The following is a 141,471-nucleotide window of genomic DNA, read 5'->3' on the forward strand; positions in this document are numbered from 1 at the left end:
GAGTTCCGGTCTGTTCTTCAACAGACCGATCTGCCCTGTTGAAGAACAGATCGGTCTGTTCTTCAATAGATCAGTTCCGGTCTGTTGAAGAACAGACCCGATCTGGTCTGTTAAAGAACATACCAGTTCCGGTCTGTTCTTCAATAGACCGGAACCCCGCGAAGGGAAACCCCTTCGCCGGAGTTTCTAGAGAGAGAGAGAGAGAATGAGTGAATTTTTTTTTTTTTTTTAATGGTCGCCGCCCGGAACATTTTCCTGCCGCCGACCTGATCGGAGAAGAGATAGAGAGAATGGTAGGGAGAGAGAAGATGAGGTGGAGAGAGAGAGAGGTGAGGTGGGGGTTTTTATTTGAGTTAATTCCTATATGGCCCCCTATTTTGTGACCAGCTTCCTTTATGGCCCCTTTTTTTTCGTAAATTCAAATATGGCCCCCTATTTTCAAGTAAATGTCCTAATTGTCCTTCCTAATTTCTAAATAAAATATTAAAAACATATTTATTTCCACCTCACCTCTCTCTCTCTCTCTCTCTCTCTCCACCTCATCTCTCTCTCTCTCTCTCCACCTCACCTCTCTCTCTATCTCTCTCCACCTCACCCCTCTCTCCACCTAACCTCCCTCTCTCTCTCCACCTCACTTTGTCTTCTCCGATTAAGTTCGCCGGCCGGAAAATTTTCAGGGCGGCGACCTTAAAAAATAAAAAAAAACTCTCTTCTCTCTGTCATCTCCGGTATGTCGCCGGCCGGAAAAATTTCCGGCCGGCAACCTTAAAAAAAAAACTCTCATCTCTCTCTGTCAAAAGATTCCGGCGACCTAAAGGTCTGGTTCAACAGATTCCAGCGAAGGGTAACCCCTTCGCTGGAATCTTTTGAGAGAGAGAGATGAGAGTTTTTTTTTTTTTAAGGACGCTAGCCGGAAAATTTTCCGGCCGGCGACCTTGCAGGGGAAGACAAAGAGGGTGAGGTTGAAAGAGAGAGACAGAGAAAGAAAAGTGGAAAGAGAGAGAAAGAAAAGTGGAGAGAGAGAGAAAAAAAAAGTGGAGAGAGAGAGAGAAAGAAAGGTGGAGAGAGAGAGGTGAGGTGGAGAGACATGTGAGGTGGAGATAGAGGTGAGGTGGAATGTATTTAATTTTATTTTGAAAAATTATAAATAGGAAGGACAATTAGGACATTTACTTGAAAATAGGGGGCCATATTTGAATTTACGAAAAAAAGGGGGCCATAAAGGAAGCTGGTCACAAAGTAGGGGGCCATATAGGAATTAACTCTTTTTATTTTTCCCTCTGACAACTTCCAAAATAAAATTGTCAAACACAATTGACCAACTTTTGACCAAGTCTTCACACTCCGGAAACTATTTAGTTTTCCCCAAAGCGCTGACCAAATTAAAAGGTGAATTTTGAGAGGCAGAGGCTAGTTCATCAATTTGGGTTTGCTGTAATTAAAGCACGATAGGACCTTTTTTTTTTGAATAGTTAAGCATATGTTTCGAACCCTTAACTTCTAAAATGGAAGATTATACTTTTTTTTTTTCTTTCAATTAAAGCACGATAGGACCGTTTCAACAAAAAAAAAAAAAAAAAAAAAAGCACGATAGGACCTTCTTCTACTCCTCATCCACTGATCCACAAAAATTAATATTCTCTCTCTAGGAAAAATAAAAGTATCCTATTGGCCCACAGGGGAATCCTCTATCACTCATTCATTGTTATCATCCTCAAAAAGGAGCATCATTATTATCGTACTCCCTTAGCTTAAACTACCTTTCGATATTCCTCGTGTCTCACAAAAATATCATCTTTTTTAATCTAACGGTGTTAATTAGTAGCTTAAAGTTAAAAACTAATCATCGTAATTTTCTTGAATTAGAAAAAGAACAAATACTAACACTTGCTTCCATTAACGTACCCTCAGATCTTCTGGCCGATATTTTCTCTCTCTCTCTCTCTCTCTATATCTATTGATCTCTTTCTCTCTCTAGAATTGATCCTAACTGTTGTACTATATTCTCGCATAAATGCTTTGAGTTTGATATAATTGAAGCAGCTGAATTTTAGTAGAATTTGAATAGTTATGGACAGTGAAGAGAAAAACTGAATCGTGAAACCGTTTTCTGATTGTGGGTTTTTAGGGTTCGGATCGGTTGGAAGATGATGGAGGAAGTAATGATGTATAATATATTGTTCTCTGAAAAATATGCAGGAGTTGTTTCGATTAATTTATTTGTAACGCTTCTTTGTGGTTGTATTGTTATTGGTCATCTTTTAGAAGAGAATCGATGGATGAACGAATCAATTACAGCTATTGTTATTGTAAGTTTAGTTTAGTTTACTGATTTTGTTTCTTGAATTTTAACTTCCAATTGTAAGTAATTGATGTTTGATTGTTGGCAGGGTCTTTGTACTGGATGTGTAATTTTAATAACAACTGGAGGAACAAAATCTCGTCTTATGGTTTTTAGTCAAGATCTTTTCTTCATTTATCTTCTTCCTCCTATTATTTTTAATGCTGGGTTAGTTTTTAATTTCTGCTTTTTTTAGTATCTTTGATTCTTTAACAGTTTTAGTTTCCATGAGGGTTGTGTTGGTTTTAGTCCCACATTGGTGTTAGACCCAAGACCACTTTGGGTTTCGGGGGTGGGGATGGGGGGATGGGGGGGGTCATGGAAGTCCATTTTTTAGGGGAAGATAGTCTTCTAGGGACGATGCGAGAGACGAAAATATTGGTGTTAGTCCCACATTGGTGTTAGGCCCTAGACCACTTTGGGTTTTGGGGGAAGTAAGTCTCATGGAAGTCCATTGTGGAGGGGAAGATAGTCTTCTAGGTCCGATGCGAGAGACAAAAATGTTGGTGTTAGTCCCACATTGGTGTCCGGCCCAAGACCACTTTGGGTTTCAGAGGCAAGTAAGTCCCATGGACTACACCCACAAATGGTATCAGAGTCGATGAATGGGTTTAGATTTGGGTTTATTGAAGTCTTTCAGGTCCATTGTTGAGGGGAAGATAGTTTTCTAGGTCCACCGCATGAGACGAAATAGTCGGTATTAGCACTAGAATAGTTGTGGAAGGGGGGTGGTGATCACTTTGTGAGTGTTACGGAAAGTATTACCTCTTGAGCTAGCTTTTGATGTGAGATGGGTGCAAGAGTGAGCAAGACCCCTTTGTGGGCAAGTTAGGCCCTTGGACTACAACCACATGATGGAGTTATTTTAGTTATATTTCATTTCGGTTTGATCTTCAAAATTTTCCTTTTCTCTATTCTGTTTTGTTTTCTTATTAGGTTCCAGGTTAAAAAGAAGCAATTCTTTCGTAACTTCATGACGATCATCCTCTTCGGTGTTGTTGGTACATTAATATCTTTTGGAATCGTTTTCTTAGGTATTCTTTTCTTCTACTCAAGTGTACTTCTATCTATTAGTGATACAAATGAAGTTTATGATATGAACACAATTTTTTCGAAGTTTCTCATGAGACTGGTTGGTAAATGCACAATGGGTACAAGTAGTATTTACTTCCTCTGTTTTTTAAGGCCGGAAATGACTAGTGTATGTTGGGCAGTTGGGCGATGAGGCTCGGAACATTTTTTTTTAACTTTATGAAAGGAATGATATGGAACCACATTTATGTGTTTGAGTACTATGAACCTGCTTTAGGAGAAATTTGACTTTTACATCCTTGAAGCACAATGCAGTTAGTACTACTTCTTGACGTATTTTTTCTTCACCAATATTTATACTTTTCGGATTCCAGGTGCTACCCAATTATTCAAAAAGATGAATGTAGGTTCCTTGGAAATTGGAGATTATCTTGGTACTCTTCATAACATTCTTTTTCAGTTTCTGCATTGTTTCGTACTTCCTTTGTTGGGTTTTGCTCTACTTATTCGTAGGCCATAAGCTGTTTTCGCTTTTGTCCTTTGCAGCAATTGGAACTATATTTTCTGCTACAGATTCTGTGTGCACCTTGCAGGTACGAGACGTGTCTAAAATTGCAATGCCACTTCAACAATCAAAACCCAAATTCCGCAAACTAATTTATTTTTTTTCCATATTGTCCTCTGATACAGGTGCTTAATCAGGACGAGACACCTCTACTTTACAGTTTGGTATTTGGAGAAGGTGTCGTCAATGACGCCACTTCAGTGGTGCTTTTTAATGCAATTCAGAGCTTTGATTTGACTCGCATCAACTCCACCACTGCCTTGCAGCTTATGGGCAACTTCTTATATTTATTTACCATAAGCACGTTGCTGGGAGTTTTCGTGAGTCTCTCGCTCAATTGTTTAAGTGAACTGCTGAAAGTTTCTTGTTTTTCCTTTTCTACTACTACTTTTGGTTTCTTTACTGAAAACAGTCCTGAAACTTCTTTCTTTTCCACTTTAGGCTGGTCTGCTTAGCGCATATATTATTAGAAAATTGTACTTCGGCAGGTTAGTGACTCTTTACTTTTCACACTTATCAGTGAAATTTCTTTATAAGGTTTAATCTTTGTAACAGAATGATATAAATTATTGGGAATTTCTAGTACTTAATCCTTTTCCCTGAAAATGTGGTAATAGTTTGTGTTCTCTCAATTTCAGACACTCCACTGATCGGGAGGTTGCACTTATGATACTTATGGCTTACCTTTCCTACATGTTGTCTGAGGTAAGTTTCTAATGAACACACCCTCCAATCGTGTATTTATTTCACATCTTTCATGAGATTGAATGAATTCAAAAACTTCTTTACGGTGATCCTGATATTGGTTAACTTTGAATTTTTCATGGCAGTTATTTGAGTTAAGTGCTATTCTCACTGTGTTCTTCTGTGGAATCGTCATGTCCCACTATACCTGGCATAATGTGACCGAAAGTTCAAGAATCACTACCAAGTAGGTTCTAACATACGAAAATCTCGTTAAAAACTATTAGAATATATTGTTAACATAGTCTTCTTTCTCTGGCACTTCGGTCGAGGAATTTAGCTAACTTTCTTATCTGTTCTAGGCATACTTTCGCGACAATGTCATTCATAGCGGAGATATTTATCTTCTTATACGTCGGTATGGATGCATTGGATATTGAGAAATGGAAAGTTGTTAGTTCTAGGTAATTCATCCCATGAAACAACTCCAACTCTCATTCTATTTCTCATCGCCGAATAATTGCTTTATTCTCACTGGCTGACTTTCTTTTCTGCAGTCTTGGAAAATCAATTGGGGTGAGCTCAGTATTGCTGGGCTTGGTTTTAGTTGGACGGGCAGCTTTCGTTTTCCCTTTATCCTTCTTATCCAACTTAACTAAGAAGTCTCCTAATGATAAAATTACCTTAAGGCAGCAAGTAAGCGACCCGCATCTTTAGTTTGAAGTTCCTTCCCAACCTGAACCAATTGAAGTACTATAGTCCAAATTATGATTCCCAGGTTATTGTTTGGTGGGCTGGTCTGATCAGAGGTGCAGTATCTGTCGCACTTGCTTATAAGAAGGTAATATTCTTTTTGGATAATTTACATGATCTCAAAGAACAACGATATACTACACCCTCAATCTTGACGCAGTGAAAAACTTGGGATTTGGGAACCCTGAGAACTAAAAAAGAAAATCTCAACTGAAGATAAAACTCAAATATTATTGAATGGTAGATCGTCTTCAATGCAGAATCTAGAAAAACAAGAAAGTCTCGAAAAAAAAAGTAGAAAATAATAACAAAACTTCTATTTTGAAGGCCTAAACGATGGAATCTGGCCCCGAAATAGGAAAGTTCATGGCAGAGCCGCTGTTCTAGATTTCTTCCTGTTTTCCTCTGCTGACTTAACTAGTAGCGCATATAATTCTCAGCTCACTCCTTTATATCAATATTTTGTGTGCAAAACATAAATTCTTTGCTCATGTCTCTCTACTTGGATGCAGTTTACAACTGCTGGCTATACTCAACTGACTGGAAATGCTATGATGATCACGAGCACCATAACTGTTGTTCTTTTCAGTACAGTGGTAAGATTATCTTCTTCCTTGTATGAGCATTTCTTCTGATGAAGCTTCTTATGGTACATATATTGGTTTAAAGTTTTTCGCTTCACTCAGGTATTTGGGTTGATAACAAAGCCTCTAGTGAGATACCTAATACCTCAAGCAAACCTAACAAGGAACTTATCATCTGAGCCATCTAGTCCCAAGTCTTTTACAATTCCACTGTTAGGAAATGGTCACGATTCCGAGGCGAACACCGCACAGACCCAACAGTTAACTCGTCCGACTAGCCTGCGAATGCTTCTTTCTACACCATCTCACACTGTCCACCATTATTGGCGTAAATTTGACAATTCAGTTATGCGACCTACGTTTGGAGGGCGAGGGTTTATGCCTTTCGTTCCTGGATCCCCAACTGAACAAAGTGTTCGTCCATGGTAATTTAGCTCTGTAAAACCAACAAATCATATAGATATAGATTTAATTTATTACTACTATTGAGAAATTTTTGATGCTTTAGACTGAAGATAGTTGTATTCGATTCGAGATGGTTGTATATTTTCACTATTACTGAAGAACTCTGGTTTGTGTAAGATAGTAATAAGGAGAACACTCCATACATATGTATTTAATTCAACTCAGATTGTTTCTGTTGCTAGCATCTCTGTTTTTGCCGATGTTATTTTTTTTCAGGATTTTCATAAATATCAACCACCACCTAATAGATAATTTTCCCTGGCTCTAATACCGTCTGATGTAACAGCAGTCTCAGTATCAACCATATTGTCCATGATCTATCCACCACCCATACCCACCAACATCATTCCACTCGACGTAATTCAAGGTTTTGGTTCAGATCCTGTTTGCATTATTGAAATATCTGGAACTGATTTCGGATCCATGATCTATCCACCACCCATACCCTTCAAACACGTGCAGATCTTCTCGTTCGGTTTGGAGGACCTCTTCCAATCAACTGGATTATACGCTTATTGGCTTGCATGTTCATAGAATATCGGCCATGATCAAGTTTTACATGATCCATCCGAGTAACCTTCATATTGTTTAGCACACCAGATTACCGAACAGTTTCTCTAGACTTGTTTTTGCATCCATGAAATTTAGAATCAAATAAGGTAATTTTATTCACATATCACCAATAACCTCCACAAGAACATGTACCTGCTTTAAAATGGTGAAAACGATTTCGATCCCTTATAGTTATCTCTCTCCCTTTAAGCTCAGATACCAACTCCATAGCTCTATGGCAATCTCCGCAAATCCTCAAGTTTTTCACAATCTTGATTGGTGGGTTACGTTCTAAATTTCTTGAACTTATAAGTGCAAATGTTAAAGCCAACTTCTCACTATGACGATTCAATGACTCCTCTTTATCTTCTTCGTTCAAGTTCTTCAACGAGAATCCTATATTAGGCTCATAACCCATTGGTTTGATTCTCTTAACAATCTCATCCCAAGCTGTATAAATCTCTTCGGTTTTGGGATGAGTTCTATCTCCTGCTGTAAACTCATGAATAACACCTTCAACTTCAACCGAACTACACCCAGGACTTTTCTGCACTTTCTTCTCTCTCATTCGATCCCTCACTTCTTTCACATTTTCCCATTTTCCAGCGGAGGCGTAAACGTTTGACAGAAGGACGTAATTACCATCGTGAGTTGGATCCAACGCAGCAAGATTGGAAGCCGCCTGTTCAGCTAACTCGACGTTTTGATGAGATCGACATGCACTAAGTAATGCACCCCAGACAACCTTGTCGGGCTTGATAGGCATACTCTTGACAAATTCATATGCATCGAATAATTTCCCAGCTCGACTAAGCAGATCAACAACACAACCATAGTGTTCTATTCGAGGAACAATATTGTACTTTCTCTGCATCAGTTCGAATAACTCCAGTCCTTTTCCGGGCAAACCTCCATGACTACAAGCACTAAGCAGAGCTATGAAGGTAATATCATTAGGCGTCACAGAACTCTTTTCCATCTGAGAGAACATCTCGAGAGCTTCATTTCCTAACCCGTGAATCGCTAATCCTTTGATCATTGAATTCCAAGTAGCTAAATCCTTTCCTTGGATTGATTCAAAAACAGAAAGAGATCGATCTAAATCTCCACATTTAGCGTACATGTCAATAAGTGCACTTGCCATGAAATCATCTACTTCGATGCCATTCTTCTCAATGTAAGCATGAACCCATTCTCCAAGAGATAACGCACCCATCTGCGAGCAGGATGATATCAGACTAACCATTGTTAGTTTATCAGGTTTGATCTTAACGTTTATATCTGACTGCATTTTGCGAAATAATTCAATTGCTTCAAAGGGTTTCTGGTTTTGTGAATACCCAGCAATAATAGTGTTCCATGTAACAATATCTTTCTCGGAAATCTCTTCGAAGACCTTTCTAGCATCATCGATCCTCCCAAGCTTCGCATATAAATTCAAGACTGCTGTTAAAACAGAAACTGAATTTGATGTTCTCGCAAAACGAACGATCTGTTGAACTACTTCATCATCGGGTGAACTTATTGCAGTTGCAGCTGATACAACAGATAGTATTGTGTTCTTATCAGGTTTGATTCCAGATTTCAAAATCTTCGAAAAGGTTAACAAAGCTTGATCATACTGACCATTCTGAGAATACCCAGAGATTAAAGCATTCCATGAAACTAAGTTTCTCTCAGGCATCTCATTAAACAATTTATAAGCATTTTCTAAGTCTCCACATTTTGCATAAGCACTTAACATGGTATTCCAAGAAACAACATCTCTATCAGGCATTTCATCAAACAATTCCTGAGCAGATTTCAAATCTCCAGAGCTTAAAAACCCAGACACCATTATATTCCAAGAAGTTGAATTCGGTATCGAAATTTCCTGAAAAACCCTAATAGCTAATCCATTCATACAGCACTTAAAGTACATATCAAGAATTGAATTCAATACAAAAACATCAGAAACACCTCCATTTTTAACCAAACAAGCATGAATTTGTTGCCCAAGAATGAAATTACACAGAGACCCACAAGCTTTAAGAACATAAGGAAATGTATAGTGATCTGGGAAAAACCCTTTCTCCAAAAACCCTAAGTAAAAGAAGAGAGCTTGTTGGAAGAGATTGTTTTGAGTATAACCTCTTAACATGGAATTGCATAAAACAAGATCAGGTTTTTCAATATAGTTAAAAAGAGAGGTTGCATAATTCATTGTTCCAGAATTAGAACAGATATAAATTAGTTTAGTTATAATGATATTGTCTTGGTGAAGAGATTTATGAAAGAGTTGTGCTTGAATTTGTTTGAGTTGGTGTAATTTGAATTGAGGGTTTTGTTGGAGTAATTGAGAGAAGTGTTGTTGGTCTTTAGATCTTGTAATGAATTGAGGCGGTTTTCCTATTGGTTCCAAAACCAGAGTACCCATTAAATGCTCATAAACAGCTTCTGCCTCTGTTCTAGGTGTTCTTACTTAGTTTCTCTCTCTAGTATTTCCGTAAAACAATCCCCCCACCCAACCAGGAGAAGATTATTAAACGAAAATTGAAAGAATGAAGACGGAGATACTGAAAACGAAGATGAAACAGGAAGCGGAAAATAAATTAAATCATAGAAGGGGTTTTGTATATTTGGATATTAGAATTATTATTATTATTATTTCCCTCAAAATATTTATAAAAACTGAATTATGTTACATCTATATTGTGGCTGCCCACATTTATGAATATTTTGGGTGCCTATAGATAGGGTCCTATTAGCACAATCCAAAGTGGGATAACTTCTATTACATGTGGGGTCCTCCATTTGCATGTCCTTACGTGTAAATTAAGGAGAATTTGAAATTTGCTTTGGACCTAAGATAACTCTAACCTTCTCACACCCGTGCATGAGGTGTCCCATGCATGGTGATTCCCTCCATGCACCAATTGCTATAAATAGCAATCTCGCCCATTTCGTTTGTATATGAATTGAAAAGGAGTATTACAGTGAGTAAAGAGTTAGATTATTTGATCCCAAGAGTAAATTATTTTATCCTTCTTTATCTTCTCCAGTTCATTGAAGTATACAACGTTATCAGCACGATAGTCTCTAGTCGTGATATAAAGGAGATTCCATCCAACTCAAGGAGATTACCAAATCCACAGGTATGGATTCTAGAAGTACATTTTTGAGAGATGATGAAGATATTTGTCTGGCAGACAGTGGAACCACAAATTCCATCTTTCGAAGTAAAAAGTACTTTTTGACTCTGAAATTGTTTAAGGCTAATGCGATTACTATCGCTGGTTCATCTAGTCTCATTGACGGCTCTAGGAGAGCAATTATAATATTACCAAGTGGTACGAAATTAACCATTGACGATGCATTGTATTCGAACAGATCTTTAAAGAATCTTTTAAGCTTTAAAGACATACGTCGAAATGGTTATCACCTTGAGACTAGAGATGAAAATAATGAAGAATATTTATATATTACTTCAACTGCTTCGGGCCAGAAGCATGATCTCGAGAGATTGGCGACTCTCTCCTCAGGATTGTATATTACAAGGATAAAAACAGTTGAATCTTATGTTGTCATAAACCAGAAGTTTTATGATCCAAGTGTGACGACACTTTGGCATAACCGTTTGGGACACCCAGGATCTACCATGATGAGTAGAATCATTCGAAATTCTCAAGGACACCCACTACAGAATCAAAGGATTCTAATAAGCAAGGATTTTGCTTGTACACCTTGCTCATTGGGAAAATTAATAGTAAGACCATCTCATACAAAAGTTCATATCGAATCTCCTAAATTTCTTGAAAGGATCCAAGGAGATATATGTGGTCCTATTCACCCACCATGTGGACCGTTTCGATATTTCATGATATTGATAGACGCCTCTGCTAGATGGTCTTATGTTAATCTTTTGTCTACTCGTAATAATGCATTTGCAAGGTTGCTTGCCCAAATTATTAGATTACGAGCTCATTTCCCTGATTTTCCGATTAAGTCCATACGCCTTGATGGGGCAGGCGAATTTACATCAAAGGCTTTTGATGCGTACTGTATATCAGTTGGTATTGATGTTGAACATCCTGTAGCTTATGTTCATACACAGAATGGTCTAGCAGAATCATTTATAAAACATATACAACTGATTGCACGCCCAATGTTGATGAAAACCAAGTTGCCAGTTTCTGCATGGGGATCTGCAGTATTACATGCTGCTGCTTTAATCCGGCTACGACCTACTGCGAATGATCAACATTCTCCTTTGCAACTCGTTTTGGGTCATCAACCAAATATAGCGCATTTGCGTATTTTTGGATGTGCGGTGCACGTGCCAATTACACCTCCTAAACGGACAAAATTCGGACCTCAACGACGTATGGGGATATATGTTGGTTTTGATTCACCATCTATTATCAGGTATCTAGAACCTACGACAGGTGATACTTTCACTGCAAGATTTGCAGATTGTCATTTTGACGAAACAGTTTTCCCGCCATTAGGGGAGCAAATTCGTCTGCAGTGAATAACAAACAAAATGAATTATGTTGGAATACACAAAGTTTATCTCATTTTGATCCTTATACAAATCAATCTGAGCTCGAAGTAGAAAGTATAATACATTTGCAAGGCATTGCAAATAAACTACCAGATGCATTTAATGATGCAGCAAGGGTAACTGAATCATATATCCCGGCCGCTAATGCCCGTGCACGAATTAATATTCCTAAAGGACCAGGAGAAACTGTTATAGCGAATGAATCATCTAAAATACGTCAGAAGCGTGGACGACCAATTGGTTCTAAAGATACTATCCCTAGAAAGAGGAAGAACCAATCACAAAATAATAGTTCTCTAGAAGAGAATATTAATGATACAACCACACTTTCTGAACAAATACCCCTTGAAGAGGGTGAAACCCTTGATGAGACAGAGATACCGAGCAATGAGGAAATCTCTATAAATTATGAATGTTCAAAAGAAGTGTGGGACCGAAATGAAACAATTGTCGATGAGGTATTCTCTTTTGCGGTGGCAACCTCAATTCTGAAAAAGAATGATGATTATGAGCCACGCTCTATTGAGGAATGTCGACAAAGACCGGATTGGTCAAAATGGGAAGATGCAATTCAGGCAGAATTAGATTCACTTAATAAGCATAGTGTTTTTGGACCAGTGGTTCTCACACCTAAGGATGTAAACCCAGTTGGGTTCAAATGGGTTTTTGTAAGAAAACGCAATGAAAATAATGAGATCGTTCGCTATAAAGCACGACTTGTGGCACAAGGGTTTCTACAAAAACCTGGGATAGATTATGAAGAAACATATTCTCCTGTTATGGATGCCATTACATTTAGATATTTAATCAGTCTAGCCGCTCAAGAAGGACTCGATATGCATCTACTAGATGTCGTTACTGCATATCTATATGGCAATCTAGATACTGATATTTATATGAAGGTCCCTGAAGGATTCAAGTTACCTGAAGGAGAACCACGTGTCATGTATTCACTTAAACTTAATAGGGCTTTATATGGTTTAAAGCAATCAGGGCGAATGTGGTACAATCGTCTCAGTGAATACTTGACCAAGGAAGGTTATGTAAATTATCCGATTTGTCCATGTGTGTTCATTAAGAAATCTAATATTGGATTTGCTATCATTGCAATATACGTTGATGATATAAACCTAATTGGGACAGTTGAAGATGTTTCAAAAGCTGCAGAATATTTGAAGAAAGAATTTGAGATGAAAGATCTTGGAAAAACAAAATTATGCATTGGTTTACAAATTGAGAAGAGCACAAGTGGCATACTTATTCATCAAAATTTATATACTGAAAAAGTCTTGAAAAGATTTCACATGGACACTTCATATCCTCTTAGTACTCCAATGGTTGTCAGATCTCTAGATACTATAAAAGATCCTTATCGTCCTAAAGAAGATAATGAAGCACTACTTGGTCCTGAAGTACCATATTTAAGTGCAATCGGTGCTTTATTATATTTGGCTCAATGTACTAGACCTGACATTTCTTTTGCAGTAAATGTATTAGCCAGGTTCAGTTCGGCACCGACAAAAAGACATTGGATGGGTGTGAAACAAATTCTTCGATATCTTCGGGGAACTACTGATATGGGATTATTTTATCCAAAGAGTCCATCCAATGGTTCACAAGTAGTAGGATACACTGATGCAGGGTATCTCTCTGATCCACATAAAGGAGTTTCACAAACAGGTTATGTTTTTACTAGTGGCGGTACAGCTTTCTCTTGGCGATCAAGTAAGCAAAGTATGCCTGCTACATCTTCCAACCACTCAGAGATTATTGCTCTTCATGAAGCTACTAGAGAATGTGTATGGCTAAGGTCCATTATTAGCCATATTAGAATATCATGCGATATTTCTGGAATTACAAAGGTGCCTACCATTATTTATGAAGACAATGCGGCTTGCATTGCTCAAATCAAGGAAGGATATATTAAAGGTGACAGAACGAAACACAATGCACCTAAATTATTTTTCTCGCACCATCTACAAAAGAATGGAGAAATTGATATTCAGAAGATTCAATCATGTGAGAATTATGCCGACTTGTTTACCAAGTCTTTGCCTACTACGACTTTCAGAAAATTAGTACAAGGCATCGGAATGAGAAGCTTGAATAACCAGATGGTGTAAATCTACACCAGTCCACGATATGATTTTCATCAGGGGGAGAATAGTATCACGTAAAGATTTTCAAATCACTAGTACTGGATGTCTACGCTCTGTACTCTTTTTCCTTCGTCCAGTTTTTATCCCAATGGGTTTTTCTGGCAAGGTTTTAACGAGGCAGTATATCCGTATCCAGCACCACTCAGAATCGCTTCTGTTGTACTCTTTTCTTCATCAGATTTTATCCTGCAGACCCGCAGGGTTGTTCTTTTCTGACAAAGTTTTAATGAGGCAGTTATTTCGAATGGTGGTCATCTAAGGGGGAGTGTTACATCTATATTGTGGCTGCCCACATTTATGAATATTTTGGGTGCCTATAGATAGGGTCCTATTAGCACAATCCAAAGTGGGATAACTTCTATTACATGTGGGGTCCTCCATTTGCATGTCCTTACGTGTAAATTAAGGAGAATTTGAAATTTGCTTTGGACCTAAGATAACTCTAACCTTCTCACACCCGTGCATGAGGTGTCCCATGCATGGTGATTCCCTCCATGCACCAATTGCTATAAATAGCAATCTCGCCCATTTCGTTTGTATATGAATTGAAAAGGAGTATTACAGTGAGTAAAGAGTTAGATTATTTGATCCCAAGAGTAAATTATTTTATCCTTCTTTATCTTCTCCAGTTCATTGAAGTATACAAAATTAATATTTTTAACTTCTACAATTTTACTTTAATACTAGGTATTGTCCATGCTTCCCGCACGGCGAAATTTAGTAGACATGTCATCTAGATAGATTTTTATGGCCGTAGAAGAGATGTTGATCATTTTTTTTTCATGAATTTCCACGGCCACAAATAGGCCGGGACTTTAGAGAATAAAAAAAAATCTTTGGGGCATAAAGATTTCGGTCAACAGAAATTGATCAAGGGGGCATCTTTGTTTTACGTCCAAAAATCGAACTTTTTGATGTTTGCCCCTTAACCTTCATTTCGTCATATTTTTCTCTTTCCTTCTCTAGTACTCTCTCTCTCTCTCTCTCTCTCTCCTGCTACTCTCGTTGTCTCTCAATTCATGTTTCTATCAAAATTGTTGCATCCTCCTGACTATTTCATGGTAAAGATATTAACAAGTTAAAGAATAAAATCTAATAAACAAGGCAGAATCACTATCTTCAAACCAATGGCAAGGTGAAGATCCTCATACATAAGCAGTTCCTCATAGCTTATGATGTTCCTTATGTGTCCCCTTTGTAACTAGACATTCCAACTCAATATCCACAATCCTCATTACTAAATTCAACTTATGAAATCCAAAAGACACAGCAATGAAGATAGCCGCCCCTCCTTACCTTGAGAGATCAAAAAACGAAATTTGGCTATAGTTCTACTAAAAGCGTTCGCAATCTTCTTCATGATAATCCGAAAAATTAGGAGAAACCCTAATTGGTTGTGAAGAAGCTACACTAATTTGTCATTGTCGTCTTTGTATTTTCACTTTTGAAATCAGATCTAGAAATCTCTATACGACCCTAATAGAATGAAAACAAAAGTAACAACCCTAGATAAACGGATTGTATGGCATTTACAGAAACCTTAGATAAACTAATAGGAAAACAAAAGAAACAACCCTAAATCTTCCACAAAAACCCTAACCCTAAATTCAACTTATGGAATGCAAAAAAGACAGTGGGAGAGGGGGAGAGAAAGTGTATGTGCGTGGGGAGCGGTGATCCGAGATGGTGGTGGAGTGGTGGTAAGAAGTTATGGTGGTGGTGGAGGTGAAGATGAAGATTAGGGGGGTTAAAAACAATCAAGTGAATTTTTGGAGTAAAAAGAAAATATGCCTCATAAGTCAATCTTGACTGACTGAATCTTTATTCCCCAGAGATTTTTCTTTATGCCCCAAAAAATCCACCCCACAAATAAACCTTAATTAACTTTAAAACGAACATGTACCTCGTTTTGAAAGGTAAAAGTATGGTTTAATTAAGGAGAGACAAATAACCCACACAGAAAAAAAAATTATTGTTCAAGCGACACTAAAAAGACCACATTTACGGTTTAAAATCAAACTGTACTCTTAAAACAACCCAGCTTATTCGTGAATATGATAGAAAATGTTATAGAGGTTTTAACATTTCATATTGGAACGAAAAGAGTGAGTATTGCATATGCTTCCAAGTTGTAAAGTCTCATATTCTCTTTCTCGTGTTTGAAGAAGATGTAGTTGTGTACAAAATGATACACATATATCGGATCCATGGACACCGAAGATAAAATTAAGAAGCAAAAAGAATCCTAAAAAGGAAAGAAAACATTAATGGAACAAATCTCTAGACTTTCATTTACAAGTATTAGTAAAAATACCTTTAACATCTATGAGACAATTCATTTAAATAAAGACATCTACGGGTTCAAACCTACGTTCATTTTAAACCCCTTATTTATAGGAAACAACGAAAATGAGTTAGTGAGAACACTACTTACATGGTTCTGTAATTTGCGCTCTCGTTCAAGTTTCTATATAGGATTTCAAACGTACATCAATTGTAATCTTAAGCCTCGTAGAATGAGGATTTGAATGTACTTTTAAACTCAGGGTGCACCATTGATTATCAATTGGTTGTAATGGTATGATGATATGATCAAACAATAACATATAATAAGTATGCCTTACCATAACAAATACATTCTTGTGTCTAGATATACATGACCTCAAAATTCATGTTTGTTGTCATGTATGTGATCTACTATATCGGTTTGATTGTGACTACAGAAACCTATTCAGTCAAATATTATTGAAATTGTGTTTTAAAGCCAGTAGGATAACATATAATAAGTACTCAGTAAACTATAACATATAAGTAGTCAGTCAGTAGGATAACGATTACATCTAAGTGTATACATATATCTGACGTCAAAATTTATGTTTTTCATCATGTATATGATCTACTTTATCGGATTGACCGTGAATATAAGGAATCAATCAAAGGTTATAGAAATGTTTGATAAAATCAGTACCAAACAGTACACTAATTGAAAAGGGACAAAAAAAATAGTTGAATCATTAAGTAGCAAATTGAAGCCGTTAATTTATTTTAGGATCTTATAGATGAACAAAGTTATGTAATAAATTTATCATATTGTTTCACTCTTCGGTTTTATATTAAGAATGCACATTAGAATGCAATAATAAGTTAAACCTGATGTCAAATGTAAATTTATCATAGTTGTCTCTCTAATTGTATTCAAGATGAAAATCCAAGAAATAATTACTATGTATCTACAACAAATTAGCGAAATTTTTTCAAAGGATGACCTAATTTTTTTTTCTTCTTCGTCAAGCTCATTCAACCACAAAATAACATGAACTCTCTGAAGCATTATCTGATTATCTTTTCTAAACTTCTCAAATTTATGAACTTCAGGATTCTCCTTATGCAATTTGCACATTTCAACCTTATTGTAGATTAAGGACATATATAAGAGGTTGGAATTAATACCTTATAAAATGCTAAGAATTAATGACCAAAACTACATTACGACCATGAAATATCTTCTCTACTTATCGTACAACCATATCTATGTCAGAACAAACAAAAATCAAGATGAATTTTTGCTTTTCAAATTAAAAATGAAAAAGATTCCAAACGAACCCAACTTCACCAATGGTATAATGATTTTTTAATCTTCTTTCACTGATACAGTTATAACTTCTGATTTGAACCCAAATTTGTTCAGACAGAAGTCAAAAATCACTTTCACTAAATTTCCATACGACGATAAAGATCAACTTGTTATAATTGAATTAGATACCACAAATAAATCATTGTGTAACATCCTGGGTTTCTGATGAAAGAAGGAAATGACTTAGTTGTACTAGGGGTTAATTTGCAATCAGCTAAGTCAAAAAAGGACTAAATAGGCGATTGTGTCGGGATCAGAGCTTTTTGCATTCAGGACAAATACAGAGAGTAAAGTGTAAATTCGACTGTTTAAAGGAAAAAAATGAGATGGGTACGAGTTGCTCGTCATTTTCACTTTGGGTTTCATGTTTAGATGAATCAATCGATGAAAGGAGAGTATAAATCATAGCGGAAATCTTGTTTCGAACGAATTAAAAGCATTAGGATGTGATTTGGCCTAAATATTCTTAATTTTTGGTGATGTGATTTGGCCTAAGTTTATTGATTTTTGGTAAGTCATTTATTGTTTCTCTCGTTACAACTCATTGTTTTCGTGAATTGAGTTTAATTGAGTTGAATTCGAATTTGTAGGAGGTTTGAGAAACATGCATGAAGAATTCAAGAATACTTAATCAAGGTAACCTTTGTAGTTTTTTATGATTGAATTATCTTGTTCTTAATGCTAGGGTTTGAGATTTATGAAATTGTAGGGTTTGTTGGTTATAATTTGGGGACTTTTCATAATTAACGGAATTCTAGGATTGAGATAGCTATAATTTAAATGGATTGTGGAATTTAATAAATGCTAGAGAGGTTAATTGTTATAGTTTGTTGACCGAACGACGATTCGAGGGATTGAAATCATTTCAATGTTGTCGAACAATTTGGGTTTGTTATAATACCCAACTGGACTTTCCAGAAACATGAAAGTCGTAACTTAGAATGTTACCTTTCTGAAATGGTATAGTTTGAGTAATTTAGAGTTCGTACGAGAAAGTTATGAATGTTATAGTATGCAATGTGCTGATAGGATAATCTGATTTGATGGTGCGTGTATTTTGCTAGTTTGGGGATTGTACATTCGGAATTTGGTCGAGGCACTAAGTAACACAATGTTACAAATTGAATTAGTTTTCCAACGATGTATGGTATGATCGAAACGGATCAGAGTTGTGACAAGAATGAATCTAAGACAGGATAGGGTCACTGAGATTCTTTCGACGTTAATGCGAGTCAAGTCTCTTTTTTTCTTTCTTTTCTTATTGTTCTTTCGGAGTTATTTATGTTATCTTAAGATTCTTCTCGAGGAATATAAGTCTTATACTTGTCTAGGCTGTCAGAATGAAAACCGAAACAAGTGTAGAGCGAGTTGCTCGAGCTGAAACAAGTTATGGGTACCTTTTGTTTTCTTTTATATTATCGTCTAGATTCATGTTAGGAGTAGGAGATATGCATGCATCACTATGTGTAGATGGATAGACGATCATATTGCATGATTTATACCGTTATTTTCATTGAAGTTTATGACGCTGATTATGTCTATGTCGGTAATGATTTTACGATGAAGTTTGTATCGTTGATGGTGATTACCGATTGATTGTTTTGATAATTTTCCTCGCAAATGACTACCAAAGTGATAGTTTTGAACTGCTTTGTGATAATCGATGTTTTGAAAACGTATTGATTTTATATGTTATATGTGATTGGCGAAGTGGACTGAGACGAGTCATAAGGATCTTAGCAGTTGTAGTGCTCCACTCTCTAGCCGGAATTCTCGTTTAGGTTGGCCCTCGAGTCGTAGGGATTTGGTACCTCTGACTGCTCGATTGGCCTGTAAGCTTGTTTGTTCTTACCCTCAGAGCTCAGCGGTTGTACAGCTCGGACCACCCGACTGGTTTGGTGTTTGGGATATCACTTTTTGTTGTGCCACTTCTGTGTGTGATAAGATAAGTAATGTATTAAAAAACCCCATCTCAGTCGATGGCGTAATGGGCGAGTTCTGAATCTGCTGAGATGGTGGGTGAAAGATGTTTTTACAAGAAAAAGGTATTATTTCTGCTTTTGATATAATAAATACTTTTTCAAAACCAGACAAAGTAGCTGCATGCTAAGGTACCAATGAGAATATGTTCTTCGTCCTAACACGAATATTGGAGGGAAGACCTGAATATTCGAATTTTGTGAGGCTAAAACGTATCTAGTTAAGTTAGGTATATATATTTATCACGAAGTCAGATTTTCAATAACTGTTGAGTCACCTAATGGGAGAGGGGCTGACCTACCTAAGGGTAAGCCACTTTCTCGAGAGAATGCTAGTACATTGATTAGGCTAAAACGTATCTAGTTAAGTTAGGTATATATATTTAAAACTAAAGATGAAGTAACAAAACTGCATTTAAAAATAGAGACTTTTACTTATTGAATTCCACTATTCAAATTCAAAACCTCTTCAATATTAGAGAAAAATCAAAGTGGAAGGAGAAAAAAGAACCGCACCAAATTAGATTCTTGGGAGATTATCAATGTCAGATTCTTGAGGGATGAGGAGAAGACCAACCTGATTGTATTGCAACAATTTGGAGAAGAAATTGAAGCTGCAAAACCGATTTTGTTAATCTTTTCTTCGAAGAAATCAGAACAAGAAGAAGAACTGGACAAGAATATGTACAATAGAAAATGAATATGAAGAAGAAGAAAAGAGGAGAATAACAACCTGCTTTTTTAGCAGCAAATTTGGAGAATCGAAACTGCAAGAGCACGTCTCTATTGCCACACGGAAAGAAGATTTTGAGAATATGAACAAGAAAATCACAGTAAGAAGAAGATAAAGAAGAACAAGAAGAAGAGAAGAATACTAACCTGTTATTGACCAACAACTTGGAGAAGATCAATGTAGGTCAAGGGAAGAAGAAGTAGAGAAGAGGAAAATGGGGAAAACCCTACAGAAATTCTCTTTTAGCTCTCCCACTCGTGTACCCACGTTTGGTATTTGGGAATAGATTTGGCGGCAATTTTTTGCGCCCAAATTAGGTCCGCCAAATTTTTCCATCCAAACAAAATTTCACTTAAAATTTGTCCGTATAGATATTATTTTGGCCGAATTTTTTGTTTGTCCCTAATTGACTCAGTAACTATACTAAAAACACAATTTTTTCAGGGATGATTGTTTCATCCCCAATACAAATATATTTGTCCATAATATAAATTTATCAGGGACGAATACAAAACATTGTCCCCTATTATAACTTTTGTAGGGACAAACGTAAAAAGCGTGTGTCCCAAAAAGCCATATTTTTTGTAGTGTGAGTAACTCTCTGTTGATTGAGAGCATACCATGGGTCGACAGGTAAGTCTACTATTGTATGCAAGTATTAGGATTGATATAATGTGTGCATTTTTATTCACTAAAAAAGTTTTTATTGTAGGTTTGTTTTGGGACTCCTTTACCTCTACCAGTTTAACTCGTGTCAGTGAGTTACTGACCCCCGACTAATTCTTTGTGTGCAGGTACTTCTTTGTTAGTTGGTTATCGTTGTGAGACAACTGAGGCTCGTGATCTGCATGAGGGCGTGGGGTGACTTCACAATTGTCTTATTTGGTTTTCTTATCATTATATTTCAAAGTTATACCTAATATTTCTTCCCAAGTCTTTCTAACTTTTTCACAAACTAACTACTTTTTGTTTCATATTAATATTAAATATTAATAATAATAATAATATTAATACACTCGGTTAATCGGGTCTATTCCTTTTTCTCCCAAAATCTATTATCTCTCACATTTTTAGATAAGTAGTTACAAAACCAACCATTAAATTCCTTCTTCCCACGTATTTGTATCTCTCTGCTCCCACTAATCTCTCACCTCCCACTACTAAGAAATTAAATAACTTGCCATAACTACTTTCTCAAAAATTATGAGTATGATACCTCACAGTTATTATTCATTTCATTTTTTTTCTTAGTTGTTTGAGCTTTTTTAGGCTCTCATTTATTTTTCTTGACAAGTAGTTACCATTTCATTTTTTAGGTTTGAGCTAAGCTTGAAAAATCGGAAATCGGGACTAGTCGGTCGACCCGGGCCTAGCTACTAGTCGGGACTACAACGGGACCAGTCGGATTTAATCGGTTAATATAAAATAATATATACTATAATATATCATATGTAAATTATGTATATATTATAAATTATATAATAGAGATTATACATAATATATGGAGTATATATATAATATATCATATATAAATTATATATATACATAATATAAATAATATAATAGATAGATTACTTCCATAATAAAACTAACTAAAATTTGTGCTAAAACTCATCCTCATTTTCCTCCTAGATTCATTACCAAGTTCAGAAAAAATTGCTTTCAAAATTGACAACCAACAATAAAATAAAATTGGCAAGAAATTTAACTAATATTGACTTCAATATTTGTTTCCAAATTCGAAATCTTTCAATGTTAAGGATAGAATTTTTTTTAAAATTTTAAATTCAAAAGGGTATATGGTAATTACAATTTCCAATTTAGTGCACTCTCGTCAAGATTTTCTACCAAAGTTGGTCAAGTTTCTTTCCAAATTCTTATTTATTTTAGGTTTAAATATGATAATGTTAGCCTTATTTTTCCAAGAAAATTATCTTTCCAAATTCTTATTTATATTAGGCTTAAATAGAGGGTTCTAGAGAATAAAAAATATAAAGAAAAAACAGAAGACAACTTTCTGCAGCTGTAGAGAGAGAAAGAAGACAAAAAAGAGAGGGAGAGAGAGAAAAAAGAGATCGAGGATGAGAAATAGAAAGAGAGATCGAGGGAGAGAAGAGCAGATTGAAGACTTCTTCGTGTTTCTCTCTCTATAATAATGAGGTAGATTGAAGATCATACTAACCCTTGAGGAAAGAACATTAAAACCCCAACTTTAAGTTGGGGTTTTGAAAAAAAAAAAAAAAAAAAATAGCTGCTGCCCGAGCCGAGTTAGTCGGCGCCTAGCCAGCCGGGTAGTCGGCTCTAGTCGGCTCCTGGGCGCCGGCTAACTCGGCTGCTGAAATCGACTAGCTGACCGAGTGCTAGTCGATCGGCAGCTAGCCGATTAGTGTGTAAGCGGCGCCTAGGCGCCGGCTAGGCGCCGCTTTTTAAAGCATAGGGTTTGAGATAATCTTTATATGTAAATCATTTCTAAGAGGATAAAGCGGTGGTTCACAATTCCTAAACATATCTAGAGTGGTATGCTTCTTATTTGAATGTTAACTGTAGATTCCTATTTGAATTTGTTAATGTGATTTAATTTAGGTTGTGTACTCTAACCTTCAAGATTTATACATCGTCGTGGGATTTGAAATTAATGTTTACTTTTTCTGTTTTTACAGGAGGATGACAACCAATTGTCAATCAAGTCAAAAAAATGAATAAAAAGAAACCGGAAGATTAGTTTTTGTTTTTTATTTTATTTTTTCTTGCTTTCTTTTTTCATATAGACCGAGAACGGGAATTTTTTGTTTTATTTCATTTACAATTCTTCTTTACTTTCTTAGTTTGCAATTCGTATTATCTTCTCTTTTACTTTCTCTTTGTTGTAAAATTCATGCAATTTGAGTGGTTGTAATTTTTTGTTCTATTTCATTTACCGTTCTTCTTTACGTTCTTAGTTTGCAATTCATATTATCTTCTCTTTTACTTTCTCTTTGTAGTAAAATTCATGAAGTTTGAATGGTTGTAATTATATGATCATCAATTATCATTTCTGTAAAACTCATTCACATAAGCTTATAAATATTTAACCTAATTTCTATTTCACATCAAAGTTAATAATGCACTTAATACCTTTTTTTTATTAACATTCGTACTATAATTTTTTTTATTAAATTAAAGTATTTTTTTCGTAATCTCAATGATCCGGTTATGCATTCCTTTAACAACTAGGTGTCCACCGCGTCCTACGGACGCGGTAGATCCCTTTTAGCTAGCGTCTTCATGTATGCGTCAACCTAAAACATGTGGCCTTGTTGCTCATCGATTTTGTTGAGTATGTCTCAGTGGTGCGTTTATAGTGGGATCATACATAACAGTTATGCATGATCCCACTATAAACGCACCATTGAGACATACTCAACAAAATCGATGAGTAACAAGGCCACATGAAGGCGTTAGCCAAAAGGGATCTACCGCGTCCGTAGGACGCGGTGGACACCTATATATATATATATATCACATAGGTTGTACAGGGCTATATGGTTGTGTGCAGGATGAGTTAACCAAGTTCTGGTGGTTCGACTTGGAGCAAGAGTCTGTTAGTTCATTTTAGTTTCTCTTGTGTTTGCGTATGCAAATGTATGGTTTGCATGATATGTTTTACTGGTGCGGCTGGTCTGATTTACCGAGCAAATCTTGTCGGATTTTAGTCTCGTCGGTAAATTGTTGGGGCGTGCTCGTGTCTATTAATGGGTCACGAGGCGTCACACATTGAACATTAAAAAAGATTAAGAGTTACCTCTTTATGGTCTCACTCGTTATTTTTTCGGTTTCTTCAACTTCCCCTGTAATTCCTTTTCAAATTCATTACGAGGTTTCACTAGAGGAGGAACCCCAGTAGTTATGTTGCGTCTACCTACCAGTTATAAATCAAATAAACAGTGTAAGCACAAACTGAACAATGTTTTCCATCATTATTTTCGCTCGAGTACAAGAATCTGTAATTCAAGATTTTATATCTTATGCAAATTTTCTTTTCTTCGAAGTTTCCAACTCAGAAGTTACACCATCTTCTACAGCTTCAGTGTCCCTTAACCAAAATATAAAACACACTCACATCCTTTAAACAACATGATTTTCGATCTATTAGATGTGAATTGGTTATAAAATTGAAACAACACTTGAAATTTATTACGAGGTTTCACTAGAGGAGGGACCCCAATAGCTATGTTGCGTCTACCCACCAGTTATAAATCAAATAAACACTGTAAGCACAAACCGAACAATGTTTTCCATCACTGTTTTCGTTCACATACAAGAGTCTTTAATTCAAGATTTTATATCTTACACAATTTTCCTTTCTTCAAAGTCTCCAACTCAGAAGTAACACCACCTTCTACAACTTCAATGTCCCTTAACCAAAATATAAAACACATTCACATCCTTTAAACAACATAATTTTCAATCTATAAGATGTGAATTGGTCATAAAAAGGAAACAACAATTGAAATTTATTACGAGGTTTCACTAGAGCAGGAACCCAGTAGTTATGTTGCGTCTACCCACCAGTGATAAATCAAATAAACAACGTAAGCACAAACCGAACAATGTTTCCCATCATTGTTTTCATTCACGTATAAGCATCTTTAATTCAATATTTTATATCTTACAATTTTTCCTTTCTTCGAAGTCTCCAACTCAGAAGTAACACCACCTTCTACAACTTCAATGTCCCTTAATCAAAATATAAAACACATTCACAACCTTTTAACAACATAATTTTCAATCTATTAGATGTGAATTGGTCATAGAAATGAAACAACACTTGAAATTGCAAAACTATTAATCTGAAAAACTAAATCTATACAATGACGTTCTCACTGTACAGTGTATCTCGAATCTGTCTTACTTTGTTTTTCTTTTCTTCAGAGTCTTCAACCCACGACTAACACCATCTTCTACAGTTTCCCTGCTTGTAAACAAAGCACGCATACGTATCATTCGTGAAACATGATTTTTAATCTATTAGATGAAAATTGGTCATAATAGATAAACAGTGTAAGAACTTTTCTTCAGAGTCTTCAACTCTTTGTTAATTAATTTCCCAATCTTGCAATCGAAACCAACACGCTCGGCCACCATGGCTGCCATCCATCCCAAGGAAAGAAACACGAGGGCTTTTGTTAAATGAATATCTCAATCTTACAGAAACACAATATGGCAGCCATGCTGCACCACCAACAACGTTAATAGAGGTAAATGAGTAGGATCTAAGACAACCGTAGGCAAAATCAACTGAGTTATGAAGATGTTCGTAATGAATGTTGTTTTTCGATGTTGAAGAACTCTCGGAGTTCTCATTCATAGTTAACCCAGTGTGGTTCTCGGAGTTCTCATTCATAGTTAACCCAGTGTGATTCTCGGAGTTCTCATCCATCTCAATATTGACAATTTTTCCTTTTGGGCGTATGTCAATCTATGATGCTTCACATACAGATTGACTTCTATCTTACTGTATATGTTTAGTGCAAGGATGCTGCTGTTGAATACTCCCTCTATCCCAAAATGCATAACTCATTTGAAAACCCAACTTTTTAAGGGAACGCCATTAATTACAGTTTTACTTTAAAAAATAAATGATTTTTCCAATTGTATCCTCATTCACTTTTTTACCATACCGTGAAAAGGTTTAAGTTACTTTTAAATAAAGTTGTCATTAAATTTATTGTAATGGGTATTATTGGAAAGAGAGAAAAGTTTTATTCTTCATTTTTAAAAATGGGACAATCCACAAAAGAAATTAGATTATTCAATTTGGGACGGAGGGAGTATGTTCTAGTAAGGTAATCTTATTGGTTGTGAATATGTTCTCACTATGTGCATGCGCATAACCTTTAATAGTTTCGTGTGATTTCCTTTGGTACTTTATATTTTTTTTTGTTGCAATTTGGTACTTTATACTAGGAACAATTTGATTATGAAAGAAAAACTGAGAAACTAATGCATGATAAAAATTGCATGACAAATATCTCCTTATCCTATAAGTTACCAGCATAAAAAAATGTAGAATAAATTGGCCTTCTGGATTCAGATAGAGAGTTGTTTGATTAATAAAGAATAAAGTCACAGAGACGGGCAATCTATCTATCAAGGAAAATATATAAATTATTTTATTTTAATGGAACAAATTAAACATGTACCGCATCTAAGCCTTTACGAATGTCAAGTAGGAATAAGAATTAATGTTACTATAACACGATATATCAATTAATGTTAATGCAAATTCATTTTTAGCTTCGTAAGCTACAATAATTGGATTTTGAAACATAGACAGAAACTTTAACACTTCATTTCACATGATGTCAAAATTGGATTTTGGAACATTTCAAATTGGATAAAAGATACAATGATTTGTCAATGAGACATTTCATCAGCAAAACTCAACTTTGACCAAAAACACTAAAATCAACAGAAACTCCAATTAGATTTTGAAACTCTACAAAATTAAATTGAAAAAGATGAAAGGACCCGAAAAACAAAAATTCAAAGAACTCTACTTTGACTTGTAACACTAAAATCAACCAAAACACAAATTGAATTTTGGAACTCCACATAACAAAATTGAAAAAGATGAAAGAAACACAACCAGACAAAATACAGATCATTCCAAACAGAAAGTATAGAGATTTCGATTGAAAGGTAACACTAACCTTGCTTGGGTGAACAAAATTCCCAGTGAAAGGAAAAAAAAATTGAACCTCAGAAGCCGTGGTTTTAAAGATGAGAAGAGATATGTCTGGTACAACCTAAAGATGTGGCTATTGAGATGGACAACTATAGGCACTTGGGATGTGTTTTTTTAAATGGACGACTATAGGCCCCCAGGATGTATCAGGATGAATCCGACGGTTGGGATTAGTGGTGATGTGGGATGGACGGTTGGATTTATCCAGGGGTTTGTCCCAGTCAACACCCATCCACCTGTTTTATTATATAGATATATACTTTTTATTTAAAATGTCGAATTTCGATAAATTTTAGATATTAATTTTTTGTATCTTTCTAACAAAAATCAACTTTCAGCATTTACTTTTAACAAATTAGGTTTATAGAACTAGGTTGTCAAAATTTGCAAAAGGATTTGCACATCTGGATTTGCATAATGCAAATTTAATTTGAAATCTTGCAATTCGGCTTACAGAATGCAAACTGAATTTTGCAAATCTTACAAATTATGTATGTTGATCTTGCGAACTTGGTTTGCATACTGCAAACTCGCTCTACGTATCTTACAGATTCGGGTTTGTAGATTTCGCAAATCCAATTTGTATATCTCGTAAATAAATTTGCAAATCTCGTAAACTCTTGTTCTTCTTAAAATTTAACAAAACTTCTTCTTATGTTTTCATCATCTTATTTGATGAACAGTGAAAACAAATCGAAGTTTTCGTCCACAATCTAACAAAACAAGTTTTCATCCAATATTGAAACTTCGAGTATCTTTTCATCAATCATCAAAACAATGAACAATACATTAAATATTTCAACTCTTCATCCATAATCAAAACAAGTCAACTCTTCATCCAAACTCAAACAAAAATAACAATGAAATCTAATTGAAGTAGGAATCTTGAAAATCCTCATATCCTTGTTAAAATTGGAATCCCTAATTCATTATATTCTTCCCAAACCCTAAAACAAGGTGTTTGTTGAGTTGAAGATCCAAATAAAGAAAAGAAGATGAAGCGAAGATGATGAGTCGGTTATGAAGAGAGAAGAAGCTGATGATTTGGTGATGAAAAAGATCAGAGGAACAAGAATCTGAGTGACTTTCTAAATAACAGTTCTAGTTTTACATATCATATGATATGAACATATAGATTAAGATTTGTCAGAAGCAATTGTTTCACTTTTCGTGTTTGTCGCGCCCAAGTATGTGCACGCATGGCTTATGATTTTTATTATCAAAGAAGACAAAACTATCGACATTCGAAGGAGGAAGTCTTACATTGAATGTCATTGAACACTTGACCATTATAAAGTTTCCCTCACTTAAAATCAATATAAAAAGAATTTGCTACCTCCAAATATTATTATTTTTCAAAGCTTAATATGCTTGTATGGATAAGTATAATGGAACATGATCAGAGTTGATCAAAGTTACATTCACGTACGAGAATGAGAAAACTCCTCGAAATATATGCATGCTGTGGAAATTTGTGAAATCAGATAAATCGTTGCGCATGATGTATTTTCAAGCATTAACCAGAAGGTGATCGGGTAGATGTATGTAAGAAATGAAAAGTCATTTAGTTTACAAAAGGCATGGCTTAAATTTACAAAATTTGATATGAATTAAAATGTTCAAGTTAAAATTTGAAGCATTGATTATTGTGACTCCTGAGAGTTAATTATGAAAGCCTTAGAGTAGATTGTTGTAAATCATTATTCGAGAAAAAAAAATCTTGAAATATTATATGTGGAAGATAAAATACATTTTGAAATATTAAAAGACTTCAAAATCTCTCAGATGATCAAATTATCATTTGATCACTCAAAATTAAGGTCCAGAAGTACGTAATGTTATACAAACAATACATTACGTAGATTGTATTATATTTTATAAAACAACAATAATTTATATATTCAGTAAAAGGAAGAATTCTTGAATAATATTTCATTAGAGAAACTATGAACTAAAATGTCGATATTAAATTTTTATACGTCGTACTATTTTCTCTTCGTAAGATTTTGCCCCACGAATTTTTCTTTGTCAAATTTTTGATGAGACTATTATGTGTACTTGCACTCTTTTTCCTTCGTTCAGGTAGTGTCCCATTGAATTTTCTTGACAAGATTTTGGTAAGACAACTATTTTAAAATAGTCATCGAACGATAAATATTTAACAACTATAATTGTTAGGTGGTGTATGGGTCAAAATACGTCACCAGGAGTGCCCCGAGAAATTCATGATTAATGGGCTTACTTGGTGATCAAACCATGAACTAAGGGCTAATGGGCCCGACCCATTTACCTTCGTGGGCTCTCAAGCAACGCCAAAGTAAAGAAGCACTTCCAGCCCTGGAGGAAGAGGTCCGCCCTCGCCCCCTTACCAGGCTGAAATATTGAAGCACTTCTAGCCCTGGAGGAAGAGGTCCATCCTCGCCTCCTCAGCAACCTAAGTATGAAAGCACATCCAGCTCTGGATAAAGACGTCCGCCTTCAAATCCTCAACGGACCTCCTGCCGTATATCCGTTGGAGAGACGTTACAGTCATTCAAGATGACAATATCCCGGATATATCCGTCAGGGGTTACATAATTCATATTAATGGTGACAACTCATGCGTTACCACCATTAAAGATGACAACTCATCACCGAATAGCAGTCGATCGAAGACTCTATAAAAGGACCAAGAAGAAGATGATACAGATCATCTGATCTCGGGGCAAACACATCGAGTACAGACTCAATACCATCATCCAACTTCACGTTAAGACACTCACTCGATCACCGATCATCGTTTATCGATTACATACCATCATTTTCTCTCTCATACAGAGGGACCAATCAGTCGTCTACGACACCCCCACTATTACTGTCGTCTTATTCTTTCTCTGTGATAGACTAATCAAACATCCATTGAACCACATACGACTAATCAAAAGAAGGTCGACACATATTTCTCTCTCATGACGATCGCTCCTAAAGAAGGTCGACCTACATTCAAAGGAATACGACCATCATTTTTTCTCTCCTGGGCAACCATTCATCAAGGGAGGTCGACACATGTTTCTCTCTCCTGAAGACCGTTCATCCAAAGAGGACGACATACTTTTCTCTCTCTTGACAATCAAAGCATGAGCAAGTGACTTTATCTCTCCTAGAGGTAAAACCTTTCTTACTTTGCCACATTTATGAGGGTTGCCTTAGCCAAGGACAGACCTCATAATCTCTCTCCAACAAGTCAGTCAATTCGTAGAGAGCGAGACCCGACCACTCTACGAGCCGTGCCTAAACTCCGACACCAACCGACGATAATATTTCCAAGGACATCGTTCACGTACATTTTTACTTCTCTTGCAAGCTTACTGACTTGACCGTCGGAGCCCCCTTAGGCCGGCACCATCCCGGTGTCTCAAGGGACTTACGATCACATGTGTTCTTGTCTCTTTGTCACAGGTTAAAGCCCAAAAATGTCGTCGGTGCCCGCAAAATTATTCACAGGTGGAGGTTCGACATCCTACCAACGGTTTGGTCCAGCTGACTTCTTGACCCGCGATTTCCTACCCTCACAGGTGGATTGTACATAGAATTATATTCATGCTAAATTACAATGAACTGCGATAAGCGTATCAATTTCACGAGATGCTCTAATTGTCTTATCAATGCACATGATACAAATATGGATCACTAGAGAGTCACTATGGTTGAAACTCTCGAGGGATAAACCCGAAAACTACATGAACTTTAATATATGAATGCAACTCAAAATAAAAGAATATTCCATGTTATATATGTGTGTACTTGTACTTAAAAGATATTACGATAAATTTATTAACTTTATCCTCAATTTCAATAAGGATAAATAAGTTTACGAAGATACTGTATAATACCGTTTCATACTATACATGTTTTCTTCGTTAAATTTTTTCTTTCCACAAGATTTATCAATGAATTATATCTGCCGTAAATATTTGATTAGTCGAAATTTAATCACACTTACACACATAATAAATTCTCTTCAACAGTAATTGAAAATTGAAGTTTATATATAGTACATCCGACTTATAGAAAACAAGTCACACCAAAGCCCTCAGAAGCACATAATCGACGGCTACTAAATAAGTCCACACCTATAATAGACATTCATCTTAATTGTGATCAACGGTGTTAGATCTATCAAGATCATCTGTATTTAGGTGACTTCGTTCATTTTTATTTTCACATGATTCCTCGTTTTTTTTTTCTGAAACGAAGAAGCTGAGGTCCGGTGGTTTCTCCTCTACTCTCTCCACTATCTCTCTCTCTAGACTCCTCTCTCTCTCTCTCTAGGTTTTCGATTGTCTGCTCGTTCGGAAGTTTCTTACAGGTGTTGATCGATTTTCGCCCTAAATTCTAGAACTAGGGTTTCGTTTCTTTGTTATCTTTAAGTATTTAAAGAAATTCTTAACTTAGACATTCAACCCTGAATTTAACACTGAAACTGGTCTTAGTCTCTATATTGTTTGATTTCAAGTTCTAATTTTTAACCTAAAATTGTTAATCAAGATGTTGGGGCTAATGAAAAATGATGTGTGCTGAGTGCAGTACTAATGAAATGGCGTCTTCACAACACGTTGAAATGGAGGCGGCCAAGTTCTTGCAGAAACTTATACATGAATCAAAAGACGAGCCAGCTAAATTAGCTAAAAAATTACATGTGGTGAGTGTAATTTGGCCATTTGGGTAGATTTAGGTGAATCTGTGTTTAAGATTGACTGAGTTTCTGATGTGATTTTCAACTGTTTGTTTGTGTATCAGATATGCCAACATATGAAGTTGAGTGGGAAAGAACAGTCCTTGCCATATCAAGTAATATCCAGGTGAAGTTTTATACTCTGTATATGTATTGAAACTGATACCGGAGTAAGTATGGAATATCGAATGTGAAAACCCAGATCAATTCATGTAGGAAAGATGTTCACCTTAAATTCGTAGGAGTTTGATAAAACTACATCTTAATATAAACTGAAGTAAAGGGTAGGTCGATTAGTTTGGTTTAGGACTATATATATGGGTATATTTTAAGATTAGTGAATATTTTTGGTTGTCTCTAGAGCTATGGTGAAAAAGTAACATAAGTTAAAGTTAGACTACTAATCCTCGTTTGGTCCCAGTAACTCTCTACGAAGAGTTATCTTTTTTTTTTAGGGTTTACATTGTCTGTTGCTAAATATTGTAAGTTGATGTTGTCGAGGTCAGGGCTATGGAGACTGTTATCAATCAGCATGGACTTGATATCGAGGCTTTAAAGTCGTCTCATCTTCCTATGAGTGGTGGACCTCAAACTGGGGATGATTCTATAAGTGTAAGGTCAATGGAGACGGATGCACCTGGAAATATGCCTCCTTCAGGTTCCAGTAACATGCCATTAAAAGGTGTACCAATAGGTGCATGGCATGCAGGATCGAGTAGTAAAGGGAAGGAGGAGGTCTATGGGGGATCTGTACAGAGTGTCGGGCCTTTCAGAGATCCTAAACAAGGTGTAGCTGACCATGAGGTGGCCAGGCACGAGGCCAACAAACCACCTGTTGGGCCAAGCAGGGTTGGCAGTGCTGGTCATGATATCTATCAAGGATCCATGTCTCAGAGAAGTGGTGGTTTGTATGAGCACGAAAGTCCATCCAGTCTGGATAGTAGATCTGCAAACTCCCAAGAAAGACCTGACACTGCAAAACTGGAGAAACAGGGAAGCCAAAAAGAAAACAAAAAAGCCGCTACAAAGAGAAAGCGTGCAGGTTCCACATCTGCTGACGCCCACTCTACTGACAACACCCAGCAATTAGATTCTCCTAATACAGGGTCTAAACTAAGAAAGGGGAAGGCAGCAGGCAAGGGGGATCCACAAAGCAATTTTACTGGTAAAGGTGGTGAACAGGCTCATTATGTTGCTCATAGTAGTGGTCCTGGAGAGCATTTGTCGTCAACTCCTGGTGGCATGGGATCTATGTTTAGAGCAAAGCAAGATATTCAGAGTTTACCGGACAAAATGGATAAACCACAGATATCTAATGTGAACTCCATGACCTCAAGTCCTAAAAATCTTGAGGAGCCAGGGCAACATAAAGGAGGTTTCTTTCAGGCCAGACATGATATGGGCAATCCCAGGGGTGTATGGGATCAATTTAAAGCCGGCTTACCATTAGATAGTCCCCAATTATCTAGGTTTGCACCTACTAGTGCTTCAGTTGGTTTCGGGGAAATGAGTAAGGAGTCTGGGACTGCTGGAAATGAAGTAACAAGTAACATTTATGATTCTAAACAGTCAGAAAGTAAGGCTTTTTACGCTTCTGGTCAGATCCCTGAAGGAATCAAGGGTGGTCAGTTTTGGCACCAAAGAAATCCTTATCAATCTCAGGCAATGGCAGAACAATCTTTCAGTGGTAATGCTGAATTTGGAGTTTCTGGAAAATCCCCTCTAGTTGCGAACAATAATACCTCGCAAGGTATTGGTGCAATCTCTGGTAGTTCCAACAAGGTTCATGGAGGACATCCTGGAAGTTTTAGTTCATATGCTACAACAAAAACGGGATTTGCTTCTCCAGTACCATCCAACAATTCTGAATTTAGGAGACCTGAATTCTTGAAGGATGCAGAAGCAAATTTTTCTGATAAAGGTTCAGAAGTTCAGTTTGGTTCAGGTAGTAGTAGAGATGAAGCATCTGGTTTTGCACATGGTGGAGATAATTCACATAAAATTGCCAACACTGATAAAATGATCCAGGTAATGCCTCTCTATATTATGGGTCATTACTTTTTATTCCTAATGTAAGTATCTCGTAGAATATTCTTTATGGTATTTGAGAGGGTCATTTTTTCTGAGCTTTCGTGCTAGAACATTGTGGGGGACTATGTATTTTTTTTTGTGTATTCTTGGGCTCTTGGCTATGTTCCAGTTACTGAAATTCGTCAATGTTGAGGGTAAGTTTAACCTTTAGCAGCCAGGTATTGACCAAGGATGCTTGTTTATATTTCTCTGGTAGCGGACTCATAGTAGATTTTTGGCATTCATGATTAGTTTTTTCAATCCTCGTAGGGTATATATTGCTTTTCTGCAATTTTTACTTTTACCGTGTACTGGCAAGTTGCAGTTTTCCTCCTTCGAACTTTTCAACCTCATATAGTGGTTTTGCTTTCTGTGTATTACTACCACCTATTTCAGTCTTCTCTTGCCCATTGGTGACTATTGATTGTCAAGCTCGCTCAAATCCTAAATTTGGTGTATGCTCGTCACCTGTAATGTAACCTGTTCAAAAGAATGTATTGTTGGAGTATTTGACTCGTCCGTTTTGTTTTAACTACATTTCAAACTTTTCCTGGTCCGAGCTTCAGTATTTGCCTATAAGTTTGTACGTGCTAAAAAAGATGTCTGTTGTGAACAGGGTAGTGGATCTCAGGGACCGCTAAGTAAGAACGATCTTGATACAGGGAAAAGTCCTATTTCCCATACTCATGCCTCCTCAAGCCTGCCCTTTAAGGAACACCATTTGAAACAGCTTAGAGCTCAGTGTCTTGTCTTCTTAGCATTCAGGCATGCTACCTCTCCCCGAACTCTTTTTCTCATCATTTAAATGATGAAATATGCATTTGAGATAGTTTCTTTTACTTACAGAAACGGTTTGATGCCAAGAAAACTACATCTCGAGATTGCCCTTGGAGAGAGCAGCCAAAGAGAAGGCAAGCGCGATTTACTATTATTTTTGTATCTGTCACAATGTGGCCTTGTATCTAACATTTGCACGATAGCTGGTGTGCAGATGGAGCTCGTGGAGAACAAAGTGAGCATAAAGGGAAAGAGATATCTACGAACGAGGCTAGTAGTAATCAAGCTAGTCATGTACTTGGAAGACCAAGTGATATTCATGAAAGAATTCCACCAGGTTCCTCATCTACTACCATCCCGAGGGAGAACAATTCCACTTCCATAGACACATATGACCCAACGAAAGCGAAAAATAAAAGTCCTCTGCTATCTGATGACTCTGCAGCAACAGAAGAAAGGAAACTGCTTTTGGCTGCAAGAAGAAAATCTGAAGCTGAGGCGCATATCCAGGAAACATCAGATCCACAAGTTGCTCTTGCTAGGCATTTTGAGCCCGATTCTCTGATGAATACTGGGAGGAACTTGCCCAAGACTAATCATGAGAAGGATGATTTTGTGAATGATCAACAACAGGTTGGAAGGTCAAACAAATCTTCCTTTTCTGTTCTGGGGGCGAATCAACAACTAAAGCCTGAAATGCTGAGTTTAACAGGAACTGGTAATTATAATGAGGCTTCAATGAATACATTAGCAGCGTCCATGTCTCTCATGCATCAGTGTCACAGTGTTCTTTTCTGCATGCAAATCTGCGTGCAGGTAGACTAGAGAGACCTATTATACTTACAAAGTCAAACAGAACTATGTCAGTCAAGGATCTTGAACATCCAAGGGATGTCCAGTGTTGCGACCACATGTTTCTCTTGTTGAGCATATTTTGAGATAAGATTGTATCTTCTCTACTGTTTTTAATGATTCTTTTCTTGACGGACAATATGGTTCAGGTGATCAAAGCATTCCTGATTCTCGAAAGAACTGCAATATACCTGGATACCAGATTGTTGCCATGGATGATACACAAAAACATGAGAATACTGTCATGGCACTGGAAAGATCTATGGAGCAAGGCGAGAACCCAAGTCGTACTGAATATTCTTCCTCCGCAAAGTACACGACCTCAGAGAAGTGGATTATGGATTATCAGAAGCGGAAGCTTCTTGAAGAACAAAATTGGGCTCTAAAGCAGAGGAGGACAGATCAAAGAATGGCTGTTTCTTTCAATCAGTTAAAGGTAAATAGAGCAGTCTAAGACAGTCATTCTTGTTTTATTTTATTTATTTATTAAAATCTTTGAACTTTTCCTGATTTATCATAACCTTGAGGTGTATGGACACGCAATTATATAATGAGGCAACCTAGCAATATATAGCCATGAAAATGTCGCTCAAGGTCTTCCAGCCAGAATGAGTAGAAGGTGCTCTAGCAAGTGCATAATTACTGTTTATTTTTTTTCCACAGTGCACTAATATACAATGTAGGCTACCTCAAGTTTTTATTTTGAATTTCTTTCCCAATTGTGTTGAACAAATGACTACACATTTACAATTATCATGGCGAGGTTTGGTCCGATGACAATATGAATTGAAGCTTAAGTTTACCTTGCAGGAAACTGTGAGTTCCTCGGAAGATATTTCAGCCAAGACAAAAAGTGTTATTGAACTGAAGAAGCTTCAGCTGCTTCAGCTTCAACGAAGGGTGCGGAGGTATTGATCTCTCTGTTATCGTTTGTTAAGTTTGTCTCTGAGTTTACCTCTTCTAGGTTCCTCCATATTATTTACATCACTTATAATCAACTCAACCCCGTCTTATATTTTTTCTCGAGCAGTGAGTTTTTGCAAGATTTCTTCAAGCCTATTACTTCTGATATGGAACGTCTGAAATCAATTAAGAAACATAGACATGGAAGGCGAGTGAAACAGCTTGAAAAATTTGAACAGAAAATGAAGGAGGAGCGGGCAAAGAGAATTCGTGAGAGGCAAAAGGAATTTTTCAGTGAAATAGAAGTTCATAGGTATGTATTTGAAGTCTTCAGGCTTGTAGTAATGCAACAATTTGTCTTATTTTGCATTTCTTTAGAAACGGGTTCACCAAATTTTTCCCTAGTATATTTTCTTTTTGCAAGCTTTATTTTGTTATTGTTGTTCTTTTCTGTTAAATGTGATATATCAATCCTGACTAGTTGAACTTGTATTCGCTCACTGTTTAGGGAGAGACTCGAAGACTTGTTTAAAACTAAGCGAGAGCGCTGGAAGGGTTTCAATAAGTATGTGAAGGAATTCCATAAGAGGAAAGAGAGGATACATCGCGAGAAGATTGACAGAATCCAACGTGAGAAAATCAACTTGTTGAAGAACAATGATGTGGAGGGGTATCTGCGGATGGTTCAGGTTGTTAGATCTTCCATTTGGTGGTTTATGTTTACCCTTATTTTGTTAGCTAATCTCTTGTCCTGTAGGATGCCAAGTCAGACCGCGTTAAACAACTGCTCAAGGAAACTGAAAAATATCTCCAGAAGCTGGGATCTAAGGTACAGGAGGCGAAGACCATGGCGAGACGGTTTGAGATGGAAATGGATGAAAATCGTGCTGCACCTGTTGTTGAGAAGAATGAGGTTATAGTTGAGACTGAAGATGAAAGTGATCAGGCTGAGGCATGTCATCTCTCCCCCTTCCTCACCCCTTCGGCATTTTCATAAAGTTCTCTTCTTTGATCACTGATTTACTATTGTAATTCATCTTTTGCAGCATTATCTGGAAAGCAACGAGAAATACTACATGATGGCTCATAGGTATTGTATAAATCTTAGTTTCTTCTCTATTGTGTATAACTGATGCATGTTGTGTTTATCAATAAGTTATGCTCTTCCTTGCTAAATTTCTCGTCCACTTCCAGTTTCCCTTACCCTTCTTCTGTTTCTGAATTAAATTTCGATTCATCCTATGATCCTAGTTCACATGACCTGGATTTTAGATAGATTTTTTTTTAATACTTTATTATTTTCTGCAGTATAAAAGAGAGCATAGCAGAGCAGCCAACTTCTCTTCAGGGTGGAAAATTAAGAGAGTAAGATGATCCATGATAAGTCTTACTGCTTCTGCATACATCTCAACTTAAATTCTGCTTATTTCTCGCTTAAGAGATGATATATTGCATATGCACTACTTTATTTAGTTAGAGTTTCGTTCCTTGATGTAGTTTTGTCAATCTAATTCACGTTTTGATTTGTAGGTACCAAATGAATGGTTTGCGCTGGTTGGTCTCGTTATATAACAATCATTTGAATGGCATTCTTGCTGATGAAATGGGTCTGGGTAAAACTGTTCAGGTATGATTTCGAAGTCAATTCAGAGTTAGGATCAGCATGCAGAATCTTATTGATTTCGTTTTTGTAGGTTATCTCTCTAATATGCTACTTAATGGAAACAAAAAATGATAGAGGACCTTTTCTGGTGGTAGTACCATCCTCCGTTCTTTCAGGATGGATATCAGAACTTAGCTTCTGGGCCCCTAGCATAAACAAGATCGCGTATGCTGGTCCTCCCGAGGAGCGACGCAGATTATTCAAGTAACTGCCGTCTGCCTACCAAATTTACTATCTTTTTCTTCATTAGGTTAATTATGTGAAGAACAACTTATAGCTTTATTCTTCCAAATAAAAGCATTTGTATTCTTCAATAGAAAGGAAATCTCATCTTTCTTTGCCTCTTCAGGGAAATGATCGTTCCGCAGAAATTCAACGTCCTCTTGACAACTTATGAGTACTTGATGAATAAGCATGATAGACCAAAGCTAAGCAAAATACAGTGGCATTATGTTATTATTGATGAAGGTCATCGAATTAAGAATGCTTCTTGTAAGCTGAATGCTGATTTAAAGCACTACCAGAGCTCTCATAGATTGTTACTGACTGGAACACCTCTTCAGGTCATTGTCTATTCTATCGTTGTGTTTACCTTCTTTCCTTATTAAATGCTGTTGAGCCTTGGTTGCGTCTAAGAAATGCTTAGTTGTTTGCTTCGACAAGGTGCATAACAACACTTTGTTTTCATTGTCTCGCAGTATCATGATCTTATTTGTTTACTTCTCTTCAGACATCTTATTCAGTTTTTCTAAGACAAGCTTGTTCATTTCTTCTTGTACATGTCATATACCAAATAAGCAGTATTTTTGGTGTACCGTATTATTTTTGGCCTCAATTTTGTGCGCTGATCCTGTTTTGGTTATTGTCGGTTGCATCTGCTTAGAGTTCATAATACTTTATTATTCTTTTTGGTGTTACTGATATTTGTTTTTTTTTTGTTTAATGATGTAGAATAACCTTGAGGAGTTATGGGCTCTTCTAAACTTCTTGTTACCAAACATTTTCAACTCATCGGAGGATTTTTCTCAGTGGTTCAACAAACCATTTGAGAGTAGTGCTGATACCTCACCTGATGATGTAAGCTTTGATATTTCTATGTTGCTTCCTCTTGTCTTTTTCCTGCTTAACGCCTTATGAAAAACTGATGCTTCTGTTGTTGAGCAGGCTTTACTGACAGAGGAAGAAAATCTCCTGATCATAAACCGCCTTCACCAAGTTCTTCGACCTTTTGTTCTCAGAAGACTTAAACACAAGGTCTGAAAACCATGTTGTTTCTATATCTAGATCTAGGGTTTCCCTGAATTCTATCAATTGTCTCTGATTGCAAAATTATGGCAAATTCATTTGTCCCATTTTAATGTTTTTGTGTTCTTAATACTGTTTTGGTAGGTTGAACATGAATTGCCTGAAAAGATTGAAAGGCTAATTAGATGTGAGGCTTCCGCTTATCAGAAGCTCTTGATTAAAAGAGTTGAAGACAATCTTGGCTCAATTGGAAATTCAAGGGTTCTCTTCTGCACTTGTGTTTATTTCATCTGTTCATTTTTGTTTCGGAGTTTCACTTTTACATAGTAAAGCGTTCATGACTGTGAGGACATTATTGTTTTAACTTTCTTTATCAATTGGCTAAAATTATCCTGATCTTTTTCCTACACATAATCAGGCTCGCGCTGTGCACAATTCCGTTATGGAAATGCGTAATATATGCAATCATCCATATATCAGCCAACTTCATGCAGAGGAGGCAAGTTTCTGTTTCTTTTCTGTTGTGCCAGAGCATTTCTTGTTCCCAGTCGAACTTTTTCCAGTTTTGCCGCCTGATTCTTTCTTCTTAACGGTTTATGTCAACCTGCTCTCTGTTTTTAGATTGATAGCATGATACCTAGACATTATCTCCCACCAATCGTGAGGCTCTGTGGAAAGCTTGAAATGTTAGATCGATTGCTACCGAAGCTAAAAGCTACTGATCACCGGGTATGCATATTTTTATAATATGTTTATATTTGTACAAATATGCATTGCATCAGATCTTGCTCCCGAGAAGGCAAGACACTGTTTTTGGTTTTCCGCAGTTCAAGCATTATCTAAGTACCACCCACGTATTGATGTAATTTGATACGTAGTCTGTTAGTCATGATCTTGTGCTTTAGTTATTGTTTTGAGCTTCTAGTGCTTCAGTTATCTGGGCACTCTTTAGGGCTGCGCGCTTTCTGAAAGTCAAGATAAGCTCAGCCTCTTAATCTGGGTTCTTATGGAAATCACTGTGATAAGGGTTGACAGTAAAATGAATTTTATCTAGAGAAAGGAAACCAAGAACAAGCTGATAAGACATAGAACTATAGAAGCCCAAAAAAGATACAAATTTCCATTCATTTTATACCTCAAAAGACCGCAAACAAGTCCATCATAGACAGTTCTTTACTCATATACGATTTTTCGCACGTCCATTGTTCTTCACTTCTTCTTAATCTGAATAAAGAACCTACGTATCATTCTAAAGTAGCATCTTATATTCTGATCCTTATGGAAGGTCGTGCAAAGACTATATTACATAAAAGGACCAAATTCTATATACTATGTTAGTATGTTAGTGCTTTGTCTATTGCATGATCTAGCGATGATTAAGGATGTGGACGTTTTAGGGTTCATGGGAGCTATGTATTTCTTGTCTCTGTACTTATGGGAACTAATCTTGATTTGTAATGGCATAGGTTCTTTTCTTCTCTACAATGACTAGGCTGCTTGATGTCATGGAGGAATATCTTCGCTGGAAACAGTATAAGTATCTTAGGCTGGATGGACATACATCAGGAGGTGATCGTGGGGGGCTTATTGAGGAATTTAACCGACCAGACTCCTCTGCTTTTATCTTTTTGTTAAGGTGTTTCATATGTTTCTAGCTATTGATGTTCATTGATTTGACACTTGTTCCATAATAAAGACATCCTCTTCAGAGCTAATGTTTGTGTGTGTTGCCAGTATCCGAGCTGGGGGTGTCGGAGTCAATCTGCAAGCTGCCGATACTGTCATTATATTCGACACAGACTGGAATCCTCAGGCAATGTTCTGTCAAGATTTCTCATTGTTTTTCCGTCCATATTAAGTCAATTGCAAATTTTAACTAGTAGCCATTATTGTTTTTTTGACGATTTCTAGGTTGACCTGCAAGCACAAGCAAGGGCTCATAGAATTGGTCAGAAGAAGGATGTACTTGTTTTGCGGTTTGAAACGGTAATCATTAGATCGTGTATTATATAGGGTTAACGTGGTTACCAATCATTAGTACTCTGGTAACATTGTCCCGTTTTTAACGGATGATGTGCCAGAGTATGAAATGATTTGTACACTAAAGTTCACATAATTATGTTTATGTACCCTCTGAAGTATCAACAAGTGTCAATTACAGGTGTAAACATGGAAAAATTACTTTAAAACGGAGTTTCCATGTTAGGTAGCTATATATAATCTGTAAGTTCAACGACTTATAACTATAATTGTTGTTATAAGGTGCGGACTGTGGAGGAGCATGTAAGAGCTGCAGCTGAGCACAAACTGGGGGTTGCTAACCAGAGTATTACTGCTGGATTTTTTGATAACCATACAAGGTATGTTTATTGTTTTGTAAATCCCGTGTAAAAGAATTTTTGTCCCTTTAATGTGTTTTTTCTTCAGCTTGTTGCTTGTTTATTGTTTGTTTGGTGCTCAGCTTCTAGTTGGTTTAAGCTGATGTATTTGTCTGTAATGCTGTCACAGTGCGGAGGATCGGAGGGAATATTTGGAAACCTTGTTGAGGGAGAATAAGAAAGAAGAGTCTGCCTCTGTTTTGGATGATGATGCTCTAAATGATATCTTAGCTCGCAGGTAAATCTTGTTTAGAGTTCAACTTTTACCTTTTTATTATATCTATTCACTAAATTGTTTTGAGCGTAAAGTGTGATTATTAGACTGTTAGTCTTCACCTGCTTGCTGCGCAGATCCATATATACGTATATGAGCACATATATACTGTATATGCATTTCTCTGGTCATTTTCAGTGTAATATTTGGGCTGATATGATACCATTATGGACCTTTTCCATTTCGATTACTTCATTAAATTAATGCAACCTTCTCTATCTCTACCAAATATTCCGACCATTTTGCGTAGTTTTTTGTGTCTCTAATGACAAAATTGGATGGTTGTAAGTGTCACAAAATATTGGATGGCAAAACATTCAAGATTTGGTTGAAAATGATGGTTTGTAGTACAGTAGGGTTGGCATTTATTTGGGCATTTAATACATTACATACAAGTATACAATTTTAAACTCTAATCCTACTCATGACCTCGACGTTAACGATGCTCAGACCGAACACATTTTCTTTTTCCCGTTTTTGTTCAGAGGTCGTTCTGTTTTTCTTATCATTTGGTCTCTACTTCTTGCTAGAGTTTAACTTTTTTGATCCTTTTGTGTTGTCTCAGTGAGTCTGAAATTGACAAATTTGAGCTGGTTGACAAACAAAGGCGTGAAGAAGAGATGGTATGTTGCTTTTGCTTTTTTTTTTTTTTTTTTGTTGAGAATGTTGCTTTTGCTTGTACCTTCAGTTTCATCTTTTCTGTTTTTCTTTTTTCGTCAACCATAACACAACAAAACCCCTTCATTGGAAAATAAGTGCCTTCCTAACCTTGTTTCCTACTGAAATATTCCACAGGCAGCATGGCATAAGTTGTTTCAGAGATCAGACAGAGATGATCCTGAGCCTTGTCCTCCAATACCCTCCCGACTTGTGACAGATGACGATCTGAAGTCATTTGTTAAAGCCATGCAAGTATACGAGGAATCTAATGCAGGTTTAAAACGGAAAAATGAATATCTTGGTGTTCAGGACAGTCAGCACTATGGAAGGGGTAAAAGAGCGAGAGAGGTTGGTATCTTGTCTAAACGAACTTAATGTGGTTCTTTGTCCCATTCTTTCTTGAAGGGGCTCATGTAACGAATCATCCTTTTGTGGATTTCTTTTTTGTAGGTGCGATCTTATGAAGACCAAATGACTGAAGAAGAATTTGAGAAGCTGTGTCAGGTTGATGCTCCTGAATCCCCCAAATCCAGAGAAGGAACTCAAGATACGATTGTAATAGCAGATGCCAGAGGGTCCGAATTGGGTACTTTGGAACAGCTACCGACACAGATGGGTGAGCCAACAACATTGCCACTACCTGTCGGAGCAGTACCACCAGCACCCTCTCAGCTGACACCACCAACACCGCCTCCACCACCCTCTCAGCTGACAGTTACACCACCACCACCACCACCCTCTCAGCTGACAGTTACACCACCACCCTCTCAGCTGACAGCCACACCACCATCTCTACCAATAATACCAATACTAACACCTACACAGACTGTGAAACCAGCAGCACTTCCTACATCAACACCACCACCACCACCACCACCACCAGCTCGAGTTCCGTCAACACTACCAATAATAACACCGTCACTACCAAAACAACCACAAGTCTCTCCAGAGCCTGTGGTGCCATCGACTAGAGAGCTGCAACAACCAATTAAGCGAGGGCGTGGAAGACCTAAGAGAGCAGTATCTGTCATCTCGTCATCTGCGGCTGCTCTAGCAGCACCATCGGTCACTGTTAGCCAACTGGATTTTGGATCACGGGGAGCAGCAGTCCCAATCACTACTATGCCTTCCGCATCTGGTACTTCACCAGGTTATGTTGATGTTAAAGGTGGGACTGGAGCCTCACAGCATGAATTCGGTTCTGGGACTACTCCCAGTCCCGTAACCACAAGTCCCGTCCCTTCTGTCATCACGCAAGGTAGGGGCCGTGGCCGGGGCCGTGGCCGAGGCCGGACTCAAAGCGGATCAAGTACACCACAAGATCGCAGAAAGAAACAGACTCTCGGTTCACCTGCTATTGTCCCTGAAATTACTATTGTTTCACCAACCACAACAAGAAGGGGCGTCATCGCAGAAGTAAGTAAACCATCTGGGGATATAAATGAACCTACCCTTACCAGTGGTATTGGAGGCACAACTTCAGTAACCATGGCATCAGATAGCTCTTCAGCCTCCATCTTTTCCCAAGACAAGCACAATTCAGGCAGTAAGCAACAACCTGAGACAAGTAAACCAACAATTGTTAGTTTTGAGGTCAACCCAATCTCCGGATTGCAGAAGTTAGTTGAATTAGTTCCGGCTCAACTTCCTATTCCAACCACTGTTGAAGTAGACAAGAGTGACGCTCCTGTGGTGGGCAAAAATGAATCAGACAGTACGATTACCAGGTCTGAGTTAACACCAATTATGTCGGGTACCACTTCATCACATAAAGCAGATTGCACAGGGGTAGTAGAATCAAACAAGGCTGAAGTTGTGAAGGCTAGTTTGCTTCAGAGTTCACTTGAAGCCAAAGTTGATAAAGCATATGCCCATGGCATGTCAGCATTGGAACAAGACTTGATGGACAGGAGAAACCTTCGAACGGAACCCGTGGATTCCATATCGAGGAAGAAACAAAAATCTGCCAAGAAATCTGAGCCTACTTTCTCCCCAAAATTTCATAATGCTGAAATTGGTATCAGCTCCTCAACTCCAGAGCTTCAAAGCACTTCAAGGGGCACTGACGCTACTTTGGTAATAGAGCCTCCTACAGTCAAGCCTCTTGAACTTGTCAGAGCAGAAGATAATGTGAATGTTGGTAACAAACCAAATATAAGCACAGAGATGAATGATGTATCACCAGTGCATGCCACCTCTCGCCAGACAAGGTTTTCTGCAGCGAAAGATAAGGCAAGGGCTGCTCCTGCTGTTAAGCGTGGCCCTAAAAAGAAAGATTTGGCTAGGGCTGCTGCTGCTGCCGTGAGCAGCGCTGCATCCCTTACCCATGGTAATTTGGGTGTGCCGCAGGTGGAGAGCAGTATTAAAATTGGTTCTACAGAAGGTAACGTTATGAAAAATAAACAAGAAACTGAGGATGAGAAGCTGAGAGCAGCCTCTAACGACAAATGTTCAAGCTCTGATGTAGTAGTACAAGGGTTTAACCCCATCGATAGGTCGGATCTTTCTACCAGAAGCATGCTGCAAGAATCCTTGCCAACTCTTCAAGGGAATGCTGGAAGTTCTTCAGAGAAGAAACTTTCATGTACAAAAGCAGTGGTTACAGAAGCAGTGGGTCCTGCATTGTCCTCTCTTCCGTCTAAAACAACTGAGAAAAATATTGTTGTTTCCTCGAGCCTAGACTCACGCCAGGCAGAAAGTGCAGATAGAGGTTTTATAGGAACAGGTGAACTGATGACTGGTGGTAGAGGTCCACAAATTGTTCAAGCTGAAAAAGCTGCTGATATTGTATCTGACGTACAACTTGTTCAGGAATTAAACGACGTGAAGAGATTAGATTGCTTATCACAAAAAATGCATCTGTCTGGTTCACGAGCTGTGCATGTGCATACTGCCAGTTCCAGGGACACGAATTCTTCATGTGTAGAAGCTGAACAAGCCAAAGCACATCTCAAGTCAAATAATGAAGGTATTCCATGTGAGACTGAACATAGGAATAACGAAGGTAAATCTTCAAGTATAGGTGCTGAAGGTAATCTTTCAGAGAACTCACAGTCTTCAACACTATCGACCTCAAAGGCTGCTTCTCCAGTTCCCATCATTCCGGATAAAAAACAAGAAAATCCATTTGATGGAGCAAATGTGTTGATAAAACCCACTTATGGAGACCATGCTGAGAGCCTGGCTGTGAATCTTACTGGACCCCTTCATGAAAGGAAGTTAGAAATTAGTCATAGTGAAGCAGGTATTGCTTTTGGAGGTGTTGATGACGTGGTAGATTCAGTGAAGGTTACTGGAAAGAAGTCTCCAGAAACAGGTACTGTAGTGATTACTGTCTTGAATTCTTGCCAAAGCTTTATTTATCATTTCTATTGAATAATTTTTCCCGTGGTTGTGATTCTTTTTGTAGTTGTCTCTAGCGACAATATAGACGAATCTGGAGCAGAAGTAGTTCTGCCTTTAAAAGCTAGTTCAGTAGTCCCTATCCTTCCCATTAGAAATCGTCAAAATCCATCTGATGGAGAAAATGCTGTGAAAGAGCCCAAAGATGCAGGATGTGTTGAAAGCATGGCAGCTGATGCTACTGAATCCATTCCTGAATTGAATGTGGAAGTTGACGTGATAAAAACTGCTGATGTTTGTGGGTCAAGTGCTTCTTGTAGTGAGATAGATGCACTTGCAGGAACTGATGAAGAGCCTAGCGCGAAGGTGGCCATCAATAATACTGAATGCATCAAAGTAGAATCTTCTGAACCCCCTCAAGATATGAATCTTGAGATTGATACCAGTGAAGCTGGTATTGATGGAGAAAGTATCAGAAAAGAAACCATGGATGGGGACCACGCTGAAAGCAAGGCAGCAGTAGCTATTGAACCCCCTCTTGAACTACATGTACAAGCTAATGTCAGTGAAGTTTGTATTGTTTCCGGAACTGTTGATGACTTGGTGGATTCAAGGCAGCTTAGCCAGGAGAAGTTTTCCCCAGCAGGTACTATGGTGATTGCTCATTGTTTTTGGGATCCTCCGAAAACGTTTATTACATGTCTTGGTTAAATTGTTGTTCCGTGGTTGTGAGTCTTTTGCAGGTGCATCTAGCTACGAGATGGATGCATGTGAAGGAGCAGCTAGAGTTTTCACAGTAGCTGAAAGAGATGCCAGAGTTCCAGCTTTTGAAGCTAGTTCTCCAGTCCCCGTCATTCCAATTAGGAATCATGAAAATCTGTCTGAGGAAGAAAATATCACAAAAGAGCCCGTGGATGCAGAAATGGCAGTTGTTGCTACTGTATCCCCTCCTGAATTGACTGTCGAAGTTAATCTCAGTGAAGTTAGTAATGTTTCTGAATCTTTTTGTGATATGGTAGACTCTGGTGTTCCTACCAACGAGGAAGATCCATGTAGAGAGGTTACAGAGGTAGACATTGTTTCGGTAATGACGAAAACGGATTCCACAATTCTGGCCTTAAATGCTTGTTCTGAAGTCTGTGTTCTCCCAATCAATAGTCCCAAAAATCATTCTGGTGAAGAGACTATCACAAAAGAGCTAAAGGATGAATTTCATACTGAAAACATTGTGGAAGAAACTCCTAAACCACATCCTGAAATGAATGTTGGAGTTAATGTCAATGAAGCTGGTATTGGTGGAGAGAGTATTATGGAGGTATCTGTGGATAGAGACCAGACTGAGAGCATGACAGCGGATTCTACTGAACCCCCTTTCGGAATGAATTTAGAAGTTAGTGAACTCAGCGCTGTTTTTCCTTCTGTTGATAACTTAATGGATTCAAGACAGCTTAGCAGAGAGAAGTCTACTACAGCAGCCACACCGAACGCTGTTTCTGCTGGGATTGTGAACGATGTCAGCGTTCCGGCATTAGAGGCTACTTCTCTAGTCCCCATCCTTCGAGACGAAAGTTGCCAGAATCTAATTGGAGAGAATATCATGGAAGAACCCATGGACGGAGACCATGTTGAAATCTTGGCAGTGGAGAGTTCCGAAGCCCCCCAAGAAATGAATGTAGAAGTTGAGGCCAATGAAGTGGGTACAGATTCTGGATCTGTTGATAATTTGGTTGACTCTGTACAGCTTGGCAGCGTGAAGTCCACTCATGCAGGTAGTATAGTGTCTTGTTATACTCTTCTTTTGGGGACTATCAGACTATTTATTTCTTAGTTTCTGATGTAGTGGTTATTTTGCAGGTGATTCTAGCATGCAGATAGATTCATCTGAAGGAGCCGAGACAGTTTCTGCAATGGCTGAAGTAGATTCTTCAATTCGAGAAGAGAGACAGAAATCTGCGGCTTTTGATGCTTCTATTAGACAAACGCGTACAAACATCTCAAACCAAGGTCAATGTGAAACTGACTCTACAACACTGGGTCTTCACATATCTACAGAGCAAGTTGACTTACTAGGACAAGGCAAACCAAGTAAAATAATTGTAGAACCTTATTATGCACCCGTGAGTCAACCACCTTTGCCTGTTGCCGACGATATTGATACTCCTGTCAACCAATGTAGTGACGTAGAGAACATAACTCCTGCTATAAATATTAATACTGCTGAAGCCCTGTCAGAACCCGTAGACATTCGTTCTCATGGAAATGCCGAATTTAGTGATGCCACATCCATTCCTGGATTACCTGAACCTTCTCTATTTGAGTCAAAAGATGTTTCTTTTGAAGAAGTCGAAGTAGCTCCAAGTGAAGCAATGGACGTAGCTAACACATCTCCGAACATTGCCGAAACTGAATGTACAAAGGGGGTGCCGGTACAAGTTACTATGGAGGAAGTGAGCTCTCCATGTGGAACACCAAACCTCGCTGATTGCACTACAATATCTGAATATGCATTGGAGGACCCAAACCAAGTGGTTGTGAAGGAAGTCGAAGTAGCTCCATGTGAAGCACTTGAAGTTGTAGGATCTGTGAGATCAGATGCTCCAGAGGAAGCAAATGAACTCGATAAATTTGAAGACAATAAGATGCTTAGTGGCAGCAAGTCTTCAGATGAGGAGATCCCTGATCTTGTCCATAGAGATGTTGTTTGTGCTGCTTCTGCTGGTTCTGTGAATCCAGGGGACACCGACGACAATGAGAAACAGGAGAGGAAGGCAGGCCCCAATGAAATATCTGATCAGTCCACCTTCATCACTGGAGGGGGAAACATTTCAGAGAAAACTCTTGAAGAGAGTTTAGCACCAGTTACTTCACCAAGTGAGCATAGCGAGGAAAACATCTCTAATTCTGTGAATGATACTCCAATGATGGATGTTTCTGAGAGTGTTGAAGTTGATGGAAATAATGATTCAGCAGATATTAACTTATCCACCTATGCTCCTGGAGCTGAGCAAGTCTCGGAGAGAGCTCACACGGAGAGTTCAGTACCAGTCAGTTCAGGCGGTGATCTGGAAGAGGATCACAAAAAGGCAAGCACAGAAAACATCTCTTGTGACGTGGACACACCAATGTTGAGTGTCAAAGTTGATAGCCAAGAATGTTTAGAAGGAAATGTTAACCCATCCAGCTCTGCTTCTGTGGAAGAGAACACCTCAGAGATAATTCCCGAGGAGAATACAGCGCCAGTCAGCTCACTGGGTGAGAAAGTAGAGGATGCTAATACCTCAGAAAATGTTAACTCACCCATCTCTGCTGTTGGAGAGGAAACCATTCCAGAGATAGTGCCTGAGGAAGGTTCTTCACCAGTCAATTTGGTAAGTGAGCAAGCACATGATCAGACTGTTGGTGTCGCAACCGACCTCTCTCATACTGAGGTGAATGTTCCAGTGATGGGTGTTCCCGTAGGTGTTCAATTAGATGTAAAAGAAGAGGCACCAGTCAGTTCAGCAGGTGAGCAAGTGCATGATCACAATACTGCAGGAGAAACCAACATCTCTTTTACTGAGGAGAATGTTCCAGTGGTGGATGTCTCTGAAGGTGGTGAAGTAGATGGAAAAGAATGTTTAGCCTTTCCCATCACCGCTGTTGGGGAGGAAAAAATCTCGCAGAAAGCTTCCTTAGAAAGTCTACTACCGATCAGTTCAGAGGGTGACCCGAGGGGGGATGGAAGTGTTTCAGAGAAAGCTCCCATGGATAGTGCAGAAGTGGTTGGTTCGTCAGGTGACCAAGTATTGGAGGATCACAAAAGTGCAGGAACAACCCAGAATTCTGAGGTTCTGGGTGATAATCCAACAGTAGATATTTCAGGAAGTGTTGTAGCGGATGAGAAAGATGCAGAAAACTCATTGGAATCTGTTCAAGGAGACAGACAGAGCTCAGAAAAAGCTCCAATGGAGAGTTCGGAAGATAACACACCAAAGGATGATGCGGAAACTGATATTATCTCTAAAGCTGTGGAGGATGGTGCTGTAATGGTGAATCTTTCAGAAAGTGTTGAAGTAGATGGAAAAGAGATTTCAGCAGGAAATGTTAACTCGTCATCTTCAATACCACCAGCACAGGAAAATGTCCCAGAGAATGTTCCTACAGGGAATTCATTAGATGTTTTTTCAGAAGGCGGTCGGGCAAGTTAGAAGCTGTAAAATTCGTAATTTATTATGTAAATGACAATTTACCTTGCTTGGCCAGTTTATTTAGGCAGGCTCTGAATGGTATATGTAAAATCTTATTAAGTTATGAGGCTCTCTACAAACTACCTAGTTCACATACTCCATTTCCATCTTTTTTGAACTGATCAGAATAGCATGTGGTTCCTCTCAGTTTCTTTAGTTTTCTTTTCTTATTTAAAATGGTCATGTTCTCTTTTAAAGGGGTTGATTTTTTAATTGGTTGCTTTTTTTTTTCTTTTCTTTCTAGCATTTGTTTATCATTATTAATTGGTTTTTTTTTCAAAGTGGGTAGTTGAAGATATTAAAATTGTGGGGGTTGCCTAGATTAATTGTTCAAACTTATCTTGATACTCATCTCATTCACTTCTTTCTTGAATTTAAGCTTTCCTCTGCTTGTTCATTCATTAGAGAAAGACATGCAGTGATAAAATGATGAGAAATCAAACTATGCATTGTGTTCGATTGACGAGCCGTTCAGTTGAGCAGGTGCTTACAGAGATGTCTCAGGTAAAATCTGATGGTGCTAACATTGTGGAGATCAGATTGGACTACATTAAGAACTTCCAGCCACATAAAGATCTTCAGATCATCCTGAAAGACAGACAGCTGCCTGTCATCCTCGTCTATCGGTATTTGAATCTTCAAATTGAATTCAGAATTTCTGTCTATTTTGGTCATATTCATTTCTTACTGTAGGTTTGAAGCTGTTTTTGTTGTTTTAGAGCTGTAGCTTAAATCTTCCTCGATTCAATTTCATGGGCAGTACTCATTTTGTTAATATACTTGTATACTGTAAGGATTTCGGTCGAATAAATAGTACTCCTTCAGGTTTTAAATGGAGAAACTAGTACAACCCTGAGCCGACTCCGAATACATCGTTGTACGCGATCGAACTCTAATATATCTTGTGCAGGCCAAAATCAGACGGCGGTGAGTATGATGGTGATGAAAATAATCGACTCGAAGCACTTCATTTAGCCGTAGAATTGGAAGCTGATTATGTTGAAATTGAGTTGAAGGTGAACTCTATTTACCCTAAACTCCGTGTAAATATGATACTCGTCTTCAATCTTCATGTGTTTGAGACATGTGTTTCATTAAGATCCAAACTTACTATTGTTCGTATTGCAAAGCAACATTCAGGTTGCATCTGATTTCTTGGTCGATAGGAAGCTAAACAAGTCCTCCACTTGTAAAATAATCGTATCACATCATGTGGATGATGAAACCCCTTCAAAAGAGAACCTCGTCGATTTGATTTCATCCATGCAAGCTACTGGAGCAGATATTGTCAAACTTACCACAAATGCAACCGATATTACAGATCTTGCACGGATATTTGATTTATTCTCACATTGTCAGGTATGGATTGTTAAGAGATCTATTGACTAGAAATCAATTACCAACAAAAGACGATCATGAAATTCTTCATTACTCCTTGCATCTTTGCAGGTTCCACTGATTGCCTACTCTACTGGAGTTCGAGGCCTTATAAGTCAACTTCTAGGCCCAAAATTTGGTGGTTTTTTGGTTTATGGGTCAACAGCAAGTGAGCCAATACCTGGTTTGCCTACTTTAAACAGCCTTAAAGAAACTTATAAGCTTGAGAATCTAAATGCAGAGACAAAAGTTTTTGGGCTCATCTCAAAACCAGTAGGCCACAGCAAAGGTCCCCTTTTACATAACCCTGCCTTTAGGCATGTAAGTTATGACGGAATTTACGTGCCAATGCATGTTGATGACCTTGACGGTTTCTTTAAGGTCTTTTCCACAATGGATTTTGCAGCTTTCAGGTATGCGAGTATGAACCTAACTATTCACATAACAGAGAATTTCTTTTTTACTTCCATGAAAATCTTCAGCCATTTTAGCTCCTTGAAGGAACAAAACCGAAATTATCGAATTGACAATTTACTGGTAGAATAAACTGTCGCCATGGCGCTCTTTGGAAAAAAGTTATGCATAATCAGCAGATAATTTTGCTGCTATACCCCCTCATTGATAAATAAGTTCATGCCTGCTTTAATGGCTTTATTGTTTTGTATGGTGTTGAGTCAGCTAATTTTGTTGTTGTTTGTGTGAACTTAGTGTCGGGTTTCCATACAAGGAAGCTATAACCAGGTGCTGTGATGAACTCCATCCGCTTGCTAAGGTCAAATAGCTCTTAGTCACCTATTGTTATTTATACGTATAGTTTGTGTAGATATTGTCTGGGGCATGGGCTTCATTTGATAGGCACAATGTGGCATGTCATCTTATTATGAAGATTTAGTATTCCTCTCGTGGCAAGGATGGCAAGTTAAACTTGTATTTTGCATTTTACGTCAGTCCATTGGAGCAATAAACACAATTATAAGACGACAAAGTGATGGGAAGCTAATAGGCTACAATACCGATTGTGAGGCTTCTATTACCGCTATCGAGGATGCCTTAAGAGGTCTTGCCATTCACTCTGATTTTTTCCTTTGTTTTCGAAAGGAAGTAAATTTGTGATATTCGTACTCCTAAGAACTGCAAATTCACAGAAAAGGGGCAGACTAGTGAGGATGTATCCTTAATATCATATCCACTCATGGGGAAATTATTTGTGCTAGCTGGTGCTGGAGGTGCTGGGAGAGCTCTAGCTTTTGGCGCGAAAAGTAGAGGAGCCCGAATCATCATTTTCGACATAGATTATGGTATTATACTTCCTATATATCGTGCCAAACTTTTCACTATGTGGGTTCTTTTATATCTTGCTTCACGAATCCTAAGTTCTGACCATTATGTGTTTGCTTTGGAAGAGAGAGCAAAATCTCTTGCATTGTCAGTTTCAGGTGAAGCTCATCCATTTGAAGAGATCGTTAATTTTTATCCCGAGAAAGGAGCCGTACTTGCGAATGCAACACCCATTGGTATGCACCCAAATACAGATCGAATTCCCGTTGCAGAGGTTGGTGCTACCAAATCCGAAGATTAGAGATTTCTTCCTTCACTTTCATATAAACTATTATGTAGTTTTGAATCGTCCCGGAAGCTGATCTTGATGTACAGTAGAATTGTTCTAAAGAGCTATACTTGTGTTCTTGGTCAGGAAACCTTGGGGGTTTATGAGCTTGTCTTCGATTCAGTTTACACACCGAGAAAAACAAGACTGTTAAAAGATGCAGAAGCTGCAGGAGCCCTTGTTGTGAGTGGAGTTGAAATGTTCCTTCGACAAGCTATTGGTCAATTCAACCTTTTCACTGGTGGTGATGGTAAAATCTTCATCTTTTTGTTCTTACCATTATTATAATATTGAGTAAAATCGATCCTCATCTAAGAAATATTGCATCCTTTGTGTTTGCAGCACCACAAGACTTCATGAGAGAAATAGTCTTAGAAAAATTCTAAAATATAGGCCACTATGGGTTGAATTTAGGCTCATGTTCTTTGATTGTTTTGGGGATTTAACATCCAAGGCATTACCATTTGTATACGTGTAGCAAACAATTGCACTGAGGTGGATTTGGCATTTTACATCGAAGCCGATTACAGTGAAGTTATTAGAGCTGTAAATCTGAAGAAGAACTGCAGTTGGATGACACAAGCTTCTAATTTGGAGATTCTGCAGTTGAATTTTTTTTTGGTACAGGTTTCCTTTTCTTGGATTGCTAGAAAACACAATAGGGTGATTGATGTTTTAGCTCGAACAGGCCGAGCGAATACTATGTTTGCTGTTTCAGCGTGTATTCCTAGTTTTTTGAGTTCTCTATAGGAACAACTCTTTTGTTATCTCTTCTGTTTAATGAAATGAAATCTAGCTTTCTATCAAAAAAATAAAAAAATTATCTGATGGTCCTAAGTAATTTGATAACAAAATTGATGAAACCTTCTGATTATATTAATATTAGAACTCTCCTAATCATTTATTCCCCCATATACTATCTGGATAGTTACTTAAAAGTGAGTGAAACCAAATTTTATAGAATTGGCCCCATAGTCAACACGATCTGGTTTTGAGTTGTTTGTCCACAAAATTAATGAAGATTAGAAGGTGGAAATCGTACGTAGTGTTTATATATGCAAAGTTAACCCGAAATTTTTTCTAGTTTTATTGACTAATTGGTACAACCGCACAAAGCTGTCCGGGAATAACAATGAGTGAAGTGCCGCTATGGAAAACAAGCAAACTTCAAAATTGTAGGTTTTGTCAAATTTGTTGCGAAACAAAATTTTAAGGGAAAATCAAATAAAAATATTTAGTATACCAATTGGAAAGAGACAGCATTTTTAACGATTCAATCGGTATTGGAAATTGGGATAATAATTAAGAATTTATGCTACAAATTCTAGCATAATTTTTTTTTTTCAACCTATTGTAAAACCAACAACTACCACCAATAACACTATATTCTTATGTGTTTTTAAGTTCTTCTCATCTCTTTCCTATATAATGCGCTTATATTTCCCAATAAATAAATGATGCTTCATCAATGGAAGATGAAGCTTTACTAACGAAATATTTTGTCTCAAGAATTGAAAATTTCGCCAACGTAGTTACTTTTTTCTTTGTTGTCAGAATTTCGACCATTTTTTATCAGTGAAGATGAAATATTACGACCATTGTGATCGAAATATTCGATTTATTCGACTACAATGGTTGTTGTCCGAAAATTTTCCTTCCAATTTTGTTCTCTTTTCTTTCGAGTTTGTAGATAGACAAAGAGATCTACAACTATAACTATCTAAAAAAAAAAAAAACTTTTAGTAGGTTAATTCTAAATATTAAAGATAAATGACTCTTTATTAAGATAAATGACTATAAAAATGACTGCTAAAAATCTACTATCAGAAAAATGTCTACTTACTAAGAGTCCCAAACTCCCAATTACTGAGACAAGTCCCAAGGCTTGAATAAAAGGTTCATGAAGAGAGAGATTCAATATCTGAAAACATCTCAAGAATATATGAAATGTATCCGACTTATTACATCAAAAATCATTTCCCTTTCAAAATCTGGTCAAATCACTTCCGCACGACGACTGTTCGACGAAATTCCTCAAAGAGATTCAATAGCTTGGAATGCCATGATCACTTGTTATTCAAAAATGGGTCTTCCCCAAGATGCACTTACTCTTTTCCTAGACATGAGATTCTCTGCTACTCAACTCGACGATTTCACGTTTACGGCCGCTTTGAGTGCTTGTGCTGATGCTGGAGATTTCAATTATGGAAGCAAAATTCACGCAATTGTTATTACTTCTGGGTACATATCTTCATTGCCCATCTGCAACTCTCTTATAGATATGTATGGAAAATGTTTGGTTCCTTTACATGCACACAAACTGTTTGATGAAATGACTCATAGAAATGATGTTTCATGGTGTTCTTTGTTGTTTGCTTATGTGAAAAGTGGGTTGTTAGACAATGGGTATCAAATTTTTGTTAGTATGCCTAATCAGGTTGAATTTGCTTGGAACATACTTATTAGTGGGTATTCTCGAAGTGGGAAGTTCGATTTGTGTATGGATTTGTTTAGAAAGATGAGAAGAACTACTTGTAATCCTGATCTTTGGACGTTTACAGCTCTTATGAATGCTTGTGCTGAATTACCCAGATCATATTATGGTCTAATGATTCATGGGTGCATTGTTAAATCTAGTTGGAGCTTTGAAATTGAAGTTAATAACTCAATATTGAGTTTTTATGCTAAACTAAGCTGTTGTGAAGATGCTGTTAAGATTTTTAAGTCTATGAAAACTCGCACGCAGGTTTCATGGAACGCAATGATTGATGCCTACATGAAAGTTGGAGATGTTCATGAAGCGCTGAAAATGTTTCGTCAAGCACCAGAGAAGAATCTTGTTTCATGGACTTCTATGATCAATGGGTATGCGAAAAATGGGAACGGAGATATGGCTCTTAGTTTCTTCATCAACATGATGAGAAACCTTGTTGAGCCTGATGAGTTCACCTTTGGTGCTGTTCTTCACGGATGTTCTAGTTTGGCTGTCCAAGGACCTGGTGAAATGGTTCATGGTTGGATAATTCAGTGTGGTTTTCACTCTTTTGCGTATGTTGGAAACGGCTTAGTTAACATGTACGCTAAATGCGGAGATATAGATGGATCATCTCGTGCATATTACGATATTATCGAAAAAGATTTAGTCTCGTGGAATACAATGTTATTCGCGCTTGGGTTACACGGGCGAGCTCTTGAAGCTTTAAAATTGTATGAAGAGATGGTAGAGTCAAGAGTAGAACCGGACGAGGTGACCTTCATTGGATTGTTAATGACTTGTAGTCACTCTGGGTTCATAGAGCAAGGCCAAGCGATTTTTGAATCAATGGAATCGGTTTATGGAGTTCCTGTTCAAGCTGATCACATAGCTTGCATGGTCGATATGCTTGGTCGTTGTGGGCACTTAGAGAAAGCACAAGAACTAGTAGAGAAGTACACGAGGAAACTTAACGTCAGTTCTCGTGAAGCTCTACTCGGTGCTTGTGCTGCTTATGGGGATATCGATCTCGGACTCAAACTTGGGAAGAATTTGATGAATTTGGATCCAAAAAGAGAGAGTGGCTATGTTTTACTATCAAATTTATATTGTGCAAATGGGCAATGGAAAGAAGCAGAGAAAGTAAGAAGAACAATGGTGGAACAAGGAGTGAAGAAGACTCCTGGTTGCAGTTGGATTGAAATAAAAAACAAAGTTATGGTTTTTGTAGCAGGGATTCATTCACATTCTGACATGGAAGATTTGTATAAGATGTTAAATTATTTAGAATTTGAAATGAGAAATCCAAGTTGTTCTGTTTTTGAGAACTATAATGCTTTTTGCACTCTGGTCAGCTCACTCGGCTATCGGGGAAAGGCCTAACTAAACCTACCCGAATCCCGTTAGTCCTCCCTCTTTATCTTCCTTTCACCTTTCTTCTTTATCTCTCCCTTTACTATATTTCTACATTGCGACTTCATTGATAACGAGATCCTGAGTTACTGGATCAAAACAAACTAGACCAATCATAATCGACTTATATCTGAATTAATACAACTTCCGTGAGGCCAAAATAATCGCCATCATCAACCAATGCTCACCTAACAAATGGTGATACAAAATAACTTGGACACGCTCTTTGGGGTCTTAAAATCTTTTTGCAATATGGGTTTGATTTTTGTTCTTTTTTTAGGGAAGTAAATATTACGGTGAGAGAATAGTAATAGGGGTCTTAAATGGTTTATACACAGCATCTAAGGGCATTTGGTCTAGTGGTATGATTCTCGCTTTGGGTGCGAGAGGTCCCGAGTTCGATTCTCGGAATGCCCCGGACTTTTTATTTCCCTCAGACATTATTTTCTCTCCTCCTTATTTTGCCTTCCAAACAGATCCTTAAACCCTCTCAAGAGGTTTACACCACCATTACCGTCCTCAATTGAGTTTAGGGCTTGTTCCTGCCATCTCCCGAGTTTCTCTCTCTAAAACTCTGAATTCACACTGTAAGTATTCTTTTTTCCTCTATTCTCAGCATCGCCTATAAAGTTCATCTTTTTTGTAACATGTGGTTTTCAAGTCTTTATGGAATCCTTTGTTGCATAGGAAATTTCTTCTTCTTCTGTTAAATTTATCTGTCTGTTTACTCGAGTTTTGAACTTTTTCAAGCTTAAAGTTTGAATCTTTGAGATAGTTTGGTGTTGAATTTCATCAGAGTTGTGATTTTGTTTAAGTTGGTACTCAACATGTTCGACGAAATGTCACAGTGATCTTTCTCTTCTTTTCTCCCGTTGAAAATGAAATGCTCTGATTGAATAGATTTTACCCTTTTTCTCTTTCTAATTAGCTTAAGCATAGCAAATCGTTTCAATTTGTAATTAGCTTAAGCATAGCAAATCGTTTCAATTTGCAAAAATGTGAAGTCATAATGGACTTCACTTTGTTCTAAGCAAATACCCATATTACTTGCGTTCGTATTCTTAAATTCTACGGGTGTCTTGTTGGAAGTAGAAACGATAGACTTTTTCTAACCTTAACACGTTTCAGGTGAATAGTAGTTGGTGGTGGTTATCTGTTTGAAGTTGCTTCTTTGGTTTGTCAACTATGTTCAAGCATGTATTTCGTAATACATGGGCCGCAAGGGCTGCTTGTGGAGGTTTTCAGAGGGACAAAAGTATTCCTATGGCATATGCCTTGACGAAGAATTTCCACAATGGGCAGGTATTCTATAATCTAGAACAGCTTTCTTGATCTTCAACATATGTTCTTGTGTAGTTACCCGCTTAGTACTTATATGATATGCACGGGCACCCTTATTTAGAACTTGCAGAATCCTCTTAATCGGAATCGTAGAAGTGGTCAAGTTAGTATTCCACGAACTTGTGCTTCTATAGAAGAGATTATCAGTAGTTCGGCCTAAGTAGTAAAGGAGAACAGACGATGTACTAACTTTAGTAGTTAAGAAGAGCCTATGTGCAGAAGGAGAGTTTCAGATTTATGTCTTCCCGTGCGTATCCCTGAAAACTCAAACTCCATAATAATATGAAAACTGATAAATTTCATTACTATTTTGTAGTAAGGCCGGTGGGTTGAGTAAGCATTTTGGGTTTGATTATTTTACTTCTTGTTAGGAGCTTATGGTGCAGAAATCATCTAGTCGTGAGGACCATTCCTTCTGGTTATGCTTTCCTATTATTCGAATCTTCTTTCTTAAACTTTAAAATGTTAACGGAAGATACCATGCCCCAAACACCACAGACGTAGCGTGATTCCTTCTCGTTGTAGTGGAAGCCCTGTTAGAAGAACTACAGGTCGCATCGGACTATACAAAATTGTGTTTCGAAAATATACCAAGCTTAAAGATATTCTCATAGCCAGTTATCTCTATAGATTAATGGGTGTTTTTCATTATTTGTTATGTGTTCTTGCAGACAAATTGTGCACCAAGAAGCTTCTTCGGTGTGGAGGATTTCCTAGACGATGATAATAGTCGACCATACACTTACAAGAAGGAGAAGAAATCAAAGAACCCAAACAAACATATTTCGTTCAAACAACGAACAATAGCATATATGGAACCTTTCACACTTGATGTCTTCATTTCCAAGAGGTTCGTTTCGGCATCACTTACGCATAGAGTGACATGTAAGCAAGTAGCAGTTGCTGGGACTAACTCGAAAGACATCAAAGCTGCTCTCAAATCTAGAGCCGATATACCTGCTTGTTTGGCTGTTGGTAAAATCTTAGCTGACAGGGCGAGAGAAGCTGATGTTTATACAGCTTCTTATACTCCAAGAGAGCGGGATAAGTTTGAAGGGAAGATTAGAGCAGTTGTTCAGTCTCTTATAGATAGTGGGATTGATGTTAAAGTTTATCTTGACTGATACTTGTATTCGATTACTGTTTTGGATTTGGGGATATATTTATTTTGCTGTGTCTTTATATTTCGATCTAGGGAAATTACTCTCTAGTGGGAATGGACCATTAGGTTCTTTTATATTGATTGTTTTGCTGACTTGGGAGAGTGGTGAACCCAGAAAGCTTCGAACGCTTGAGCTCGAGGTCAGAAACAAAATTCTTGACATTGACAACTTCAGCCTGAGGACCTATTATTAGGGTTGGTCATACTTTGGATGAAAAGGCCTAGTAGATAGGCTTTAGATCTGAGTCTTCATCCCCACAGAGCTATTGTCACTAAATTGGGACAAATAGAGGGATATGTAGTCATATATACAACAATAATGAAAGGAGAATAGAGCTCATTAGAAGGTCAGGGAGAAATGATAACCTCTGTCTCTCTCAACTCAACTATCATCACAAAAAACTTGAATCTTCATCCCACAAACAGGTTGTCTGTCAAAAAGTTCACATTCATTAGGTAACACTAGGAAATTGCCCAAGATTGGGTCAATCTTGGGGATTTGAACTCTGACTTGTTATTCACTAAATAACATCTAGAAATCAAGCACTAACAACAGAGACAAACGTCGTTCCATTAACAATGTAGGTGGTACTAGAAATTGTCTATTCAAACACATACAGAAGTTGATAATACTGTTTTTTGTGCGCACAAGCTTCTCAATTGAGGAAGAAAAAGGATATACCAAGTCTAGGTTCTAGCTTGTTTCACGAAATAACTCATCCCATAGAATCTTCGACTGGACTAAAAGGTATACCAGGTTATCGAGAATCATTCATAGTAACCAATAAAAATAGCAAACTCTTTAACCAACCAACAAAAGAGGAAGGGTCTTCTCATGGATCTGTGAACTGCAAGCTAAGTCCTTGTTCAATTGTGGTCACCTGCAGCAAATATTCAATAACATAAAATATCAAAATCACATGTTATTCTAAGAATAGGATCACAAAATGGACACTGTAAAGTGACTTAAACGAATTTGAGTGCGCGATTTACATGGAACAAAACCAGACTTTAGCAGATGGTGTGTGTCCTCCTTTTGTCACTTTCGTTTAACTACTTTTTGAAGGTTCGTGTATACACACGTACATATATAATACATGGTCGCCGCTTCGGGGAATACAATTTTGGATGCATGGCATAAAAGACTTTGGGTGGGAAAATCTGATTGACGAAGTCTTGTATGCTCCCCGGAAAGTGGTGGTAGAGTGGGAGGAGAGGAGGAAGAAGAGAGAGAAAGATGATGGTGAAGGTGGTGGTTGGCCAGTGGTGGTGTGGGAGGAGAGGAGGAAGAAGTTTTTCTTTAATGAATGGCTGCTTGCAATGGCTGTCTACTGGTGATCCTTCGCCAGCGTGAAGAATAAGTGGTGGTAAGGACTGGGGGGACATACAAGACTTTGTCAATCAGATTTTCCTACTAAAGCCTTGTATTCCCCGCAACCCAAATAGTACTCCCTGAAGTGGTGGCCACAAAATACATATATATACTATTTTTATATAAATATATCCTATATTGAGTTGAATGTGTATACCTGAGGAAGCATTGTTAATGTTATAAGCATCAAAACCTCCACTAGTTGGTGGCGTCGTTGGATTGGCTTGATATGTAGATCCTGGATTAGGAGCACCATTTGAACTGGGAGCTGGTGCCCCTGGCACCGTTGGTGGAGGAGCCAAGGTGGGAGGCCTTGGCAGACTGTTAAGTTGCATGGGCATGGAAGGAGCACCAGGCGGGGCCATTGATGGCATTGGACCACCATAACCTGCAAACCCCAAGGAAAGATGATTATTGAAATATAATTCGAAAGAACCTATCTACTACGAGGTATGGCACTCTTGAGACAAACGAGTGGTAAAGCTAAATAAAGATCATATGCTCCTTACATTTTTCTCTTTCATTTGTGAAGATAAGGGATTTACTAGTTGCTTTAAAAGTGGAGTGATCGAGAAAAAATTAGTTTGTAGTGTCTAGACTGGTCTGGTGAAATGACACATAAGAGTCACTATCTATGCTAATATCTTCCTAACAAATTTGGACTTAAAAGCAGCTTCCTTTGATTTAAGAATGCTAGGAAAGCCCGGAATTGCATTTAACAGATTTTACCAGAAAATATTTTTCCAGCTCCTATATTGAGTGTTAGGAGCAGCATATGGTTAGAAGGATGTGGCATACATAGCATTCTTCAACTAGATAAATAACGGTATAATCAATTCAAGTAAGGATTCATACTAAAACTTGGGGAAGCACGGAAGAGGGTTTTCTACTAAAGGTGTCCTGAAGGTCGGGATAATTACATGTTAAGTTCGATGATCCCAGAACCTACTGTTCTCTACATCGTACTTTTGGCCTAAACTTCGCCGCTTTAAAAAACTTGGCCTGCATCAGTATAGATATAGAAATTAGAAAGCAAGAACATATGCAGATATGCCCCAACAAGCACAAAATCAGTGGCATCTATCGATCAATCCTAAAGGACATCTCATATTTAAGTTTCATTGCATATCAAAATTGGGGAGTATGTCGTTCCAGAATCAAGTTTCATGCAAAGGCTGTATAGAAAATTTTGAAATTTAGAACAAAAGAAACAATCAAATAATTAGATCATATTTGTACAAATGTGTTCAATAGCATGTAGTATTCCTAAAGGACATCTCATACTAGTTGATTACTTAATAATCTTTAATCACAGAAGTCAGAAGTTAAAGTTAATTAAAAATTGCAGATAGTGCAACTAACCCGGCATGCCAGCTGGACGAGGCAGAACAGGTGGCCTCATCCCAGGAAGTAATGGTGCACCTGGCATAGGCATACCTGCCATACCAGGCGGCGGTCGAGCAAGAAGACCAGGTCGGGGAAAAGCGGCGAGATGTTGATTAAAAGCTGCTCCAACTTGTTGGAATGCTGCTTGCCCCAGATGCTCTTTAATTCTCTGATCAATCAAACTTTGGGTTTGTTGCTCCTCAAACTGCTGGTAATAGGTCCGGACATTTGCCTGATTCAAGCAACAGAGAAAAATGAGATCCATGTAAACCTAAGGAAGCTAAATAGTGATATCAATTTACCTTGTGTTTATATCCAGAATTGTGCTGTTTTCTAACAGAGGGCTGAAAATAAAGAACTAGAGAGTTAGAATAACACTTTAATCTTCAAAACAAATTTTAAGAGGCCAATAGCCAAGAATATCAATTGAATGGAACATACACATAGCCAACCAATAGCATATATCGTTGTTATAAGAAGTGTAAATTTACAGAAGATGAATAAAATTTATACAAGATGGACGAGTCTCTCCACGAGTAACTCCCGTGAAATTGGGCTCCCCCATCCCAAGCCGAGACCCAAGAAAGAGAAGAAAGTGGGCGCCAAGTCAATCATCTATTTCACCAAAAGAAGGGGTTACTTGTGGGCCGGCGAACATAGTTTCTTTTGATTTTTTGTCAACCTCGGAAGCCATTATGGCTGGCTGACATGTAGTAAGTATCTTAGAGTACCCAGGTGGCTAGAGCATTATGCTCCCGAGCCCAACTACTTAAAGTAAACATGACTATCGTTGATAGAAGACATGAAATGAATTGACAAATAAAACAAGTCTAAGCAAACAAAAGAAGTAAAGTTGGTCTATCTTATGTTTCGATTCTGAAATTTGAATACGCATTTTTCTTGTTCATTATGTATCACAATTTGTTACAGTGAAACTTCTTTTGAATCGTTATGAGCTAGCAATAAAAACACATCAAATACCCTATAGAAAAAAAAAAGATGAAAGAATGAAAACTCACTGAATCATGAGTCAAGTAAGTATCGCAATAATCACAGTAGTATCTGTAAATTTAGAAAAAGAAAACAGAAAAGTAAGAATTATACCAATAATCAGATCAAATTTACATTCAAAAAATTATCATGAGGAGATATCAAGGAATCGGCATTTGAGAAAAAGGAAGAAATGAACTTACCTAGGCATGATTTGATGCAATAATCAACTCCCCAAATTTCTAAATTCCTGGATTAGCCAAGCATCATACAAATATTAAGACTCAACAACATAGACTATAATGGAGGCGAAACTTGTTAAGTAAATAAAACCCTAGGTTGATACAAAAACTAGAATCAGTTATTAAAAAAAAGGAAGAAAGATTCTAGGGTTTATAAATATGTCTATTCTAATTCGAATGCTTTTTCTGAGTTGAAAGGAGATTATGAAACATTAAATGGAGTTTTAGAGAGAGAGAGAGAGATAAATATACCTCAGCTGCTCACTGATTTCATCAACGGAGTTCGACGAGCTGCGAGAAATCGAAGGAGCTTGCGTCAAAAAAAAAGCTAGAGCTAAAACCCTGTATTTTCCTTCTAAAATTCAGATTTTTAATCGCGGGTTATATACGGGTTCGGGAGACTCACCCATTTGATCCACTAATCCAAGGAACGTGTAGGGGTGGGAAACCGACCGGACGGGTAGTCCACAATCACTTGCTCTTCCGGTCCGGGGACACGGACATCCGAACAAATCGGGCGTGCACTTGACAAAATTTGATTGTCCATTGCCCGTCCGAACCCGCCTAAATTGTCCGGCAATCCGGGTATCAAATTGGTCAGGCTCGGACACAATACTTAGTTTTTTTTGTTTAAGTGTCCATAAAAGACACTCATTAAGATTCACGCAAGCAAAACCCATAAACGTAACCCAAACAGTGTTCTATCCCCTCAATTCTTTTATAAAAAAAATTTTCTCTTTATCACTAGTGATGTAAGATTAAAATGTGGAGACCAAAACTTATTTTGTAACGATAATATAGTCCCATATTGCAAACTCTTTGACAAGAAAGAGATACAAAACTTTATAAATAAGAGACGTAGTCTCTCCATTGCACATACGTGTAAGTGTGGAGCTTAAATGCTAACAAGTATATTAATTGATTATAACTATTTATATACGATTAAATGTCTAAGAAAGTCGAAAATATCAATCTTTCGAGCTTATTGGTCGGACTCGGATTGATGGCCGGTTAGAGCCTTTTGTCCGTGCCCGTCTCACAGACACATCGGACTCAGGAGATTTATGGACGGATCCGAGATCGCGGGCCTTTTTTCCCACCCCTAGGAACGTGTGCGCTTGTGTTTGTGTTTCTTCTCGTTGTTTGAAGGGGCTCTGTCAGGTTTGTTCATCTGATTCTGATCGTATGTTAGTCTTTATTTTCTTCCCAAATTTCCACTGTTTATTTGTCTTTTTTCATTTTACACTTTTGATAAAGTACTATTTTTATTACATAAATACAAACAACAACTTGTAGAAACACAATCAAGAGTTTGAATCGAACATTTAGATCACCTTTTTTAGTCACAAACTAGAAAAAATTAAACCGAAATAATGAAGATCTAATAACCACAGTTATCAGAAACATTAAACGATATCAGAAAACTCATCAAAAATAAGATATCAAATTAAATAGATCACAAAAATATCAAGTGATTGTAAACATATAGAAATGAGATCACAAACATATCATAAACGAGATCAGAAACAACATCATAGATAAACTTTTGAAACTGATACATGAATAAGATCATTGATAAACTTTTGCAAACCGATATAAAGATCAAATCAATAAACCAAATCATTAAAAGTTAAATAAAATCCAAACCATCGAAAAACAAGACCAAAAAACATCAGCTCCTAAATCGACTACTTTGAGTTTAAATAAAATACGAAATCAAATCGATTTCAATAGCTCGATCTTCAAAATATTCTAGAGAGGGAAAGGAATCACATTGATACTTTCATATCGTTTGAGAAATAAAAAAATAGATAGTCGATTTCAGAACCTAAATCATTCACATTTTCTCAGATATGTTTTTTTACAGCATATGTTACTAATAAAAGAAATATCAGAATAACAAAAAAACTCTAACTAGAAAATATATACAAGAAAGAAAATAATAATTGAACCTAAATATATTATTAGAGAGCTTATAATAAATCGATTTCAAATCCACAATTCATCTTCACGATTTGTAAATCATAATCATCAATCATCTTTGACTATACATAGCGAAGACTTGTCATGTCAGAAAGTGGGTTTTTCAAATATCTTCCGGATGATCAAGATCTCTAGTCAGATATTGAACTCTTCATCTGATTCTGATCGTATGTGTGTGGGTAAAGCTGCGAAAACAAAGAAGACACTCCGACGCTCAAGTCAGTGTTTTTTGCAATTTTAAGAAAGAATTCAAAAGTTTGAGTATAGGAGATTGCCTTCAATCTCTTTTTAGAGCAAACTTGCTATGTTTTATAGATTTGTACGAGTTATGTCACTGTGAGCCTGAGATGATGCAATGGTAAGACATCCGTCTTGATGGTAGCCACATGTCCATGGTCGTTTGGAGGATAATATTAGATGAGTGTGTGTCTTCTAACACTGGCAAATCCTCTGACACATAAAATTCATGTATTTAAAATGGGTCTTTGGATATACATGACCTTCCACATCATTGTTGGTCCTTCACGAATGTTTGAGCTCGAGGATGCTGAGCTTACTTTGGTTGATACCTCTTCTTTGCGCTTCCAGGCAGGGCAGGCTCAGGAGCTGACTCAGATCTAGCTCCTCTCTTGCCTCAAGACAAAGTGCGACTCAAGGTGCCGAGGTTACTTTGCATACCTTCCTCCATGATTCTGATACGAAAGCAGCGCTCTTATTAAAGTTGGCTCTGATTCACCTTTCCGCTTCTTGCCTTTTATTCGGTGCAGGGTCCAAAGGTGCCTAAAAAAGGCCTCCCGTATCAGGGCTCAAGTGGCAAAGCTCTTTCGAATCCACCTCCCTCATGGCTTTGAAGAGGGTCTAACTATTTCATTCCTGGCCACTCTGTTGACCTTTTGACTTGGTCAAAGCTGACCAATACTTGACTCAACACTATGTGTGACTATATAGTCCCACATCGAAAAGTAAAGAGAGAAATTCTTTCCATATAATAACTTTCCCAAGTTGGTGCAAACCACGCAAACTGCACACCCGCGCGAAGTTGGAGAATGGGCACATTGGGCGCTTTAATGGCGTGTTTTGCATGTCGCATGTACGCATCGTCGCGAGAAACGATTGAAAAAATTTATTTTCCAATTTGAGATGTAATCCAACGATGAATAGATGGAGAGAGATTAAGGGGCAAGGCAATTATGATATCGTGATCCAACAGATCGGATCATTGTAACTATTCACATAGATCCGTTGGAGATCCAATGATGAAGACATTGGGCGGACATGGTCGTTGGAGATCCTACGGTCCACATCTGGGCATTCATCATAGAAGCCCGTTGGGGACATATGCTGTAGTGTGGCTTGTATATGTTCACTGTCTGTATATATATATATATATATATATATACCAGACGAATTCTGAAACAACGTACAACTACAACAACATTATAAGCATTTCCAGAGCATTAAAGTTCTAAGCAGTCATCTAGGTCGTTAGAAGTTTGCATTACTAACTCGTAGTTCGACAAGTTTTCGGAAACTAGACGTATCATATAATCTATGAAAGGTAACACCGTTTTATTGTAGGAGACAAACACCATTTATGTTGGTAGGAGAAGTAACAGAAATTGTCTTTAAGGACAAAAATTACTCGACTTGACGATTTTCTGATCTCTTATTCTTTTAGTATTACTGTTCTTGTTTTATCAACTTCGGGTTTTAAAAAAGAATTAAAATTTTGTCTCTAAAACAAAAATAAACTTCTGAATTTAAAACAGATTTAAAAATCTACATTGAAAAGATAAACTAAAAATCTAGCTATCTATCCTTCAATATTGAAAAAGAATTTTTATTAGTTTATAATTGTTTTAGATAAACAATACGACAAGTTTTTAGTATACTAGAGAAGTAACATTTATTACATTAACTTGTATCAGAAAAATGCGACAATTTTGAACTTTGTGGACATTCAAAATATGTATGAATTAATTATTATTGGATCAATATGCAACAACAAAAAAAAATTTATTATTGGATCAAAGAAATAAATGACAAAAAATATTTTTATTGCTTTACAGACAATGTTGCCATCTTCTTCTTAGCTGTTATAGAGTTTGTGATTTCATTGTTGTTTGAAAACTCTTGAAATATCTGACTTCGATGGGCTGGAAACTTGAAATTTAGAGTTAGGTGGGTGCAAGTTTGTTTATGTTCACTGGATTCTAGGGTTTAGGTACAACTACATATCACTTGATTACTGTCTCCAGCTATTAGCTCAAGATTTAGGCTTTTCCCTCCCCTGAATTGTTGCCATCTTTATGGATATTTCACAAGGTTCCTGTTTCTCACTATAATTGATGCAAAAGGGAATATCATCCCTTCATAAGATAATACAAGAAGGTATATATACCTTATCCATAACCATACAAGTATGAGTCTCTAGACCTCCAAGATTGTAGAGGTACCCGACGGACGACAGTGGAACTGCAAAGATATGTACTTTATTATATACAAAGGTATTGAAACATCAAAATATATTATATGACATGGGTTATCGTTATTTTCATGTGATGCATACAACATACAATCAAAAATTATAAAAAGAAAGGGTTTATTCTATAATGGAAAATTAGTGCCAGAGAGACCAGAGTATGATATATTTTGTCAAAGGACATGAGATAAATAATAATACATGTTTGAAAAGAAGACTGGAAGAAGGAAAGTGAGAAGGTTATAAAAGTATGGAAATTATTAGTAGTTATTAGTAGTTAAAGTGCGGGTCGGCAATTTTAGGCTGTTTGTTTTTTCACTTAATAAGTGAATATCACTTGTAAGTGGGGTCAAAGTAAGTGCTAAAAAAGACATTTTTATCCCTACCGAATATAATAATTACCAATGTAATTATAACTTAAGAAGAAAATAATTGATAAGTAAAAAAAAAATTTTATGACTTTATCAATGATCATTTTCCTTCTTCACTCATCTTTCACCTAAACTTTTCTCTTAAATTTTTTTCACATCTCTTCCTTCATTAATCACGGAACCACCCAAACTCCATGATGCAACGTAAGTTCTTTCTCCTTCATAATTTTTAATTACTTGAGGTTAATATTTTCGACATAAAGCATTCATAAATCGTAATTCTCGTATCCAAACTCGCGAGCATAATGAATTAGTATGAAATGCTAATATGTAAATACTTTAAAGTTAAAATAAACAATTTCTCAATTTTATGACATTTAGAATTAATACAAATACAAAAATCAAGCACTTAGAAATGATAGAAAACAAATGTCATATCACTTACAAGTGACATCACTTACTAAGTGATGTCACTTGGTAAGTGGTAGCACTAAGAAGTGCTAAAAATCAAACACCCTCTTAGAATTTTTAGAAATTTTATCAAAAAACCCTCTTCAATAAGACACTCTATTTGGCACTCCATGATGATGTGGAACATTTAATATAGAGACTCTCAAGAGAAACACTTCAAAATTAGAGTGTCTTCTTTAGACTCTCTAAGTGTCACTCTATAAGAGCATCTCCAATGGGACACTCAATCTCTAACACTTAGAGTGCCACATAGACTTTTTGAAGTTTTTGTTAAAAAATCATCTCCAATGGAACACTTTATTAGACACTATAATATGAGGTGGACACATTTATTGTAGAGTGTCTAGAGAGAGAAACTCTAAAATGAGAGTGTCTCCTTGAGACACTCTAAGTGTTACTTTTAAATTTCAACCAATAAAAATCTTGCTTTTCAACTACTTTTTATCAATTGAATTGAAGAAGGACATGTGTATTAAGTACAGACACTTTAGAGATCTCCATTGGAGACCAACAAAAATTAGAGTGTCTCTATATTGACATTTTGGAAAGAGAATCTCTATTGGCCCTTGACAACTAGGACTTTTAGAGTGTTTGTTAGAGTGTCCCATTGGAGATGCTTTAATTTTAACCAACACAAAACTTTTCTTTTTAACTGTTTTTTTCCTACTGAATTCAAGAAGGAGTATTTCCCAAATGGCCCCCTACTTTATGACTAGCTTCACGCGTAGCCCCCTACTTTATCAAAAATACCCAGATGACCTTTTTTTCGTTACCGTTAAATGTCCGTTAACTCTCACTCCTCCATCTCATCACCTCTCTCTGCCACGTCATTTCTCTTGCCACCTTTCTCTGCCACATCATCTATCTTTGCTACGTCAACTTAATTTTTTTCTCTCCACCTCACATCTCTCTTCTCCGGCAAAGATCGCCAGATGACGACCTTAAAAAAAAGAAATTTCTTTCCTCTCTCTCTCTCTAAACACTCCACACGAAGGTGTTTCCCTTCGTCGGAGGTCTGGTTCACCAGATTTGAACCCGACCTTCGAGGGTCTGGTTCAACAAACCTCCGGCGAAAGGAAAATTTTTCGGCTGACGACCTTTGCCGGAGAAGAGAGAGGTGAGCTGGAGAGAAAGAAAAAAAAATTAAGTTGACGTGGCAGAGAGAGGTGCACGAGAGAGATTTGACGTGGCTGAGAGAGGTGATGAGATAGAAGAAAGAGTGTTAACGGACATCTAAAGGTAACGAAAAAGGGGGCCATCTAGATATTTTTGATAAAATAGGGGGCTACGCATAAAGCTGGTCATAAAGTAGGGGTCATTTGGGACATAACCCATTCAAGAATCACATATGTATTAGGTAGAATGGATTTAGATGTTAACTAGGTTCCCACCGCGTCCTACGGACGCGGTAGATCCCTTTTGGCTGCGCCGTCGTGTTAAGAATATTGTAACAGTTGAATAGTCATTTTACATTTAGAGAAACACAATAATTATACATTAAACAACAAAGAGGAGCAATCAAATACTAAACTATTTACATTTAAAAAAAGAGAATTACATTTAAAAAAGAAAATAATATTTCATTGTACATTTAAAAAAAGAGAATTACATTTGAAAAAGAAAAATAATATTTCATTGAAGCCTGAACTATTGAAGCCTGAACTATAAAGTAGATGTGAGAGATTGGTTTTTTCTACTGAATAGGAAAAAAAAAAAAGAGAAATATATGGGTAGTAGTTACTCTAACCAATTTTAGTTGATTTGCATAGATACCCTTCTAAAATAAAATCATCCGTCGGATGTGTTCCCAACAAAATCTCTAAAATAAAATGGACGGTCAGACTTATCCCCTGGATAACCGACTGACCTGTTTTAATATAATAGATGGTAAATAAAGAAAAAGGGAAATTTTATAGGGCCCCCTCATTTTTGTTAAAAGGCCTCCCCTCAGTGATAATTTAGCAAGTAAAATGGTTCATGGGGAGGCCTTTTAACAAAATTGGGGAGGCCTTATAAAACTTCCCAAAGAAAAAATAAAGTCTCCTTAATAATTTGAATTTCCCACCAAGTTCGAGGGAAGGAGTATTTTTTTTTTTAACACTCGCAAACAAACATGAAATTACCTCAACAAAAAAAAAAAACAAACAAACATGAAATAATTTGGATAATTTAAAAATAAATTTGAGGGCATTTAGAAACGTCTACTTATAAATAATAGCACGGAAACCAAACTTTGTCCTCCAAAATCTTTCATTTGGCCCAATTTTGGAAGTTAGAAAACGAGAAGAAAATCCATCAAATTTTGAACCAGAGAAAGGTTCGGCATTCATGGCGGAATCAAATACAAATAGTAGTCTAACCTCTTCTTCAAGTGAAGAAAGTGTTAAGCTTTTTGTTGGTCAAGTTCCTAAACACATGACGGAAGCTGAACTTCTCTCTATATTCAACGAATTTGCTTTCATCGATGAAATCAATATTATTAAAGATAAATCAACTCGAATTTCACGAGGTTTGTTTCATTTTCTTATTCTTGAAATTAGTAGTAACTTTTTTTTTTAATCCTGCATTTTGGATTGTTGAATGTGTGATTTAAGTAGTTTTTGATCTTATTTGGTATATATATTTTGTGGTTGGGATTGTTAAATGAAACCCTAGAAAATAGATTTGTTTTTTTCATTTCTGACTTGTGAGTATTTGCAGGTTGTTGTTTTTTGATATGTCCATCAAGGCAAGAAGCTGAGAAGGCAGTTAATGCTTTTCATAATAAAAAAACACTACCTGGGGTGAGTTTAGAATTTGATCATTGTTTCTCTAGACTTTTCAATTTGAACTATGGTTAGATGATCTTAGATCAGTATGAAGGTGTTGGTTAGTCCCACATCGGTTGTGCGAGAGGGTGGTAGTCACTTTATAATGTGAAGCAAGCCTCGCCTATACTACTTTTCGGACTAAACTGGCTTACATCAATTTCATATCCTTGATCTGAATGAATATTCGGTTCTGTTGAATTACGAGAAATCTTTAGCATTGTCTGCCCTGGTTGGATTATATTATGTTCCTTCTGTTTGATTCAGGCATCTAGTCCATTGCAAGTGAAGTATGCAGATGGCGAGTTGGAAAGGCTAGGTACGGGATTTCTTATTGTTCAATTTGTTTGTTTATTCTTTTGGCGATTTCGTCTCATTTTTTTTTTTGTCCTAGTATTATCATTAACTCATAAAGGACTAGTATAGTAGCTACATTTTTGTTTTCTTTATTTACTTTGATAGAACTGTAATCTGTTTGTCACAGAACACAAGCTATTTGTTGGTATGCTTCCAAAGAATGTCACTGATGCTGAAGTTTTGACCTTATTTTCAAAATACGGAAGTATCAAAGATTTACAAATTCTAAGAGGTTCTCAACAGACAAGCAAAGGTATATGCCACGTTCGTTTTCTCTCGCCTAATTACTCCTCTGATCCATTTGGTGCTTTAGTTGTTCGTGGCTTGTTGAAATCGTGGAAACAAACTACACTTCAAATGTTTTGCCCACTTATTTTTTAATCAGGATGTGCCTTTTTGAAGTACGAGACCAAAGAACAAGCTCTTGTAGCGTTGGAGGCCATCAATGGAAAGTACAAGATGGAGGTCTGTTATTATTTATGCTATTTTTATATTTGGATGAAATTTTGTCCGTATATGTTGCAATATTTACAATGTTGTGGCCTTGTGGGTTTAAATTGCTTCATTGTAGGGTTCAAGTATCCCGCTAGTTGTCAAAGGGGCAGATACCGAGAAGGAAAGGCAAGCTCGAAAAACTCAGAAAGCTCAAATCCAAGCTTCTGGTTTGTCAAGTACTGCTCTGACGCAGCATCCTTCACTGTTCGGGGCTTTACCCATGGGTCACATTCCTCTTTACAATGGATATGGCTACCAGGTCTGGTAAACTATGCTTACTTTTATACATAACTTACGAGGAATACTGGATCAATGCTTCTGCTATTAGCCTATTACTTCGGTTGCAACTTTCGTAGTAATTTAAATACTGGTCTGCGTGAATAAACGTAGCAAAGCTTGTTATGTCGTTATATCTATAGTCACTTGGAACTTATGGACTCATGCTATACCCAATGCCACTAATGCAGATTCAACCCGGTTTCCGTAACATGGTTCCCCCATTTAACCGAGTAAATGCAGTTGATGGACTCTCACCTGATCTTGCACCTGATGTATCACCTAGAAGTTTTCTTCTGGGGCCTTCCGGTTATATAAGGTCTGGATATCCTGCTATACGTGGTCTTCAGTATCCTATGTTCTATCCTGGTGGAATGATAAATCAAGGGCATTCAAATAATTCGCATGATACGGTCTCTCCTGGAAGCACGAATTACAACTCAACATTGTCTTCGAGCATCAGGAGAAATTCTGGACTACAAGTTGAAGGTCCTGCGGGTGCTAATCTATTTATATATCATATTCCACCAGAATTTGGTGATGAAGAGCTTGCCATTGCTTTTCAGCGCTTTGGTAGGGTTTTAAGTGCTAAGGTGTTTGTTGATAAATCAACCGGTCTTACCAAGTGTTTTGGTAAGTGCCCCTTCTAGAATTTCTTATGAATCTGAAAGATATTTGGTGTTCTAAAATGAAACGACTTTCCTCTTGCAGGCTTTGTCAGTTATGATTTACCAGAAGCAGCCCGGTCTGCCATTAATGTGATGAATGGATACCAAACAGGAGGTAAGAAGTTAAAGGTACAGCTCAAGAGAGACAAAAAACAGAGCAAACTATATTGAGTTGCACGTAAGCCACCGAAGCAGAATACAGAGCAGTCACTCAACTGTGAAAGTATGGGAATTACTGAAGTATCAGCAAAATTCTGTGAATGGATAGAAACCTATTTGATGTTTATGTATGATACTCCATCTTATCATATCTTAGGGGAACTACTGGCTGGCCTTGGGATTCAAATCCTAAAACTCTTCCATACTGGTGCAGGTGCACCGCTATCAATTGTAATTTATGTACCATAGAAGTTCATTTCGACATTGATTATTATTTCATTGATTTTTCTGTTGAGTGTTGACATCATTTGTTCATAGTACACTGCGAGAGCATTTTGTCCATTCATTGTTTTGTTTCTTTGTGTACGACCCTGTAAATTTTATTTCTGCGGTGAACATTTTACGGATAGAAATAGTTCAACATCAGAACTCTGTTTTTGACTATAGCAATTTATGAATAACTTACTGCAAACGTGTTGTATATTGTGAGCTCGAACTTCACTCTCTTATCATTGTCTTCATTTATTGTGAGTCACTGTTTCCCGAATCTATGAGTTTTGTATGTGAAGTTGGAGATGTTGAGTCGCCACCAGTCTGCCTTCTCGTAGGGCGTGGAGGCTGGGTCTCAACCAAGGAATGAAATTTCGGTTTCTGTGGAAATTTCTGTAGGCACGGAAATGGAAATATTTCGAATTTTATATCCTCGACAAGGCATTGTTAAGAGAAACTTAGTTAAATTTCGGCAGGCATGGAAATGGTGTGTTGTCTATTGCATACTGATATTGTTATTGTTATCTATTGCAGAACGCTAGGTGATGAGTTCCATTTGGAGTTCTTCTAGTTGCGATGCATACAACACTGGTTGAGGTGTGTTGCTTACTTTCGATTTTTGAAGACTTCAAACATTAATGTCTATTGAGAGATAAACATTAAAATGATATGTTTGACATCAGGATAATTTTCCGTGTAATTCATAAATGATTAAGTCATGAATATAGAGTTAGCTTAAAACCAAAATTGTCAATGAGATAACACCTCTGAGATATAGTATATTGTTTTCCCTACTATGTTGAATCCAGATATGGAATTGGCGCATCTCTTTATTTCTTCTTGATAACAATCTGTTATCTACAGTTGAATACTCTGAACGTGTTAAAGCCGTAGTTGATTCCATGTATGACTTAGAAACTAAGAAGTTGATGTCATACATGATACATTTAGTCGAAGGACCTTATTGCAACCTTACCGGAAATTTTATACTTGTTTGGGACTTACCGGAAATCAAGAAGTTGACGTCATACATATAGTCGAATCAGCTTATCATAATCTAAACAAATTAACCTTTATTGAGATAAGACTTATGGTGATGAATTATGACATTATCTCTGTTTGTGCTTACGAAGTCGAGATCTGTTTTTTCATCTTCAGATGCTGCCTCAAGTAAATGGTTTTCTCTTTTCGGCACCTACCAACCCTTAAGATACATCGGCGGTCACAACAATCAAGTTAGAGAAACTCTTGTTTATTTGAGAATGACTACAAAGTAAGGTATATATATATATATCAAAGGAGCTTCTGCTGTGTTCATAATCGTCGTATAAATGGGCTACTCTTCTATTTGGTGCATGATAAACATTTCCTTAGGTTACTACTGACTATTTGCATATTCATGAAATATAGGATCCAAATGAACAAGAGTCTATTTTTACTCTCATCCTTTCCCTACAAAGTGTACAAAACAAATCGAAAATCAATAAAAATCTTTCACCTTTTGAGGAAGTTTGGTTGTCAATATCTTCTAGTATGTACATTTTAGTATTTTTTTGCTGGTTATATACTGGTTTATCTTCAATGAATTAGACAGATTCTCCTTTTCCAGTCGGAGTTTATTGTTTACGAAGAAAGAAAGCAACGAGCGGTAGAACCGTAGAAGAACCACGGCAAGAAGATTCTCATATGGATGCTAGGGAGACGTCGAGCGGTAGAAGAACCACGGCAAGAAGATTCTCATATGGATGCTAGGGAGACGTCGAAGCTATCCAATAGAACAAGAACTTCGGGTAGTGATCGGTTATTACTATTTTATTTCACTTTATGGAGATATCTTTCCTTTTTCCAACGGTAAGATACTAACTCTAGTTTCTCCGGTCGAGATATTTGTCGATTAAATCAATAGTTCTGAATATATTTGGTAACATGATTAATGATCCTATGCCCGGCTGAATCCCGGCCGGGATATTGGCCGGGCATAGCATCATCACTCTTGGTAACATATATACAAACAAATATAATTGTTGTTGTCCACCCATATGGACCAAGGTAGTATGTTACATCAAGGAACCAAAAAAAGGTCAAATTTATAGAACTTCATTAACTTAAAACAAACACACACCATGACAATATTTTGGCTTTCTTCTAGAAAGGCAACTCCCCACCACTCTAGGTGCCTTTCTAATTCTTTGTCTCTTTAACTAAAATTCAGATAAGGACAGAAAATACCTAAAATGGGATAATGAAAATGGATCTGTCATCAACCTTCAATCACACTTCCTCTTTTATAATATATATATATATATATATATATATATATATATAGTGGGAGAGAGGGAGAGAGAGAGAGAGAGCAATACTTCCCTAGCATCTTAACATTATGATCTTTTGATACTTCCCTTCATTTGCAGTAGAACATGGATTTGAAAGATGTCCCTGATGTCTCCTCTTTCTTCCTTGTTGAGTCAAGTGGAGATTCTGAAACAGAATTTGACCATAATATTGCTACTATTACAGATGATGATGCTGAGTCTTGTATTAGTGGGTACCCAGATACTGAAAATCAACAGAATCATGGTCAAGATGAAGAAGGTAGTGATGATGAGGATGATAGTAGTACTGTCATGGACTCTAGGAGGGATTGTCAGAAGATAGGATCAGAAAACTTGGAGAAAAAAGATGATCAAACAACTATTGATATTGGTTCAATGGGAGAGAAGATGAATGAAGAGGAGGAGAAGAACAAGCTATTTTGGGAGACTTGCTTGAGTTTAGGATTTTGAATATAAATAGCTCATTGATGTATTGTTAATAAAGGAAGCTTTCATTTTCAAGTTTTAATTCAAAGGAGATGCATTTCATTAGTAAAAATGCAAGTGTGTGTATCTGAGTGAGAGATAGAGAGAGAGAGATCCAACTTCTTGCCCACATAGTACTAGGTTATAAGATTGGAAATTTGTTGAAAGTGTCTTGAATATAAGTTTATATCTAACCCGAAAAACAATTTAATAAACCCTCTAATCCCCCCATAATTTTTTTCGCCTAATATGTTACTTTTACTTGAGACATGTGTAGCTAGTGATGATAGACTAGGTAGACACACTCTTTTGAGCGAAACCATACATTCCCTTGAGAAAGAGGTGGGAAGGGTCGTCTAAACCTTCACTTACTGAAAACTTTTGACTTTCCCTTTGGTTTTGGTTCAACACCTCACCGGATGTTTCATACATACATTGATCCTTCTGGCGAGTCTCTTGCCCTCTCGACCATTTTACCAGACTTAGCGGCTTTAGCATCATCTAAGTTTTAGAATTGCTTCTGCTCTTTAACCGTCTCACCCACATCTAGTTTATGTTACATAATTGTGAGACAGTTCTTACTAGCTAAATTTTTTCTTTAGGCAGACCCCCAAATCTTTCTCCTATTGTTTTATGGTGAGTCTTGATGTACTATCTAGTACTGTACTTTTTCTTTAGTTTTGGTCGATTTTGATTTCGTGGAGGATTCACCAACACATCACGTGGACAACGAAGTATGGATATCTTCCCTCTCCTTTTTGTTATTAACATTACTCTATGTTCACATTTTTATGATACATATGTTTTGAACATTGAGGACGAGAGGGATTAAACTCTTCTCCTTAGTTTCAAATACAAAAGGGATTAATGTTGATATCCTTATTCTGTTTAAAATTTAGCATGACTCCTGTCTTGTTTGGTAAGTTATATGCTTTGAACATTGAGTAAAATGTTAGTTTTAAGTTTGGGATGTGGGGTATGACCGCGACCAATGCATGCCCATAGGTTTCCACGACAAGAGGGTTAAAAAATGGCCAAATTTAACATATTGAGTAGAATTGCATGTGATCATGTAGTGCTTTTGAGCTTTTTGATTAATATACCCTACTTGAGAATCTCTTTTGTATGCTATGGTTCCTTGAGAATGTCTATTACTAGAACATTTGTTGTCTTGTCATGAGAGTATCATAATAGGATATTGAGAACATCTCTTAAGAGACCTGCACTAGTCATTAGTGAAGACTTAACCCATGTGAGGGTTGAGAGCCTAAATTATATATTGAGTTTACTCTTCTGCACTAACTTCGAGTAGAATGAAAAACTACTCAACCTCGTAACTAATTAAAGAACTCATTTGATCTCTTGAGTTAAAATCCATAGCCACTAGAAGTGACATCACGATAGTGGATAAACCTCATCATTGTAGTCATTGAAGCATAGTAAGGGTGTCAACTACAGGGAGATGGATACTCTATCACCATCTACCGTCTTATTCCTGAGAATGAAGGCATGAAAGAAAATTCTAACTCAAGTACTTATACAAATAGTTGATTATGGAGAATTGCTTAAAGTGTTTCATGTTTGAAGACGTCGACATTATCGAGAAACCCATCATTCCTTCAATTGTATCCCTTAAACTCTGGGAAGCATTGTTATAAGGTAGAACCGGGTGAGAAGGGTGAGTGAGTTTTTCTATTCCATTTAGTAGTTGTATTCCTATTAGGAGATCATGTTAGTGATCACACTCGTTGCCTAATCATGATGCATCTGAGAGCTTTCCAAGGACTATAAACCCTGGGATACTTGACGGCCTTATGATCTACTTCATCACACGCTGGACAAAAAATGAGTCACGATTGAACCATTGGAGATGAATAGCTACCTCCACACATGGCTTCATGAAATGGTGATAGACTTCATCTTAAATAAAACGAAAGAAAGTCTAATGGAGGAGTGATTATAAAGGGTTATGGATTTTTAGTGGACATTTTGGGCTTCTAGAAGAGGGTCATTGATGTGAAGGGAGATATAACTTTTCATGGAAATTGAAAGAGTTGATACAAAGGGAGAGATGGAAAAGTTAATTTTTTTTGGAAATTAAAGAGAGTTGTTTTGAATTAAAAATACTAGATTTGACAACATAATAATGAGCCTTGGGACCTTAAGATGTTGCACTGACAACGAGATCATTATGTCGGAGGAGAAGAATCTCTAAGAAAAAGACGTGTCACTAACGTCAGGCGGAAGAAAATCGCTCTTGTTTTCATAAGCTGGGTGTCCTTCCTCTTTCTATTGATGATCTGACGTGGGGTAGAAGGAGGGTACTTGCAAAGACCCTTCGATGCTCAATCCAGTTAACTGTGAAAGTTAAGGAAGTAATTCACTGAAATTAAAGAGACATCCCCCCTTTAAGGCAAAATTGATATGATTATATAGGTTTAGTTTAACGAGGTGAACCACCTACTAAATTGATGGAGTGTAAAGATATTAACTTGATGAGAAGAACGTGGTATGGTTGTTAGTGGAACAGACATTGACCATGTGCATATTTTTTGCATGATCAGATCTTTTAACAATACAGTTCGTGTATGAAAATCAGATCTTTGAAACTGTATGACCCTCCACACAATTGCCATTCTTTTAAGCATAACCAGAGCTTGTGATCCTGAGCCGACTTCAACAGACCATCCACTTTGCTTCTCTTCCCAGAGCAGGGGTCAAGGCCAAAACTACTTTGGATTTACCTCTCTGCTTGCCTAGAGGCAGAGCAACTCTCAAGGTGTAGAGATCGCCTCTGAAGACCTACATACTCTACCACTCAATTCAAGGTGCCTAGGATAATTGTATTGATCTCCCCATAATATTTTTGGTTAGAGTCGAGCTCAGGTGCTAGAGCCATGTATCCACCTCTCTGATAGCTATATTGAGGGCTTCCACACGTGCGCATGGGGACTGACGCATTTGGTTTCAGTCAATTCATTAAATTCTTCATTGGTCAAAGCTGAAAAATGTTTTCCTCTACACGATTCTCCACCCATCTTAGTGGAATGACGATATTTTAAGAAGTAGAAGAACTTAGAGGCTCATCACCACATGTCTGGGTTAGTCACATGTAATCACATTATATTAAAATGCGATTACTTTTTTTGAGTATTTCGTGCCTAGGGCAGGGTTGCTGGCCATGCTCCGCTTTGTTATTTCATTCCTTTTGGAAGGGCAGATTTGTTGAGAGTAGAGCTGCTGCTTATCAGGGCTGCTTTTGTTGGTTTATTTAATAATTTTATTTGTATGATCCAACTTTCTTAGGGGTGCATTAAAGTCAAAACCGCATAATCTTTCCAAAATCCTCTATGTACCCCAAAGGCTCATCTTAATGTCATTGTCATGCATTACATTTCTACAACGCATCGGTGTATCAGTTGGTGGTCAGCCAATCAAGATCCATAATCATCTTGGACGAATTCGATATTTTCTTCGACAAGATGTTTGTAAATACCTAAAGGGTTTTTTCCTTTTTCAAAGAAAAATACACCTTGGATATTCTTCGTCATTTTGGACTCCGCAGAGCAAAACCAAGTTCACTTCCTATGGAAAAAATGTTTGAAGTTGTTGTCTACAGATGGTACACTATTAGATTATCCTTCCTTCGTCTTATTAGGGAATTTTTCGATGTCATAATTAAGCGTCCAAATTTCTTATTTCAGTAAATTCTCTTTGTCAATTTATGCAACATCCACATTCAAAACACATAAATGTCGCGATTCGAGTTGTACCACATTCGGCTTCACCGTCTCTCATTTGAAAGCTCACCCCATTATCTAACCATTAGATACTTTATAGTGTTTGGTCTGCGTCTGTTGTCTTACAAATCTAAAAAACATCTAACAGTGTCCCGATGTATTGAGGCAAAGTATCGAGTTATTGCTTTTCTAACCATCGTGCTCCAATGGTATAAATAACTTTTTTAGGACCTCGGAATTTTGATTCCCGAACTGTTTCAGGATTTTTGTTACAATCATGATGCTTCAAATACTGTTGCCAATCCTGATTTCTCAGAAATGGACGCAACACATCAAACTCGATTCCCAATTTGTGCGTAAAAAAATTGAATCTGGTTTACTCGGACTATTTACATTCGCTTAGTTGATCATGTAATCGAAATTTTTGCATAACACCTTGGTTGTGCGTAAAAAAATTGAATCTGGTTTACTCGGACTTGTTATGTTGGGCATGCTTAATCAACAAGCTACAGCAAAGCGCAATAACTGTCGTCTGAGATGCCGAAAGGCATGTCTTGATAAGGGCGTAGGTATAACCCACCTTGCAGATTATTTCTCTACCCCTCTTTCTCATATTCTCCACTTTATTAAAGGCTTATACAAATATTTGTTCATAATTCAGTTGTAGATATAGAAATTTTAATGATAACTCTAATCTTTTTGTTAAACTTCGTGATTTGCAGCACGGGAGAACTGTGTGTATATTTGCCTGAGGTATTGCAAAAAACATCTTAAGTCATTTTATACTTATAATTCAAAGATGTATTTGAAGTGAATGTGTAATTTGATCACTTAATTTCTCACTGTATGAGTATTGTGATCTTAAATAAATGATCTCCCTTAACAAATGTTTCAAGATTTGTTTTTTGTTACTCCTTGTATTATTAACATATGGGCATGAATGTTTCAACTAGTTTTACAATTGGTACACAGTAAAGACATTGGTATTAAACTAAAATTTTTAGGAAGGGATGCAAATTACTTGTACACAAACTTCACCTCTTTCTCCAAATTTTGCTGAGAATACCTCGTGTTCTTCCAAGTTTACTCCGTGAGCACCACCACCATTTTTCCGATTAGTCTCCCGCCCTACCTCCACTCTCTCTTTAACCCCATATTCCTTGTTTGTGGATCTGAGAACGATCCCCCAATCATAAAGTTGTCATTGTTAAATTTATTTTTCTCAAGGGTTAAACACAAGTTAAAGATACATACACGGCGAATGATTGTTCTTCTAATATCCATACTACGTGCCTATCATCAAACAAATATCTTTACATCATCTCAGGCAGTGATTCACCATCGCTAAACCGAACCTAGATAAGCAAATCAAGTTTGCTCTAAAGCAGTTTCTCTCTGTGGATTACATATTTAACCTTCAACACTTCAATGACTTGAGTGTTATAATGTCTTTGCAAATACCCCATCTCCCCCAACCCCATATATCTCGAATTATCACGAAGAGGAAGGACATTCAATAAAGGAAAATAAGATCGATTTTCAACCGATACCCGAAACATTACTTTTCGATCATCAAAAGGAAATGACGACGAATAAGTTTATTTTTCGATGTCACAATTAAGCGTCCAAATTTCTTATTTCTAGTGAATTCACTTTGTCAATTTATGCAACACCCACATTTAAAACACATAAATGTCGCAATTCGAGTTATACCACATTCGGCTTCACCGTCTCTCATTTGAAAACTCACCCCATCGTCTAACCATTAGATACTTTATAGTGTTTGGTCTGCGTCTGTCGTCTTACAAATCTAAAAAACATCTGACAGTGTCCCGATGTATTGCGGCAAAGTATCGTGTTCTTGCTTTTCTCGCCATCGAGCTCCAATGGTATAAATAACTTTTTTAGGACCTCGAAATTTCGATTCCCGAACTGTTTCAGGATTTGTGTTACAATCATGATGCTTCAAATACTGTTGCCAATCCCGATTTCCCAGAAATGGACGCAACACATCAAACTCGATTCCCAATTTGTGCGTAAAAAAATTGAATCTAGTTTTACTCGGACTATTTACATTCGCTTTGTTGATCATGTAATCGAGATTTTTGCATAACACCTTGGTTGTGACCAGTTTCAACAATTGGTTTTCAAGTTCGACTTCACTCGATTTTTTTCCCTTATGTAACGTGGAAGGAGTATTGGTGTAACCATGAGGGTTTAGTAGATATAAGCACAACCACAACTGACGACAATAATAAGAACGACTGAGGATAGTCTGAATTCTCCAATTTTATAAATTATGTTTTCTTAATTTGTAAACAGTCTCTCGTGTAACACTTGTCTATATTGTTAAATCAGATCAACAAAGTAATTTTTTTATACTCAATTCTTTCTAGTCCAATTCGTATTATTTTATTTTTTAAGTGTATCCTTCAGACACATGATTGATTGCACGAGTCACTAAATTGAATATTTCAGTTTTCACCCTAAGGTCATTACGAACCTTTATGGGTGTATGAGATACACTGGAAACCACGTGTCCATCAGCTCAAGTCAACTTCATAGGTGTATGAGATACACTGGAAAGCCACCAACTGAGAGTGCTTCAAGAGTTGAAGATATGAACGTCATAACTCTCATTTAGCAAATTGAGGAGATTCTTCAAAACATGAGTACTCACTCATCTTATGTAAGGAATGTCGAGCCTTGGTCCCGTCAAACGCGGCGTTGTGAAAGGAAGTTATAAAAACGGAGGCCGAGTGAAACTGGATAGACATGAAGCTGAGTGGGAGTACAAGAATGGAATATGTCTTCTTAACGAAAGTTAGGATAAAGTATCTCTAGGCCACTTGAGGAGTGACAACTGAAAAAGCATAGTCGTGCTTAAATGGATTTAGAGTTAATCATTTGATTTGACAGTTTGTCCTCCTGATCAAGAAAGTCTGATAAGTGTGACGTATCAGATGAGATATGAAAAGACATGTGAATCGACCATTGCACTTGTTCTAAGTACAAGTGGGAGACTGTAGGATATATGTCCTTAAGGTCTGAAGGTATGTTCTTCTGAAGGAGTGTCCTTCGACCAAGATGGCAATGCATACGATTTGGCTCATAGGATAATGATGACCTTATTTGGAAGATCAATCAACCCAGTTCAATTAAGAGTCTTAATGCTTATTTAGAAACCGCTTACGACTGTCGGATCACTTCGGTTATCCGTGGCTAACATACACCGGATCCTACAACGGATTACACATAAGAGTGGTAACTTGAGCAACGAGAATAGACTGATCGGATTTGGCATATAGATGGATATGATCTAGTCTGATAGTGCTTAAAAGATAGAAAAGAATCGGGCTCGAAAAGGAAGCCCGGAAAAGTGTAAAACCCACTTCTGGGCCAACTGAGAAAATCCAGTTAAGGGGATAACCCTAGCCGACCATAACAGGGTAATGGGCCGGACAGACTAAGCCCATTAAGGGCTAGCCTAGCCAGCCACATGCTAGGGGAAATCATTATAGGACTTTGGTCCTTATAGGGATTCCCAGTAGATGGAACTCTAACAAAGCTTATCTTTTCTGAGGGACTTTTAGGAATCCTTATTAGAGTAAGACTCTACTAAGGTATTGCCTATATAAGGACCAACTTAGAGTTCAAAAAAGGTGTGGAATTTTCTCAAGAAGGAAATCACTATCTTCACACAACTATTGGAGAGAGAGAGGGTTTTAGAGAAAAGTTTTCATTCTATCTATCAAGTCTAGAAGAAGGTGTTCATCTCAACCTTCAAGAAGGTCCTAGCTGACTGAAAGAAGGTAGTTAAGTTATACATTCGGTGTCTCAAGTAGAGGAGCTACACTTGAAGCTCTTTATCTTCCGAATAATGGTCAAATTTAGTTCGTGGGAAAACGAATAAAGGTATTCTTCTTCCCTTCTAGTTCATAGTTAGTTCATGTATATGATCCTGGATAACTTAGTGTTAAACATTAGATGTTTGAGATTCTGCTACCAACACTAGTTAGATGATTAGGGTAGTCTTAAAGACATGCAATTCCCAACACTCCACCCATCTTAGTGGAATGACGATATTTTAAGTAGTAGAATAACTTAGAGGCTCATCACCACATGTCTGGGTTAGTCACATATAATCACATTATATCAAAATGCCATTATTCTTTTTAAGTATTGCGTGCCTAGGGTAGGGTTGCTGGCCCTGGTCCGCCTTGTTATTTCATTCATTTATTAAGGGCAGATTTGATGAGAGTAGAGTTGCTGCTTATCGGGACAGCTTTTAATGGTTTATTTAATAATTCTACTCGTATGATCCAACTTTCTTAGGGGTGCGTTAAATTCAAAACCGCCTAATCTTCCTAAATCCTCTAGGTAACCCAAAGTCTCATCTTAATGTTGTTGTCATGCATTGGCATTTCTGCAACGCATCGGTGTGTCAGTTGGTGGTCAGCCAATCGAGATCCATAATCATCCTTGCAATGGATTGGCTTTGGGGAGAACTGTCGACACCTTTTCTTTTCAGTCCGCGATAGACGGTCTTTAATAATTAGTCGGATCTCTCCACTAAATCAGTTATAATATCCTAAATTACATAAACTCAACCACAAACATATGATTATATTTCTCTTTCTCCCTCTTCTAGGTTCTCTACAGTTCTATCTTCCCTAAAATTATTGAAGTTGTTAATTTGTAGAAAAAATTGACAATGCTATGACGTTAGCCAAGAGGATTTTGTCGCAGAAACCTAGTAATTATATAAAACGGTCAGCGCTTTGGGGAAAGCTAAATAGTTTCCGGGGTGTGAAGACTTGGTCAAAAATTGGTCAATTTTGTTTGAAAATTTTTCGGCCGGCGACCATGAAAAAAAAAAAAAATATTCACTCTCTCTCTCTTTAGAATTTCATAATTTTAGAAGTTGTTGAAAATCAAAATTGGGTTTTTAGAAGTTTACCAAAAGCTTCAAGAGTTGTGATTTTCATGATTTTAGAAGTTTTGAGAATCAAATTTAGGCTTGTTGGAAGTTTCTAAAAGAAGAGAACAAAAGCTTTGGAAGCTAAATGAAAAGAAAAAAAAAGGATGGGATGGAAACTTCGAGTTTTTAGAAGTTTCTAAAAACTCCAAGGCCACAGCCCAGGCCGCGTCCAGAACGCATCTCGGGACTGTCTCGGCTATGGCCGAGACAGAAACTCTTGTACTTGGCCAGGCGCGTCCTTGGACGCGTCTGGGCCAAAGTACCATGTCCTGGCCTAGGGCCAGGATGCGTCCCATACTTCATGGGCCAGAATTAGTCTGGCCCAGGCCAAGTTGCAATTGGCATAGGTCAGTTCAGACTTAAGGTCCGTAATGTGACATAGAGATGTCGACAAAAGTGTCTCCCAAGATGATCATGCATATATAATTGTTAACATTGAATACTATATAAGTGCATGTGACGTGAATGCGGAAAACTAGTATGGCCATAGAAAGTCTTTCTTTTTTTCTTGTTTTAAGCACGGATGGGTGCAATTTGTAATAATTTTAATTTCAAGTTTATACGATCTTCGTATCGTTTGAGTCTTATAATTAGAGTTTAGGGTCTATGAGTCCATTGAAGAAACTCAAGGATGGAGCCTAATTCCAAGATGGCGATCTTGGCGAACCGAAAGGCGAAACAAGAAAAAAATCCTAAGAAGATTAGATCTTTTAGGACTAGGGGGCCATACTAGGATCCATCCATATGTGCTTGATTTACTTTCTCGCGCGCATTTTACTTATTTATTTACGCTTCATATCGTGGATGTTAGTTAGGCTAAATAGTTCACTATAACACATACCAGACTTAGCGTAAAAGTCTCTAAAAGTAATTTTGAGAAATATGCCTCCCCAGACTAAGACACCCTTTGCGCCTTTGATCGAGGATGGTGGGTCGGCCTTCGCAGAGTCCCATTCTCCATCTTGGGACAATGTGGGTAGACTCGTGACAAGGGATTACACGTCTAAATGGTTTTTCAGAACGAGATCAGCAAAAGAGTTTTGGATACTCAAGGCAAAAGGATAGATAAGGCATTCATCAATGCAATCTATCGACCAAGAGTCATAAGGGTATGGTCAACTCCGCTTAACTTCGGAGAACTGGGATATTGGAATCGCGTTATTTAATTAGGGACGATTTTATTGAATAATGTGGGAGAAATGAATTTTTCCAAAAACTATAACGAGTTTTAAAACTTTGCAATTATTTCATGTAGTTTTAAGATGACAAAAGAGAACTTCAACTTTCGCTCACTTCTCGACAAAGAGAAGTTGAATGAGCACAACTTCCTTGAATGGAAGAACGAATCCGAGAATGGTTCTCAGATTCAAAAGGAAAGCGTACTAGAATACCCAATCCCAATGTTGACTCATACCAAGGAAGGTCAAAAGACTTTTGCAAGCAATCTTAGAACATTCTCTTTGGAAGAGTAATGGATGCTAGCACGACCATTAAGACAAACTGAGGAAGAAGTTCCTACAGTAGTCATGAATAGAGAGAAATGACACCTCCAAGGAAATCTGAAAGTCGTCTTAAGAGAACAACAAAGTTCATCTATCACCCAGTTCAATGCCGATTGAACAAAAAAATAGATGAGACCTTAAATGAGTCACTCAGATTGTTATGAACAACTGAGTAGAAGACGCAGGACAATCAAATCTAAGAAAAGGTTCTTGAGATTTGGTTAAAGGAATCTAAGAAGGAGTTCTTGAGATTAAAAAAGGGAAAGGGCCAGTCAAGAGAGACAAACAATTGATCAAGGAAGGCAAAGCGGTTGTCGAGGCCATGATCAAGATTGTTCCTCTTACTGTAAATGTTTATATAACAATGGCTAGACCACTTGAAAGGAAACTACCCTTGATCAATTGTTAATAAAGTTAAGCAAGTATCATAGAATTCCTTCATCAGGTATTTAAGACCAGATGAGCAGCTCAGTGGGAGCTCAAGGGAATTACATACTTGACTAAAAGGATAAAAGATCCTAGAGGGAGCAGAAGCAGTAATGCTAAGGATGCTGAAAGGGATCGAAGTTTTTTTTTAGACACTGATCTAACTCAGAACTTAGTAGTAATTATTTTGTTCTCCTAGAAACATCGTATGTTTTATACCAGTGGTAAATTAACTAAAGGTTCTTGAAGAACCGATATTGTTAACATTGATAATGGCTAAAATCAAAAGATTCGAACTCATAAACTTCAGCATTGTCGCTTGGGTCTCAAGGACCAATTGACAAAGTCACCCTTTTTTAGAAAGGCATAGAAACTAGTAATCTATTAGGACTCATACTTAGTTATGCAGACGTATAAGTTTACTTGCAGAAGCTAACGAAAGCTACTTCAACACGTACCCTGACAACTTCATGAAGTACGAAAACTACAGGTCCTAAAGTGTAAGTCGGAATGTTTGAAAGGTTCAAACAAAGTACAAAACGAAGTAAAGAATCACCTTGGCAAGCAAGTCAAGTACTTGATAACCATCAAAGGAGTTGAAAAACGGCTTCCCAACTCGCTCCATGGAACACATCCGAGGGATGGTGAATCCAGTGGGAATAACGAACACTGCTAGATATGATTCGATCAATGATGGATTTAAGCCCGTCTTCTGAATTTTGGAATATATTCTAGAAACGGTTGTATTCTCACATAACCGCTGCCGCCTAAAGCTAAAAGAGCCATGTACAAGGGTTACAAGGCATAAATTAGCAAATCTGACGCAATTTCTATAGAAGAAATTTTGGACTTCACACAACCAATCAAGATAACAAAGTGTTTGTTGCTCATGATGGTATCTTCTTAATAAATAGCTCCGAGAGGATTATTAGTAGGATAAGTGGGAGAAAGAGTCGAACGCTTCTTCAACCAAGAACAACAAAATAGTGGGAGGAAACAAAGCTGTTAAATAAATAGTGGTAACTACCTCACTAAGAGAATGAGACTCGCTAGAGAACTCTCAAGTAGTTAAAAGTTGCTCAAAGCAGGAATATCTCAAGGAGTTGAGAGTATTCCGAAAAGTTGTTCTTAAGCCTAAAGGTCTTCAGAAGTTTATCTACAAGATTGAAATCTTAGATAAATAATATAGACCAGTGCAGAGACGTAAACTAACTCGATAATTGGCTAGGAGACAATACATTATGGAATCCTTTCTCATCAAGATCGGATACTTGACAATTAGTCAATGGAACGAAACCATTGGACGGAAATTAGTTTTCAAGGAAGAAAACTGAGAAGGATGGAAACTTTGGAGTTTCCCGAAACTAGACAAAAAGATTAAGATCGTGGATCATACAAAGAGACTGATGAGACGTGAAAATGTCTCATTTGACTCTCTTAACTCCGGTTAGTTAGTCCAGTTCGAGCTGTTACTCTGATGATTTGCTTGGTTTTCTTTCTCAGGTGTCTTTTACGGAGTTCAGGGTGAAAAACAGATGAAATCGGGAGAAATTGATGTCAGGGGTATTTTGGTCATTTTGTGATTCTGATTTCATGACCAGTATTAGTGCTCGGATGGAAAGTAGAGTCCAAGGTGAACCCGTAGGCGAAAACGGAAGTCAAATCGGAGTCCGGATGAATAAATTAGAGCAAGTCAAAGTTCGGGTCAAATTTGGTATGCTAGAAGTCAAGAGGGACACGTGGCTATATGTGTGATCCGACTCGACCCGACTCGATGACGTCAGCTGACGTCATCATCTTCTTCTTCCTTTTATAACCGAGAGCTGGTTATCTTCTTGAAAAGGAGATTTTTCGAAAATTTGAAACAGGAATGGAAAGAAATTGAGAAGATAGGATAAGAGATAAAGAAGGAAAGTGAATAAGGGAGAAGAAAGGAAAGTTTCTCTTTAGAGAAGGAAAGATTTTCTAAACAGAGAAGGGAGGAGATACTCGGTTATATAACAGTAGAGAGAGAGAATGGAGGGATCATCTCGGAACAGAGCTATCTTCTCACTACCAAAAGAACCGAGAACATCATCATCATTCTTTCATATTTTCTATTATAGTTCCTGTTATTTGTGAGAGAGAGAGGAAGTACAGAGAGATTGAGAGAGTTTTAGTGAGAGAAAAACCGATCATCATCATCTTCTATCTTTTCTTTCTTCTTCTATTGATTGTAATTTTCTTTAGTGAGAGAAGAAATTACAGAGAGAGAGAGAGAAGAGAAGAATAGAGAGTTGTTTTGGGAAGAATATTGGAATAGAAAAAAAACAGAGAACTATCTTCATTGAATTTCATATTATCGATTTCGATTTTTCTTCTTTTCTTCTCTGTTTAGCTACTGTTTCTAGTGAGAGAGAATATAGAGAGAGAGATTAGAGTAATAAAGGAAGAAGAAACAGAAACAATAGTGAGAGAAACAGAATTGAAGAAGGTGAGAAAACTATTTTCTCTCAAGGAAAATATTTCCGGGAAGACGAGAAAATCGTTTTCCCGGAGGGTGCGTTTGGCAGATTTCTGAAAAAACAGAAGAAATCCTTTCCCTAAAGCTCTGTTTGGCTGAAACCTGGAAAATCAGAAGGAAATTACTTCCCTAAGGCTCTGTTTGGCTGGGAAATTTTGTAAGAAACCCAACTTTTCTAATTTTCTTTTCTTTTTCCATATATTTAAGCTTCAATCCTTTATCATGAAGAACTAATTTTATATCTAGGGTTTAGATGAAGTCGTACTAATCAATTTTTCGACAATTTATTAAAGTTTTTTTTACCATTTTTAACGATAAAACCTTCCGGGTTTTCAGACCGTTCATGGACTGAAAACCTGAGTTATACAAAGAACAATCGAATTAAACCAAAATTAATTTGTCCTTAGAATTGATAGGAAAACGGATTCGAAAACCCTAGGTTCCCTTTATCTGAATATCACCTTAGAATTATTTCGATTTTAACTATTGTTTATCTTTTTATTATTTGAAAAATATTATCAAAACCATTCCTTGAAAACCTAATAGTTTTAAGATTAGAATCAAAATTCGACTTAGTCTCTGAGGAACGAACCGGTCTTACCGGATATTATTACAACTTGACACCCGTGCACTTGCGGGTGTAGACCTATTTAGGAAACTTTTTAGGCCCATCAAGTTTTTGGCGCCGCTGCCGGGGACTTAGTTTGAATTGAATCTAATTTTATTTCTATTTTTGGTAAGTTTTTATTTTTGGACACTTTGACTTGCTTTTCCATTTTTGGTGTGTAGAACGCTAAGGAGCGAAGGAAAAGACGCAACAAGGAAAGGAGCTCAAGAAGGAAAATTTACATTTTATTTTTAGTAATTTTTTATTTTTGGTGAGAGAGAGACTTTTAGACTTTCTAGTTTTTATTTTTGGTATTAAAGTTTTGACCCTAAATTGGAGGGCTTTATAAATTGTAACCGAAAACCAAATCGAAGCCTCGGGTTGGAACACTCAAGGGGAGAGTGGCCCGGGTCGTCTGCAAGGGTCATCGCCCGTCTAGAACGGGAGGTAATTTCTCTAATCACCCACGAAGCCCCTGTCAGTGGGTAATTGCGTGTTTCGTGTGCTTAATTGTTTTGATCGAATTGCTTAGTGTAAGCATTCTAGTAAGGGCAATAACCCAATTGAAAGATAGGAGACGGATTTCATCACCGTTCTCTTGCCCAAATAGGTAACAACATTCACGATCCCAAACTTCACTTAAAATCTAAAATTTGATTTAGACATCAGCCCCTAAGGTGACGAGCTCATAGGATCTTTGAAACAATTCAGGGACTTAATTTTTTTATTTGGGCATTCCTCAAAGGAAAGTGTTAATCAATTCTTTAAAAGGTCACCTCGAGAAGAGGCAACGCTACCGAAGGTTGGACGGCTATCACAACGTTCATCGTTGGTCGTCACCAAGAATTGTTTGACCATATTACTTTGACGGAGTAACCCTCATAACAATTATAGTTCAAGCTTTGTAACGAAGTAGGAGCTGTCTAGAATTTTAGGGTGAATCTGACCAACTTGTCTGTCTAGATTCTGTTTAGGTTGCTTGGTGGAGTCAGACTGATTGTGTTTGCTTTCCTCTAGGGTCTTCGTAGTGATTCCTCGGTTTTCGATTTAAAAAAAAAAAAAAAAAAAAAAAAATTTTGAGAATATCCTTGGTCATTGGGCTCTAGTTTATGCCCGATAGATATCGTGATAAGAGAGGTCGTTTCATCAGTAGAGAAACTCATCTAAGTAATCTTCTAGCCAATCTCTCTTTGAGTGACACTATGGGTGAAAATCCGAACCAAGCCAGGGAAGGAAATCCACCTATGACACTCAGGGATTACATGAACCCTACTAGAACATCTCAACCATCAAGCATACAGTTACCCCACTCCACGGCTCACTTCGAGTTAAAGTCGAGCATTATCCAAATGCTCCCACTCTTTCGTGGAGTTGAGAACGAGAATCCCTATCACCATGTTAGGGATTTTGAAGAAATCTGTGGGACCATAAGATTCCCCAATATGTCTGATGAAATAGTGAAGCTTAGGTTGTTCCCTTTCTCTTTGAGAGAGAAAGCAAAATCTTGGTTGTATGCCTTACAACCTCATTCCATCACCACATGGGAAGAATTAACCAGTTTATTCCTTCTGAAATTCTTTCCCAAGCACAAAACCACCGCTTTAAGGCAAAGTCTTAATAATTTTGTGCAACAAGAAGGAGAGTCTCTCTACAATTATCTAGAGAGATTTAAAGAACTGGAACTACAGTGTCCACACCATGGTTATGAAAAGAGTAGACTAGTCCAATTTCTCTATGACGGACTAAACTATCCCACTACATCCATGGTAGAGTCATTCTGTGGTGGCGGATTTACTTATAAATCCGTCGATGACTGCATGACGTTTCTAGAAGATTTAGCTGAGAAATCCCATCAATGGGAAACTTCTAGAGGACCTCCTACTAGGGCAAACCCTACTCCGAGTAAAGGCGGCATCTATAGAGTTGATGACTCCGAACTTAAACTCGCCGCCATGACGAGAAGGATAGAAGCCCTAGAGCTTGGTCAACCTAAAGCAGTTAGGGAGGATCCCACTCAGGTCATGAGTGTTGGAAATGAATCCATCTCTTATCCGTGCTCCGTCTGTGGAGACCCATCTCATACAGGGAATAAGTGTACCCTATTCTTTGTTTCTGACGAAAAAGAGCAAGCTAATGCTCTTTATCTAAACTCTAGGCAAGATTACCGTCAGAAACACGATCCTTATTCGAACACTTATAATCCGGGTTGGAGAAATCACCCCAATTTTTCTTGGTCAAAGGGTCAAAATCAGGGTCAGGTTAGTAGTTCAATGAACCCTCCTGGGTTCAATGCTCCTAGGAATCCATATGTTCAAAACCAGAGTCAACCTAGTACCCAAAATACTTCTCAGGGTTCTTTAGAGGAGACCATGCTTAAATTTATGCAACAAACCTCCCAGGCTATATCTAGTCTAGAAACCAAATTCGAAGCCCTTAGGCAAAGAGATCAGGGTGTGTTTCCTAGTCAACCAGAGCCAAACCCGAAGGGTAAACAGTCGATGGACCAGGCCAATGCAATAACTACCCTTAGAAGTGGTAGGGTAATAGACAATAAGGTAGGAATACCCGAAGATAGTGAACCAAACTCTGAACAACCCACCTTACCAACTAGTATCCCTAGTAAAGAGCCTGAGAAGGCTTCTGAGTCTGAAAACCCACCCATTGTGCCTGAGCCATATGTTCCTAGAGCCCCATATCCTCAGCGTTTGGTAGAACTAAAGAAGAAGACTCAGTTTGAGGAGATAATGGAAATGTTCAAACAGGTTAGCATTAACATTCCATTACTAGATGCTATTAAACAAATCCCAGCTTACGCTAAGTGCCTTAAAGACCTATGTACTAGGAAGCGTAAGATGAATGTGCATAAGAAAGTCTTCTTGACTAATCAAGTCAGCTCTATTCTCCAGCAAACCCTTCCAACTAAGTATAAAGACCCAGGAAGCCCTACCTTACCATGCACCATAGGGGAACATGAGATCGAACGAGCATTGTTAGATCTAGGTGCCAGTGTTAACCTACTTCCTTACTCGGTTTACTTACAGTTAGGGCTAGGAGAAATAAAACCCACTTCTATAGTTCTCCAGTTGGCAGATCGGTCTGTTAGGCGTCCACGTGGGATAGTGGAAGATGTTTTGATAAAAGTTGGTGAATTCATCTTTCCAGTAGATTTCATCATCTTAGATACTGAACCAGTTAGTGATACCCAAAACCAAATTCCCGTCATTTTAGGACGACCATTCTTAGCTACATCTGATGCTGTCATATCCTGTAGGAGTGGAATTATAAAATTATCTTTTGGAAACATGACTGTAGAGATGAACATCTTTAAGGCTGGACTTTTCCCTGATGATGTTAATGATTTTAGTGAGATGAACCTAATAGATATGTTCGTTCAGGATTCTTTACCTGAGACTTTATCCGAGGATCCTTTAGAAACATTGTTGGCTCATTTTGGTTTAGACTTTGATGAGGAGGGAAGTATCAATGAGGTGAATGCTTTGTTGGATTCTACCCCATTATTGGATACTAATAAGTGGAAAGCGAAAGCTGAACCCCTCATTGAGTCCGAGCCAATTGACTTGCCAACTGTAGAGACGAACCAACTATCATCCACCAGTGAGTCCAGTGGTCCTTCTATCCCAGAGTTGCCTCCATCCATAGAGAAATCACCTTCCCTAGAATTGAAACCCTTGCCTGAGAACCTAAAGTATTCGTTTCTAGGCCCATCTGAAACTTTACCTGTCATTATTGCCTCTGAGTTAGAAAAAGAACAGGAAAGTCGATTGCTAGATGTCCTTAGAAACCACAAAGAGGCTTTAGGGTGGTCAATAGCTGATTTAAAGGGTATAAGTCCTTCTGTTTGCATGCACCATATCTACCTAGAGGAAGATGCTAAACCGTCTAGGGAAATGCAACGTAGACTTAACCCTCACATGAAGGAGGTTGTTAGAGCTGAAGTCCTGAAATTGTTAGGAGCGGGTATCATATACCCTATTTCAGATAGTACTTGGGTCAGTCCTGTTCAAACTGTACCCAAGAAATCAGGCATTACTGTAATCAAGAACGAATCTAATGAGTTAATACCCACCAGGATGACCACTGGTTGGCGTGTGTGTGTTGATTACAGGAAACTGAACACGGTCACGAGGAAAGATCATTTTCCTCTTCCTTTCATTGATCAGATGCTAGAAAGACTAGCTGGGCATAGCTACTACTGTTTCTTAGATGGCTATTCTGGCTATAATCAGATTCCGATAGCCCCTGAGGACCAAGAGAAAACCACTTTCACTTGTCCATTTGGAACTTATGCTTATCGTCGGATGCCTTTCGGGTTGTGTAATGCACCCGCCACATTTCAACGATGTATGATGAGCATATTTTCAGATATGGTAGAGAGGTTTCTTGAGGTCTTTATGGATGATTTTTCAGTCTTTGGCTCATCATTCGATCAGTGTCTGCATCACCTCACACTTGTGTTGGTTCGATGCAAAGAGAAGAACCTTGTTCTCAATTGGGAGAAATGTCATTTTATGGTTCGCTCAGGAATAGTCTTAGGGCATGTCATTTCTGAAAAGGGCATTGAAGTAGATAAGGCTAAAGTAGAGTTGATAAAGAGCCTTCCAGTCCCTAAAACGGTCAAAGATATTCGATCGTTCTTAGGACATGCTGGATTTTATCGACGGTTTATTAAAGATTTCAGCAAGATATCTAGACCTCTTTGTAATCTTTTGGCAAAAGAAAACAAATTTGTCTTCGATGAACCTTGTCTAGAAGCCTTTGAGAAACTGAAACTTATGCTTACTTCAGCCCCTATTGTCCAACCTCCCAACTGGAGTACTCCATTTGAAATCATGTGCGATGCATCTGATTATGCTATCGGAGTCGTGTTAGGTCAACGTGAGAATAAACTTCTTCACGTTATATACTATGCCAGTAAGATGTTGAACGATGCACAGCTAAACTACTCTACCACTGAAAAAGAGTTGTTAGCTGTAGTGTATGCCCTAGAGAAATTTAGATCATATCTTGTGGGTTCTAAGGTCATCATATTCTCTGATCACGCTGCATTGAAATATCTCCTTTCTAAAAAGGATGCAAAACCTAGGCTGATTAGATGGATACTCTTGCTACAGGAATTTGACATAGAGATTCGGGACAAAAAGGGTTCCGAGAATCTTGTAGCAGACCACTTGTCTAGACTTGTAATTGAGTCTGTAGAAGACAAGTTACCCATGAGAGAGAGCTTCCCTGATGAGCAACTTTTTAGTATCTCCCAATTACCTTGGTTTGCTGATATAGTGAACTATCTTGCCACTGGTCAAATGCCCAAACATTGGACCAAGCAAGATCGTGATAAATTTCTATCCGAGGTTAGACGGTTCTTCTGGGACGATCCATACTTGTTCAAGTATTGTCCCGATCAGATCATTAGGAGATGTATTCCTGATAGTGAACAATCCAAAATCATTTCCTTTTGTCATGATCATGCATGTGGAGGGCATTTTAGTGGTAAGAAGACGGCCGCAAATATTCTACAATGTGGTTTTTACTGGCCGTCTATCTTTAAGGATACCCATGCATATTGTCTGGCGTGTGAACGATGCCAGAAGTTGGGAAGCATTTCACGTAGGAACATGATGCCCCTTAATCCTATTTTGGTAGTTGAGGTCTTCGATGTATGGGGCATCGATTTTATGGGTCCCTTCCCAAATTCATTTGGAAATCTGTACATCCTAGTGGCAGTTGACTATGTGTCAAAGTGGATAGAGGCGGTTGTTTCCAAAACGAATGATCACAAAGTTGTGATCAATTTCTTGAAGGAAAACATATTTTCACGTTTTGGTACACCGCGGGCAATCATTAGTGATGGGGGCACACACTTTTGTAATAGGCAGTTTGAGATTTTAATGAAAAAATATGGTATTACCCATAAAGTGTCTACCCCATATCATCCACAGACTAGTGGTCAAGTCGAGGTATCGAATAGGGAGATTAAACGCATTCTGGAGAAAACGGTTAACACCAATAGGAAGGATTGGTCTTTACGACTAACCGATGCACTATGGGCTTACCGTACAGCGTTTAAGACCCCTATTGGAATGTCTCCGTATAGACTAGTGTATGGCAGAGCATGTCACCTACCTGTTGAGTTAGAGCATAGAGCATATTGGGCTATCAAGCAATTGAATTTTTCGCTTGACAAGGCGGGTAGAGAGAGAAAGTTGCAACTCAGTGAGTTGGAGGAGTTGAGAAATGATGCATATGAGAGTGCTAGGTTGTATAATCATAAGATGAAAATGTTTCATGACAAAAATATTTTAAGAAAAACATTTTCACCGAGTCAGAAAGTTTTATTATATAACACACGTCTGCATTTATTTCCTGGGAAACTCCGTTCTAGGTGGTCAGGACCTTTCACGGTCAAGTTCGTTTATCCTTATGGTGCAGTCGACATTGAAGACAAAAATGGTAGTGTGTCCAAAGTGAATGGACAACGGCTAAAACCGTTTTTAGAGATGTTGAACGATACAGAGGATGTTTCTATCGAAGATCCTGTCTATCCAGACTGATCCGCTATGATCAGTTTCGTCTGGCTGAAGACGTTAAACTTAGCGCTTTCTGGGAGGCAACCCATGCATAGGACTTCCGAATCTGGTAACATCTTTCCTTACATCCTATTATTTTTGCATAGTCTTCAGAACATTGAGGACAATGTTCGGTTTAAGTTTGGGGATAGGGGATTGAATTTTTAGTCCTTATTTCAAAAATTCAAAAGGGTTAAAAATTTTAATTTTTGGATTGAAAATGTCAGTCTAGTTGTTTTTGCTTGTTAATAGTTATAGAGTCTAGTTTGTCAGACTATCCGTTTGCTAAAGGTTTTTCCATGAATTTCGAGTCTTGAGGTTGTCTGTGCACTAGCCATGTGAGTGTTAGATAGGTGAAGAGTAGACTTTTCTGAGAGAACTTAATCGATCATTAGTGGAGACTTAACCTATGTGAGATTCTGAGCCTTTCTTGTTGTTTTGAGTGATCTCTTCTGAGCTAATTCCGAGTAGAGTGAAGAGCTACTCAACCTCGCAATATTCATTAGAACTCATTTGATCTCTGGAGTTCAAATTTTACAACCACTAGGGATGTCGTCAGGAAGTAAACCCTTCTCTTGTAGTCTGAGAAACTTGAAAGCAATGTCAACTAGAGGAAAATAGATCTCATCCATCATTTAGAACCCTGAGAATTAGACATGAAGCAAAGTGGAGAAAATTATACCCAAGGAAATTGTTGAGAAAGTAAGATGTGTATTTTGAGGTTCGTGATAAAAAAAAATAAAAAAAAATAAAAAAAAAAAAAAAGTGTTTATGTGGTTTTGTTTAAGTGTTTATCCCTTGAAGTAATTCTTGAAGATTTGAAGACGTCGAGTTCTCAGGAGTTCTAGTCACATCATCATTATAGTCTATTGACCTCTAGGGAGCATTGTTAGATAGTTGATTAGGTGAGAAGAGTTGGTTAACTTCCCCATTCCGTATTAGTGGTTGTTTCCTTCTTTGAGATCAGTCGTTTACCAAAAATTTAGTCCGTCTTTTGTAATGTGTTGAGTTTTTCTTCATGCTCATACTCGCACATTGAGTGAAACATTTCTGAGTGACTTTAATTTTTGAGTGTATGACCGTGAGGCAGCAGTCGAGGCGAAATGTATTGAGAAGGTAATCGAGGTCTTGTCTGTTCGGAACCGAAATGATACTCATATTGGCTGGTCATGTGCACTTTAGGTCTTGATTACTAGTGAAGGGATTTTTAGCTTTTGTATGGTTTGGTCAACTTTGATTTCATTTCTATTAACTTTCGAAAAACTTACCGGATAACATTTTTAGTCCATACCATATTTAGACCCTTCTGCATCTTTGAAATCTTTGAATTTTGTGGGTATATTCACTGCAAACCCTCACGAGACAAAACTCGTCCTCTAGGGTAACCTAAAGGTTTAACGGCTTGTTGCACGAGCTAAGTGCAATCGTGATTCCCTACGAAAGTGGTGAGCTGGGCTTGGTTATATTTTTCTGTTTTGCTCGAGGACTAGCAAAATCTAAGTTTGGGGATGTTTGATGAGACGTGAAAATGTCTCATTTGACTCTCTTAACTCCGGTTAGTTAGTCCAGTTCGAGCTGTTACTCTGATGATTTGCTTGGTTTTCTTTCTCAGGTGTCTTTTACGGAGTTCAGGGTGAAAAACAGATGAAATCGGGAGAAATTGATGTCAGGGGTATTTTGGTCATTTTGTGATTCTGATTTCATGACCAGTATTAGTGCTCGGATGGAAAGTAGAGTCCAAGGTGAACCCGTAGGCGAAAACGGAAGTCAAATCGGAGTCCGGATGAATAAATTAGAGCAAGTCAAAGTTCGGGTCAAATTTGGTAGGCTAGAAGTCAAGAGGGACACGTGGCTATATGTGTGATCCGACTCGACCCGACTCGATGACGTCAGCTGACGTCATCATCTTCTTCTTCCTTTTATAACCGAGAGCTGGTTATCTTCTTGAAAAGGAGATTTTTCGAAAATTTGAAACAGGAATGGAAAGAAATTGAGAAGATAGGATAAGAGATAAAGAAGGAAAGTGAATAAGGGAGAAGAAAGGAAAGTTTCTCTTTAGAGAAGGAAAGATTTTCTAAACAGAGAAGGGAGGAGATACTCGGTTATATAACAGTAGAGAGAGAGAATGGAGGGATCATCTCGGAACAGAGCTATCTTCTCACTACCAAAAGAACCGAGAACATCATCATCATTCTTTCATATTTTCTATTATAGTTCCTGTTATTTGTGAGAGAGAGAGGAAGTACAGAGAGATTGAGAGAGTTTTAGTGAGAGAAAAACCGATCATCATCATCTTCTATCTTTTCTTTCTTCTTCTATTGATTGTAATTTTCTTTAGTGAGAGAAGAAATTACAGAGAGAGAGAGAGAAGAGAAGAATAGAGAGTTGTTTTGGGAAGAATATTGGAATAGAAAAAAAACAGAGAACTATCTTCATTGAATTTCATATTATCGATTTCGATTTTTCTTCTTTTCTTCTCTGTTTAGCTACTGTTTCTAGTGAGAGAGAATATAGAGAGAGAGATTAGAGTAATAAAGGAAGAAGAAACAGAAACAATAGTGAGAGAAACAGAATTGAAGAAGGTGAGAAAACTATTTTCTCTCAAGGAAAATATTTCCGGGAAGACGAGAAAATCGTTTTCCCGGAGGGTGCGTTTGGCAGATTTCTGAAAAAACAGAAGAAATCCTTTCCCTAAAGCTCTGTTTGGCTGAAACCTGGAAAATCAGAAGGAAATTACTTCCCTAAGGCTCTGTTTGGCTGGGAAATTTTGTAAGAAACCCAACTTTTCTAATTTTCTTTTCTTTTTCCATATATTTAAGCTTCAATCCTTTATCATGAAGAACTAATTTTATATCTAGGGTTTAGATGAAGTCGTACTAATCAATTTTTCGACAATTTATTAAAGTTTTTTTTACCATATTTAACGATAAAACCTTCCGGGTTTTCAGACCGTTCATGGACTGAAAACCTGAGTTATACAAAGAACAATCGAATTAAACCAAAATTAATTTGTCCTTAGAATTGATAGGAAAACGGATTCGAAAACCCTAGGTTCCCTTTATCTGAATATCACCTTAGAATTATTTCGATTTTAACTATTGTTTATCTTTTTATTATTTGAAAAATATTATCAAAACCATTCCTTGAAAACCTAATAGTTTTAAGATTAGAATCAAAATTCGACTTAGTCTCTGAGGAACGAACCGGTCTTACCGGATATTATTACAACTTGACACCCGTGCACTTGCGGGTGTAGACCTATTTAGGAAACTTTTTAGGCCCATCAGAGACTATAAACAAGATCTTGTATCAGTACTCTATTTTTAAAAGTCCATAAACTGAACACAAGAAAGTCAAAAACTGTGACGGTCGCCGACTTTAGTGATTAGTAAACAAGCATGCCTCGAAAGATCCATCAAGGGATGAAGCAAGCTAGAGTTGGAATCTTTGGTTCAAAAGAGGATGCCAAAGTCGTTTGATTCCTAAAAAACGAATAATATCTTGGATCTCAGGATTTCATGAAGGTTCGTGTGAGAAATGCTTTTCAGGTCCGGTGTGCAGTGTACACAGAATTGAGAACAACATGGAGACGTTGGAATCAATAAAGGATGGACCACAATGGATGAAAATGCTTTGGGCATCAATGGTCTATAAGTATAGATCAAGTCATGATAGGACTACGATAAGAAAAATTGGGATTCTTAAACGTTCGAATACGAAAAACTCTGAAAGAGATATTCGACCCAAACTAGCTCATGGCGGATAGCTCGGCAAGACTCAGAGTCAGGTAACTCTGATGAGCAAGCACGCATGCTATAGGCATAAGATCGGTCATGTGAGACATGATTTAGCATTTACCCAAGACATTGTGAATACTTAGAGTATTAAGATATGTTAACATCCAAACTCAGATAAGACAATTTGAAACCACAACTAACATCTTTAAAGGCTAGGACGAGTTAGAGTGGAGAAAGTTGAACATGTCATTGCAAACTTCGAAACATGGAAGGAAAATAGGCAGAAAGTTTTTCTGACCGCGAACTATTGCAGACTCTACAAAGAAAGAATAGGAAGCCATGACTCTAGTAAAGGATTACTAGAAACTATCAACGAAAATTAAAGGAATCGACCTTCAATTAGTTGATAAGCAAAGTTTAAATCAGACTATTCCGTAGTCGACTAAACTGTCACCTAGGAACAAAGTGTGATAATCATACTAAGTGTCCAAGCCATAGGGTATATCCAGAGAATAACCTTGACTAGTAAAATTGAGCATGTAAAAGGTGTTTTACGAAAGAGACTCAAATTTGCAAACTCTCGTTATAAGAAATAAGTTAATTATTACACAAGTCGTCTAAATTTGGTTTAGTATTTAAACGGCAGTCTATGGATAATAAAGCATTCCAAATAGGTTCATCAGATACGTGATCTGATGAATGATACCCTATTAAGTGAACTTGTAATATTTAGTTATCATCTCCCTTGTCCAGGTCATTGCATGGACAACTATGACTCAGGAAGACTAGCACGTGAGTCGATGAGATAACGTTGGTTCATGGGCTATAGGATAGAAGTATTCAATTGACTACGTGGGTGTACTATTGGGAATGTACAATAGATAACCCTCAAAATGAGAAGCACATCAATCGTGATGGACGTCAAAAACGCTTCTCATTGACAAGATTGGAGAGATCCCTCAAAACCTGAGTGTTTCACTCATCTTATGTAAGGAATGCCCGACTTTGGTTCCGCCAAACGTCGTTCCGTCAAAGGAGGTTATAAAAGTGGATACTGGGAAAGACAGGATAGACAAGACTTGAGTGCAAGAACAAGAATAGACTGTGTCATCCTAATCACATTAGGAAAACGTGGCTCAAAGCCGCTTTATGAGTAGCAACTGAAAATGCGTGACCGCGCTCAAATGCATTAGAAGTTAATCATTTCTCTTTGACAGTTGTACTCGGTATCAAGAAAGACTGAAAGACGTGATGTATCAGATGGGATGCAAATTGACACGGGAATCGAGCATTGCACTTGTTCTAAGTACAAGTGGGAGTCTGAAGGATATTCCTTTGCAAAGGAGATGTCCTTGAAAGAGATGTCCTTTGACCAAAAATGCAATGCGAGCAATTTGTCGGATAGGAAAATTGATGAAGAAGATCATCAAGTCCGTTTGATTTAGGGGTCGTAGTGTTTAGCTAGAAACCAACTACGATCATTTCGTAATTCGCGGCTAACTTCGACCGGATCCTACATCGGGTTATACATAAGGATGGTTATTTAATCGGATGATATGATTAGTGGGAATGAGATATATAATCATGGGTGAGTCCCATAAATATGTCTCATAGGCCTAAAAGAAGTTTAGGCAACGATAGCACAAAAGGCCTGAAAATAGGGATTTTGGGTCGGGACACCAAAAGGGTAGGCCCAGAGGGGTGGCCGACCATGATCAATGGGGTGCCCATAAGCGGCCGGCCAGATCTGGACAATCTCCCTTTTAGGGGACGGCCACATCTAGGGGAATAAAGAAAATAACAACTAGTTTCTATTTTCGACTATTTCCTTAATCTTATTCAAAAGGGACTTTTTAGGAATCTAATTAGGGTTGGACTCTGACTTAGAACTCTATATAAGGTCTCTTAAGGACTTGAATAAGGTGTGGAATTTCTCTAAGAGCTTTCTTACTCTACCACATCAAGTAGAGAAGAGAAAGTGAGTTACTTCCCAAAAGCTATAAACTAGTCAACAAAGAAGAAGAAGTTCTTCTTATCAAACCACCATTAGAGTTCTAGCTGGCTTACAAGGTGGGAGATTAAGTAGACCATTCGGTGTCCCAAGTATAGGAGCTACAATTGGAGCTCTTGGTCTTCTAAAGCGATTGGAAAGGTTCGAGGGCTAGTGATTAAGGTAATGTCGATTATTAGCTTATGCATGATGATCCTGGGAATACTAGTGTTTGACATTAGATGTCAAGTTATCCGCATACAATACTAGTAGCTGACTCCATAACCCAACAATATCTTCTTCTCTCATCTCTTTGATCTTTCTCTAACCTGAGCGGATATCATCTGAGAGGATTCCCTCTCTCTGTCTCATCTCTCTGACCTCTCTCTAATCCGAGATGATACGGTCCTAGAAGATTATCTGAGAGGATACTCTCTGACTTAAAATTATAAATAATGTTCTACCATTCATTCCCTTTATAATGAACAATTAGAGACATACTCTACTAGAAATGTGATTCTTTTTTTAGGCTTGAAATAGGAAACGCTCTATGTCATCTCCAAAAAGGAATAGGGAAAATCCTATTTCAACTAGGAATCTTTTTTATATAAGGAGATACCCCAACAAACTCCCTCTCCCGACTTATGAAAAGGAACCACCATCCCCAAGCCAAACAATACTACTACATAGCTCATGCTTGCCTTTAGGCAATGATTTTGCCATCATATCTGAAATACGGTCTTTTATATGGTTTTCTTGATCTTCAACACTTTTTTCTTCAAGAACGTCTTGCATCCACTGATATCTCACATTCTAACTGCATTCAACTCTCTTTCACGAATTCACTAGAATCATGTGTAAAGTGCACTATTGTTTCCCTTCCATATTTTTGAACGATAAATCTAGCTTGAGCTCTGATACGACTTGTTAGAAAAAAAAAACCTAAATAACTTGTTCACAAATACGAAGATAAACGATGTGAATCAAAAGTAGAGACACCAAGATAATTTAACGTGGCAAAAAAAACAACCCAAGATCAAAGGTAAAAATCCACGGGACCTAGTCCAGTAATCTTCCACTATGGTGAAATAATGGGTTACACAATTCCTCCCTAAAACAATAGGGGATTAATCAACTCTTCAAGATGTGTAAAAACACTCTTGGACAACAATTCTTCACCAAAACTATGGTGGATAAAACTGAACAAGAAAGGGAATACAAAGATTTCTTACTCCTTAGGATTTGAATAAATCCTAGAGTACCACAAAGCCCAATAAGTTTGACACAGAGTAAATTGCTTCACAAGATTGATAATCTTCTTTTTCTTCAAGCTAATGTTCTTCTCTTTCAATCTCCCTGAAAAGTATCACTTTAGAAATCTCTCTTTTTCTCTCTTGGTCTCATCTCTTTGATCTCTCTCTAATCTGAGAGAATATGATTTGGAAAGATTATCTATCTTCTTGTCTCATCTCTCTGATCGCTCTCTAACCTGGGAGAATGTGATCTAAGAGGTCTCTCTGTCTCATCTCTCTGACCTTTCTCTCTAATCCGAGAGGAAACGGTCATAGAAGATTATTTGAGAGGACACTCTCTGACTTGAAAGTATGAATTATATTTTCCCATTCATTCTCTTTTATAATGATAACTAAGGAGGGGTTCTATCAGAAACAGGATTCTTTTTTCCTATTTCACCCCAAAAAAAGATAGGGAAATCCTATTTCGACGAGGAGTCATTCTTATACAAAGAGGGACCCCAACAGAACCTTACCAGGGCTTGACGTGTCGCAAATCCACTTGAAAAAGAGGGGTGCCTTCGAGAACACGAACACAGGTAGTGCATGGTTTTCGTCAGCATGTGTCGTGCACTCACGGGTCGATGTGCACAACCCTAATGTACATCGTTTACGGTTAGGACTACTGGGATACCAAATCCCATTCGCTCCCTAGCTTTTGTTTGTTTTCTCGCTTTGTGAGAGATTTTATTGCATTACAATTTCTAAAATTCTAGAGAAATTTCTGTAATTTTAAGGTGGTTATCAATGTAACGAGGGTATTATGTTTTCACGTTTTGTGAGATAGTTAGAGGAGGTGGAGTGCTAGAGTTCAAGTGCGTTACATATTCTAAAATTCTTGACAAAATTTTGTAATCTTGTTCTTCATACATAGTGAAAATCATCATGTCACTATTCGCCATATATGGATTAAGTCTCATCAAAAAAATCACGTATCTCCAGTGTTTTGTGTGACTTTTTACTTTCATTGTTGGCAAATCCATAGTGAAGCAATACAAAACAAGCACAAAAACATATAAAGAAAAAACAAGCACAAAAAGTCACTATACACCACAAGACAAACTAGGTTCTAACCTTCTTTGATAGAAAAACCTAACCAAGTGAGAATCAATGTACAGACAAAAGTTCATAGCAATAGAAATACAGAAGAAGAAAACAAAAGAAACAACAATATTACCCAATCACAACCAAAAGAGACCTTGATTAGTAGTTCAATTCACCAAACAAATCATACAATATAAAGAGAATGAGGAATGAGTATGATTACTCGCCTCGCTCCACCATTACCACCTTCTGCTTCTGCTTTCAGAAACTTCAAATTTGCTATTTTTGCCACCCATTACTCTTCTAAAGGCACTAGCACTCGAGTCCTCTGTATCGCTCATACTCGTTTGGCCTGAACTCATATTTTTGCTATTAGAATATGAAAAACCAGACTCAGCATTGAAGCCAGAATAACTACTTGGACTACTAAGGTGCTTAGTTTCAAATCTTTCGGGCGAACCCTCAGTAAAATTTCTTGTTAGTTCCTCATTTGCTTTTAATTGCCGTAAGAAGCACTTTTCGATTACATTTAGTTGATCGACTTCTTCTTCATCTTCACTGCTCTGACTATACTGGGCATTGTCATAATAGTATGAACTGGCTCCCCTCAATTCACAGCTTGTTTCCATCTCATCATCTTTCTGACCATCAAAGTCTTCTTCTTCTTCTTCATCAGTTTGTTGTTCAGACGAGCAAGATGAAAATGGGGAATCCCCACCTCCGTTCTTCGTGTTCTCTTCACGTTCCCTAAGTGTTTTTAGGATCAATGACTTGAGCAAATTCATCACTTGAACAGCATGCATTAAAGCTGTTAATGGATCAGACATCTATTCAAAAGAAAAGATGGAGTCGAGTTAGTACACAAGACTCGACTAATGAAACGAGACCTTTAGATCTAAGAAGTTTTGTTTTCAATTACCTGGGTCATGTTTGGAGCAAAAACCATAGCGATATTTCGAGCATTCATTTTATTGTTCTCTTCTTGTTCGACAACATCCGCCATAAGTTCAATAGCCCAATTGAGCAAGGCAGCTTGAATTGGTAGGAGTTGCTTAACAAGTTCAACGAATTCTTCCTCATTTTTGCACTCAAGAACTTGTTCCGGAGATAATCCATCTAATATTCCTTCTGGGAGTTCTCTGAACCAAGCTTTAATTAGACCAGCCAAACAATGTACATCAATGTTATCAGGTACTATTCCCCTGTTCAATTGGTCTCTAACTTGCTCCTCTTGGGTATTCTCTGGATTAATCCGAAAAATTCCTTCGGCCTAATAAAACAACAATAGAGGTAAAGCAAAACCCGATTATCAAACTGTCATTTTCGACTGAACCCCAAATAGATCAATTCATGGATGGTAGAAAACACTTGCATACCTTTAGACCAACTTGTGAGTATAACCTTTCTTGCATCAACAATAGAATAGTTGGAACACTATTTCCTTTTGAGTCGAAAGCACATTGCATCGACTCCGGAGAGACTCCAAACACACTAGCACTGCAAAGAAATATACAAAATTTCAGTAACTAATGTCTTATAACTACATATCCAACAAACCTATTCTTTAAAAACCCCAAATTTACAAAAACCCTAACAAGGGTTCTAGCTTCTTTACATTTAGTCTCTCAAACTTACATCCCAAACCCTAAATAATGACCTAGATAGATTAAGCATCTTCAGCTACAAAGAGTGATTCAGCTAAGATTTGAGCTAACTTCAGTCACAAAAATAGCACTATAGTATCTTAAGTACCAAATTAAGAACTTAATCTCACTTAGAAGTAACCCAAAACCAGTTCTTTATACTGTCAAAACTCTTCATTTTCATGAACTGATCTCCCACTTGTGAGCTATAAAATCTTTGATCTTTAACAAAAATAAAGAAAACCCAGATTGAAATTTTGAATTTTACAAGAACCCATTTAACTAAAAAGGTGAAATTTGCACTAGGAGCTCTACAAGGAACATCAACTTCAAACTCAACAGGAAGACCTAAAAAACCTTCAAAACGGTCAAATGTGACATGAGTGATATGTTGAACATTTGTTGGCCATCCAATTTCCATACAATTAACAGCTGATGAAACTTCTTCTTGTTGTTCAACACGACAAGAAGCCATGGATTTTTTAATAGCTGCTAATAAAATTGCAACAAGAGAAAGTTGGGTTTGTTCTTCAGTTTCTCTTTTTCTAGGTTTTCTTTTCTCTTCAAAAACTTCATCTTCTCTTCTTACCATCAAAACTCCAGTCATTCTTCTACTTGTTTCTCTTTCTCACTCTTTTAGTTCAAGTATGGAGAGAGAGAGAGAGAGAGATCTAGTGTTTCTTCCTGATTTTTGTTGGTTTTGAAGTGTTGGGTTCGAAGTTCGAAGTTAATTGTTCAAACTTCAAACGGCCACAAAAATTCAAATCTAAAAAAGGTTGCTTTATCATTGAAGTTTTTAAATGCCCTTACTTTCTTCATAAAGTCTCCATGATGCCATTCCATTTTTTAGGGATTATTTTTGTTATAAGGAAATGATAAACCCACCCAAAAGTTATAGAGGTCTCCATGATGCTTTCTGGTAGCTATACTTAATTCTCTCATTTCTTGAACCTAGTCAGTATTTCCCAGATCAAAAAATGAAACGACCCCTCCCTCGAATCCTTTCGAGTTATGAAACACATTAAAATTCAATAAATATAAGATAAGTCTCGAAAATAAAAATAAAGAAAAAAATTGGGGGAGGGTTCAAAGTCAAACTTCTTGACTTGACTGAAAACCATATGAGCCCATAAAACTCTTTTAAGGATTCCAATCTGGAAAATGAATTGATAGCCTGCACTTCTGTCATATCAATTATCATTTACATACAACTACATTGATCTTAGTTAAAGGTGCTTTAGATGCACGTGGTTCCAAGTTAATGCCAGATAAAAAGGATTTTGGTTATAGTTTTCCTTGTGACGGTCCGGGACGAGGCGGTACTTGTGATATTTCGGCTTGGGACGCATTTTATTTGGCAGTTTTCTGGATGTTAAATACCATTGGATGGGTTACTTTTTATTGGCATTGGAAGCACATCACATTATGGCAGGGTAACGTTTCACAGTTTAATGAATCCTCCGCTTATTTGATGGGATGGTTAAGAGATTACCTATGGTTAAACTCTTCACAACTTATCAATGGATATAACCCTTTTGGTATGAATCTCACATTGGGTTTAGGGATAATCAGGCTCGAACTGATGACTTCCACCACGTCAAGGTGACACTCTACCGCTGAGTTATATCCCTTCCCTGCCCCCATCGAGGTATCTATTATTTTCTTATTATATACCTTGTTTTGACTGTATCGCACTATGTATTGTTTGTGAACCCAAGAAAGGGCTACAGAGCGGCCAGTTGAGATGGGGAATTGGGTGCCGTTGTACCGCTCCAAGTTTTAGCAGTTATTGATTGATATTGTCTTTGCTTTGACACCTAGGCTCAAGCCCAACGAGTAGGAGATTTTATTCTTGGCAAAGGCTCTCACAAGGCAACTCAAATAGTCTCGACACTTACCAAACTTCAACATGCACGTATAGTCGAGAATTCATGAGTTCTCCCAGACAATGTGGGACTATTACAATACCCACCCTTGAATAGGGGTGGGAATCGGTCCAGACCGGTCGGTATCGGACTCTAACTTCATCGAACCGGTCGACTCGGACATAAACTGTTGGTGACCACCTATTTACTCGGGCGGACTCGGACGGTCACTCTCAAGAATTTTTTGTCCATTGACCGTCCAAGACCGTTTATTTTACCGGTCCAGTCGGACACCGGACGGTCTCGGTCCGGACTTTCCAATAAATTTACTTAATTCAGAACTTTATTTTTATTACCACAAACAAAATTACTTACAAATGAAGATGTTTAGCCAAGAAATCAAAAGTAAATATAAAAAAGAAAAAACACAGTGGATCATCATTTGACAAGATATAATTAAGCCATGCACTAATGTTTGGTCTTCCAGAGCACTATATAACTATAGCCAACGATCATCATATATTCATATGTCTATAAAATTCAACGGTCAACTTCTAAAAATGAGGACAGTTTAGTGGGTCAACCTATTCGGTCACTCGTACCGGTCGGTCAACGGTCGGTCCTTCGACATAGAATTTTGACCGTGACCGTCCGCCAATTCTTTCGGGCCGGTCGGACACTGACCGTTATGACCATCGGGTGTCCATAGACACTTTTTATCTCGGTCGAACGGGTCGGATAGCGGTCTTCCGGATCTTTTTCCCACCCCTACCCTTGCAGACGAGCCATCAGCGGGTCTGATGTAATTCGTAACTCCAAGTCTTTGTAATTATTGATATTGTCTGCGTTTTATATCCAAGCACAAGCCCAAAACCTGGTTTTGTTCTCAACTAAGGCTCCACAAACCCTCCAAAAAACCTCAATTAACTAAGATTGAGCGGGCACCTATAACCCAAACTTCAGATGCTCTCTCGGGCGATGGGGACTATTACAACCTTGGACCCGCTACTAACTGAGGGGGGCATGTAGTTCTTTTTAGACGCATAGATAAGTTCAAACCTTTTTCGTATTTTTGTCTTAACTAGGATAGATTCGTACATCTATAGTTTCTACTCGATCTTGTAAAGAAAATTAAGGTGGTGTTTGTTTTTTTTATTTACTTCTGAATCTGAATTGGCTGAATCTGAATTGGCTGAACTGAATTGGCTGAATCTGAATTGGCTGAAATGTTTTCCAACTAACCATGTTTGTTTTCCAATCTGAAATATTTCTTATAAATTTTGTTTTGACACTTTTACCCTTATTTTTAGGGTGTTTTGGCTGTTAAACTCTCTCTCTATATCTTCTCCTCTTCACACCAAATTTAACCCCCCGACAAAGAAACCCCGTTTTCTTCAATAGATCAATTAGGGTTTCAAGGTTTTGAGAGACTAGGGTTCTGAAAGTAAGGGGGTAAGGGTTCTGTGAGATTTATGTGAGATTGAGATACAAGGGGTCTGTGAGATTGAAAAAGAAGGGTCAAAGGGTTTTGGAAATAAAGGTTAGGGTTTGCAGGATTGCAGTAATGAACTTGTTGAGAGAGTGTTCCTGGAGGTGGCGGCTGATCTCGAGCACCACGGGAGGATGGCGGTGGTAGCGGTGATCGAAGAGGGTACTACGGTAGCAGGAAACTTCTCAACAAGTTCATATGAATTATGAAGAGAAGATTTGGACGAAAACTTCTCTAAATATTCAAAATCAAGATCTGACTTAATGTTGGAATGAAGATCTAGCTTTGAAGAATCAAGATCTATCTTCTCTAAATCTAACAGTGAATGCTACTACGAATGACCTTTAGTGAAGGAATCAAGATGTAAAACTTCGAAGAAGGAAAGAGAAGCAACACTTTAATGGAGGAAAACTTTGAAGAAGAAGAATAGTTGCCCTAGTTTTCTGTTTTTCGATCGAAGAAGGTAGAAATGTGAAATTTTTGCGGGGGTAAAATGGTCATTTGGTGTATTTCAGATGGTGCCTTAAAGTTTCAGACTTGTTTTGATGTCTGAAAAAACCGGGCTTTATTCAGCCCTTTTCAGACTTCCAATCCATTCAGTCAAGTTTTCAGATTTTGTTAATAAAGAAAAACAAACATCTGAAATCTGAATTGGAACCCAATTCAGATTTCAGATCCGAAAAAAATAAAAAACAAACAGCACCTAAGTTTATTTTCCCTTTCTCTTTGGTCATTGAATATGATAAGATTAACTTTGATAGAACTAAGTAGTAAGATGCTAATTGATTGCTTATATAAACAATGAACTGTTATATTTCTTTCTTTTTATACATTGTGGGGAACAAAATCTCCCATCCCCACATGCTACATTCTATGACATAACCTCGAGAGCCTCTCTTGTTCGTCCGAGGATGTTGAATACAGTAGCTGCAATATGAGATGGAGTCAAGCCAGCTTCAACCATTTGATCAAACGGTGATCCATGCTCGATATATCGATCAGGAAGAACCAACGGCCTCCACTGCATGAGTTTAAGCCAGAGAATGTAAGTATTCTTGCAGTTAAGTGCAAAAGGGCGATTCAAGTATGAGTTATCAAGAAAAGACATACCTTTGTTTTGCCATCAAGAAGGCCATCTAAAGCCATGAACTGAGCAACATGAGACCCAAATCCCCCAATTGATCCCTCTTCAACTGTGACTATTATCTCATGTGATTTTGCTAAATTCCGAACAAGATCTTGATCTAGTGGTTTGCAGAAACGGGCATCGGCCACTGTCAAATTTAAGCCATGTTCTTCTAGTAAACAAGCAGCGGCTAAACAACTTTGAACTGCTGATCCATAACCTAACAATGCTACTCTATCTCCTCCCCTTAAAATCCTTCCCTTACCAACCTCTAGTGGGATGCCTTTGTTCCCTGCTGGCAATTGAACACCGATTCCATTTCCTCTTGGATATCGAAAACAAGAAGGCCGGTCGTCAATGGCAGCAGCAGTAGCAACCATATGAAAAAGCTCTGCCTCGTCCGAAGGAGCCATTACTACCATGTTCGGTAGGCATGCCATGTATGTGACATCGAACGAACCAGAATGTGTTGGACCATCAGCTCCAACCAAACCCGCTCTATCCATTGCAAACCTCACCGGTAGTTTTTGTAGATCCACGTCATGTATCACCTGCAACGAAAGAATCCCATCTCAAATTAACTCTCACACTCTTCCTCAGTCAAAATGTCAAGCAGAGGGTAAGACTGTGTACTTGCCTGATCATAAGCTCTCTGTAAGAAGGATGAGTAGATTGCACAAAAAGGTTTGAGGCCTTCGCATGCCAAACCCGCTGCAAATGTCACAGCATGTTGCTCTGCAATTCCCACATCGAAGCACCGTGTAGGGAACCGACGAAGAAAAAGGTTCATGCCCGTTCCTCCACCCATTGCAGCATGGATCGCGACTATATTATTATCAACTTCGGCTTCAGCAATCAAAGCCTCGGCAAAATAAGTAGTATAAGATTGAGTAGGAGCACTTGACTTAGATTGCTTTCCAGTGGCTGGATCAAATTTCGACACACCTACAAAATGGCAAAATTTCTAGATTCAGATTTTCCGTTTCTTGAGTCAAGAACTTCATTTAGGGAAAAGGAACTCTCTTACCATGATATTTATCTGCAGCTTTTTCTGCATACGGGTATCCCCGACCTTTCTCAGTAATAACATGTATAAGGACCGGTCCTGTTGTGTGGGTACTTTTCACCTCTTTGAGGATAGCAACTAGATCATCTATGCTATGGCCATCAACTGGGCCAATATAATAGAGTCCGAGCTCTTCGAAGAGTGATGAACCAGACCCACTAATCATCCCACGCGCGTATTCATCAACTTTTGCAGCCAGTTCATGCATGGGTCCACCAATCTGCTTGGTAACACCCTGAAATCGTCTCGAGGTAATAAGATCCGTTTCAGTTTCGAAAGTTAGGTGAGTTGATTCATGAATTTTTGCTTGTTATTATGAAACTAACCTTGGCAACTTCTCTTAGTTCTCTGAGGGGTCTACTGGACTGCAACCTACTAAGAGCACTACTCAAAGCTCCTACAGGTGGTATGGGGCCATCCAGATTTGCAGTAGGCAAAGAAACCTGTTTGTTATCATTAAGGATAACGATCATATCGGAATCTAAGTACCCGGCATTGTTCATCGCTTCATAAGCTTGCCCTGCTGTCATGGCACCATCACCAATAACAGCAACCACATTGTTCTTTCTGCCTTTCAAATCCCTCCCCACTGCCATTCCTGTTCATATATATACAAAAGCTTGAACCCCCAAAAGTCTGCAAATTTGATAAGCTAGAGTTCTTTCGACTTAATCACTTCATTCGGACAGAACTTGTAAATTTTTGGTGAGTTTTGAGGTATCGTACACAGCCCTCAATGAAATGAAACGAGACGATCCAGGATGAAGTAATACATACCTAGAGCAGCGGAGATACTGGTAGAACTATGACCAGTGCCAAAACAATCGTATTCACTCTCGGCGCGTTTAGTGAATCCAGAGAGTCCATTTGTCTGTCTGATCGTCGACATTTTTTCTCTTCTTCCAGTAAGTATCTTATGTGGGTAAGACTTTACAACCATTTACAATCCAATATCAGTAAGAACCCAAAGAAAGATTATGATTCTCAATTTGTTCTATGACTATCAATACTATTGAACAAGAGTGTTTTCAGAGCTGAGAGCAAAAATTACCTGGTGGCCTACATCCCACAGTAGCTTATCTTGTGGAGCATTAAAGACATAATGAAGAGCCACAGTGAGCTCAACTACACCCAGACTCGAACCAAGATGGCCTCCAGTTTTAGAAACATTGAAGATCACATCAGAACGAAGCTCGTCTGCTAGTTGTTTAAGTTCCTACATCCAAAATTTACGAAAAGTATATCTTTGAATTGCCATATTATATAAGCCCACAAAATCAACTACCTTTTTCCGTGGTGATTCTTTTTTTTTCCTATATTCAGATCCAAACTCTGACTCGATATTTGAATTGACTGAAATCAGATATCAGAATCTTAGTTTTCATCCCACTTGTGTGTCTGACTCGTCTGAATGGCTATCTCAAACTAATTTTAAGGGCATTTTAATCATACATAAAGTAAGTCTAAATTAAGAGCCCATTCTCTAAAAACACCTGAAATGACTAGTATGTCAACGACTAAAACAATTCCACCTCAAACTACTCAGATTCAGCCAAGTCCGACTCGGACTAGTCAGATTCAGACAATTAGAAAAAACAAACACCATAGCATCATCACCTAAGTAAGGTTTCTGTATTTCATTTGTTTACCTTGACAGATAGATTTTTCATGTGAATTGGATAATTAATGGTGTCTAAAAGAGGAGTTGGTGGTCTTTGAGAATGATAATCCCCCTTTTCAGCTAGAGATGAACAAATACCAACTGATTTTCTCCTAACCTGCATCAATTTCACTACTTTATCATAAATTGATTCTCAAAGTATCTCAACCTTTTGAATATCCTTCATGGGTACTCATCTAATTCATGAAAAATACTTAAAAAAAAAATTTAAACTTACCCAATCCTTAGTTCAAAATGGGTATTTGAGAAAGAGAAATGTAGTTGAAAAGTACTAACCTGAATATGCTGAAAATGGTGTTTCAGATCTTTATTCCAAAACAAATGAGGTAGATGAGAAGAGGGTTTTTGGGAATCTGAAGTTAGTATTGTTCTAGATAAATGGGAAGGTGAGGAGAATGTAAAAAGAGCCATTGGAGATACTATAGAGTAGTAAAAAAAGGTGAGGATTAACAAAAAGAGTTCCAAAAAGAAGAAGATAAACAAGTTGAATAATATTTTTCTTGATGAGGGAAGATGTGCATATAGACTTGCAGTAGAGAGAGAGAGAGAGAGAGAGAGAGGGAGAAGATATGTACACATAGACAGTCCATGTGCACATTTAGAGAGAGAAAAAGAGGAGGAAGAGGGGAGTAATTAGAGGGTGTGTGGTAGAGATTGGTGCACAAGGTCCGGGGGTCACACTAACTTGGCCTTCCTTACTTTTCTTCTTCCTTCCCTATAGCAAGATTATATGACAGATTTGGTATTACTCTTGACAAATATAAATTCTTTCTCAACTACTTTTATTTAATTTCATCAAAAAAAAAAAAAACTACTTTCATTTAAGATGGAGTATTTTATTAAATACAACAGGGCAGAAGTATATAAACTAGTTAAAACCTCTTAATGCTATTCAAACTAAAAGATAATTTTGGAAGTTTCGATCACGTTAATAATTAAATGAATGCTATAAAGAAAAAGTGAACAAATATTTTGGGACATCTACAAAAGGAATAACAATCAAACAAAATGGGACGGAGTTTCAAAAAAAACAAAATAAGACGGAGGGAGTATAATAATATAAGGTTCACTGGCTCTCCGTGTAAAGGTTCAAAATGTTTTAAAATCAGATTGTTATGGTGTATTCAATTTACGAATGTTGATATAACTTTATATTATCTCTTCATGATATAAGTGTAATGTTATATTATTATGATAACATTACTATATTATCATGATATTATTATATTATTATTTTTAAAATTATTAATACTGTTTGATTAATATTGTTATTAATTTGATCAAATATTTATTATTATTAATTACTTTTATTATCTTTTTACTAAAGTGTCTAAAATATTCTACACATTTTGGAAGACATTCTCTCTCCAAAAGCTCTTCAAGTTTACTCTAAAATGTCTATGAAACTAAAACATTTTGAGATATCTGTGATCTCACGTTCCAGGCGAATAACAGAAGACATTAGAAGATATCTGAAATGTTCCAAACGAATAGAGACAATAGTGAAAATTTGGAGATGTCAAAAGAATAACACAGACATTGAGAGGCGTTTCAAATGTCCTCAACCAATAACAAATAACACAGACATCGAAGAAAAATTGTTATACCAGTCAAAATATTAACCATAATAAGTAAAAAAAAAAATCAATGATTTTTACAAATAACTAGAAGGTGTCATACTATAATGTGTAATTTTATTTTATGTTCAAAGTATTATCTCTAATTGTTTTTAGTCCATTTTGTATCTATCCTTTCCAAAATACTTCTACGCAGTAAAATTTATTTTCTCTCTCAATAATATTTTTAAGGTTTCCTTTTCTTCTTCTACAAAAATACAATCTTAAACAACAGTAAATCCATTTGTCAGAAAACTTAAAAAGGAACAATGGATAATGCCACTAAGACTCCCAAAGTACAGAAGAAGTCAAGAAAGTAGGCACTAGAATTCAAAAAAATTGTAAATCACTTTTACTATGGGTGAAATGACATAAAACCCAGACTCCAAAATGGCTACTTTCTTGACTTCTTATGTACTTTGGGAGTCTGAGTAGCATTATCCTTCTTTAAATTTATCGTTAAAGATCTTCATAAGTAATTACTAGTATTATTATTGCTCACTTTTCTCATTAGAAATTAGTTTGTAGATCTAGTTTTTTACTGATCTTTCTTTTACAGATATATTTTTAGATAATGTCTTCTTCTATTGGATTCTTCATTAGATGTACACACTACAAAGCGAAAGTGCATGATATTCTAATCAAGTTTGCGAGATCCACAAATCATGTTTGAACGATTTCGAACCGAGTTTGCAAAAAGAAAAAGAAAAATAGGAATGTCGAATCATGAAGAAAAAAAGAGTTTGGAAAATTCTAGACCTGGATGTTTTTTCCATTCTCTCACTCTTTTTTTTACTTTATGAGATTATTTTTGGAACTTCTTCATCTTCTTTAAACCATCAACAATAGTGAACATTTTGACAATAATTGTGATTGAGCTCTAAATTGGGTGAAGAGAAAAAAAATTTGTTGGCGAAGAACATTAGAGCTATCAAAATTTTCTTTTGTTCATGAAGTGTTTGATTTATAATACTTAGTTTTTTAAAATAAAGCTCGAATGATTTCTCACACTCGTTAACTTCTCTCTACCCTAAAATCTCCCTTTTAAGAAATCTCACAGTCAATCAGAAAAATCTCAAAATCAAGCAGGAAAAATCTCTCAATCAATTAATGAAATCTCTTCTACCCCAACCTGAGATTTATGTTCATGAAATTTTTACCTAGTTCAACAAATAAAATAGGTACGATGATGATCACAACAAATCATAACTTTGCATGTTCTTATAACCAATTCAACATTTGAGACTTCGCAAAAAAAAAACTAATCAAATCAGACGATGAAACAAAAAAAGTAATCAGGAGGCAAATATAAAAAAATTGGATGAACTAAAAATAGATGGATGGAGAGAGATAAGGAGAAAGGATGTTTGTGTTCCGCCAATTGTCAATGAAAAATGGGGCAATCAAGAAAGAGAAACTTTTTAGAGAGAACAAAAGAAAGGAGAAGTTACTGCAAATTAGAAGAACACGCAATAAAAGTTTACCCAGAGAAACGTTTCGAGAGAGAATGGTTAGTGAGAGAAGGAAGAGAGAGAAGAGGGTACTTTGGGAATAGAGGGTCCCCTAATAAATGCCATTGAATCTCCAAATAAGAGCATCTTCAATGGGACAACTAAACAAAAACTCTAAAGTCTAGTTGTCAAGTGTCAAATACATATTCTCTTTCCTAAGTGTCAACAGAGAGGCACTCTAAAAAATTTTTGGTCTCCAATGGAGATCCCTAAAATTTCTCTACTTAATACACATGTCACTCTTAAATTGAATATGAAAAAAATAGTTGAAAAGAAAAGGTTTCTATTGGTTTAAATTTTAAAGTGACACTTACAGAGTCTCAAAGAGACACTCTAGTTTTAGAGTTTCTCTCTCTAGACACTCTATAATAAATGTGTCCACCTCATAATAGAGTGTCTAACAAAGTGTCCCATTGGAGATGGTTTTTTAACAAAAACTCCAAAAAGTCATATGTGACACTCTACGTGATAGAGATTGAGTTTCCCATTGGAGATGATCTAAGTTCCAGAAATATTCTCATAAAGTAAGAGAGAGAGAGAGAGAGAGAGAGAGAGAGAGAGAGAGAGAGAGAGAGAAAGAGAGAGAGAGAGAGAGAAAGGTTTAGAGTGAGGAACAAGATAACAAAGAGAGGGTATCTTTGGAAGTGAGAATGTGATGTTAAATGCAATTTGATTCCCAAAATTACCACGTAGACCTGGATGTTTTTTTCCAGATTTTTAGTTCTAATTCTAGCATTTATCTTTTTCTTATGAGTCCTCCTACCATGTAACACGTGATAAGTCATGAATGTTTTATAAATTTAGCAAGTCGAAATTCAACCTGTTTTGTTGGTTCTATAGATTCCAAAATTTCTAACTTAAAGAAAGAAACTAATTTATGTTCAATCATATACTCTTATAGGTAAATGATTGAAAATCCTTCTTAGGTTGATTCGCTTCGCTGGAATTTGACATAGATAATGAGGTTTAAATGGGAATGAAACCTTCAAATCTAATTATCTAGAATTGAAACATGTATAATTTTATCTTGTCATTTATCGAAGGTGTTGAGCCAAATAATTGTCAGCTTTGATCAAATCAAGAAATCAACAAAAGCCCAAAAAGTACTCAAGTCGACCTGTGTCTAAGTCACGAGGGAGGTGAAACGGTAATGAACTCAGCCACCTTACTCCAAACACGAGAGGTCGACCATAAGCCCTGGTAAGAACTGTACTCTTGATCCTACAACAATAAAGGAGGTCTGCGAAAACCAGCTCGGCGCCTTAAGTCCCATCTTGCCTTAAGGAACAAGAAAGTAAAATCAAGCAAAGATTTATCCAACCTAAGCCTTAACCTGGTCCGAGGTCCGGAACATTGAGATTAACCAAACAAGCCCAGTCTGTCTGAGCTTCACGAAAAGCATGAACAACGCTAAATGACATAGAAGGCTAAGGAACACAATGAACCCACTTTCCATACACGATACGCAAATCATAAGAGGATATATCAATGTCAGAAGATACACAATCATGGGATGTTATCATCCTAACGACTATCAACACGTGGGTCCATCCAAGCAGGTTTCTTAACATTACATCATCTCAGTCGTTTATCATGGTCGGTCAACCTATCATGTGTAAGCATAAAAGGTTCGCCCTAATGAGGCGGGGGGTTCATCTTCTAAACTTAGACTTTTGAATTCATTCATTAAACTACAAAAACACCCTACTAGCTTGAGCGTTTTAGAAGTTTCTAAGTTTTTTGTGGCATCTGTTTCCCCAAATCATACAAGGAAACTTTCGTTATTAGTGCGTTGATTCCTCATCATCTGAGCGATACCCGGAAGCCACTCTTCGGCATCATTAGAAAACTCACCAGATCTATGAAAAATAGTGCAGTTAAAGGTAGTTTAGTGACTAGTTATCTGTGAATATGAATGTAATTTCATGTCGATCTCAAATGTGAAAAGATGATTAAATCTAATCATTACCAATTTATGTGATATACATTTTTTGCTTTGCATTGTTTTATGTAGACTCCAAGAGTCACTACGTTCCATATAATATGGATACACCATAAATAAATGTATAGACTGAATAATCTCGGTAACTATCATCATTAAAGACATTTTGGGCTCTAAAAGTCACATAAAGACCCTTAAAGTCATCCTAGCTACTGGCATGCAAGTCATTCCTACAATTACTTTATTCATACCCTTAACACAAGTCAATAAATCATGGATTTCACCTCCACCGTGAAATGAATCTCAGACCTCGAAAAGACATTTTGGGCTAGGAAAGTGTCTGCTTTTAGGAAAACCTCGAAAACGCAGCAACTTGACTCTCTTAGCGTCTCCAAAGAAACGGACTCCTAGTGTTACCACCCGACTAAATCAAGATTCAAGATCCATTTTTTCAACTTCTTTCATGTGTCTTTTTTATTACGTACAGTTTTTCGTGACTGTTTGGTGAAGCGAGTTAATTTAGAAGATGCTTAAAAGATAAAAAGTACACCGTACACCATGATCAAATTAACTTTTTTTTTTTTTTGTTGAACTATGATCAAATTAACTTGGATGTGGAGAGAAAAACTACGTACACAAAATAGAATTTTTTGATAAAAGGCCCAAATTTTGGGCCCAAATACCAAAAAAAACCCAACAAGGATTAATATCCCACCCAAAACCCAATAATCAACTAATAACTCATATCAAACCCAAATACACATCCCTATGCTCCATCCCTTCCCAACTTGTATCTCTAAGACCTAATGACTTCTTCTAATCCCTCTTTTGCCCTCCCATATATATCCAACTACTCCCTCCCTTTACAAACCAAAATTTCTCTCTCCAAAATATCTCTCTTCCTCTCATAATCTGGGTTTACTTTCTCTCTCTACCTCCCAACACCAAACCCTCTTTTCTCTCTTCTCACCCGAACCTCACCGGCCATCTCTTCATTCTATTCCACCTTCATTCATCATCTTCTTCTCTGTAGACTATAGAAGCCGACATAAACTTCATCTATTCCACCTTCATTCATCATCTTCAATCTATTCCACCTTCATTCATTCATCATCTTCTTCTCTAAAAAACCGAGACCGAGAGAGATAACCCTTTTCACGTTTTCGTGGTTCAGTCATCACCTTCATTCATCATCTTCTTTAATGGAGGTTAAAAAAAACTTCAAATCTTGTTTTCATGGTGTTTTCATGGTGTTTTCATAGTTTGTAGAGAGTTAAATATATAGATTTGTAGATCTACTTATTTGAAGCTCCATTAGTGAGGTTGTTCTTGGTTTTAGGGTATTTTCATGGTGTTTTCTTTGTTGTTCCGTACAGATTTGTTAATATTAACAACCACTTCTCGTTTTGTAAGCAACACTTTACAGTTTGTCCAAACATTTTACGGGATGTGTTAACACTATTCCGTACAGTTATGTTAACAGTAGCAACTGGTTCTCGTTTTGTTAAAAACACTTTACAATTTGTGTTAACATTTTAAAGGATGTGTGAACATTTTGAAAAATGTTCACCACAATTTTGTATTAAAGATGTTCAGATCAGCCTAACGTTTTCTAAGCATTTTAAGCAGTGCCCTAACATTTGTTAAATTGCAAAGCAGAATTCAATTTAAAATACCTACACTTCTCCGCTGACGAGAGAACTTTTGATTTTGAAACGGACATACTCCGCCGTTGTGTAACATTTCCAAATTTGCCTTAACATTTGTTAAATTGTCTGGGCACTACCCAAACAAACTAAACATTCTGTATAATGTCCATTCATCTCATATATTTTGAAGAACAAAAATAATATATTAAACAAATGTACTTCATATTCTTTCAACATCAAGATCCCACAACAAACAAAAACAGTACAATACCACACAAAATAATTTAACAATCATTTTTTGTTTGTCCTCTAAGCAAAATTGAAGTCGTTGCGGGTTTACGAATGTGAACATAACACCGTTTCTCAAAAACAACTTCACTATTGCTTAAAACTTCTTTCCCCAAAGCACAAAATATCAACCACACTTTCAATTCAGGTTTAATCTCCACAATCTTGTGTTTTCCTTCAATATTGATGACACCGCCCGATGCTTCAAAATCACAGTAATACATATGTTAGTATTTCTATATATTACTTGCAAACACTTTCAGACTTATGCAAACAATCTGTAAAATGCCATACCACCACCACTAATGTACAAATATATTCTGAAATGGATGAAGATTAGGTAACTTGCGTGCTACATTATACATAATGCTCGAGGAACAATTTCTACAATTCTTAAACATTATCGATAATGTGCCAACATTATCCATAATGTTCTCACATTATTCGAATTGTTTGAGAAACAATTGTTGTTATTACCTTGCACCCCTAAACATTATTTACAATGCTAGAACACTGTCATTAATGCTAGATCATTTTGAAAATTGTGTACCAAAAGACTGATGCCACTGGTTTCCATAACAATACACAGAACCCTAGGAATAATGTAGACAACATTTTCCAAAATGCTGGGACACTACCAATAATGCAAAAACATTATACTTAATGCTAGACCACAATCAATAATGAGCTGTCATTTTGGAAAAATCTGATGCAACTGTTTTCCCCAAATTTTAACTTTTTTCACAGAATCTTATGTCATTTCGTATGCATTCCTAAACATTATGCAAAATGTTTAGGAATGCATTTTTACCTTGGTCTGTGATTCACTCACCTTTAAACATTATTTACAATGCTAGAACATTGTCATTAATGCGAGATCATTTTGCAAATTGTGTACAAAAAAACTGATGCCACTGGTTTCCATAACAATACACAGAACCCCAGGAATAATGTAGACAACATTTTCCAAAATGCCGGGACACTACCAATAATGCGAAAACATTATACTTAATGCTAAACCACAATCAATAATGAGAGGACATTTCAAAAATCTGATGCAACTGTTTTCCCCAAATTTTAACTTTTTTCACAGAACCTTATGTCATTTCGTATGCATTCCTAAACATTATGCAAAATGTTTAGGAATGCATCTTACCTTGGTATGTGATTCAGTCACCTTTAATATTTTTTTTGCAATTTTTACTCGGCCCTGCAGTTGTTGTCTCTTCACTAGCCCTCTTTCTAGAGCTAGATCTTTGTACAGCCTATTGTCTTGCTGCTGTTGCTTCTCCTTTTTAAATGTTTGCACAAAATGATATGTTTGTAAGAGACCACAAAATGTTGATAACAAAACCAAAATGTTTCTATACAACCCAAAATGTAAAAAACATATCAATTTTTATTCATTAATAACCACAAAATCCATCAACACCCCACTAAATGTTAAAACATAAATCAAATTGTCTGCTACATTGACCAATAACATCACTGTAATAATCAAGTAAAATTTCCAAAAATCATAAACAAAGTACTAAATGTCTCAACATAACCCTAATTTCTGGAACACAACCCAAAATGTTAACACAAACCATTCATTTCATCAACATTCCAGAGAACAAAAACTGGACTACAAATGATTCCAAATTGTCCCTAGCTACCTTGTGAACTGCTTTCAAATTACATTTGTAATTTAAAGAATTTTTCTTCTTTTGCTCCATTGGCTCTGTACGTTGAGCCTCCACCATATGCTCTTTTGATTTGGATGTCGCAGATCGATGCTTCAAACACACAGTAATAGATATGTTTGATCATTCAGCGAAAAGTTCTAACACGCTACAAATGCTACAACACTGTAAGCTGATGCCAATGGTTTTCAGAACTTTTCACAAAACCCTAGGAATAAGAGTAGGAATAAGTGAAGCAACATTTTACAGAATGACAACACACTAGCAATTATGCCAAAACATTATACGAAATGCGAGACCACAAACAATACTGAGAGGACAAACTCCATAATGTCTCGAAATTATGTAAAATGCTTAAAAATTGTTTAAAATATTTATAGAATATCATACCTTTGTCTGTGATGATGTCACATTCATCATTTTCTTGCCTTTTTTACTAGGCCCAGCGGTGGTCGGCTCTTCACTATCTTTTATATGTTTTCTACACAAATTGAAATGTTTGTAAGATACCCCCACATGTTTGAAACAAACTAAAAATGTTTCTACACAACCCAAAATGTTACATCGTATCAAGTTTCAGGGGTAAAAACCACCAAATGCATCAACATCCAACCAAATTTTTTATAAAAAAAAAACAAAATGTCTCCAATATTTACCAAGAACAGAATCCAAAATGTCTCAACATAACCCTAATTTCTTTAACAGAACCCAGAATTCTAAAACAAACCATTCATTTCATCAACAATGACAAACAACCAAAAATCGAAAACAAAGTACAACCCAAACAACAAACCCATAATTTCATCAACAAACCTAACCTAAAAACTTGATGAAGAACCATAAACCCCAAAATTACCTTCTGTGAAGATGCATGATTCCGAAATCAAACAAAATCCTTAAATGTTTTATCACAAACCAAAATGTTTTCAACAATCACGAAGAACAACTTAAGAGCAAGTTAAACCCCAAAAATCAGAATCAAAGTACTAAAGGTGTGAAACAAAACCCTAATTTTTTTTAAAACAACCCAAAATGTCAAAACAAACTCATAATTTCACCACCAAAAACCCTAAAACTTGACCAAGATCAGAGATAGGAAGAAGATTTTGAGGAAGAACATAGTCGTACCTGTGTGTTATGCCGAACAAAAATTAGGTTTGATGATGCTCGAAGAAGAGAGAGAAGAAGCCGATTTGTTGAAAGAGAGCGAAATAGAGAGAGAGATGAGAGGATCAAGTTGCTTTTGAAGGTTTAATAGAGAGAGAAAGTAGCCGGAAACGCTTGGGTTGAGAGAGTAAATGGCCGGAAATCGTTTCGTTTGAGCAAGATAGAGAGAGAGTAGCCGGAAACGCTTCGGTTGAGAGAGTAAATGGTCGGAAATCTTTCCGTTTGAGCGAGAGAGAGAGAAAGAGAGAGAGAGAGAGAGAAAGAAAAATGTTTGGATGGAAGAGAGAAAATGAGGGTTATAGTGTCTAATCTATTGTAGAGAGAGAGAGTGTTTTGAGGGAGAAGAGTCTAGAGAGAGAAAGAGAGAGGCATGGGTTGGCTGACACAAGTACGTTTGAGAGGGAAATGGGTGAGGGACATAAGAGGTAAGCATTTCTTTTGGGAGGATAGGAAGGTAACATCACTTTTTGGGTTTTTTTTGAGATATTATTCCCTATTGGGTTGGATTTGGTATTTGGGCTCCTTTTTTGGGCCTTAGATTTATCCTCTCCATAAAATACTACCTAAAGTTGATAAAGGTCATGGATTTCAACAGAAAAAAGAAGGTCATGGGTTCCCGACTAGGTAGTGGTGGGGCTCTTCTTTCGTATGAGGGCCAAGGATTGCCAAATGTTGCACCACAAATGATTAGTATAAGATATAGCAAAATCAACAATGGACAAGTGGAACAATTTTTGTGGTTACACCTTGACCAGTGATGACTCAAGACAGTGAGAAACCACTCAGTACTCTTTCATTTGATGACTTAAATTATTAGGTTTATCATAATTTGGCAATGCCACTAAACTAATTAAGTGAAAGAAGCACCTAGAAAAAATGATCAATGGACATGTTAAGCTTATGGTAGGAAGTGGCAAGATGCCACAAATGTCATCAACTTTAGAAATACAATAAATATTTATAATTCAATTCAAGTCCAAATTAGAATCAGTAAGTGGAGCCCATTGTCTAGACAGAAAAAAAATGAGATGGAGAGATGCCACTAATAACTATATGGGGTGAACATCATTGTCTAGGTAGAAAGTGTTAGCCAACCTCATTGTCTAGACAGAAAAATTCAATATGAAATTTGGATCTAGCAGAACAAATTTTATAAATGCTAGTGATGGAGAAACTTAGTTTTCACACTGTCTCTTTTGACTCACATTCTACCCTGCCAAAATATAATCTAAAAGAAGATGAATGCCACAATTTTGTGTTTAATTCTAGTATTAATTTGCTAATGTTTTAGTTTCACGTGCTCTTAGTTTTGTCCCATCAAAGGAACAATGATTTTCTGATGCACAAAATTAACAACTTGGCATTGGCAGGAGTAAGGGTGGGAATTCTGCCCGAAAGCCCGAAAGCCGATCCGAAACGCCCGAGTTCGTCTAATAAACGTCCAGCCCGAAGCCCGACATGGGTAGTGCACGCCCGGCCCGCCTTCTGATAGTGGGCGGGCTTGGGCTTCCTTTAGAAAACACTTACCCGAGTGTCTAACCCGTCTGTTAAGCCCGAGTATGAAGCCCGTCTATAGGCACCACCTAAATTAGATCCACATGTATAAATCTAACGGTCAGGAAAGCAAAAGTCTTCAATCCCCCTTGTTGGGTTTAGGTTGTGGGTTAATGCCTATAAATAAGACATTAACCCTCACTTTCTCCAAATCTTAATAGCCACTGCCGCTCCCATTCTCACTCCCAATCCCTTGTGTATCTACTGTATGAGAGATAGAGATAGAGAGAGTGCTAGAGAAAGAAAGATAGTGAGACAAGGAGAGGTATAAAAAGAGATTGAATGACTTTATTTGTCAACTACCAATTTCTCTTATCTTTGATTTCATGAGAATGTATTATTTAATCTCCATTATGCATGTCCAGAAGAAAGAAGATGAACTTCGTAGAATTGTTGGTTCATAGAAGAGCGAAGATCGAAAGATGCAATTTTTACATATAAAATTTTATTTTCTATCACGAGTCTTCATTGTAACATTTTCTTTAATCGAACTCTCTTTTCTTCTCTCGTCCTCTTCTTGTACTCTTTAGATTTATACAGTGGTATTGTACTATTGTTCTTTAGATTTAGTGTTTGTATAATATCATTAGTTTTACCATAATATTCTATGTTAGATTATGTTATATTAATTGTGAACCACACTTGTATAAAATTTGTGTACCTGTATAGATTTTTCTTTAGATTTGTAAAGTGGCAGTAGAGTGTGAAATTTTGACTTAAAAGCTATACTTTTTTTTGTAATGAGTGGACCCGGAACCCGGCCCGACCATAGCCCGAACTACCCGCCACGGGCTAGTGCACATGGCGGGCTTTGTGCAAGAGAATTAAGTTTATGCCCGGCCCGAGCCCGCCAGTTTGGTACAATGTGCATTGAGTAGTGTTACCCGAAACGCCCGAGCCCGGACATTAGTGCCCATGGGTGCCCGAGCCCGGCCCGTTTCCCACCCCTAGGCAGGAGTGGTCCTGACCCGAAGCAAGCAAAACCTCACTTTGGACCACACCTATTTTAGAGGTCGCCTCAACGAGAAAAAAGAATTTGATTTAAGTGGTGCCCATAACATAGTAATTAGAAACATATCTCGACTAAACGACACTCTAACCAATAACGAGGCCATTTTATTTTGTTAACAAGTGGTCCACATCCGACTTTTTATATCCAGGGCTTCAGGCCCAAAATAAATGGAAATAGTGTCTAAGGCCCAATGTTGGACATGTATCCAAATTAGGTCCTTTTGGTAGGTTACCGATTTTAACCAAGTGGAGAAAAATTCAGTCCAAAACAGCCCTATTTCATTTCCCGAACAAATTTTTTCCAACACACTTACCTTTCAAGTAACACGCCTTAACATTTTCATATCTCTAACCTCTTTCACTCTCCAACATATACAAGTTAACCCTTCTCCTTCTTCTGCGTCTCTCGAATCACTTTTGCTCTCCACTACTCCCTCTTAGCACAACTCATATCTCTTAGTGTTTCTGAGAAAAATTTGCTAAAACTTTGCCTAAGTTGCATCTTTCCATCTCAACCGAAATCAGCGAAGAAAAATTCCATTAATAAATTTCTTTTTCACGATTAAACTTTGCTTTGTACCACCATTAGTGGGTTTTGATTTTTTTTTCTTTTTTATATTTAAACTTTATTTGCCTGATATGTTGTTTCTTTGTGAAGAACACCATTTGTGTTCTTTTTTTTTTTGTTGAACAAACACCATTTGTGTTCAGTTTTGTTTTAGTGAGATAATAATGCACTTTTCTTTATTTGAGTTGAACAAGGAAACATACTGCATTTCACAAATCCTAAACTACCAAATGCATTTCCTTATTTCCTTTGTGGCACTCTTCAAATTTGACAAATTCGTACTATATCAATATTTTATTTCTGCCATAACTCTCAGTCGTGGGATATGACCCTTCCTGACAACTTGTTTTCGAAGCAAAGATAAATATTAGAGTACTAAAATTATTTGTAGTTTTGCTTAATCCAATGTACTAGACTTTCAAGCAAAACATACATCCTGCTACTAATATCCGTATATTCTATCACATTTCGTCAATGCATTTTCGTAATTGGCGTTTTCATAACATAGATATATGTAATTGTTTAAAGGGTAAGTATCACAACTCCTGTCATTTCATACTTTTCTCAATTCAAACTACTAGACTACTTACCTATATATGTGTATGTTACAGACATCCATATATTCTATTACATTTAGTCAAATGTGAATGCATTTTTCAAAATGGTGGTTTTCAGTATAGACGTTGCACGTAAGTGACCATAGGATAACAATCACAAATATCAGATCACACTCAAGCCATTTTTGGTTTTGTTCGATAAAAAATAGTTGGAATTTTGAGCAAAGATACATTGTGTTACACATATCTATCATTTTGTCACACTTCATCATATTTTGTAACGATTCTTCAAATGATTTCATTACATCTGGACATTTACAGTGCAATTTCACAAATTTATTTATGTATTTCTAGTATTGTTAGATATAAATATTGTGCATTGATTTCTTATCTGGTTTTGAATGAGATTCTTCAAATCGTTTGAGAGTAGCCAAAAGTATATTTTGCTGGATATACTTTTTTTCAAGCATGCATTACGAAGTTTGCTTGATGCGTACGTTTTTGGGATATGGCATTTTTTAAACTTTCATGAAGTTCCTGTTCTAGACAAATCATTTTCGATATTTTCTTCGCAAAACATACTTTTGATTTCTTATCTGGTTTTGAATGAGATTCTTCAAATCGTTTGAGAGTAGCCAAAAGTATATTTTGCTGGATATACTTTTTTCAAGCATGCATTACGAAGTTTGCTTGATGCGTACGTTTTTGGGATATGGCATTTTTTAAACTTTCATGAAGTTCCTGTTCTAGACAAATCATTTTCGATATTTTCTTCGCAAAACATACTTATTGACATCGGTCTTAACTTTACATTGTCATAGTACTTTGCCCAAGTCAATATTTACTCACACTCACCACCACTCCCATCACCGCCACTGCCGCCATGTTTCTCTTTTTCTCTAAGTTCCTGCGAAAAGAAGAATTTCGTTGCCGGAACCCGGTCTCATACGAATGGGATGATCCGTGATTAACAAATCTAAAGTTTAAAAAAAGAATTAGTACTTAACAGATGCCATCATAGATAAATTAAAAGAAGATAGTAGTAAGTGGTGATCCAGAAATGATGAGTATGTAGGTAAGGAGAGATCTGAAGGAACAAATGGTGGCGGTTGGATGTGATGGAGAAAAAGAAGATAAGGTGAGGAGAGAGAAAATGGTGGTGGTGATCGGAGGTGGTGTCAGTTGAAGGTCATATTAGAAGTGGTGGCCACAACAAATTTTTTTTGTATATTTGAAATGTGAGTGTACGAGAGTAAAACTAGATTTAAGTAAATGGGTTGTAAATGTGAGTACGGACGGTAGAACCAATAAGTGTATAAAGAATTTATCATTTTTTATTCTCGAAATATATAGGCTCAACATACATGATCGCACAATTAGAGGAAACATTGGGTTTCTGGGCTGATATAGAAATAGGTTCAGTATATGAGGTGACTCTGTTAAAAAAATTCGAACAAAATGGTAAAAAGAATGTTTTCCACCACCCTTTACTGCAATGATCAGTCATTTCTCGTAAGTCCTGGGATCAAATTTTGATGGGAGTAGTTTGCCCATAATTTATCTCATGTAATTAAAACACAAATAAAATAAAGATAGAAGATATGATGGCCTAAGAAGTCTTAACATGGTCTTTAGAATCCAAATGTCTTAGATGAAGGTGATTATAGTGTATATTCAATTCATGGTGATCTAATATAATGACTCTTGAACTCGAACGCAGATAAAAATAATTTGTAATCCTTTTTACTTCCAAAAAAGGGATGGCAAAGAGGGGAGTGGGGAGGGCTCTAACTTTAGTAGAGAAGCTTTTTAACACTTAATTGGGCGACTTGATCATCCCAAATGATAGAATTGGTGGACTTCCCTGCTCTAATAACATACATTAAAGAATTGCATCTTCTTTCCAATATATAGGTTTACAATAATCATAAAATTCATATGAAATCTCAAACTTACAATTTGAGAAATAAATAGTCTTATCACACCCAATGAGATTTGATTTGGTGTCAGTAATTATTGTTCAGCTTCAACAAATTGCAATTTTTAATCAAATCTTAAGTTATAGGATAAGATATTTTAACAATGTATTAAAATTTGTAATCTAACTTGTAAAAACTTTTTAATGATCTTTGTTTTGATTATACGATTGAAGTTCTACAAAAATAAACGTTATATCAATTAACTTAGAAAGGATTCAAACGGAAATGCTGTCACTCGATTGAGTTAGAGGCCCTTTTACTAGTTGAAATTAAGGTGAAGTTTTTTTTTGTTGAACATATTAAGGTGAAGTTAGAAAATAATACAAATACCCAAAGATATGAAAGAAATGTTCACAAAGGTGAAAGCTTGCTCATGACATCCTCCCTCTGAATTTGAAGATCTCCAAATACATCCCTCAATTATCTTCTATTTGTCCCCTTTGTAACTTGGAAGAGGAATCTCAACATCATTTCCTGCAAGCCTATCCTGTGGTTAGAGAAGTGATTAAGTCTCTCACTAAGATTAACATCAATGATACTAATATATCAAACTTCTCGGACTGGTTCTTCCACATATATAATCTTACTTCAGAGGCAGATCAAGATTGTCATCTTACTCAAATAGAACTTGCTGCAATCTCAATGTGGCACACTTGGAAGCACAGGTGTAACATTGTTTTTAATGGTATCCCATTGAACATATCAAATCTGATACATACAACACAAAGTTACATCTCTCAACAGGCTCACTTGGTGAGACACAATAGTGCAGACTCTCAACCCCATAGAAGCATATGGACTCCACCTCCTATTGGCTTCATAAAAATTAACTATGATGTTTCCTTTATGGCTCAAGACTTATCTTCTTTTCTTGCTTTTATTGTAACTGATTACACAGGAAAAATCAGAAATCAAAGAATCCATCACCACCACCTCCAGGTCAGTTGATGAAGGAGAAGGAAAGGCAGCCCTAGCTGGAGTTCAATGGGCTATTAATCATGGAGCTCGGAAACTCATTTTGGAAGGAGATTCATCTAATGTTGCAAACTTTTTGAATGGCAGTCCAAACTCTATCCACTGGACGGCTAAGCATGTCATGAAAACTAAATGCAAATCTCCTCTTTTGATTGTATCAAATTTACTTATGTAAATAGGAAGGCAAATGCTCTAGCAAACTCTTTTGCCTGTAGTACTAGGAAGAATGGTATTGTGACTACCAAATGTTATCCTAACTGTTCTCTTTTGCTACATAACATCCATGTAACCGATATTGACATTTAATAGATGTTATGTTTGTTTTTAAAAAAAAAAAAACAAAGGTGAACGAAAAAAATTGGGGCAGCAATCAAAGATTCAAAAGGGACTCGTACCTAGATTTTATGACAATCAAGAAAGCAAACTAACATTAATTGGGAGGATCAAAGTGAATAAAATATGTTCTCAACAAAAAAAAGGTGAATATAATATCAGGAAAAATTAAGTGTTTGACTAGAAGCCACATGGTTCCATGTGAGTGAACTTTTTGAGAATGAATATAAAAATGAGTTTGGATAAGGGGTAGTTTGGTTTCTAGTAATTGACAGTCCATTGACATGGATCCTTACAGCTCTCCTCATCACAGATTTGATATTGTTGATAACTCTTTCTTCATTCCTCTTATACCACCAGCCTCCTTCATACAAATTATATATATGTACATATATATTAATTATTCAATAAACAAAATTAGTTGTGGTTGGTGAGTAATAGAATTGAATAATCAAAAAGTAATTGAATTAGAAGCTTTATTAGTAATGATCCTATAGACGCAAAATTTTGTATAATGTAAGTTTTTTTTTTCTGGAAACCGACTAAGTTTGTCGTTATATTTTAGCATTGATACATCAAAGATGCGATAAGCTCGAATCCCGCTCCACTCAAATTCTAACATGACCAGGCCTATAGCTCAGTTCAAATAACCAAAGATTCTACTTTCTCTGGGATTCAAATCTCGGACCTTCAGAGATTTCCGATGTTTATGTCAACACCTTGGAATCACTCGGACTACCAACTGTTGACTTAAATTTGTGGTTAACTGGTTGATTTAGCCCGAATAAGTATGTTACAATTTGTTTTAAGTCCTTAATTTTTGTCAAAATTATTCATTTTATCCTTGTGTTATTTTCATATATTTTAACTTAATCAAATTTCAACATTTTTTTAAGGTCTCAATACTTTAAGGGATATGATTTCGTGCCTCGAACACTTCATCTGGAAGGTGAAAACGTAATCCCTCCAATCAAAAGTTGTTGATCGAATTCAAATAATTAACCATGTAACGAAAAGAAAGTAGATGGATCTGATTGACAAGTTTAACCATAATAACAACACACCATTATTCCCCTCTCTAGTTTTTTTTTGAAAGAAGAAACTCTTGATCAACAATCAACCTCAAATGTGAGAAAGTAGTAGGACTGATCAAATCAATCTTCAAAAATTTATCCAAACAAATCAGGTATTTAGAAATGGGTCCCATTATTAATGGTTCCATCAAATATAAGACAGGTAGTTGTGAGTACATATGGCAACAACCTACTTTCCTTTAAATTGGAGCTTCTGATTGGTTCTAAAGAATAACAATCAGAGAAAAAATGGGGACTCCCCATTTTCCATTACCATGTTTCTGAGAAGAAAATTGGAAGAAATGGTGAAATTTGGATAAAAATTGAGAGATTTTTGTTGAAAGAAGCCTCTTCTGTTTTGAGTCTGAAAGAAAGAAGGGGCGTGCTCTGTTTTATTTGATCTGGTTAAATAGGAAAAACTTAGAGAGAGAGAGAAAGTAGCTAGGTTTTTAAGATGATAAGATTGTGGGTAATGGTGCTTCAATTATCAGAGCTTTATGTGAGTTCTGTGGTACATTTATTGTATGGGTTTTACATTTTTAGTACAGCTGTGGCATCAGATCTTTCACAATTAATAAATGAATGTTTAAGACCAAATGTGAGTGTTGGATTAGATGAAGAACCTGAAGAAACTAGAAAAGATTCAAATGGGTTACCTCCAATTGTTTTAGTTCATGGGATTTTTGGATTTGGCAAAGGGGTTTGTGCTTTTACTTTTGATTTTCATCATATGGGGTTTTATCTCTTTTCTTCATTTTCCCCCTCTTTACTTTCCATTAATGGAGATTGTTATTTGATTATATGCAGAGATTGGGTTGTTTGTCTTATTTTGCTGGGGCAGAGAAGAAAGATGAAAGAGTTCTTGTTCCAGATTTGGGTTCCTTAACCAGCATTTATGACAGGTGGGTTTTCTTTCTTTGGTTCTCTCTCTCTCTCTATATATATATATCTCTCTGGTTCTCTCTCTCTCTCTCTCTAATGGGTAGTAGATTTCAGGGCTTGTGAGTTGTTTTATTACTTGAAAGGAGGGCAAGTGGATTATGGAGAAGAACACAGCAAAAGTTGTGGGCATTCACAGTTTGGAAGGGTTTATGAGCAAGGTTTGAAGATTCATTTTTATTGCAAATTTGAATTGCTTAAACCACTAATATCATCTCAAGATTATGTTAAAATTTTGATTTTCTCCTGTTTGGGTTACTGATTTTGATTGAAATTCAGGGCATTACCCTGAATGGGATGAAGATCATCCAATTCATTTTGTAGGACATTCAGCAGGAGCTCAGGTGGTTAGGGTTTTACAGCAAATGTTAGCAGACAAGGTTGGTTTTTTAACCCTAGTTTTTAAGAGCTAGAAGAGATTAAACTTTGGTTGATGGAATTGGGTATCTCATTCTTAATCAATTTCAGGTTTTTGATGGGTATGATAATACATCTGAGAATTGGGTATTAAGCATAACTTCATTATCAGGAGCTTTCAATGGGACAACTAGAACCTACTTAGATGGGATGAGACCTGAAGATGGAAGGTCAATGAAGCCTATATGTTTACTTCAATTATGTAGATTAGGAGTTATAATATATGATTGGTTTGATATTCCATGGCTGAAAGCTTACTACAATTTCGGGTTCGATCATTTTAATATGTCGTGGAAGAAAGTCGGGATCATGGGTCTGGTTGATTGTTTAATGGGAAACTCGGGTCCTTTCGCCTCGGGCGATTGGATTCTACCTGATCTTACAATTCAAGGATCAATCGAACAGAATTCACATATCAAAACATTTCCAAATACATTCTACTTTAGTTATGCAACCAAAAGGACTAAGAAATTCATGAATATCACAGTTCCTTCAAGCATATTAGGGATTCATCCAATGTTATTCATCAGGGTTTTGCAGATGAGTCAATGGAGGCATCCTCCTGATGTTTCTCATCCTTATAAAGGATATAGGTGAGTGATTTCGACGCTTTTGCATTACAAGGTTCTAGTTTTCCTTTTGCTGATTCTCTGGTGCTTGTTATTAATGGAGTTTCTCTGAAATATTTGCATCTGTGACTAAAATGTGCAGAGATGAAGATTGGGAAGATAATGACGGAGCGATGAATACTATATCAATGACACATCCTCATCTTCCGACTGAACATCCGTGCCATTTCGTGGTTAAGGATTCGGATTGTCATCCTCTGCAACCAGGAATTTGGTACTACAAGATTGTGGAAGCTGATCATATAAGTTTTATTGTAAATCGAGAGAGAGCGGGTGTTCAATTTGATCTGATATACGATAGTATTTTCGAGCGATGCAGGAAACATGTATTTAGAACAAGTCCACCCACATTACCAAATGTAACAACTCATCTATAGTTCATTATTTCATTGTTTGCCAACTTCACAAAGACCACGAAGAGAACACCACAAAAGGCCTATCCTTCTCTCTGTCTCTCTCTGTCTCTCTGACTGCATATTCATGTGATCTTTGTTTTTCTTTACTTTTCTTGGTGACCTAGCTTTCTAGAGCACAAATCCGACCCAGGGCTATTTTTACAGATGACATTATACAGGAAAAGGTCATATGAATAAGTGAGCAAAGAACAAGCAGAAATCAGTAGCCGTTAATAGAATATCAATCTGATTTGTTGGCTGAAAATGATCGTCTTGTCGACAATGGAAACACAATTTCATTAAGATTACTGAAGATTCCTTTACTGTATATATTATCCTTAACAACTATTTCTACGTCTTCTAATGGAGACTTACGGAAAAAGGCCCTCCATTTGCTTTCCGGTGGCTTGGTCTCTCCAGTCATCCCGTCGATACTTGCCCTCAGAGCTACAGCACTTGCCCTTGCTTCATTTATTTTCTGCTTCCAGTTAATATAGTCTTGCCACTTGAATGTCTGCAGCACAAACTTCCAAGATGTGAAAAAAAAAAATTTGATTCGATTTTGTTGACCAAGGCATTATTAACTCCATCTGATCAGTGGGGTCTTATGGACCAACAAATTTACTATCTTACATCACTTAGGGAAGCATCTAGAGATCGGGTCATAAGTGCAAGCTCAGGCTTCGTAAGTGGTGGGAGGCCTTTTGATTGGGCTTCTAGTGCATTTACCAGGAACTAAAACCTGACCCCATTGGGAATCGGTTGGAAAAGCAGGAACAATATCAATAACTGTTGGGGTTTGGGTTATTGCAGATGGTATCGGAGCCAAGGAAGACTCCCCTCTGAGGGTGTGGGAATGCAATGTTTCATTTAGCTTGGGGAGCACCAGAGACTAGTTTAGGTGTTCAAGCTTAGTAAAGGAAGAGACCTTCCGGAGGGGGCTTGTGGAGCATCAGCAAAAGAAAACCATATAGTCATTGGGCTTGGGGTTAGGTGGCAAAACACAAGGACAGTATCAAGAACTCAGTTAGCACTCAAGGGCATCCAGTGCGAAATATTTGCGGAAAAAAATATAGTACACTTGAGAGTTGAGACCACTCCATCAAGTAAAGCAATAAGAACCCATACCTCATTTGTTGTGGTGTTTGTAAGACATAGCTTGGCGTGATACCCGAAGAAGCCAGCAAGTAGTAGAGAAACGACACCTAAGAAGACCATCAGAAGTATTTGCGTGTTATATGAACCCAAGAGCCACTGTTATAGATCAATGCATCATTTAGTGAGAGATAATATAAGCAACAGAGGCAAACTCAATAATGATTAAGGAAATAGAGCATATAAAACATAATTTAATGAATATGTCCTCACTTGCACAACATGGGGAGCTAAGCTGTAGAACGAATCCTCGAGGCCGTAATAAACTGCAATAGAGAAATAAAGACATGTGAGTTTATGCTCGTGGGCAACTCATCCGTCGACAGATGAATTGCTCAAAAGGAAAATTCTCTTTACCTTTCAGTATATATAAAACCTTGAACTCTTTTAGTTGACCGGCAAGTATCAACCCGACAGCAGTTGCTCCGTACAAACAAAGAAGGAAATGCCTGCAAAAGAAGCAGTAAAAATGGGTGGTGTGAAAACAGAATTACATGCATAAAATCTACAATTCAATCAGCGGATAAAATTTGGGACCAACAGATTGTTCAAGCACCAAAGCAACTATACTCTGACTTTGATATTTGTAGATCAAATTATCAATAACTATGGTCAGATCATAGATGCACAACTATGTGATATAGTTGTAGAACTACATCTCAGGCTATGTTTGTCTCTAATTTGATGAATAAAGTGTACAAATTTAGATGCTTAATGGGGACTTACCAGAGTAGGAAAGCCATAAAATAGCGAGTATTCTTCTCCCCAATGCAATTATTCTGAAGTACTCAACAAGTTAGTGGAGTAGAAGTAGGACATATAAACCAAAACTAAAAGAAAACAAAACTAACAAAAAAGAAGATAGGACATGAAACTGACCATCCATCCACAATGGTGGTCAAATCTAGCAACACATCGATCACATATGCTGCAGTGCTTCGACCTAGCTGGTCTGAATAAGAAAAGAGCTCACATAAGGGGTAAATATAACAAATGCTAAGAACTCTTTAACTACACAAGTAATAATACGCACTTCGTAATCTTGCAAGTCTTGCACTCTTTCTCTGAAAATATTATATTGTCATAAGGATAAGCAGAGAGGTATTGACTAACGTTATCGGCTTTCACAGTTCCTGGATCAGAAAAGCTAGTCAATAGAAAGAGTACAATACCAACACCAACTGCCAAGAAGCTTGTGTACCTACAAGAGAATTTCACAGCTAACTGGTCATCATCATGGAATTGAGAGAGGGAGAGAGAGTGTGGGTCTGGGTGGGGGGATTATGCATTCGTATCTTCTATGATACCTGTGAACTTCGGAGATATAATAACCAGGAATATAACTAAAGGAGGAAGTTGCAACAAAATAATATGTTCCTCCGATTATTGCCAGGTATAATAACTGCAAGAAAGAAATGGAGAACCCAATAAATCAAGTGCTTAAAATGCACAATCGTAAACGAAGAAACAACAAAATAAAGGACCACATAGATAGTAGTTTTATTTGAATTATTGTACTTGTTAGATACTTTACTCATGTCACAATAAAAAGTATCCGTGTACAAGAGGTCATAGAAGTAGAGGACCGTCATTCCTAAAATGCTAACACACAATCAAATGATCGATCTTAAACAATTCCTGTTTCATATCAATATCCGATCTTTCCCAAGACCATCACCTCATCTAAGTACAGAATCACATTTTCCAATCTCACTATTCCAGAGTGAGGTAGGTATAAAATCTTAGAACCCACTTCATTAAGTTTAAATACGAAATTTATAATCATGGTAGTAGCCCAAAATCCCCACAAAGGGAGTATAATTTATCAAACCCCTAAACTTCACAGTTTCACTTTCATAACAAAATATAAGATATGATAGAATTTCATAACCCAATACTCAATTGTGATTCATTTCCTAAAATGAATATAAACCAAAATAAAGGCATCAACTTTATGAGTTTTCAAAGTACAAAATCAAACCTTTTAGAGAACTAAAATCAGAATCTAAAGTGGGTACAAATCAGATCGAAAGAAATCTCTATGATTCAAGATGGGTATCTACAAAATCAAGATAATGATTAAAAAATGAACCTGCAAAATTGGATTTGGTCGATCACAACAAAAATACTCAACAGAAAGAATTGCATTTTTGCATCTGGAACCAAACACTGCCAACATAAATCGCCTACCCACAAAAACAAAATTAGTTTCAGATTCAGGAAACAGTATAATTGAATCAATCAATCACAAAAGAAATTTGAAGATAGAGAGAGAAATAGTACAGGAAATAATCATAGGCACCAACAGTGAGAAAGTAATGAATACGTTCGATGAAAGTCCCCTGAAAGATTGGCCACTGTCCACAGAGAAACGAAACAACAACCAGTAAAGTGATGAATCCATGGCAAACTAATAACCACTGTACCTCCATTTCTTTTCTTTTCTTTCTCTTCTTCGCTAAACAAAGAAATCTAGAGAGAGAAAGAAGATTAGGTCAACAGAAAGCAGGTTTTTCTGGTGGGTTTTTGGACAAAATTTGATTAGTGAAAAATGATCTTTGAATTAACGGGAAAGATGACCGGTTATTTTTTAGACCGTTAGATCTTTGTTAAGGAATTTGTTTGTTGAATCTTATGCGGGCCATGTTTCCCGAAAAGTGGCGGTACATTTGTACGCTCCAGTTTGAGGCACAAATTTTAATTCCTCACTCGAAAACAACTTTTCAACCAGAAAAGTCAGTCATTTCCCTTGGAGGTAGCTGAAGGGTTAGCACCTAGCACACTGTCACGGGGCAAAATTTGGGCCCACGAATCAGCCCAAATTATGTGCCCATGTGACCCTTTCCTTCCTAGGTGGAGGACTCTAGAATATTCTAGAGGACGGGACAATCCGGAAACTTCTGGAATCTTATGGAGAACTCTGGAGTATGGTGGAACATTCTGGAAGAATCAAGAACATGCTAGAAGGCCCAAGAAAGCTTTGGAGTAAGCCGGAAGGTTCTAGAGTAATCTAGGCATAGCTAGTGTGTGGAAGAGTGTAGAATGTCCCTTTTGTATTTATGTGCCTTGTAAAGTGTGTCCCAAGTCCTATATAAGGAGGAGGCATCCTCATTTGTAACCAACCAAGTTAGGAATCAAGAAACCAAGGGTAAGGTGAGCTTGAGAGTTTGAGTGACTTGGGACGCGTGCCAAAGAGCGCACATAAGTGATTGTACTTAAGAGTTCTTGAGTAATAAGAGTTCCTTTCCACCAAGTGTGAGTGTGGAGCAGTATAGGAATCTCCTCTAGGCTCTTAGGTATTCTGAGATATTGTTCCTTGTGTGATTCCGCCACCAAGGGACTTGACAGGGTTGCTCGAGGAAGGTGTGAAACTTGGGCAACTATAGACAAAGGCTTACTTGTGTTCGGCTAGAGCCTGGCAACCGACGTGTTGGGCTCGTCTTGAGCATAAGTGCCGCACGGGTAAGAGGCGACAGTGCTAGGCCGAAATTTACTCCGTGACAACACGCTGGGCGTTCGGCTGACGGGCCGAGCGAAAGTAGGTCCAACATTGGGAATCAATCTCAAAGGACTCTAACACCTAACGTGGCAGGAAAGGGAAGCGTGCGCAAAAGAGTTTTTTTTTCGAGTTGTCAACGTGTCTGGAACTCTTGACCTATAAGGTGGAACACTAAACCTTTAATGACTCCAACTAAGGGTTGTTGGCGTGCGTGAGGGAGTTGAAGGGCCAACATCAGACACATTATGTATGTCAATTCGAACAAGAAAATGAAGTCTCCCAAACTCGGGTGGATAAAAGCCAAAGTTCAAGATTACATGCTTTAGAAAACAATATAGAAAGTAAAGGAGAATCAAATAATTAAGAGTCCTCCAAAAAATTGTTTTTTACAATATGTTTTGTTGCATGTCAAAGAATCTGATGAGAGTTTTAGAAAGTACAAGCTCGTTTAACTTTCTTTACAAAGAAATAAGTGTGCTAATCTTTTGCTTGATATACCTACTATTCTGTTTCCATTTCATAACTTAGATTATTTGGAGAACGTTTAAGTTTGGACAAATTAAATGATAATTGCAGTTATTGTGATGTGAACACCATAATAAATAATTTTTTGAAGTAAAGCTGAAGTAGTTAGACTTTTATTAATGAACCTTCTTTTTTTCTTTAGAAAAGATTGGAAATTTGGGGCATCCAAAATAGTATTTGGAGCATAAAAAAACTTACTCATCGAGATTGACTTAGGAAACATCTTTATTTTTAATCAGAAATTACTTTTTGGGGTTAAAGGTTGTCGATTGGAGTTAACCAACTAGAGATTCAATAAATGGTAATTGTGGATCGTCAAATTCAAATTTTACAAATTCGTATGGACCAAGTTTGGTTAAACTTGATTCTCAATGCACAACAGTTCTTTCAATTTCAACAAACACCTGAGTTTGATTGGGTTTCACTCGCATGAGTTTCGTCTTGGAGGTAACACACAATATTGGTAGAAGTTATTCAAAGAAGTAGGACATGATATTCCTTGGAGGGAATTTAAGGAAGGATTGCTAGCATGGTTTGGACTGAGTCAATTGGTGAACTGATTAAACTTGACCAAAGAGGTACTATGAGAGAGAAATTACCAAACTGAGTTTGAAAAGCTACTGGCTAAGATTGGGTATTTACCACAAGATAGACAGATGAGTTGCTTTATGAGTGGACTTCGAGATTCTATTAGAACAGATGTACAAGTTGAAAGACCAACAACTTTATCGGTTGCAATTGGTCTAGCTCATCTTTATGAAGACATGAATTTAGCAAGGTCGAGCGCAATATTATCAATTTAACTATTAACGAACTTCGTTGTAGTGCCAAAACAGTCCACCCTACATGTTCGATGACTGTCCCAACCTAAACTACAAGAAACAAGTAAAAGGACTATGCTACAACTGTAATGAGCCTAGACATTGCTGCAAAAAGTAGATTTTAGTGAATCATGTTAGGGAGAAGATGATGAAGATTTTTAATGGAGGTGAACCAAAATATTGAGATGCTAAATTCTGGAACTCCAGATATATCTCTTAATGCTATGACGTGGATTAGTGCACCAACTACAATATTGTGATGGCCTTGATCAAAAGTAAATCTATCCTGATTATGATCGAATCGGGAAGCATTACAACTTTATAATTGAGAGAGCAGCACGAAAGAAATATTATTTAGATGTGGCATCAGGGAAAAGTTTAGAAAGTGCAGGTAAGTGCCACAACGTCCAAATTAATTGGCGAGGTACTTCTTTAATTAATTATGGATTTGTATCAATTACCTATTTGTAGCTATGATTTAGTATTAGGTGTCTGGAGGTTGTGTACATTGGGACCATATGTGATTTTCCAAGCTCAAGATGAAGTTTTTATCTATAAAGTCCACATTGATAATGGTTATAAGGTATCTTCATTGTAAAATAAATATTTAATTTTATTTAGTAAATACAAATAATTGATTTATGGTATTCTCTCCTAACTAACCATAGACGTATTAGTAAGATTACTTATCTACTATCAATAACAATTTGATGCTAATTTGCTCTAATTTCAAGATCCAATAGTCAGATTGCTCTCTTGTCGGGCGGGAAAATATTAGCTTCGCTTTCGTTCTCACCAAGTCGAAAATTCCAACATGGATTTCCTATGTGTGATGAACTAGACAAAATTGTATAGACTAAAGACATAATAATATGAAAGATTGGAAGGCTTAAGTAATTTCCATACACAAATAATAAATAAAGAATAACTAAACAAAATTACAACAAATAAAAATTAGTAGACAAATTATATCTTTTTCCTATTTTGCCCTTGAGAATTTATTTTCTTCCATTTTTACCCTTCCATTCGATACACTGAGTTGTGGGCCTTGTCTTTTCCGTTCCAGCATTAAGTGGACAAGGTGTCTGAACTGGTGGGACCATACAATTGTACTGTAAACACAAAGATGTACTTAGAGGAATCTCAGCCATTGGATCAATCTCCATCCCTGTTAGAAAATTATGTTGTAGATAAAGTATTTGTATACCCTCTTCCATTAATCTATCAACGAACGTATTCGGTACCTCCCCAGTAAACCTATTATTATTCAGATATAAGTTTTGTACCGAAGATAATAACGCAGAAATATCACCGCTTAATCTATTATGACTTAAATCAACGGACTGGATTGAAACTTGATTCAACGGTCGAATCGGACCAGAAAATAGATTCCTCTGTAACTGAAGATTCGATATCGGAAAAGTAAAAATAGTTGCCGGAATTGGTCCGGTGAACTGGTTCATACTTAGGTCAAGGTAGTTGAGTCGATTTAACCGGAGTAAGAGCTGGTCTATTGGTCCGGTGAGGGTGTTCTGTGATAGAGAGAGAAATTG

General features: G+C 37.2%; 12 protein-coding genes, 1 non-coding gene and 1 pseudogene across 24 annotated transcripts in view; 8 read left to right on the forward strand and 6 right to left on the reverse strand.

Annotated features, from left to right (window-relative positions):
- The first annotated feature begins 1,587 nt into the window (after positions 1-1,587).
- LOC147537132 (sodium/hydrogen exchanger 1-like) lies at positions 1,588-6,608 on the forward strand. Its single transcript, XM_086640185.1, has 14 exons — positions 1,588-2,309; positions 2,391-2,509; positions 3,278-3,375; positions 3,748-3,807; positions 3,920-3,966; positions 4,064-4,258; positions 4,380-4,426; positions 4,577-4,643; positions 4,769-4,869; positions 4,985-5,086; positions 5,180-5,318; positions 5,401-5,463; positions 5,888-5,971; positions 6,062-6,608. Exons 1-14 carry the CDS (start codon positions 2,148-2,150, stop codon positions 6,386-6,388), a joined length of 1,611 nt encoding a protein of 536 aa, XP_086496311.1. The 5' UTR covers positions 1,588-2,147; the 3' UTR covers positions 6,389-6,608.
- Positions 6,453-9,647, reverse strand: LOC147537133 (pentatricopeptide repeat-containing protein At1g08070, chloroplastic pseudogene; annotated as a pseudogene). Its single transcript, XR_015225163.1, has one exon. The product of XR_015225163.1 is annotated as a pentatricopeptide repeat-containing protein At1g08070, chloroplastic pseudogene (transcript).
- Positions 9,648-30,786: 21,139 nt separating this feature from the next.
- SYD (P-loop containing nucleoside triphosphate hydrolases superfamily protein) lies at positions 30,787-50,002 on the forward strand. Of its 2 annotated transcripts, XM_086643835.1 has the most exons (34): positions 30,809-31,099; positions 31,318-31,432; positions 31,531-31,592; positions 31,972-33,493; positions 34,152-34,300; positions 34,382-34,446; positions 34,527-34,649; positions 34,758-35,030; positions 35,314-35,600; positions 35,975-36,072; positions 36,195-36,380; positions 36,576-36,756; positions 36,825-37,019; positions 37,114-37,157; positions 37,376-37,432; positions 37,598-37,694; positions 37,762-37,934; positions 38,080-38,293; positions 38,682-38,807; positions 38,895-38,984; positions 39,120-39,236; positions 39,394-39,474; positions 39,597-39,704; positions 40,442-40,611; positions 40,710-40,788; positions 40,887-40,961; positions 41,238-41,335; positions 41,484-41,591; positions 42,193-42,250; positions 42,423-42,635; positions 42,738-45,603; positions 45,697-46,275; positions 46,373-47,398; positions 47,484-50,002. In XM_086643835.1, exons 2-34 carry the CDS (start codon positions 31,328-31,330, stop codon positions 49,814-49,816), a joined length of 11,958 nt encoding a protein of 3,985 aa, XP_086499961.1. In that variant the 5' UTR covers positions 30,809-31,099; positions 31,318-31,327; the 3' UTR covers positions 49,817-50,002. The 2 variants fall into 2 exon arrangements, with proteins under 2 accessions (XP_086499960.1, XP_086499961.1); XM_086643834.1 differs by having other exon boundaries at positions 30,787-31,099; positions 34,527-35,030.
- A 43-nt stretch (positions 50,003-50,045) lies between these two features.
- On the forward strand, positions 50,046-53,605 carry LOC147537135 (bifunctional 3-dehydroquinate dehydratase/shikimate dehydrogenase, chloroplastic-like). Of its 2 annotated transcripts, none has more exons than XM_086643836.1 (10): positions 50,046-50,481; positions 50,766-50,871; positions 50,996-51,214; positions 51,305-51,645; positions 51,941-52,004; positions 52,181-52,289; positions 52,378-52,530; positions 52,636-52,784; positions 52,926-53,088; positions 53,181-53,605. In XM_086643836.1, exons 1-10 carry the CDS (start codon positions 50,282-50,284, stop codon positions 53,222-53,224), a joined length of 1,548 nt encoding a protein of 515 aa, XP_086499962.1. In that variant the 5' UTR covers positions 50,046-50,281; the 3' UTR covers positions 53,225-53,605. The 2 variants fall into 2 exon arrangements, with proteins under 2 accessions (XP_086499962.1, XP_086499963.1); XM_086643837.1 differs by having other exon boundaries at positions 52,447-52,530.
- Positions 53,606-54,217: 612 nt separating this feature from the next.
- LOC147537136 (pentatricopeptide repeat-containing protein At2g36980, mitochondrial-like) lies at positions 54,218-56,694 on the forward strand. The gene has a single exon (XM_086642737.1). It carries the CDS (start codon positions 54,739-54,741, stop codon positions 56,692-56,694), a length of 1,956 nt encoding a protein of 651 aa, XP_086498863.1. The 5' UTR covers positions 54,218-54,738.
- Positions 56,695-57,069: 375 nt separating this feature from the next.
- TRNAP-UGG (transfer RNA proline (anticodon UGG)) lies at positions 57,070-57,141 on the forward strand. The gene has a single exon. It is a non-coding gene; the product is annotated as a tRNA-Pro (tRNA).
- Positions 57,070-59,247, forward strand: LOC147537137 (Ribosomal L18p/L5e family protein). 2 transcript variants are annotated; one of them, XM_086641731.1, is made up of 3 exons: positions 57,070-57,311; positions 57,853-58,026; positions 58,737-59,247. In XM_086641731.1, exons 2-3 carry the CDS (start codon positions 57,910-57,912, stop codon positions 59,187-59,189), a joined length of 570 nt encoding a protein of 189 aa, XP_086497857.1. In that variant the 5' UTR covers positions 57,070-57,311; positions 57,853-57,909; the 3' UTR covers positions 59,190-59,247. The 2 variants fall into 2 exon arrangements, with proteins under 2 accessions (XP_086497857.1, XP_086497858.1); XM_086641732.1 differs by having other exon boundaries at positions 57,161-57,311; positions 57,861-58,026.
- A 535-nt stretch (positions 59,248-59,782) lies between these two features.
- On the reverse strand, positions 59,783-63,636 carry LOC147537139 (C2H2 and C2HC zinc fingers superfamily protein). Its single transcript, XM_086641730.1, has 7 exons — positions 63,470-63,636; positions 63,179-63,225; positions 63,005-63,047; positions 62,288-62,329; positions 61,962-62,217; positions 60,757-60,987; positions 59,783-60,108 (listed from the first exon to the last, which is right to left on the reverse strand). The coding sequence occupies exons 2-7, from the start codon at positions 63,184-63,186 to the stop codon at positions 60,095-60,097; spliced, it is 594 nt and encodes a 197-aa protein (XP_086497856.1). The 5' UTR covers positions 63,187-63,225; positions 63,470-63,636; the 3' UTR covers positions 59,783-60,094.
- A 7,071-nt stretch (positions 63,637-70,707) lies between these two features.
- On the forward strand, positions 70,708-76,569 carry RBP-DR1 (RNA-binding protein-defense related 1). Of its 8 annotated transcripts, none has more exons than XM_086643642.1 (12): positions 70,708-71,033; positions 71,225-71,307; positions 71,599-71,650; positions 71,816-71,941; positions 72,074-72,153; positions 72,260-72,442; positions 72,651-73,092; positions 73,171-73,500; positions 74,091-74,153; positions 74,715-74,834; positions 75,147-75,407; positions 76,074-76,569. In XM_086643642.1, exons 1-8 carry the CDS (start codon positions 70,853-70,855, stop codon positions 73,296-73,298), a joined length of 1,275 nt encoding a protein of 424 aa, XP_086499768.1. In that variant the 5' UTR covers positions 70,708-70,852; the 3' UTR covers positions 73,299-73,500; positions 74,091-74,153; positions 74,715-74,834; positions 75,147-75,407; positions 76,074-76,569. The 8 variants fall into 8 exon arrangements, with proteins under 8 accessions (XP_086499768.1, XP_086499766.1, XP_086499763.1 ...); XM_086643640.1 differs by having other exon boundaries at positions 75,151-75,407; XM_086643637.1 differs by having other exon boundaries at positions 75,166-75,407; positions 75,968-76,569.
- Positions 76,570-104,587: 28,018 nt separating this feature from the next.
- Positions 104,588-107,589, reverse strand: LOC147537141 (Rho GTPase activating protein with PAK-box/P21-Rho-binding domain-containing protein). Its single transcript, XM_086644344.1, has 4 exons — positions 106,703-107,589; positions 106,137-106,260; positions 105,680-106,030; positions 104,588-105,587 (listed from the first exon to the last, which is right to left on the reverse strand). Exons 1-4 carry the CDS (start codon positions 107,008-107,010, stop codon positions 105,000-105,002), a joined length of 1,371 nt encoding a protein of 456 aa, XP_086500470.1. The 5' UTR covers positions 107,011-107,589; the 3' UTR covers positions 104,588-104,999.
- Positions 107,590-110,510: 2,921 nt separating this feature from the next.
- Positions 110,511-114,373, reverse strand: LOC147537142 (putative 1-deoxy-D-xylulose-5-phosphate synthase, chloroplastic). The gene is made up of 9 exons (XM_086639073.1): positions 113,907-114,373; positions 113,599-113,727; positions 113,001-113,165; positions 112,727-112,877; positions 112,276-112,547; positions 111,911-112,184; positions 111,521-111,828; positions 110,868-111,434; positions 110,511-110,778 (listed from the first exon to the last, which is right to left on the reverse strand). The coding sequence occupies exons 1-9, from the start codon at positions 114,207-114,209 to the stop codon at positions 110,629-110,631; spliced, it is 2,319 nt and encodes a 772-aa protein (XP_086495199.1). The 5' UTR covers positions 114,210-114,373; the 3' UTR covers positions 110,511-110,628.
- Positions 114,374-131,396: 17,023 nt separating this feature from the next.
- Positions 131,397-133,956, forward strand: LOC147537143 (uncharacterized). Its single transcript, XM_086640889.1, has 6 exons — positions 131,397-132,238; positions 132,346-132,440; positions 132,535-132,638; positions 132,757-132,857; positions 132,946-133,487; positions 133,606-133,956. Exons 1-6 carry the CDS (start codon positions 131,993-131,995, stop codon positions 133,898-133,900), a joined length of 1,383 nt encoding a protein of 460 aa, XP_086497015.1. The 5' UTR covers positions 131,397-131,992; the 3' UTR covers positions 133,901-133,956.
- A 174-nt stretch (positions 133,957-134,130) lies between these two features.
- LOC147537144 (DHHC-type zinc finger family protein) lies at positions 134,131-137,830 on the reverse strand. The gene is made up of 10 exons (XM_086640890.1): positions 137,357-137,830; positions 137,166-137,259; positions 136,381-136,475; positions 136,107-136,274; positions 135,953-136,025; positions 135,800-135,852; positions 135,431-135,522; positions 135,287-135,339; positions 135,047-135,172; positions 134,131-134,432 (listed from the first exon to the last, which is right to left on the reverse strand). The coding sequence occupies exons 1-10, from the start codon at positions 137,503-137,505 to the stop codon at positions 134,160-134,162; spliced, it is 1,176 nt and encodes a 391-aa protein (XP_086497016.1). The 5' UTR covers positions 137,506-137,830; the 3' UTR covers positions 134,131-134,159.
- A 2,940-nt stretch (positions 137,831-140,770) lies between these two features.
- The window catches only part of LOC147537145 (uncharacterized), a 1,683-nt gene continuing 982 nt past the window's right edge, over positions 140,771-141,471 (reverse strand). Inside the window, exon 1 of the mRNA XM_086644240.1 lies at positions 140,771-141,471. This exon is cut by the window's right edge and continues 982 nt beyond it. Within this exon, the coding sequence (XP_086500366.1) occupies positions 140,917-141,471 (555 nt within the window). The 3' untranslated portion in view covers positions 140,771-140,916.

The sequence above is a fragment of the Eschscholzia californica genome, unplaced genomic scaffold (assembly GCF_041429995.1).
Source record: "Eschscholzia californica isolate CP2 unplaced genomic scaffold, dmEscCali1.0.p SCAF_5, whole genome shotgun sequence".
Taxonomy (NCBI): domain Eukaryota; kingdom Viridiplantae; phylum Streptophyta; class Magnoliopsida; order Ranunculales; family Papaveraceae; genus Eschscholzia; species Eschscholzia californica.

What these genes read in the sequence shown, in the direction of transcription:
- LOC147537132 (XM_086640185.1), top strand. Translation starts at nt 2,148, where the DNA reads ATGATGGAGGAAGTAATGATGTATAATATATTGTTCTCTGAAAAATAT. An exon ending in GCACGTTGCTGGGAGTTTTC is followed by an intron (nt 4,259 to 4,379) that starts GTGAGTCTCTCG and finishes TTTCCACTTTAG; the next exon opens with GCTGGTCTGCTTAGCGCATA. An exon ending in TGGAAAGTTGTTAGTTCTAG is followed by an intron (nt 5,087 to 5,179) that starts GTAATTCATCCC and finishes TCTTTTCTGCAG; the next exon opens with TCTTGGAAAATCAATTGGGG.
- SYD (XM_086643834.1), top strand. Translation starts at nt 31,328, where the DNA reads ATGGCGTCTTCACAACACGTTGAAATGGAGGCGGCCAAGTTCTTGCAG. An exon ending in TGACTGGAACACCTCTTCAG is followed by an intron (nt 38,294 to 38,681) that starts GTCATTGTCTAT and finishes TTAATGATGTAG; the next exon opens with AATAACCTTGAGGAGTTATG. An exon ending in CGTGAAGTCCACTCATGCAG is followed by an intron (nt 47,399 to 47,483) that starts GTAGTATAGTGT and finishes GTTATTTTGCAG; the next exon opens with GTGATTCTAGCATGCAGATA.
- LOC147537135 (XM_086643836.1), top strand. Translation starts at nt 50,282, where the DNA reads ATGATGAGAAATCAAACTATGCATTGTGTTCGATTGACGAGCCGTTCA. An exon ending in CCTGTCATCCTCGTCTATCG is followed by an intron (nt 50,482 to 50,765) that starts GTATTTGAATCT and finishes TATCTTGTGCAG; the next exon opens with GCCAAAATCAGACGGCGGTG. An exon ending in TATCGAGGATGCCTTAAGAG is followed by an intron (nt 52,290 to 52,377) that starts GTCTTGCCATTC and finishes GCAAATTCACAG; the next exon opens with AAAAGGGGCAGACTAGTGAG.
- LOC147537136 (XM_086642737.1), top strand. Translation starts at nt 54,739, where the DNA reads ATGAAGAGAGAGATTCAATATCTGAAAACATCTCAAGAATATATGAAA.
- LOC147537137 (XM_086641731.1), top strand. Translation starts at nt 57,910, where the DNA reads ATGTTCAAGCATGTATTTCGTAATACATGGGCCGCAAGGGCTGCTTGT. An exon ending in AGAATTTCCACAATGGGCAG is followed by an intron (nt 58,027 to 58,736) that starts GTATTCTATAAT and finishes GTGTTCTTGCAG; the next exon opens with ACAAATTGTGCACCAAGAAG.
- LOC147537139 (XM_086641730.1), bottom strand. An exon ending in CTTACTTGACTCATGATTCA is followed by an intron (nt 62,330 to 63,004) that starts GTGAGTTTTCAT and finishes CTTTATTTTCAG; the next exon opens with CCCTCTGTTAGAAAACAGCA. An exon ending in TCGTCCAGCTGGCATGCCGG is followed by an intron (nt 60,988 to 61,961) that starts GTTAGTTGCACT and finishes TGGGGTTTGCAG; the next exon opens with GTTATGGTGGTCCAATGCCA.
- RBP-DR1 (XM_086643643.1), top strand. Translation starts at nt 70,853, where the DNA reads ATGGCGGAATCAAATACAAATAGTAGTCTAACCTCTTCTTCAAGTGAA. An exon ending in TTCTCAACAGACAAGCAAAG is followed by an intron (nt 71,942 to 72,073) that starts GTATATGCCACG and finishes TTTTTTAATCAG; the next exon opens with GATGTGCCTTTTTGAAGTAC. An exon ending in ACAATGGATATGGCTACCAG is followed by an intron (nt 72,443 to 72,602) that starts GTCTGGTAAACT and finishes TTATATCTATAG; the next exon opens with TCACTTGGAACTTATGGACT.
- LOC147537141 (XM_086644344.1), bottom strand. Translation starts at nt 107,010, where the DNA reads ATGACTGGAGTTTTGATGGTAAGAAGAGAAGATGAAGTTTTTGAAGAG. An exon ending in CCTTGTAGAGCTCCTAGTGC is followed by an intron (nt 106,261 to 106,702) that starts AAATTTCACCTT and finishes TATATTTCTTTG; the next exon opens with CAGTGCTAGTGTGTTTGGAG. An exon ending in ACTCACAAGTTGGTCTAAAG is followed by an intron (nt 106,031 to 106,136) that starts GTATGCAAGTGT and finishes TTGTTTTATTAG; the next exon opens with GCCGAAGGAATTTTTCGGAT.
- LOC147537142 (XM_086639073.1), bottom strand. Translation starts at nt 114,209, where the DNA reads ATGTGTACATATCTTCTCCCTCTCTCTCTCTCTCTCTCTCTCTCTACT. An exon ending in TGAAAAATCTATCTGTCAAG is followed by an intron (nt 113,166 to 113,598) that starts GTAAACAAATGA and finishes TTTTGGATGTAG; the next exon opens with GAACTTAAACAACTAGCAGA. An exon ending in CAGTATCTCCGCTGCTCTAG is followed by an intron (nt 112,548 to 112,726) that starts GTATGTATTACT and finishes ATATATGAACAG; the next exon opens with GAATGGCAGTGGGGAGGGAT.
- LOC147537143 (XM_086640889.1), top strand. Translation starts at nt 131,993, where the DNA reads ATGATAAGATTGTGGGTAATGGTGCTTCAATTATCAGAGCTTTATGTG. An exon ending in TTAACCAGCATTTATGACAG is followed by an intron (nt 132,441 to 132,534) that starts GTGGGTTTTCTT and finishes AGTAGATTTCAG; the next exon opens with GGCTTGTGAGTTGTTTTATT. An exon ending in CATCCTTATAAAGGATATAG is followed by an intron (nt 133,488 to 133,605) that starts GTGAGTGATTTC and finishes TAAAATGTGCAG; the next exon opens with AGATGAAGATTGGGAAGATA.
- LOC147537144 (XM_086640890.1), bottom strand. Translation starts at nt 137,505, where the DNA reads ATGGAGGTACAGTGGTTATTAGTTTGCCATGGATTCATCACTTTACTG. An exon ending in TATATCTCCGAAGTTCACAG is followed by an intron (nt 136,275 to 136,380) that starts GTATCATAGAAG and finishes ATTCTCTTGTAG; the next exon opens with GTACACAAGCTTCTTGGCAG. An exon ending in CAAACACCACAACAAATGAG is followed by an intron (nt 134,433 to 135,046) that starts GTATGGGTTCTT and finishes TTTGTGCTGCAG; the next exon opens with ACATTCAAGTGGCAAGACTA.